The sequence below is a fragment of the Lissotriton vulgaris genome, chromosome 9 (assembly GCF_964263255.1).
Source record: "Lissotriton vulgaris chromosome 9, aLisVul1.2, whole genome shotgun sequence".
NCBI lineage: Eukaryota > Metazoa > Chordata > Amphibia > Caudata > Salamandridae > Lissotriton > Lissotriton vulgaris.
In genome coordinates, this window is record NC_141697.1 from 756077870 (window position 1) to 756222048 (window position 144179).

The following is a 144179-nucleotide window of genomic DNA, read 5'->3' on the forward strand; positions in this document are numbered from 1 at the left end:
CCAAAAATCAATTGATGGAGCGAATGCCATCAAAGGCACCTCTCGTTGTAGTTCCTGCCAATCCTGCAACACTATTATTACAGGTGAAACAATGGAATTTAATAAAACAAAAATTAGAGCTAATGAACTTTGGACCTGTAACACAAAGAACGTTGTGTATTTACTTGTCTGCCCCTGCAATCTTGGATATGTGGGAGAGACGTCCCGTTCAGTAAAAACTAGATTAACGGAACACAGGTCCGCCATCAAAACTAGGAAAACCACTGCACCTCTAGTAAATCATTTTCTAGAATATAATCACAAACCTGAAGAACTGAAATGGCGAATTTTAGAGAGGATTCAGTTGCAAAAAAATCAAGGTGGAGATAAAATTCGCAAAAAAAGAGAGGTCTTTTGGATTTTTACCCTCGGAACTTTTAATCGTGGACTGAACCATGAATTACCATGGAAAAATGCGATAATGTAATGCTAACATGATTTTAATAATAATGAACAGACTCTGTCTGATGAACAGATTTTGTTTGATGAACTAACAGCTTTAGACTAAACTGCCCGCTTTTTAGTAATTACGTAGCAGAGGGCTATTGTTGTGCCTTTTTCTGTTCAAAAGCCAAAGCAGTAGCATTGGTTTATGTACATATAGCAATTCTTCCTGAAGGCTATAGGTTAGGTCATTCACAGACTGAGTATCGTTTTACATTGTATCGCTTTAAATGGGCGGTACACATCTAGGAATTTCAAAAAGAGCGTAGCCAATTGACGAAATAAAAGAGTCCTGCTGGTTGCACTAGATCTGATCGTTTTTGCCGACAGGAGCAGTTGAGGAAGGTCGAGGCGCCGCTGACTCGTAGCGAAGGTAAGAGCCTTGCTCACCATGCGAAAACTCCGCATCAGTTTGCCCGTAACTCCGCATTTTGTATGCGACCAAACGGAATCTCCCGGTGCGATCTTTCGCGCTGTTTTTCTAAACCCGCTTATAAAATCCGCTTGTAAACTGTTAAATCTTTAGCCGTCATCGTTTATTATTTTTTGGGGAAAAAAAGATCGCCTTACACCCGCTAATCTTGGCTCCCCTGTGGGTATTCCTCCCTTTTTGTATGCAGGGGCTATTCTACGACCGGTTCAGGCATCAGAGGCGCCAACAGCAGTCCCCGAGAAATACGAGCAATTTTGAAAAATAAACAAAGGCTTCCATCGCCGCGTCTTGCAAACGCCTATCAACAACGTTGCAAGAACACGGTTACTTTGGATAAATAACAAATGTAAGAAAGAAGCTAAACATTAATATATTAACTAAAACCAATAGATAAATAGAATCAGTATTAGAGCGCACCAATTTGTGATTATGTTTCTACTTTAGTTACAAATACCGCTGTTTACCGACTGCTACGTGATGACGAAATAGAACCCGAATGCCTGGGATTTCCTTCCCCCGCTCCAAAAGAGATGAATGAAAGTTTTGATAGGTGATAGTAAGATGGAGGCAGTGAACACTGCTTAGACAGGTGAGATTGGTATCTGGTATAATTAATAAATTCAAAAATAATAGATCAAATACAGTTTTAAAAAATGACAACATGAACTAAATACTTCAATGTGTTGCTTATCCTTATTTTTATATAGTTATCACATACCAAGTCCGGTTTTTTTAAATAAAAGAAGGAAAGGCGCCTTACTCCCTACAACTACTCCATATCCTTCTGGTTACCAATCATTTTAGGTAAGAAAAATTCATCGAAAAGGGCAAAGTTTGAGAAAATAAATATGCTTTTTTGGTCTGTTTTCCCCATCAGATATCAGCTATGATCTTTATGGAACTAGCGAGCTATTAATGTTATAGAAACTCTGAAAGACTGAGATACATCCCTTTTAGAATCTCCAGGACTAAAAACGGTGTCTCCATTGCCTACCCCTTACCATTGATGTTTTGAATCCGTTAATATGCAATTTGACTCATTAGTGTAAACCAATCGTTAAATACAGGCCTCCCTCTATATCTAGACTTCCCTTTATGTTCAGACTAACCCAAATAGAGTGCCAGATAAAACACATAGGGAATAATAACGATAGGTCTTTGTGTGTTTTTTTTTTTTAAAAATTCTTAGCAATAGGTAGGGTGACTTTCTTAGGATAATAAATAATATGGATGATACACCAACCTCTATGAGGTTATGATATATGTCTGTAATTGAAATGTAAAGGATTATGTCCTGTATATGATAATTGTGAAAGATGGAATATGTATATGTGGTTGTTCCTACTACGTTTCTTGAATATGTTTCGCATTATTACATGAGCCAGGCTGATGAACTTGATTAATCTAGGAACAATTTTATGTCTTATGAGAAGCAATGCACTGTGAACTTAAATTTAAATTTATTTTAAATGTTATCATTGTATCTTTCTGTCTAGAAAAATTTGGTTGACCATCCAATATTGTCCTGATGAAGACAAATGTTTTTGTCGAAACGCGTTGACACATGACACGCAGCCTCATTCTCTACAATTAGAGAATACCTTTGAAGATAAAGAATCATTTTTATATGTTATGAAGTCTTTTTATATATTCTGAAAATAATCACATGAACTTCATGATTTAATATGTTTATTGTGTAATTTATTAACTTTATGTGTATATTTATCTTTTATATTCATATTAAAGAGTATCTCTTTTTGATATCATTTCAGTCCATTGCTTTAATCATTTTTATCAATTTCTTGTGTTCTTGAATGTTGTTTTTCATAATCAGCCAGCTCTTGTACTTATAGCCTGCCTGGGTTTTTACCTTCACAAAAAATTGTTGTCCCTGACCCAGGAGTCTCATCCTTATCAGGGGGTCCTTGATACCTACAAGTTACATAAGAATATGAGCATATTCCTTTCTGCATTTTTAGCAACACTGAATTGCTCCACGGATACAGTTGCAGGAATTCTAGATCTCACAATAAAGTTAATGCAGGCCTTGGCCAATTTGGAAAAGGTTCCCTGGCACTGCAGGGGCACTCGAGGAAAGTAGTCAGTAGGGTTTTGATCTTTTCCCGGTCTGTGCATAATGATGTAGTCATACTATTGAAGACTTAGCCCCCACCTCTCAATGCCAGGGACTATCTTGGTCTTTGGATTTCCAAAGATAGTAAGCAATGCTTGGTGATCATTAAATGCATAAAATCTTTCCCATAAAAAACATATGAAAGTGTTCACAAGCCCACACAACAGCTAGGCTTTTTTTCTCAGGTTGTGAGTAAGCCTATTCATTCTATGGCAAACTTTGGCTAGCATAAGCTACAATACTCAAATATGTGTATTTGCCTGTTCACTGTGAGGGACAAGAATCGTGCCCAAACCAAAGGGTCTGCCATGTACAACAATCTCCGTATGCAATTTCGCATAAAAGTTAGCTGTCTCAGGAGTATTTTAATTTCATGCTTAATCACCTTCAAACTTTGATCACACTACCATAACCACTGAAATGAAACATTCCATTTTGTTAACTCTCTCAATAGGGCACTCCCAGTGGCAAAGTCATGTATGTACCTGGAACAGTAGCTGGCCATACCAAGAAAAGAACACAGCATGGTTACATCTTGTAGAGGGAAGGTAGATGACAAAGCCTGAAACTTGGCTGGATCTGGAGTCATTCCTCGTTCCGGTAAAATGTGCCCAAAAATGTTAGTTTTGTTTTGTGAAAATTGCAATTTTCAGCATTCAATGTGAGACCTGCATCAGCAAGTATACAGCGCACTTGTGTAAGGGCTCTATCATGTTCCTATTGTGTGGTCCAAAATACTAGTATAGCATCACTGTAACTGAAAGTATGCGTTACAGTCTGTATAATGCGACAAATTACAACTTGGAAATGTTTGGCAGCTCAAGACTCCCCGAAAGTCAATCTTTGTATCAGGACAAACCAACATGAGATTAAAAGGTAGTAATGTACCTGCAATTTCCTTCCAATTCCAGCTGATGATATCCTAAGTTCAGATCAAGTGGAGAAAAGACTCTGGCATCATTCAACTAGGTAATCATATTGACAATGTGGGGACTTGGGTATCGTTACCTTTTGATTGCTTTGTTTGCTTGACGCATGTCAACACAGATCCACTGTCCTTTTTAAATACCACCACTATCAGCAACACCCATGTCGTTGGACTGGTGAAGCACTCAATGATATCATGGCTTAGCAAAGTCTCAATTTCTTTTTCAACAGCCTCTTGTAGAGGATATGCAATTCAATAATGTTGTTGAGCAACTGGACGAATGTTCGCATTAATGTGGAGCTGCATTTTCATTGTCCTTTGCTTTCCTAATCCATGAACCAATGATGGAACCTGATTCACTATTTTGTGATGAGCATTGATGTTGTAATTCACATAAATTAATCCCATGTCAGCAGCGGTCTTGAAGCTGAGCAAACATACACTCAACAACATGCCCTTAAGGACATGGATTGGAGCTTGTACCATTCGTCTTTTTGTGTTTCATCGTAACCATAAATGAACCTTGACTTTGCAATGGTGTTGAGGCTGCTCACATGTAGACTTAGGTTTTTGATGGTGTGAGACCGGGCATCAGAAACAGTTTATGGTACTTTCCAGATGGCATGATATTTATCTGCACCCTCTCGATGAGAAATGGTATATTGCAAGCATTAACCTTCAATTTAAATTTTGGGACAATGTGCAAATAAATGTTGTGATTTCACGTGCTGATTCTTTTCCCACTTGTTTTCTTCAGAAGTTAGCATCGACATTGCACACCCATCTTCTTAACTGTCGCTTGATAGTGACATTGAAGAACGTTTCAAAGAGGAATTATATGACAATCAGCCTCTTTCAGTTTCTACTTTCCTCAACTGGTGTTGCTACTTACTTCGGTGAGCGTGCCTTGAATTCTTATGGAACTTTCTGGTAGCAATCTTGTCTTCATGACCTGACACACTGACTGTCATTTTGTCTACACAACATGATACATTCAATTTTTCTCTCTCTTTGCAAACTGTTGTAAAATGGTTCGCTTTATCATAGACTTTACATATCTGCCCAATGATAGGATGTTTACCTTAATTTGGAAAGGAAAATCAAAAACACAGCTTCTTCTTCTTAAGAGATATTCTCTTCGGCCTTCTACCTGCTGTATTCTCTTGCTTTCCATACTCAACGCCAATTTAATTCTGGGCTCCTCCGGCCTTTATGTCAGCGGCTTGTTTGTTGACATGTTCTTCAGCTCTGGCCACTATAGCACTTGCTTCAGACTGAGTGTTTCTCTCCGCATCGGCATCTGATGAAATTGGACAGGCAACCATCTATTACTCTGAGAGGAATGGCTTCTTTGGTAACTAGTCAAAATATTGAGTTTTTAATTTCGACTAGACATAATATCGAGTTGAAAACCTAGAACAGACATAATATCGACTAGACATAATATAGACTACAAAAATATTGACTAGAAAAAATTAATATCGACTTGAATAGCAATAATATCGAATCAAAAATATAGAATGGACATAATATCGACTAGACAGAATATAGACAACAAAAATATCGAATTTAAGGTAAGTTAATATGAATATTTAATCTTTGTGTAATATAATTCTCTAGCGGGTTGTGGGTTTATAGGGGAATAGGGTGGGAAGTACTTTAATTATAATTAATTAAATATGGTATTTTATTTATTGGTCTTTATTTAGAATTAATTGTTAAATTATTATTAATTAGTAATTAATTAAAATATAATTGCTAATTAATTTTAATTGATTAATTGATAAATATTTTATTTTTAGTAATTTATTTATTGTAGAGGGTTGAGGGTTTATAGGGGAATAGGGTGGGAAGTAATTTTTTTTATAATTAATTAAATATGTTATTTTATTTATTGATATTTATTTAGAATTATTTGTTAAATTATTATTAATTAGTAATTAATTAAAATATAATTGCTAATTAATTTTAATTGATTAATTGATCAATATTTTATTTTTAGTAATTTATTTTTTGTAGCGGGTTGTGGGTTTATAGGGGAATAGTGTGGGAAGTAATTTAATTATAATAAATTAAATATGTTATTTTAGTTATTGGTATTTATTTAGAATTATTTGTTAAATAATTAAAAATTGGCAATTAATTAAAATATTATTGGTAATTCATTTTAATTGATTAATTGATAAATATTTTATTGTTAGTAATTTATTTTTTGTAGCGGGTTGTGGGTTTATAGGGGAATAGGGTGGGAAGTAATTTTATCATAATTAATTAAATATGTAATTTAATTTGTGGGTATTTATTTAGACTTAATTGATAATTAATTATTGATTGGCAATTAATTGAAATATAATTGGTATTTACATTTAATTGATTAATTGATAAATATGTTAATTTTAGTAATTTATTTTCTGTAGCAGGTTGTGGGTTTATAGGGAAATAGGGTGGGAAGTAATTTCATTATAATTATTTAATTATGTTATTTTAATTATTTGTATTTATTTAGAATTAATTGTAAATTAATTATTAATTTGTAATTCATTAAAATATATTTTTTAATTTACTTTAATTGATTGATAATTATGTTACTTTTAATAAATTAATTTACATAGTGGGTTGTGTGTTTTTAGGGAAATAGCTTGTGAAGTAATTTAATTGTAAGTAAATACATTTTTTAATAAAACATTTATTGAGTTAATTTTTCAAAATACTTTTAAATTGTTAAATATTTCATTATTAATAGGTAAATAATTAGTATTAGTAGGTAATTTTTAGTATTAAATAATTTATATTTGTATTTTAAATTAATTATTTAATATATTTAACACAATTGTAAAATATTTTCATTAATTTGTAATTGGTGTTACTATTTATATTATTTGTATTTAAATAAGTAGTATTTACTTGCCCTACTATTGCACTAACTGTAGTTGGAATAGTAATTTTACCCCTACGCTATCCAACACTTTCCTTACTGTTGCACTAACTGGAGTTGGAATAGTAATTTTTACCCCTACACTTTCCAACGCTTTCCCTACTGTTGCACTCACTGGAGTGGGAATAGTAAATTTTACCCCTACGCTATCCAACGCTTTCCCTACTGTTCCACTCTCTGGAGTGGGAATAGCAATTTTTACCCCTACGCTATCCAATGTTTTCCCTACTGTTGCACTCTCTGGAGTTGGAATAGTAATTTTTATCCCTACGCTATCCAACGCTTACCCTACTGTTACACTCACTGGAGTTGGAATGGTAATTTAAACCCCTACGCTATCCAACGCTTTCCCTACTGTTGCACTCACTGGAGTGGGAATAGTAATTTTTACCCATACGCTATCCAACGCTTTCCCTACTGTTGCACTCTCTGGAGTGGTAATAGTAATTTTTACCCCTACGCTATCCAATGTTTTCCCTAATGTTGCACTCGCTGGAGTGGGAATAGTAATTTGTACTCCTACACTGTTCAACGCTTTCCCTACTTTTGCACTCTCTAGAGTGGGAATAGTAATTTTTACCTCTACGCTATCCAACGCTTTCCGTACTGTTGCACTCTTGGGAGTGAGAATAGTCATTTTTACCCATACGCTATCCAACGTTTTCCCTACTGTTGCACTCTCTGGAGTTGGAATAGTAATTTTTACCCCTACGCTATCCAACGCTTTCCCTACTGTTGCACTCACTGTAGTTGGAATAGTAATTTTAACCCCTAGGCTATCCAACGCTTTCCCTACTGTTGCACTCACTGGAGTGGGAATAGTAATTTTTATCCCTACGCTATCCAACGCTTTCCCTACTGTTGCACTCTTCGGAGTAGGAATAGTAATTTTTACCCCTATGCTATCCAACGCTTTCCTTACTGTTGCACTCTCTGGAGTGGGAATAGTAATTTTTACACCTACGCTATCCAACACTTTATCTACTGTTGCACTCTCTGGAGTGGGAATAGTAATTTTTACCTCTACGCTATCCAACGCTTTCCCTACTGTCGCACTCTCTGGAGTGAGAATAGTTATTTTTACCCATACGCTATCCAACGTTTTCCCTACTGTTGCACTCTCTGGAGTTGGAATAGTAATTTTTACCCCTACGCTATCCAACGCTTTCCCTACTGTTGCACTCACTGTAGTTGGAATAGTAATTTTAACCCCTAGGCTATCCAACGCTTTCCCTACTGTTGCACTCACTGGAGTGGGAATAGTAATGTTTTATCCCTATGCTATCCAACGCTTTCCCTACTGTTGCACTCTTCGGAGTAGGAATAGTAATTTTTACCCCTATGCTATCCAACACTTTCCTTACTGTTGCACTCTCTGGAGTGGGAATAGTAATTTTTACACCTATGCTATCCAACACTTTACCTACTGTTGCACTCTCTGGAGTGGGAATAGAAATTTTTACCCCTTTGCTATCCAACGCTTTCCCTACTGTTGCACTCGCTGGAGTAGGAATAGTAATTTGTACCCCTACGCTATCCAATGCTTTCCCTACAGTTGAACTCACTGGAGTTGTTACAGTAAATTTAACCCTTTCGCTATCCTCCGGTAAAAATATTGTATATGTTTTGTAAATAGTATGTATATCATGTGATCAAGGCTTTTGGTAGCCGAAACGCGTCATGGCAGACTGGTGTTGGGCGCAATAAAACTTTAACACCAAGATTTGGGTCTCGTCTCATCTCTACGTCGATTTGACTGCATGCTCTGTGGTTGAGAAGTTGAGGACGATTCATATGGCATATATATACATATATATATATATATATATATATATATATATATATATATATATATATATATATATATATAAAATATATATGTATATTTTTTTAGTTACATTAATTTTTTCCCAATTTTACGTTTACTTAAGTATTTTAAATATGTTTGAATTAATTTAATTTATTATTATATTACTTTTAATTTACATTTAAGACATTTAAAAAATTCGATATTTTGACAGTCTATATTTTTTACACTCGATATTTTGGAGTCGATATTTCTATACTTACCTGTTTGAAGATAGGAAGTCGATATTCTTGCAGTCGGTATTTTTACCTCGATATTTTGTCCTCTCGATATTTCGACTGTCGATGTTCTGTCAGTGATCCGGCGTCTTTGTCATTGAAATTACAGTGTTTGATGAGTATTTCAAAGCTTTCATCAAATTTGTCCAATGTTTACCATATCTTTGTCTTTCTTTTTTTTTTTTTTTTTTTGGAAGACCTTTATTGATAAGAGGTTATGCATACAGTCCAATACGCAGCCCGAAGGCTCACAAATGTAGCACATATCAATAAGACGACGCTCCAAGGATCTATTACAGAGGTATTGCGGTCTAATTTTCAAATTTAAATTCTGTAGGATAAACGATTTCAGGATATCATAAAACAACACGTTGGTCCCGGCAACATAGAATCAGGAGAGAATAGCATACAATGCACTTAAAAACACCAGAACAACATCTCGCCACGATATAGAAAAACTTCTAACCCAGAAGAAGAGAAAGAAAAAGAAAAAAAGGAAAAAGAATAGAAGGCCCATAGAACAAAAGAAAATAAACAAAAAACCCTCCCACCCCCCACACTGCACCCCTGCAGCTGGCTACGGCCTACCCCCCCCTTTGCAGTGTGCCTGTCGCCCCACAAAAGGAGTCCCGAAATATAGAGAATAAGAAAAAGGTCCTAATCCTAAACTACTATAAGGAAGAAAAAGTGGGGAGGAGCCCACCACCCGTCCCCCGGCTGCACCCTCCCACGAGTCCAATATTAACAAAAGGTAGGTAGTCCTTTGACATAGAGCATTACTTAAAGTCGGCACACCGCGCCATCAAGGACATAAGCAAGCCGCCCATCTGCCACGGTCAGCAACGAGGAATCTGCCAGTCTGTGGGAAGAAGCGTTTATCCCTGTCCCGTTTTCTCCTTACCGCCACCGCTTACGGATGTAATCCAGGAGGACGTGTTCGGCAGTCCAAAAGAGTCACTATGGTGCAAACACCCAACCGTGTCAGATACAAGCAAATCCAGCGATCCAAGGCAGGGCACAATATATACCATCCTCCTTTTGTGCAGAGTAACCGGGACAGGGAAGAAGGTCTCAATGTCTAGCTCCTTCTGGAGCGGACTTCGGGGAGCAGCGAGCATGACGCGATGGAGATCCGCGGAGTACACATCGTCCCGGGAAATCACCATTTGCAGCGGGAATCATCACTGGGCTCGGGATCCCAAAGCCGTCCCTGTCGCATGAGGCAGCCATCTTGTCGCAGGCAGACGCGGAACAAGGAGAGACACTGCGACCCTGTGAGTCAGCCATTTCCAAGCGACCCGATGCACACATTATGTCATCCATCTTGCCGACCAGGGTGCAAGCAGATTGCATCATATCGTGGTGTAGGGAAAGAACAGCAGCCAGTAAAGCGCCATAGCCCTGAGCATCGCCACGTACCCTTCCAGATATGTCCTCCCGCTCAACACGTCCGCAACCACAATGTGTCCCCAACTCCTCAAGCTGCATTTCGTGGTGCCCTCCGCAAACTCTGGTAGAGACACTCCGATGTGGGTCAGGCTGCGCACCACAAGGCATCTGGGTCCTGTGTAGCAGGGAACGGCTGGCAGAACCGGGATGTGGCCAGAAACATTGTCCCCTCAGAACATCGCCCCGTTGGGTATCTAGAACTCGGCACAGTCGGGAGCCCCCCGCCGTAAGCAGGAAAGTGCGCTACCAGACATTCGGCAGCCAGCAGTCTGGGCGCCTGAGATCGTACGAGGGCCGCAGTCAAATTGACAGGTTCGCTCGGCTCTGTGTCAGCAGCACAGCGGGCGCAGGTTGCAGGTTCGGCCGTCTCTCGGCAAAGTTCCGACCGGTACCCCTCCGTTGCTAAAGCCTGATGATGGCCGCCTGGCGACCAGTCTCGACGTCCACTCGAGGTCCCGGCCTCAGAGCTGCTGTGGGCCGCAAACTGCGCTCGAGCGTTTCACCCGCTTGGAAGGGAGCGCAAGCCCCAGGATTTCGCGGCAGGGCGTCAGAACACATCCGCTGTCGCAGCGTGCCGCCTCGGTGCAGGATCTCCGGCAGGATAGTCTCGTGGGAGGAGATGGTCCTCGGAGCCGAGGGACTACATGTCTGACCTGAGCGCCATCTTGGCTCCTCCCCATCTTTGTCTTTCTTGATTGAAGATGTATTTTTCATAATAAACATTTTGCATTGGAGTGAATTTGGTGTTCGGAATTTCTATGATTTGACGATATGAAGTTTCTTCACCTCTGGGTATTTTCTTTATCACTTTTTTTACTCCATCACCTGCTAAGTTTTTTAAATATTTGATTATCTTTTTGTCATCTGTTTCTTCCAGTGCATCAATGAAGTCATTGAAAGCTTCTATCTGGACAGTTTATCTTATGCCAATATTATGCTTCTTGGCAAAAATGAAAGCAGACTATGGTTTTAGGAAGGTGTTCACATAGTTTTGGGACCTCTCTTCGGCAGTCGTTGAAGAGCCAACAAATTGTACTATTCTGAATAATACTCATGGCCTTTTTTGTGGGTTCAGCAGGATTGGACGGCCTTGTAAACCCAGCCCCCAGTACTTGAGCTTGGGTTGCTGCACCTGATGCTGATGTCAGATGAATCTCTTTACTCTAGATGTTGGGTAAGTAGATGTTCATTTCTTGTGTCTATGGTGTACTGCCCTGGATGTCTCTTCACACTTTCTTACACCTGGTTGATTTCTCCCTCTTTGTACTTCTTTGTGCTTATCTACTTCTGCTCGCAGCATTCTCTTACACCTGGCTGTCACTGCTGGTTGCACTTCCTGTACCAGGTTGATGCTGCCTTTGATGTTTTCATGTTGTATTATTCATGACTCTGTGTTAGATTGTGGCATCACTCTTATTATATTGGTCGTATTAGCAATTTTTTGACCGATGATAAATGGAACTTTCTGTGGGGCCTTCACTGTCCTTGAAGGTCTCACACTGGGTCAATTTACGCTTTGACTCCATGTATGCCAAAGACAATTATTCACTTCGACTGAGGCACATGTAGTAATCACAAGCAGTTTCTTGAAACTCAGCAAACTCTCTGGGAGAGCACTTTCTACTACTTGAGTTGTAGGGTTTACGTATCCCTATCACATCGCCAGTTGTATTTTTCTCTCCAGCCTGGTAGCATATAAATGAATTATGCAATTCCTACAGCTCTGTATTATACAGCTTTATTCTCTAGAGTGTAACTGTTAACTGACATGTACTGCATCATGAATTTTATTTACCACACCCAATCACTTAAGTCCCTAGACTACAGATCCATTACGGACCATAGGAGTCCCACGCACTATAATGCACAAGACATTGCACAGATACGTTGCATTAACTATATACAAGTAACTACATGGTTTACGCATTCTGGGACCAAGAGTTTGGAATAAACATCCTGTGGCTGGTGGTCAGCTTTGTTGTCATGGACAATTGAGAGATAGTTGTCAGAGTCATGGTTGAGGATGCAGGGTACAGTGAAATATTTCTTGAAGGGATAAAGTATGAATAGGTATAGGGCCATCTTGTGCTTGAGTACTGTAGATAGTCAGTGATACCAGATTGAAGATGATAGGGGAGAATGATAATGACACTGTGTGGGCTGTCAGTTATGAGATAAGAATAAAAGCAGAAAGAAGAGATGTTGCTAAGGATAAGTTTTGTGGAGATGGAGAAAAATTAGGGCCCAGGATTGAGCACTGGCAAGCATTCTATTTCTTAGGGGACGCAGGAACACAAGGTGAAATAAAACAGAAATGGAGTAGTTTGACAAATCGTAGTATCAGTGATGCATTTTTCAATTGATACTCTCATAGATAGTAATGGCCAAAGGGGCAATTACCAAGAAGACAGGGCAATATACAATAGAAGTAGCTTTTATGAAAGTCTGTAGTGATGTTGTGGACTTGTATTAGAGCCCTAAATTACCATTGATATGAGGAGGAACAACTCAAGAATGAGGCCCAAATGTAACCTTGTGTTTGAACTAAGCAACTAATATTGTTGGCACACAATGCATGTAATTAAAAGCCAACAGCTCTATTAAATAATCTGAATTTAATTAAAAATCAACTTTACTCAGGTGAAAATTCACCCATAAAAGTAACAAGAATAATTACATCAATTAAAAGAAAAGAAAGAAAATAATAAAATATCATACAATATTTAAAAGGATGGAATATTGGGATAGCTTAGCAAAACAATTATAGCAGCATAGTACCAAAAGCCCTTACAGCATGTTTTAGGAAGCAACCCACATAAAGACAAACCTCTTCATCAGATAATTGCAGAAGAAACCTAAATACATCTTTAACATTTCTTTTTAAAATGTGCCAATAAACATTTCCTAGTAAATCTCTGATAAGACAAAAAAACATAAAATGCATCATTGTTTGGTCTGTCTTCCCATCACATGCACAATGAATAGCAGCTAAGTTTTTCTTAAAACCGAGGGGGAAGCACAACAAGTATTTGGCAGTGTCTCCTCTTTGATGAGACAATAGAGAATATTATTATCACCCCATTGCAGCCAAAGATACTTTGTGGGGCAATTTAGTGCTTTCAGCGACCAACATGCCATAACCTCTCTCCAATCTTCTGAGGTAACCAGGTCTCCTCATATTCACAAAGTGCAAGTGCTACGTATTTCTTATTAAGAGTTAGACATGTATCTGGCTCTGCAAAGACCCTCTACAGACCAAACTTACTATGTTCGATTTTGACATATATCAGCCTAGGGTCATGGAGACCATTATCACAAGAGGGACAGTCCATTATGATATCTCTAGATAGGGCAGCCTCCTCATTCTTCCAGATTGACAACCATAGGACTATTGGTCGGGCTCACATGTAATCCCCTAGATAGCTCAAACCCAGCCCTTCATGACATATGAAGTAAGAGGTTGAGATCAGGACTGCCAAAATCTGACTACAATACCTATTTTCTTACGATTGTAATGCCTCATTGTTCGTGGCACTCCATACTTCCACCCCTTAGGTCACTGTTGGGACACATTGAGGCTTACAAACTGTACCAGAGCCGGCAATTGTCCACCTCCAAGAGACTGTCGAAGAGTAAGAAGGAACCCAATTGCCTTAAATAATTGAATTCTATGTTGGATAATACTTGGGGTCCATGAACTCTAGGCTGAAAAAATAACTCCTAAAACTGGGAAACTACTTACATTTGTCAACCAGTTGGGGCCTACAGACAACATTGACAGATGGCTGCACCTAGGCCTACAAGCCAGAATATGTGACTTGGAAAAATTGGTGTGCAAATCCTGTGAGGCCATAAACTCAACAAGCCATGCACTAATACATGCAGTTCCTTTGGGGTACTTGCTATATAATCTGACTGAATTTTAAGGTTGGTGTCACCATGAAAAATGAAGATTGTAGGAAATTGGATTATTGGCTGAGAAAGGTAGAACCCCGATAACAATAATAATAAACAAAATCCTTGTCAGGGTAAACCACAAAAGTCTCTAAATAAACCTGTGCTTAACCATCTGGGTATCTTGCCACAGAAGCAGTCAGGCTTAACTTAGAGGAAATGTGTAAAGTAGTATACAACACTGTAATAAAGAGCAAACACAACTCCAAGAAAATCTCAAACCAATTTAGAAATATGGAGTAAATAAAATAAAATGACACCAAATAACACCAAATTGACAAAACTCTAATCAGTAGACTCGCTGATAATAATTTTTAAAGTTTTGGGTGAAAATAGTGCCAAAAAGCACAAAGCACCACTCGTGGTTATCTAGTTGAGCTGGACTTGGGAAAAGTCAAAAGGTCAGGCTGACATTGTTGGAGCACAGGTAGAATACAGGGACCAGGTTGACCTGCGGAATAGGTACCTACTGAAGTGTGAGCGAAGAGATGCAGTACACACAGGCATGGGCTGCAAAGAAGTTGTTGCAGCAAGGAAAATGTCTGGGGTCACAGACAGTTGCTGCTGTAGCACATAGAGCTGGTCATTGCTAGAGTTTCACATTGGTGGTCACCGTGGATTGTCACTGTCGGCATGGAGTGCATGTCTAGCTGAAGACTTGCATTGGAGGTCGTCACGGATGTTCACTGTGGGCCAAGGAGCAGGTTCCACTGGAGCTTTTAGTGGCGGTAACGGATCACTGAAAAAATATCGAGGGACAAAATATCGACTTGCCAAAATATCGTGGACAAAATATCGACAGTCAAAATATCGAGTTTGTATCTACAAACAGGTAAGTACAAAAATAGCGAGTACAAAATATCGTTAACAATAATATAGATGTAAAAAATATCGACTTTATTAAAAACAGTGTTAAATTAAATTAATATTAAATTTTAATTACTAAAATATACTTAAAACTACTTAAATTAAATTATAATAATTAAATAATAAATGAAAATAATAAAAATAATTTTTTACAATCTTATTTGTTGACCCTGAACCCTAAAAATACCCCTTTACCCAAAAACCCAAAACTGACCCTGAACCCTAAAAATACCCCTTTACCCAAAAACCCAAAACTGACCCTGAACCCTAAAAATACCCCTTTACCCAAAAACTGAAAACTGACCCTGAACCCTAAAAATACCCCTTTACCCATGAACTGAAAACTGACCCTGAGCCCTAAAAATACCCCTTTACCCATGAACTGAAAACTGACCCTGAACCCTAAAAATACCCCTTTACCCATGAACTGAAAACTGACCCTGAACCCTAAAAATACCCCTTTACCCATGAACTGAAAACTGACCCTGAACCCTAAAAATACCCCTTTACCCTAAAACTGAAAACTGCCCCTGAACCCTAAAAATGCCCCTTTACCCAAAAACTGAAAACTGACCCTGAACCCTAAAAATGCCCCTTTACCCAAAAACTGAAAACTGACCCTGAACCCTAAAAATGCTCCTTTACCCAAAATTTATCAATATTATTTAATTACCAATTAATTATTAATTAAAAATATTAACAAACATTTATTAATTAATTAATTATTAAATTACTTCCCACCCTATTCCCCTATAAACCCACAACCCGCTACAGAATTACATTACGCAATTATTATAAAAACAAAATTCATTTAATAAAATATTTTATAACATTAATACACACTATTCACACATATTATTACATAAAAATACACTATAACATATTATATATTATTAAAAAATCGATATTTTTGCTATCTATATTTTATACAGTCGATATTACTTCACTTACCTGAAAAACGATATTTTTGTAGTCGATATTATGTCCAGTCGATATTTTGTCCAGTCTATATTTAAAACTCGATATTATGTCCAGTCGATATTTTGGAGTCGATATTTTGTCTCTATACCGGCGGTAACCATGAGCGGTCAGAACTCTTCCACAGGTCCAGGAGTGTGCCTGTAAGATGTTCTGAAACTGCCACTTTTACTCCCTAAATTACATTAAAGTACTTAGGACAAGATAGTAATAGATGTTTGTTCTCAAAGTACATGAGGTCGACAAGAAGAAGGGGGAGAGAATGGCAAGAAGATATATAATAATGGAAGAAGGAATCTGTTTTCTCAGATGCATCTTCACTGACCCCCCCCTGAAGATATGTATTCCATGCCTTAATCACTGACCACTCATTCACTTGAACTTTTTACCGCCCCAGACACTAGCATTTCTTAGACACCCTTGAGCTCTCATTATTGCCAACTCTGAAGGACACTTAACTGAACAATTACTATAACAGCTACATTCCGTTTCCCATTAATATATCTTCTTGCCATTCTCAACCTCTTCTTCTCATTCTTCTTTTAGACTGTAGCAGTCTTCTTTTCTCAGGCATTATTTGCTCTGTCCTGAAGATAATCCCATGATTGTTCTAAAGGGATCAAAACGTCGTCGACCTCATGTACTTTGAGAACAAACATCTATTACTATGTTCTCCTGAGTACTTTAATGTAATTTACTTTGGCCTTATTACCTCAAAAAACTGCCTGAGTGTTCTTTTCTCTGTTTTTGATCAAATATGTTTTTATTGAGTTCCACAAAGCAACAACATACAGCAGGAGAAGACAAAAAGAAAAGGGCAGTGCTGGTAAGACTACAATGCAAGTGCTATACAAATTGGCATGACCCCGTAAAGTCCAGCCAGTGCAGTAACTGTTCGTCCACAAGAATCGTATGGCAAGAAACAAGCCTAGTGCCCAGTGCAAGAACTCTTTTCTACCCCCCCCCCCAGAACTGAGCCCCCCCCGCCCGGATCCCCAACCAACCCCCAACCTTCAACAGAAGCCTCCCCCCCCCCCCCCCCGGTGTGTTCCTAAGTCAATCCGGTGGAGGCCGAGCGAAGGCCAGGCTAAACTTTACGTTCCGCCCTGGACGTCTCGCCTCGGAAGTCTTCCGCCAGCTTCAGGACCCTGAGGTACTTCGGGCATGTGAGCTCCGTGAATTCCTGACACAGTAAAGAGAGAAGCGGTTGCCAGGTCTCGCGAAAAGCGTCTGAGGCCTGCGTGAGCGAGGCCTGGATCCTTTCCATCCCCATGATGTACCATAACCTGTGTAGCCACCCTGTACGCGTGGGTTTCCTCGGGGTGCCCCATAGTGATAAGATGTGGTGGGTCGCCGCCCCCATCGCCAGCCCCATCTGCCGTCCCCGCAGTGACTTGAGAGGGAACATGAGTTTATTGGGAAGCCCCAGAACCGCATACGCCGGATAGCGTGGGATGTCAGTGTCAAAATAAGTGTCAACGTCCCTCAACACCTCCTCCCAGTACTCTTTAACTGCATCGCATTCCCACATTATGTGTAGTATGGTCCCAGTGTGTCCGCACCCCCTCCAGCAAGTAGGGTCTTTGCTAGGGTTTCCCTGGTGTAAGCGCTCGGGGGTCAGGTGCCAATAGTAGGCGATTTTCACCGCCGCCTCCCTGCTGGCCGTGTTTCTCGCAGTGTGGTGGGCCCTGTAAAATATATCCCGCCATTCTTTATCCAACAGTGTGCGCCCCAACTCCCTCTCCCAGCGCTTCTGGCCTGCAGATCTCTCTTCAGGTGGGGGTGGGGACAGCAAGAGGTACAGTTCGGTAATGGACCCAGAATCAGATTTTTTGGTCACGAGCTATCTCTCATACGGGGTAAGCGGGCGGCCGACCAGCGGAGCCACCTCAGGATGTGTCAGCCAGTGGTGGAGTTGGAAATACTGGAAGCGGTGAGGCTTGTCGAGAGCATAGTCATCCACCACCACGTCCCATGGAAGGAAGCCCTCTGTGTCAAACAAGTGGCCTGCTGAACGGCACTCGGATGGCCGCCATTGGGGAAACGAACCCGGTGGTAACCCCGGGGGGAAGGCCGGGTTATCCAGCAAAGGTGTCATGGGAGATGGGAAAGTCGTGAGGCCCCTCGGGACAGCGGTGGCATTCCAGACCTGCAGGAGAGTCCTGGTGATAGGGGATTTCTTCAGATATGCCGGCCTGTCCGGGCGAGCCAGGAAAGGGACCTTCCATAGTGACATGCCTGCCATGGCCCTGTCCTGGAACAACCAGTGCTTTTCGGAGGTGGGCCTGGACCACTCCAGCAGATACCGAAGTTGTGCCGCCTGGAAATAGCACCGCAAGTCCGGAACTCCCAGGCCTCCCTCAGCAGTCACCCGCATAGCGAGGTCACGGCGAAGTCGGGGTCGCTTGCCCGCCCACACATAGTGGTTCAGGGCGTCCTGAAGCTTCTTGATCATCCCCAATGGGGGTGCGACCGGGAGAGTTTGGAAGAGGTAGAGGATCTTGGGGAGGAGCGTCATCTTAACTGCCGCCACGCGGCCCAACCAGGATAGCGGCTTTTGCCTCCACCTAGCAATGTCCCCCTGCACCCTCGAGAGGAGTGTGGTGTAATTAAGGTCGATCGTCTGAGCAGTTGCGGGAGTCAAATCAATCCCCAGGTACGGCAAAGCTGTGCTGACCTCTAGCCCACCTATACGAAGCGAGTGTCTGTTAGCCGGCCTGGTGTTACGCCCCAGTGGGAGAACCACTGATTTCTGTACATTCATTTTAAAACCCGACACCGCGGCGAAGGCCTCCATTTCGGACAGGAAGGCCGGCAAGGAAACCGTAGGGTTGTCCACCGTGACCAGGATGTCGTCCGCGTACAGGCTCATCGTCAGTTCCACCCCGCCAAATTTGACACCGGTGATCGTCCTATTGTCACGGACACGTTGAGCAAAGGGCTCGATGTAGAGGGCGAACAAGAGCGGCGACAGTGGGCAGCCCTACCGCGTGCCCCGCCGGATGTCAAACGGCTTCGAGCTAAGCCCATTCACCTTGATTGACGCCCTGGGTGCCGCATAGCATCCCGCTATCCAAGAGCGAAAACGAAGGCCAACCCCGAATTTCGCCAGTGTGTGGTCGAGAAATCGCCAGTCTACTCTGTCAAACGCCTTCTCGGCGTCCACTGAGAGCAGTGCGGCGTCCGAGGCATTGAAATGGGCTTTGTCTATGACATGTAATATGCGTTTGGTATTATCTGCACATTGGCGGGTGGGGACGAAGCCGGCCTGGTCAGGTTCAATAATGCCCGGGAGGCATGGGCCGAGGCGCGAGGCCAAGATGCCCGTGAAGAGCTTCAGGTCAATATTGAGCAGTGATATTGGCCTGTATGCTGCGCACTTTTTGGGATCTTTACCCGGCTTCGGCAGGACCACGACGTCCGCCTCCAGCAGCTCCGCCGGAATCGAGCCCGGGCCCCCAAAAGAGTTAAAGAGCCTCGTGAGAACCAGCGCCAGGAGGTGGCAGAAGGTCTTGTAGAAACCTGCAGAAAAACCGTCTGGGCCTGGGGCCTTCAGGGGTTTAAGCTTGGCAATGGCCGACACGACCTCCTCCAGACGGATGGGGTTGTCCAGGGCGCTAGTGTTGGTCTCATTTAGAGCGGTGACGTCCACGGTCTCAAGGTAGGCCCGCCCAGCCTCACCCTCGATTGGCCGGGTCTGCAGCGTAAAGTTGGGCGTAGAAGGCTCGGAAAGCCTCCGCTATGCTAGTATCGTCCCGGAGTTCCTCGCCGTTATCCCCGTGAATAACGGGAACCCGAGATCGGACTGTTTTAGCTTTAAGTGTGCTAGCTAGAAGGCGGCCCGTTTTGTCGCCCCCCACATAATATGTGTGGCGGAGGCGAAGCGCCGCGTATTCCGCCCTGTCGAGGTCCAAGCTCGCCAGTTGGGCTCTGGCCGCCTTGAGTTTGCGCCAAATGCGAGGGGCGCCCGTGCGGCAGTGGGCCCTCTCCAGTTCCAGCACCTGCTCCTCTAAGTCCCTCCGCCGGTCCCTGCGCTCCTTGTTATCCGCCGCCGCAATTGCTATAATATCGCCCCTGACCACCGCCTTGAGTGCCCCCCATAGCGTCGCGTGGGCCACCTCTCCCGTGTCGTTCGCTTCCAGATAATCAGTGATGGTCTGGGAGAGCCGCTGGACCGCCCCCTGCCGAGAGAGTAAGCCTTCCCTAAGCCGCCATCTACCTCTGTGTGGGGGTGTGTGAGGGACGGTCAGCTGAAGGATCACCGCCTCGTGGTCCGACAACGCCGCCGGTGTGGTGTCAATGTCTCTGAGTATGGGGACAAGGTCAGCGGAACACAGGAAGTGGTCTATTCTGGCGTAAGTGCGGTGTACTGCGGAGTAAAAAGTGTACCCCGGGGCAGTTGGGTGAAGTTCCCGCCAGGCATCAATCAACCCCCTGTCCGCCAGCCATTGCTTCCCCGTAGCCGAAAGCGCCCCTGAGTCCCCGAACCTCTATCCAGATCTGTCCATTTCATTGTCCATAACAAGATTCAGGTCCCCCCCAATCAAAACATGCCTTAGGCCGCCCGATAGCGCTTCCGACAGGGCCCCCCGAAGGAAGGCCTCCTGGCGGGCGTTAGGCGCGTAAATCGAGCCAAGCGTGAAGGAGAGTGTGCCTACGTGGACAGTGTGTGCCAGGAGCCTACCCTTGATTTCGGCCACCTTGCTACCCACCCGCTCCTTAAAATGCCTAGCTACCAGCAGAGCCACCCCCGCTTTCTTCTCAGAGGTCGCCAAGAAAAATTGATGTGGGAAGGCCCTAGCTTTCATGCGGCGCCAATCCTTCGCCAACAAGTGTGTCTCCAGCAGCAAGCAGAGCTCAGCCCCAGAATGTTCTAGGATGGAAAGAACTGCCCTCCGCTTGATCGGGTTGTTAAGTCCCTTCACATTAAGGGATAAAACACGGATACCATCAGCGGCCATGGGAAAGCGTGGAAATGAACTGCTGGGGGCCTGGCCCCGTCCCGCCGCCCCCGCATCTGGCAATCGTCAACCCAAATTGAACACACCGAGTACCCAGCCCCAACCCCAAACACTCCCCCCCCCAACCCTGAGCCCCAACCAACAATCCCCAACACGAAAACATTGTCTGGGGCCTATTCGGCAAATGTCCAAGCCCCTGGTGAAGTCTCTGGAAGCGGGAAAACGTGGCAATGGCGGGCCTGGAGCCCCCCGTCCCGCCCCCCACACAACGTGCTGATCAGTAGTCTACCTCTATGCACATGGTTCCTCAGGGCCCAGCTGCAGTGTCCGTGGAGACCTTCTGAATCGCTGCCGCATGTTCTGTCGCGACCTCTGCAGGGTCCGGCCTGAACCCTTTCTTAGGCGTGCGTCGACTCCTCACCGTCTGCCAGCCGTCCGCCTGGGAGCGGGGAGACCACGTTTGGGAGAGCTCGAGGTCCGCTGCGTCCCCGTGGCCCTCCTCCTCCGTGGTGAGGCCCAGCACTGCACAAGTGTCTCGTAGGGACCGCAATTGATGAAGCGTCCCATTCCACTTAAAGATCAGTCTAAAAGGGGGCCCCAGGAGTACGGGACACCTTTATCTCGAAGGAAAGTGGTCGCCACCTTGAATGTCCGCCGTTTTTGCAGAGTGATCGCGGACAAGTCTTGGAATAACTCGATGGCGTGATCCCTGAAGTGGAGAGGTTGTTTCTGGCGCGCCGCTTTCAGAATAAGCTCTTTGAGAGGGTAGTCCGGCAAGAAGGGCAAAATGTCGGGAGGGGGGTCTGGCGCCCTGCGTGCTAGGCCCACCCGGTGGGCCCTGTCGATGCGGATGTCGAAGTCATCCCCCTCACCCAGGACCTCTCGGAACATGTCCCGTAAATAGGCGGCAATGTCGCTTCCCCGGGCTTTAAGCGGCACGTTCCTCACCCTAATATTATTTCTCCTGGAACGGTTCTCCAGGTCTTCAGCATGGGCCTGGAGCTGTGTCTGTTGGTCATGGAGCCGGAGGATTTCTTGCTGCAAATGGTCCACCTCCGCGCTCCTAGCCTGGTCAGAACTCTCAACGGCCGCCACCCGTTCGCCGATATCGTCGACATCGCGGCGTAGTTCCATGTATTCCCCCGCCATGTCTTGCCGGAGGGTCAAGATGTCCGCCTTAAGGGAGGAGAACAGCTCCTCCATGAAAGCCTTGGTGGCCGGGGCGTCTCCCTCGTCTCGCTCCTTGACTTTAGGCGGAGGGACCATCACCGGCTTATCTGGGCTCTTGTCCCCTTTGGAGGCCCCCTTCGCCAGCATATCGGGGATAGTGTGGCCCCGTCTGCGATTGTTAGAGGACATGTCCCGACCGGCCCGGGGGCGCACAGATCGCGTCCTCCACCGGGCCTCGTGGAAAATGGCCCCCCAACGGCCGACAAGTAGCGTCTTCCGTCTCAGGGCCTAGCTGTGGTGAGCGTATGGTGGGGGGGGCTCGACCGTCCGCTCCCCGGGGTCGTCCCACGCCGGCGGCGCTCTGCTCCTCACCTCCTTGCCAAGGGACGGGGGGAAGGCCCAAGCCGGGGCCTCGCGTAGATTGTCTGGCCGCCGCCGCTCTCTCCTCCGCCGGGCGTTCACGGGGCCCACTCTGGGCCACCGACGCGGGTCACCGCTCCCTGCGCTGCTCCTCCGATCAGACCTCTACACCCTCCGGCGCCTGGTGCTGCTTCTGTGGGCCCGGCTCCGCAACTCCGCCCCTGGCGTCTCCGTCCTCTCCGGCGCCGTCGGGCACAAGCCTGCTACGCGCCAGTGACGGAAGGGCCTGTCTGGGGCCTCTGGAGCTGAATCAGCGGACAGACGGCAGCTCCCCCGAACTCTTGAGCTTGGGGTGTCGTGGTCACCAAAATTGGGGTAGGTGCTGTAGCGTGGCTATGTAATGGGGGGATCGGGACGAGGAGCTCCGCGAAAACGCGTCCTCTCAGGCCGCCATCTTAGCCACGCCCCTCCTTTTCTCTGTTTTTAAACAAACTGTATGTGTTTCCATTTGCATGTCTTCTGAATTTCTTTTTTATATTAAATGATTTTGGCCAGTTTGACAGCAATATATAGATTTCATTGTATTTCTATATAAATATTTGTTATGTTAATCGCTTCCTCCACAGGGACCACTGTTCTTAAAAATAACTTTCTAAAAGTGGCATTATCAAAATAGTGCCTTAAAATCAAACGTTACCCTTAAATAGTATTTTAAGTTACAATTCATTCAATGGGAAACAGCATTTATCTATATCATCCTATAATTGTCATTACTTATTAGGTTTAATAAGTTAACCCAGTGATAGCCTATGGGAGAGATAGCCTTACAAGAGTGACAAGAAACATTACATTCTACATGTCCTGACAGTGAAAAACTCCTAAACACACATGTTCCACTTTTTAGATACCATCACCCTGCTGTGTGAGTGGTTACGGCTTGCCCTAGGGTGACTTATAAAGGATAAACAAGGTCAAATTGGCAGTTTGCGACTGCACCTCAGACTGTAGTGGGAGACCTGAGATGTGTTTTAAAAGTCTACGTTAGTTGGTGTCCCAATGTGGGCTGCAACCCCTTAGTAGCATTTCTTTTACAGGCCCTTGGTACATGTAGTAACATTTACTAGGGACTTACAAGTACAATAAATATACCAAATAAGTGTAGCCCAATGCTGCCATGCTTTAGAGGGCAAGCACACACAATTCACCATAGGTTAGCAGGCTTACAGCGTGCAGAGTCCTAATGCCAACAAAAACAAATCCAGCAAAAACAGGTGGTAAAGGCAACACTATGGGGGAATAACATGCTAAGCATATCTGCTCTAGAAAAGACCTTTAAAGTGACAATGAGAATATAACAATTTAAATAAAAGGCCCTTGGGCTATTTTATGAAACAATTTAGGAGTATGGTAATTAGTACAGGACTGCTCTTAAGTACTCTTTCTTGACTTTTTTAATCAGCTCCAGAATGTCTAATTAAGTGCAAAGTGCAAAGAAACCACAGTCCTTTCTATTTGTACTAACTGTATAAGACGGTTTCCTGAATATTTCCATTTTATTCCCAGAAATTGTGGGGCCAGTTCACCAATGCTTGTAGTATAATGGAAATTAATTATATTGGAGTACTACTTCATGTTCTCAAAAAAACTTACGGAATAGGCCCTCCATATGCTAGTTAAATATTTTAGAGTACCCTAAAATATAAAACAGTGGTTCAAGTATTTTGGCGAACCTGAATGAAGAACATTTCAGATTTCCCCATACTGGGCCAGCTCGATTTGAATACACGAGCTAGAAATATAAGATTGTGACCAAGAAAGATTGATTTCTTTTTCAAAATGCAAATTTCTTAGCTATCCTGGTTTCTATCTAAATTGGGGTTTTCTGAACACATTTAACAAATTTGATACTTTTCAGCCACATTTCACCTAAATACATAGTCTAACTGCCAATTTAGTTGTTTCCTAAAAGTTATGATGAATTTCACCGCTAGCAGCATATGTGAAGAATCAGCGACGGCCACATTTCTCACATTGAAGATAACCATAATATGCGGGGGTGCTAGTGAGCCCAAAGCAAGATGGCCAGCCTTTAGTGTAGTTCTGCTGGCCAGCGCAAGCAATCAGACAGAATCCTGCAATACAATTGCAATTGACAGCCTAGATGCATAGCCTTTATAAACCAGACATAGCAGAATAATGTAATGAACCTTGGCAGCAAAATTGAAGTGCGGAAGGTGGAAGACTAACCTGAATGCGGCCTGGATCCAGGGCAACATGGCAACTACAGCCTAGATACGACCCCAGCCCGCGTAAAGGCCATAGAGCTCGAGACCAGTCATTGAGGTCCTGCGGTGTGATCAACTGACCAGCGGCTTCAAGGTGGGGATCCAGTAGATCACAGAACAGCATGCATGGCGATAACTGCAGGACCTTAATAAATGAAACTGGGACCATCTGCTTGTAGCCAGGGCACAACACACTAGTAGAATTATAGAGGCGCTGTTCTGTTTTTTGTCCAAATTTGGTCACAAGCCAGTGGCCGAAATGTTGACCTTATTTAAATCAAAATGCCTCTCGGTTGCAACATATGGGGAAGGCATATGGGGTCACCAATAAAGCGGCCAGATACAGATTTTAGAAACTAAATTCTTGAAAAGATTGCTGATGATCCCAACTAGTTCTCCTACAAAATGTTGTCACTCTGAAGTGGGATTAGACTATGCCAGAGATAAAATAAACATTTCCCCATGATCTTATGGGGAAAGGTATGGACCTCGGATGATCTACTATTTTCAAGAGCGATCATCAGAGACTGCATGAATTAGGAAAATGCCCTGTCCATCCCCTGGCTTTGTTATGTCAAAAATACTTTTCACAGGATTGGCTTGGGTCACTACTACGATAATCCTGATGGTATTCAATCTAATATGAAGTCAATCATAAAAAACGTATACTATAAAGAAATAAGCACCTCAGAACAGGTAAATGTTGTTTTTATTGATGGATTGTTATTCCATCAGCAATTTTATTTGTCTTTCACTATACCAACACAAGCTTGTTTCCTCTTGACTAGGTTCCAACTCTGCACCTTGCACTTTCTTGTGACTTTCCCTAAACAGACGAGTTGCTGTGAGAGACTGAGTCCCTGTACCTGTACTAACCTGGCCCAACAAAGTACTATGCACTTTGTGCTGTTTTGCAAACGTTACAAAGATACTAGGGCACGCTTTCTTAAGCCTCTTTTAAAGGATATTTGCCCGTGTTCCTATCAAGCAGGTTTTAATTATTTACGATCTTTGTCTACTAATGTAATTTGTAGTGCAGGGCTTAACTTCATTAGAACTTTGCTGTCAATTAGGAATAGGTATGAATTGTTACTGGAAAATTAACCTGTTGGAATCTCGTATTTTATCAAACATTTGTTTTTAAAACTGAGAACTTTGACATAAACTAACCCCAATTCTTATATAGAAGATTAAAAAAACAAAGAAGTTTATACTAAATTGTTTTATATATGTATGGACCACTTTTATGATTCTTGTGAATCGAATACAGTTATTTGAACTGAACTACTGGAGAACCATGTGCCAGACTGCAGGGCAGCTGCAGATTGCAGCAGAGCAGCTGGGCCCAGGAGAAGTTCCCACACTGAGTGTGATGTGGGTTGGACCACCCTGGGGGCTGTGACGGTCTCGAGGGGTCCCACCTCTATGGCCAACTGCTGCACAAACAGACATTGAAGATGAGTCGGATCTGCACATGAGGCCTGAAGGCATGCAAGCGGCCTACGAACCAACCCATTGCTGGCTGCCCTGAGCATGTATAAAGTGTAATGCAACTGCATGGAAATTAGGTCCCCACGCTGAAATCATTAGATCAGCTGAGTTATTCTGATGGGCTAAGTCTGAGAGCAAGCCCAGAATTTAACGTTTTTTCAGTGAAAGAAGGTCCCTAAGTGGAGACCAGGTGTAGGCGGTGTGGTGGGGGAGCAGCGCGTACAGAGGTGGGAGGTTTTTGACCTGAATCTTCCCCAGGTGTAGATCACCACTGGCACAGTTGAAACAGCGAGGATAATCCAGCGGCAAGCACCTAGCAGGGGCCCTGACCGAACAGACCAGGGGATAACTGCAAAAGGACAAAAACAATATGGGTAAAGCAGATGAAAAGCAATCGACTATCTCTTTTGAAACCCGGGGATCCACAAAGAATCAACCACATATACAACCAGGGAATGGATCCACCCTGGAGAAAACACTACAGCCAATGCAACAAAGTCCCCAGTCTATAGAGGGCAAAATCGATGCATTGAACCTAAGAGTGGACCTCATGGCAAATACATTAGACAAGCACAGTGCCTGCATCCAAGAGGTAGTGCAACAAATCTCCTCTGCGGAGGATAGGCAAACAACAGTGACCGATAAATGCTCGGGCATGGAGAAAAGTTTTATAATCATTCAAGCAAAAATTGAGGACCTAGAGGCCTGCTCATGGAGAAATAACGTACGAATTACGGATGTTCCAGAGTCCACAAATACAGGACAACTAGAACGGTATGTGGAATCTATGCTAAAGGAAATGCTGGGAGCTGTGCATTTCTCACCCGTACTAATTGTGGAGAACGCACACAGCTCTCTGGCCCCCGGCCCTGTGCCAGGCGCACAGCCTCACCCTATCATTGCTAAGCTTGTGAATTATAGGGACCATGAAACAGCCTTATGCCTACCATGTGAAAAGGGAAACACAATCTACCAAGAAAATGAGGTAGCACTATACCCGGATTTCACTGCGACGATCCAAGCAGCACGTCATGATTTTCAGTAAGTAAAGTGAAAATTACAAACCATGAATATGCAATATGCTATGCTATATCTGGCAAGATTGAAGATACAGCATGATGGCAGATCGAAGATGTTTAAAGCCCCAAAAGACGCAATGGTGTACCTCAAAAAGCTAGACCACACAGAACATGTCCAGAAGAACACAATAAATGAAAACAACACAGATTAAGACCTTAACTTGACAAATGAAGACGTCGACCACGAGGTAACTGTAAGCTGAACGATATGAATGCACGGAAATGGACTGGAGTCTGGGATGGCAACCGATACTAAAGACACTATGATACAAAATTGAATACTCCAACTGGGAGTGGGGTGGCTCATATGTACTACATTGGAATGTGACACAGCTCACTCTGTACGGAACTCATGCAGATGTAGACAAGTTAAGGCAGAAGTGTCTGGCCAAGCTAAGTACTACAAATATTTAGATTGCAAGTTAGTCAGTCAATAAACTTTACTTGGTTTTCATATGCAAAACCATAAAAGTTACACAAATACAATACATGGAAATAGTGCAATATTGACATAATTTAAAAAGGAAAAACCATTGCTCTATTATTACACAAAGAATCATCTAAAACCTTGTCATGGTTGGAAGACTCTACATGTCCATAAACTGTATAGATTTCAACGATGCTATTAAAAACCCAGCAATAAAAATAATACAATCGTCCTTCAACAGTTGAAGATCCATGAGTGCTGGTCTGATTTGATTAAATCTCAATTTCTTTAAAATCGGAACTAGAAAATGCCTCCTGGGGACTTCATACAATCTACAAAAAAACATGAAGTGCTGCAGGTCCTGACACGACTTACTGTCACAGCCACAGGCCGCTAGCACTTGACCTCTTGAAGCCCCCTTAGGTCTTGCTAACAGAAAGTGAAAAAGATTCAACGGGAACCTTGTTAGAAGAAATTGTTCATGTGACGTCAAGGATCCCATAAGATATGGTTCTGTTAGGGGCGTCGATTAAAGAAGAAGATGTGCCCAGACACTCGGTTTCTGGGCCTCTACTGCCTTTCGAGCTGCACACCTTGGTTCAAAAAGGCTACTTTAGTAAGTTCCATGTCCTTTTTCTCAATGACATTTGGTTTAAAGAATAAATCGCCCCTCCCTAGCCACTCAAATCCTTTTTTAATGTAATTGAGCCTGGAAATACGGGCTATGTTATCTAGGGACAAACATTCTTTTTGGATCAATTTTGTAAGGATTAAATCATCATTAAGCCAATACTTTAACCAGAAAGTCAAGGGGTGCAGAGCAAGAGTGTCACATAGGTATGAGACCCCCAACTCCTCATGTACTGCCATATTCGAGGTTCCTTTCGGGACACATAATAATCTTTTTAGGAACCCATTTTCCACTACCTGGAGGGGTTCTATTTCGAGTGTCCCCAGATCTCGCTGCCGTAACTTGCATTGGCTAAGCTTTTTGCTTGGTACACTTGTAGCATGGCTCCTGTCGGTGGTTTCTTCCCCACTTTAGAGGCAAAATTAAAACTAGCTGCATTATCCTGGATCATATCCCCTTTTTTTCTCTGGATTATGGGGTTTCATTTAAGTTGATCATCAAATAAGACCACCCGGCAGGAGAAAACACTTGTACGGGCAATCTTATCATTGCCAGTTCTGAATTGAACACTCTTTTTTATGTGTTTCCCCACTTTCATAACATAGGAATTCAAATTATTATTATCCAAGTCCCGTTCTGACATGAAACCCGAGAATGCAGTTAAAAGGGTTTGTAAGCCCAGTTCGGTTCTAGATAATAGGACTGCGTCATCCACGTAAAGTATAATAGGAATGCCCCACCGTCCTACATAAGGAAAGTCAGCTCCAGTTGCCCTCAACACACTTTCTAATTCATTAATATAAAAGTTAAATAAAAAGGCACAAGAATGCAGCATTGTCTGACTCCCTTCTTAATATGAAAGTCCCTTGTTACCTGCAGATCATGTGAGAATCTGACATTGGCTTTGGTCGAAGAGTGCAGGTCCTCAAGAAAATTAACAATGCTATCTTCCACAACTTTGCCCTGTTTACACAGTCAAAGGCTGATGACAGATCCATGAAGGCAAGGTGGATGGTTCCGGGACGAGTGACAGTGTATTTACTCAATGCAATATATAAATTGAGGCACTGGGCAACGGTAGAGTGCCCCGGCTGGAAACCATACTGGACATCCAAAATAATCCTGTTCTCATCTGCCCAAGTATTTAATCTCTGTAAGAGAACCCTACCCACCACTTTCACCACTGAGTCAATAAGTGAAATTGGTCTATAGCAGTGGATGCTACTTCTATTGCCCTTTTTAAAAACAGGGACTATGGTTTAGGAAGCCCAAGACTGGGGACACCCATTTTTTGCAGCAGCATTAAAAAGTGACGAAAGAACTGGGGTCCAGAACAAGGGGTCTGACTTGAATAAATAAGGAGGGATACCATCTGGGCCTGGGGCTTTATTGATAGTAAGCCCCACTCCTCCTCGGTGATGTGTGCCACCAGGCTGCCCACTCCTTCTTTGTCGAACAGGGGCCCATTCACGATACTCCAGAACCTTACGCTATTCCTCAGGAGGCTGGAATCAATTAACTCCTTCCAAGCATCATCCTTCAAGGCACCCTTTTGTGTGGCCGGAGCTAGTTTATAATCCCTGCAGCATTCACTGACCTCAGATTTTACTCTTGGTTTGGCCGCCAGAGCTTCCCTCAGCCGCTTAGCTGATTTAGAGCAGTGGGAGTCAAACCATCTTGGGCAATGTGGTGCAGTACTTCTGGCTGGAGCACTCAATAATTCGCCCAATTTTTGCGCTATTGTCTCATAGGCGCCAACAATCTCATTAGGGGTGGACCTCTTGGATGTGCACAGTGACAGTTCATAGGCACAAGATGATTTCACATTGTCGTAGAAACTGTCAGGAGATACCTGGGACCATTTTAATCTACGCTTACCGTCCGTCGGTTTCAAGATATCTGTTTTAGAGGCCTCTCCATATTTTGTCGAAAATGGACCCGACAGGTAAACTGTTAGAGGATTGTGGTCGCTGAATGCAGTTTCTAAAACGTTAAAAGTGTTAAGAGGTTTGCAACGACAAAGAGATTAGGATAAAATCAATAAAGGAACCTCTTCCATTTCCTTTAAAAGTTGGTATAAGGAAATGGGTGGATGGGTCAGTTAGAGGCATCATGACCACCAAGTCTTATTCATTTACCAGGTTATTAAGCTGGTACCCTTGAGAATGCTGTTCAAAATGAAAATCCATCACACGGGGGCAACCCAGCTCTGAGATGCAGAAGGTAAAAGGGTTTCCACAAGGGTGTATATTGAAATCACCGGAGACCATAAAGTTATAAAGTCCATCACCCCTTGATTGTTTTAGGATTGCTCTCAGGCTGGTAATGTTACACTACTTTTGTGGATTAGCCACCCAGTTGCAGAAGTTACAAATTCCCTATCTGGTGTCTCCCCTGGATGCTAACAGTGCCAAAAATCCCGGGTGTGTAGTTGGGAACATCTGTAACTTGCAATCTATTGCCACCGAAATATCAGCAACTAAACCACCCCTTGGTCTTCCACTCACCGATGGAGTGGCGGGGACAAAGAATGCCTTGTAGCCTTCAAGGAAGAGATTGCAATCCATCGACCAAGTTTCTTGTAGGCAAATTACAGAGTATTGTTTCACATAACCTACCCACTGTGGGTCTTGGAGTTTACTGGCCAGCCCTGCAATATTCCAAGATATAAAATTGTTGTTCCTCACAGCAGTCTGCCTCAAAGATAACTCCCCTAGGGACTGAGGGGGTTTATCTGAGTGTGGTCCTGGAGATACTGGAGCCCGAAGTCAATCACAATTCTCCAGCTGTGATAAAGCTTTGCATCTATTATCTAGAGCTAGTGCATGGGTACTATTAAACTGCCCATCAAGTACAGGAGTGGAATGGGCTAGAGCTGAGAGCTGTTGTGTGGATCCCTGTTTATTTAACCAGCTTCCTAGTTGGCGTGCCCTGTGATCGTGTTCCGGCGTTTCCCTTTGAGGGGCTGGCTTATAAAAATAGCCCCGGGGTAGAGCCTCTATAACGGATCTGGTTAGAGGAGTAAGACTGATGTCCCTTGATAAAATACATCCAGCAGTGAAAGGGTTATCAAAATTACCGATAACACAATCACCACTGTCCGGTTTACTTGAGCTCCCTATCCAACTAACCCTGCGTGCCATTAGAATGTTTTGAACTACACAATGTCCCATGGTAGTATTATGTGAGAACCAGTGTGTCAGTTTGTTTCTCAATTGCACATTGTTTTCTTTTGTCCCCGGGCGGAGAGGGGTACATTTCCCAATATCACTACATATGGGGTAGATTCTGGTTGAAGATCTATAACCGGAAGACCCAAGCGTTGGTGGATCCTATCCGCTGTCCCCCTTTCCCTCTACAATCCGGGTAATCCTACTCTGCTGGGTGGCTGGCATGAAGTAATCCTGGTGTCATGTCTTCTGGTCCTAGAGCTATTTGCACTAATCTTATCTGGTCCCTCACTGTTCAGTAGATTCCTTGCATTGGACCCACCCCTCGCCCCTTCCTCCACATTTTTTTTGCCCTCTTGGCTGGGTCGTCTGTGTTTGTGTGTGGGCTCACTAACTGGACTGCTGGGGGTTACAACCAATGGGTCCCTCTAGCTTGGCCAACCTTGCTTCTATCACACTTATTTTTTGGAACATGGGCTCTAGCAAGGTGGATAAAATGATTTCTAACCTTCTCCAAAAATTCCTCTCCTCAATACTATCAAAAAGATGCCCTGAAGTATTCTGATTCATTAAGAAAGGATTGCCTTCGTTATCATCACTAATGAGGGGGATAGATTATATTGTCCCTTTCGGGGTTCCCTGGGCAGATTTGGATATTGTACACCCTTCAGTCTTTCTTTTTGTGGTAGGGGGTTCGCTGTTGCCACCTGATTTAAGCTTGGCTTTCTGCCTTCTGGTGGTCACCTTTATTTTCACCGGTGTAGGTTCATGTTCCCTAAGGGGGCACGAACCAGAGTTTATCATTATGCCAGAGGGCACAATTGTAAGTGGGCTCAACCTGTCTAAGGAGGCATCCTGGGATATTATTGGCAAGGAGTCGGGGAGAGCAGGAGTTAGAGAAAGTCTACCTAACCGGGATTGTGGGTCAAGAGATAACCTGCGTTCTGTCATTAGTATTTCATGAATGAGGGCCGATTCATCCCTCAAAATGAAGGCATCTAGTGTACACTTTTCCCCGGAATTCTTTTCCGCTTACTCATGTTAGTTGCTCTGGAAACACCCTATGGAGAATACACCAGCCCCTATTAAAGTGAAAACCTGTTATAGATGGCTAATTCCTTGGTACAATATACAAATGTGCAACATGCAATGTGCAAAAATGCAAATCCAAGCTGAAACACAAGTTACTTAAGATAACTATAAAAAAGCTCCACAGAGCCGCTGTTGCAATCCTCAGTAAGTGCTAGGTGCTTATGTTCTAATCGGCGACTAAGGTAATTACTATCAATCAATAAAATATCAATAAAATGCAAAGTGCCATGTAAAAGTCCAGGCACTCAGGACAGAGGGGCATATTACCAAGCAATAGCTATAATTATTGCTATTGCTTGGTTAGAGACAAAAATTTACCGCTGAGCTGCGGCGATTTTTATCGCAAATAAACCTTGGTATTACCAAGGTTTATCGCAAATGCGATAAAAATCGGCTGCAATGCATGAATATCGCTGAAAAGTCATCGATATTCATGCATTACCGAGGTAATGCTCTTAGCCATGTTATCCACCTCCCCTTGGATAACATGGCTAAGAACTGCTCAGGGCAGGTGTTAGCTTTTTGAGATATTCCCGCTTAGCGCGAATATCTCCAAAAGTTGGTAATAGGAGATAGCGATGTTAGCGACTGTTTCCAGACGCTAACATCTTGGCACGCCCACTTAGCATGTCATTAGTGATAAATATCACTGACATGCAAAGTGGGGTCCAAGATGGTCGCTATCTCCTACTAGCTGTCGCTAACTGGTGTTAGCGACAGCTAGGTAATAGGGAGATAATTTTATCTCCGCTTTCTTGGCTTTTAAAGCCAAAAAAAGCAGAGATAAACCCCCTTGATAATATGCCCCGGAGTCTTTAGCCCAAAATGTCTTTCAAGAACAAGAAAATAATAACGGGTTGGTCACTCTTTGTCCGTCTGGGTAGGGAACATTTACAATTTGCGAGTCACAGGGCAACACCTATACAGTTAGTAACACAAAAGGACAACAGTACTTTTATGAAGGACCTTGTAAGCAGATGAAAGGGTGGTGGCCCTGCCCTGCCTCTTCCTGGCGATGACGGGCAAGGACGGGCCAGCCCTTGGCCCGGACTTGGCCCGGGGGCCGTCCTTGTTCGTCCCGCATCGTGGGGGGCGCCTGAGGCTTAAATGGTGCTGCCATTACCACGTTACAGGCTCTAGGGCCTGCTGGGATATGGAGTTCCTAACGTGTTCCTGGTGCGCCTTGCCGTTCCCCTCACGGCGTCTGGCAGGAGCAAGGAAAGGTAAGCTGTTCCCCTCAGGGCATTCGCGGGACTTGCATTGCGGGGACACCCGAGGCTAAAATGGTGCAGCCAATACCGCGTCACAGGCTCTGGGGGCTGCTGGGATATGAAAGGTCCTGGCGTGCTCCTGGTGCGCCTTGCCGTTCCCCTCACGGCGTCTGGCAGAAACACGAGCAAGGAAAGGTAAGCCGTTACCCTCACAGCTTTCACGGGACACGCATTGCGCGGGGCACCTGAGGCTTAAATGGCGTAGCCAATACCGCATCACAGGCTCTGAGGGCTGCTGGGATTTTTTGAGTTCCTGGCGTGTTCCTGGTGTGCCTTGCTGTCCCCTCACGATGTCTGGTAGGAGCAGGAGCAATTAAAAGTAAGCCGTTCCCCTCGCGCCGTTCCTGGGATCCACGTTGCGGGGGGCGCTTGAGGCTTAAATGGCGACGCCAATACCGCGTCACAGGCTCTAGGGGCTGCTGGGATATGGAGTTCCTGGCGTGTTTCTGGTGCGCCTTGCCATTCCCCTCACAGCATCTGGCAGGAGCAAGGAAAGGTAAGCCGTTCCCCTCACGGCATTCATGGGACCCGCACTGTGTGGGGCGCCTGAGGCTTAAATGGCACTGCCAATTCTGTGCCACAGGCTCTGGGGGCTAGTGGGATATGGAGTTCCTGGCGTGTTCCTGGTGCGCCTAGCCATTCCCCTCACGGCATTTGGCAGGAGCAGGTGCAAGGAAAGCTAAGCCATCTCCCTCACAGCGTTCAACAACTTAGCAAGTTGTCAACTCACTGATTCCACAAGCACGCCAGCTTAGTGGGGGAAATGGGCCACTGGCGGCCCCCTTGAGGGTATGCCCCGTATGTCGGTAAAGTTTTTGAATCAGGTTAGAAATTGGGACAAACTTAATGTTTATTATGCTCTTGGTCACCAGTTAACAGCACAAGGAAGCTCTTTGGCAAGTTTGGGTTGCCAAGGTGGGAGGATGAGAGGGTTGTGGGATGTTGTTGTTATGCCATGTACAAAACCAGTTATCACAAATATTATCTGATTATGACTTCACACAAACAGGATTTATTGACACACACTGGCACCTTGTGGAGTAGGTAATACAGTGCGAGCAGCGCCAATACCATATCCTGGATAACATGGAATGTTAGGAGCCTAAACTATCTGTTAGCATATTTAGACCAACATAACATTCAGATCGCACTGCTCCAACAGAAACACCTCACCTGTCGCTCTGAAACTTGTGTAGCAAAGCGATGGGCTGGGGTGAAAGTTGCAGGCTCATACTTCTCATACTCGGGGAGGGGGGTGATGCTTATGAAACGACACATACCATTCATAGCCTCACGGGTGATAACAGATGATCAAGGACGGTATATTATACTACAAGGAACATTGTACAATACAATACTGACAATAGTCAATCTGTACAGGCCAATATAGATGATCCAGAATGTACATGAATATCTGGAGCCATCTGCACACATTGCAATCATCCTGATCATATGGGGCATAGAATTCAATACTGCTCTCCACCCACAGGAAGATCGCTCGTCATTGGCATGTGTGATGGGTGGATGAGCAGCGGCAGTGCTTTGCAAGGGGATTTGTGAACACGACCTCTTAGATGCGTGGAGGGTAGGAAATCCTGATGGGAGGGAGGGGCCATATCATTCATAAATCCATGATTCCTGGTGTAGAATTGATTTTTGGCTGGTCACAAGGGATGTGAACACATGGGTACAAAGTGTCAAGTGTCTTTCCAAGTCACTTTCATATCATGCACCATTCCAGTTGGTGAGTGATATTCCTGAACGGGAACTACAGCAGTTCTATTCTAGACAGCAGGCATCTGCTCTGCTTGACCAGGTCTTCTGTGAATGGGTCTGAGAAAATATAGTCAGATACTTTGATACAAATATAGGTTCAGTGGAAGGTGGGGCCACCTTATGGGAGGCATTTAAAGTCACTATGTGACCACCTGAAAAGGATAAAATTGACGCTATCAGAACTAGAGCGAACATAAGAATGTACTCTTGATCCGAGTGTGCTAGTGCAGACACTTAATGGGATTACAGAATATAATGAGACGGTAGAGCAGGAGGTTAAACATATGTCACACAGATGGAGAGGGCAAAATTAAGCGGAGGGATGTAGTTTGGGTCACGCACTTGCACATAAAATAGCGGAGCCATGGGGGAGAAACCATATTGTGGAGGTGGTAAAGGATGAGGGAACCTCATGCTACAACAGGTAGAGTACCCTGAACACTTTTATTATGTCATATGAACATATGTATGCTGAACAGGCTTCCACTAAGGAAGCTAAAAGACTGATTTATCTAGAGGATAAAACATTGGTATAGATCTCCCAAAGGCAAAGGGAGTACTTTTCACAACAACTCATCATTGATGAAATAAAAGACGAAATAAACTCCCAAATGGCAAAGCGCCCTGGAGCGATGGGCTGCAGGGTGAATTTTCAAAGAGTATGTACAATTGCTAGCTCCACATCTTTATGCCATGTATGAAGAAGCATACCAAAAACAAATCCTACCACTGTCACTCTGCAAGGCCCTCATAGTCAAGCTGCGGGAAACAACACTTACAACGCAACTTTTACAACGCACTACTTTACAACAAAACTTTTGCAATGCAACATCCATTACAACGCATGCCATTATAACGCAACCATTACAACAAATGTCACTACAACGCATACCACTACAACGTATGTCATTACAACGCAGTCATTACAACACATACCATTACAACGAATAACCCATGCTATCCAACACTTACCCTACTATTGCACCCCCTGGAGTTAGAATAGTAATTTTTACCCCTACACTATTCAATACTTACCCTACTGTTGTACCCCCTGGAGTTAGAATAGTAATTTTTACCCCTACACTATCCAACACTTACTCTACTGTTGCACCCCCTGGTGTTAGAATAGTAATTGTTACCCCTACACTATTCAATACTTACCATACATGCAATGTAATGGTATGCGTTGTAATGGTATGCGTTGTAAATGTAGTATGTGTTGTAGGGGAATGCGTTGTGAAGGTAGTTTCAAAGAATTCGTTGTAATGGCATGCGTTGTAATGGAATGCGTTGTAATGAATGTTGCGGTGTAAAAAATGCGTTGTAAAGGTATGCGTTATAAAAGTATGCGTTGTAACAACATACATCCCACGCTGCTGATGCCTGATAAGCAGGCACAATGTTGCGAATCATACCGACCGCTATCCCTCATAAACACAGATTCAAAATTTCCAGCGAGAGCCTTGGCAGCACAGCTTGAACTCCTACTGCCTGTCATGGTTCTCCCAGACCAAACTGGCATCCACACAAAGTGTTCCCCTGCGCATAACCTGTGAACTCTATTTGCTGTCTTACACCAACTGAAGCAGACTTTACCTGCTGCAGCAGTCCTATTGGACTCTGCTAAGGCATTTCACTCCACCCAAAGTGCTTCCTATTCAGAATACTCCATCTTATGGGAGTTCCCACAACCTTCACATGCTGGATAAAATTGCTATATACGGCACCAGCTGCTCGAGTATGTGTGAATGGCAGTACATCTGAAGCCTTTGCGATCCGCAAAGGCACATGACAGGGCTGCCCGTTGTCGCTGCTACTATTTACTATCATATTAGAACCTTTGGCCTGCATTCTGCAACAGCGACATGCCACAACCACCTTATGATTTCACCAACGCCCCTTGACGATTTCTCTGTATGCAGATGATATGGTGCTGTATGTGAGGGATGCTGTGGCTAACCTGGAGCACTTCATCAGGGAATATATAAGCTCCAAAAGACAATTAGGCTTGGGAATAAACTGATCACAATCAACTATACTCCCCCTAACTGAGTGTATGACACCGTTATTGCTGGAGTTACCCCTGGAATGGCGACTTGAGCCGACTAGGTATTTGGGTATAAGGGTCCATAGAGACCTGGGTTCAGTTATAGAGTATAACTACGTAGGATTAGTGTCTCGGCTTGAAGAGCAGGTCTCAAGGTGGATACGCCTTCTTCTATCAGTGGCGGATGGAATAAAGCTAATGAAAATGATAATACTCCCAGAATTCTTGTATCTTTTCACAAATATCCCAATATTCCTACCCCAAACATTCTTTGCAGCGCTACTCTCACACTTGGTCGGGTTGGTGTGGTAAGGGAAGCAACCCAGAATAAAATGGGATACTTTAACATTGCCATTCACACAGGGAGGGTTTAAGGCACTGGATCTAAAACTTTATTACCTTTGCATACAGGCGAATTTTGCGCACTACTGGATAAACACCCCAAAATATATGCCACCTATAGCAGTCGAAGCAGCTGCTACATATCCAATACCGCTCGGGCTGTGATCCCATATGAATTCAACAAGGAAGGTATAAAAGAGGAAATAATCACTAAACACTCTACAGTGCAAGCCTGGAAAGCCCTAGGGCAAAGAGCACTGATAGTACCAATCTATGCACCAGCCCTACCACCTGCCGATCACCCGAGGATATCTGTGGCTTCAGAATTGGCTCACTGGCTATGCTAAATAGAGCAGGGGTACACATGCTAGGTGATGCATATCGAGGAGAGAAGTTCATACATCTAACTGACCTACACTGTGCGGAAGATAAACCCCCCAATGCTCACTTTCTTATACTGCAGGCTTAGAGCTGCGCTCGGCGATTTATACACTCAGTTCCCCGCAGGACCGCCTGGGCTAGGAGCGCTACTGCTGTTTCTAATGACTGACACTAGGAAGCACTTAGTTACAAGATTATACAACACATCCCAGAAGGATGCCTTGTCAACAACAGATGCCTCATTTGCTAAATGGAATGAACCACTCTCTGCGCCACTCACAGCGGAAGATTGGCACGCATGCTGCACACTCACTGGCCAACTTACACCGAATTGTAATTTGAGGAACATACATTTTAAATTCCTACACCAAATATAATGCACCCCGCTCTGACTACACAGATACGGCCTCAGAGAGAATGCAAACTATGCTAGTTGTAAAACACTGGACGCTGACTTTATGCATCTAGTGTAGGGCTGCTTGAAGGTACACCACTACTGGAAACAGGTTATACATGCACTTTCTGAAATGGTGGGAGAGATGGTGCAGTGCTCTCCGGCGATATGCCTACTTGGACTAACCAAAGTCATCTAATCTCTTAGTCGCAAACTAACGGCAATTTCCCAGCTACTGGCAAAAAGCTTTGACTCCATGTATGCAAAAGACAATTATTCACTTCGACTGAGGCACATGTAGTAATCACAAGCAGTTTTCTGAAACTAAGCAAACTCTCTGGGAGAGTACTTTCTACTACTTGAGTTGTAGGGTTTACGTATCCCTATCACATCGCCAGGTGCATCTTTCTCTCCAGCCTGGTAGCATATAAATGAATTATGCAATTCCTACAGCTCTGTATTATACAGCTTTATTCTCTAGAGTGTAACTGTTAACTGACATGTACTGCGTCATGAATTTTATTTACCACACCCAATCTCTTAAGTCCCTAGACTACAGATCCATTACGGACCATAGGAGTCCCACGCATTATAATACACAAGACATTGCACAGATAAGTTGCATTAACTATAAACAAGTTACTACACGGTTTGCGCATTCTGGGACCAAGAGTTTGGAATAAACATCCTGTGGCTGGTGGTCAGCTTTGTTGTCATGGACAATTGAGAGATAGTTGTCAGAGCAGTCATGGTTGAGGATGCAGGGTACAGTGAAATATTTCTTGAAGGGGTAAAGTATGAACAGGTATAGGTCCATCTTGTGCTTGAGTACTGTAGATAGTCAGTGATACAAGATTGAAGATGAAAGGGGAGAATTATAATGACACTGTGTGGGCTGTCAGTTATGAGATAAGAGGAAAAGCAGAAAGAAGAGATGTTGCTAGGGATATGTTTTGTGGAGGTGGAGAAAAATTAGGGCCCAGGATTGAGCACTGGCAAACATTCTATTTCTGAGTGGATGCAGGAGCACAAGGTGAAATAAACCAGAAATGGAGTTTTTTGACAAATGGTAGTATCAATGATGCATTATTCAAGTGATACTCTCAGAGATAGTAATGGCCAAAGGGGCAATTACCTAGAAGACAGGGCACTATACGATAGAAGTAGCTTTTATGAAGGTCTGTAGTGATGTTGTGGACTTGTATTAGAGCCCTAAATTACCATTGATATGAGGAGGAACAACTCAAGAATGATGCCCAAATGTAACCTTGTGTTTGAACGAAGCAACTAATATTGTTGGCACACAATGCATGTAATTAAAGAACAACAGCTCTATTAAATAATCTGAATTAAATCAAATCAACTTTACTCATGTGAAAATTCACCCATAAAAGTAACAGGAATAAATACAACAATTAAAAGAAAACAATAAAATATCGTACAATATTTAAAAGTAAAGAATATTAGCATAGCTTAGCAATACAATTATAGCAGCATAGTACCACAAGCCCTTACAGCATGTTTTAGGAAGCATAAAGACAAACCTCATCATCAGATAATTGCAGAAGAAACCTAAATGCATCTTTAACATTTCTTTTTAAAATGTGCCAATAAAACGTTCCTAGTAAATCTCTGATAAGACAAAAAAACATAAAATGCATCATTGTTTGGTCTGTCTTCCCATCACATGCAAAATGAATAGCAGCTAAGTTTTTCTTAAAACCGAGGGGGAAGCACAACAAGGATTTGGCAGTGTCTCCTTTTAAATGAGACAATAGAGAATGTTACTATCACCTCCATTGCAGCCAAAGATACTTTGTGGGGCAATTTAGTGCTTTCAGCGATCGACATGCCATAATCTCTCTCCAATCTTCTGAGGTAACCAGGTCTCCTCATATTCACAAAGTGCAAGTGCTACCTATTTCTTATTAATAGTTAGACATGTATCTGTCTCTGCAAAGACCCTCTACAGACCAAACTTACTATGTTTGATTTTGACATATATCAGCCTGGGGTCATGGAGACCATTATCACAAGAGAGACAGTCCATTATGATATCTCTAGATAGGGCAGCCTCCTCATTCTTCCAGATTGACAACCATAGGACTATTGGTCGGGCTCACATGTAATTCCCTAGATAGCTCAAACCCAGCTCTTCATGACATATGAAGTAAGAGGTTGAGATCAGGACTGCCAAAATCTGACTACAAAACCTATTTTCTTACGATTGTAATGCCTCATAGTTCGTGGCACTCCATACTTCCGCCCCTTAGGTCACTGTTGGGACACATTGAGGCTTACAAACTATACCAGAGCCGGCAATTGTCCACCTCCCAGAGACTGTGGAAGAGTAAGAAGGAGCCCAATTGCCTTAAATAATTGAATTCTATTAGGTATAATACTTGGGGTCCATGAACCCTAGGCTGAAAAAATAACTCCTAAATATGGGAAACTACTTACATTTGTCAACCAGTTGGGGCCTACAGACAACATTGACAGATGGCTGCACCTAGGCCTACAAGCCAGAATATGTGACTTGGAAAAATTGGTGTGCAAATCCTGTGAGGCCATAAACTCAACAAGCCATGCACTAATACATGCAGTTCCTTTGGGGTACTTGCTATATAATCTGACTGAATTTTAAGGTTGGTGTCACCATGAAAAATGAAGATTGTAGGAAATTGGATTATTGGCTGAGAAAGGTAGAACCCCCATAATAATAATAAACAAAATCCTTGTCAGGTAAACCACAAAAGTCTCTAAATAAACCTGTGCTTAACCATCTGGGTGTCTTGGACAGAAGCAGTCAGGCTTAACTTGGAGGAAATGTGTGAAGTAGTATACAACACTGTAATAAAGAGAAAACACAACTCCAAGAAAATCTCAAACCAATTTAGAAATATGGAGTAAATAAAATAAAATGATACCAAATGACACTAAATTGACAAAACTCTAATCAGTAGACTCGCTGATAATAATAGTTTGGGCTTGGAGGAGGTTAAAAAAAAAAAAAAGTTGCTGCTGCAGCTTTTTCTTTTCCGGACTGTGGTCTATGGAGCAGCATTGTTTTTAAGCTATTAGCTTAAACTCGAGTACATTTTTCTGTCTTCTGCCTTTGAAAATGAGCAGCTGTCTGAGGTGGTGGCTGGGGTGAATTTGTGGACTTGTTATGGTCAGCGGCTACTCCCAAACCGGCTAGACCACTTGATCTCTGGATCAGGACCAGAGTGCATCACCCGGGTTCCGCCAAAACCCGGTGAGGACTTTTTTTTTTTTTTTTTCTTTGTTCTCTCCAACCTGAAACAGAAATAACCTTGCAATCCTGCAGTAAAGGTAAAAAAGGGTGTAAGGAAGGTGTAAAGGAGAGACCACAATGGGCAAACCCATGAAAGAGGGAGAGGGAGAGGAGGTGGTTAAATTAAGCAAAGTCGAAATGGCCGCCCGCTCAAAGGCAAGGACACGACTAGCTAAAGCCAAGAAAGCCGCACGTAAGGCAGCCAAAGCTGAAGAAGAGAAAGGGAAAGATAAAATTAAAGAGGGTAACTCTGCTGAAGATACTACGCCGGAGTCCTCGGAGGACGAACATACTCTCTCCTCCCCCTCCCTCCCTCCCTCCCACCCTCTCCCCCTCTCTCCCTCCCTCCATGATGAAGATCACTTGAGAGTAACCGTAGAGGGGCGTAAAAGTCTGGGCTCTCTGGTGCAACCTCAGGCAGCGGCTCAAGAACAGAACCCAACTCCTACCCCCACCCAGGTCTTAGTCTCAATCTCAACACCATCGCAGCTAACGGAGGAAATAAGGAAGAGTGATAATGGTGCAAATGGAGCTAATGGAGCAAAGGAACTGAGACACTTCCCTCTTTTTGCCAAGAAGGTGTCCCCAAAATCTCTAGTGCCACCACCTCCTCCACAATCTTCTATTGTTTCTATTGACATTGCTGATCCTAGAGACTCTGCTCTATTGGAGGGGGGGGGGGCTAAGCTCTGAGGCTCTTTGGATATCTGGACCCCAAAACCCCCAAACCCCCCACTTGGCAAGGGAAGAGTCAGCCATAGAAGGGGAGACCCCACAGAATGAAACATCAGGAGCAGAAGCGGCAGAAATTGCTAGTATACCCACGGAAGTAAGATATCAGCTAGATATCTGCGAAATGTTAAATCTGATCCTAGATGAAATTCGGGAAATAAAGAACAACCAGCAAACTGAGATAGCCGCTCTCCATGCTAGGATGGATAAATTTGAAGAGCTATACATGGTGCTCCAGAGCAGGATTCAAGAGGCAGAGGGGAGGATTTCTATCCTCGAGGATCGTATGAATCTAGCCTCGGAGGGTGCCAAGGAAGCAGTAAAGAAGAGGATCATCATGGAGAACAAGCTTGAGGAGCTTGAAAATCACTCTCGAAGATCAAATCTGAGAATTGTGGGAGTTCCGGAAGGAACAGAAGGCTCTGATACTGTCCAGTGGGTCAACTCATTCATCCAGAAGTCAGTTCTACCCGATTTTGAAGGTGACCTGACCATAACTAGGGCCCATCGAGTTCCAGCTCAGAGGTTTGCAAACTCACCATTCCCAAGAACTATTCTACTGAACTTTGCAGACTACAGGATCAAGGAAAGGATTCTTTCGAAGGCCTATCAGCAACGCCAATTTGCAGTGACTGAGACTACAAAATGCAGGATCTTTTCCGATATGACAGCGGCAGCTGCAAAAAGAAGGAAAGAATTTGTAAAACTTCTACAGCTATTCAAAGCAAATGGGGCACAAGCCTCGATTGCTCAGCAATCAAAGCTGAAAGTTTTGGTCAGGGGGAAGTTTTTCTTATTTTCAGATTTAGATGAGGCACAGTCTCTCTTGAAAGAGATATCAGGGGGTAGGGAGTGAAATGGATCGAGAAGAATTTTCTTTCTTTCTTCTTTCTTTGGCGTTCTTTTTCCTCTTTTCCCCTTCCCCTCCTACCTCAATGGTTTTTCTCTCTCTTCGTCCTCTCTTGGAATCCTGTGGGCTCCGTGTAGGGAAGGAGGAGGCAAAAGGGTGAGCTAGCGTTTTATAAAAGGGGGAAATACATTTCTTGGGTAAAAAACAGGGTGGGTCCAGTCAGTCGGGTCACCCAGGGTGTAGGAAGAAGACACCCAGTTGAAAAGGAAGGGAGGGAGGAATGTAGTCAGCGTGGAAGTGCGGGGTGTTGCCACATTCCTGGGGTGGGGGGGAGCAGGGGGTGAGAAACGCAGTAAAAAGATACATAAGCAATGGATGTATTAGTTATTTTCTCAGTATTTGGTACTTGACAAGGATAATACATTTCAGTTTAAATGAATCATGATTTATGTAAGATACTGTCAATCAATGCTAATGGTATGTTGAACAAACAAAAGTATGGGGCTCTCTTAAAGTGGGTAATCTCACTAAATCCTCAAGTAGTATACTTTCAAGAGACACATCTGAAAACCAACGACCCTAACTTATTTATTCCGAGATACTTTAGTCAAGCTGTTTTTTCATCTGCGGGAGCTGCCCAGAGAGGGGTAGCAATTTATTTCTCTAGGAATCTACCCTGGGAGTTTATTCAGACCAGAAGGGACTCCAAAGGAAGGTGGCTTTGGGTTACAGTTAAACTTCACGGGAAGCCCTTAAACTTCGTGAACTACTACGGCCCAATTCTTGACGATGTTTCTTCTTTGAAAGAAATTCATGAGGTGTTAAGAGGTGTCCCAGGACAAATTATTTGTGGAGGGGATTTTAACTTTATCCAAGATCTGAAAAAGGATACTTCAAATAAAAATAAAAAACAGTTGAAGCCCAGAACTAAAGGCTTTCTCGAAACTTTTGTAGATGAATACCAACTTCAGGATCACTGGCGCTCTAAGAATGTAGAGAGGGAGCTGTTCACACGCTATTCTCATCGTTTCCGGACTGCATCCAGAATAGATTTTTTCTTGATATCAAGATCTTTGCAGATCTCAAATAATCTAATTGGATGCAATCCTTTCTCCGACCATGGCAGAATTGAACTGGATCTTGTTTTGGGAGGGACCGATAGGGTGCGCCCAAGATGGCAGTTAGATCGCACTTTGCTTCAGGACCAAACCTGGGTATCTGGATTTAGATCATGGATTGTGGAATATTTCGAAATAAATCAAGACTCAGCTGAACCCTTCTCAGTTTGGGGGGGGTTTAAGGCAGCAGCACGGGGTAAGATAATCGCATTCACAAGCGCTCAGGCGAAGGAAAGGAAACTAAAAATAGCTAAATTACAATCTACTGTCGAGGAGCAGTATTTATTACAGCTCCAGTCTCAACCAAACCACTTGGAGCAAGCTAAAGCATGTTTAAGGGATTTTTTTACTCTCGAAGAAATAAATAACTCAAAAACTTTCCAGCAAAGAATCTATGAAGATAGTCAGATGGTTGGGAAATTACTAGCCAACTCTGCAAAAAAAAAACAGGAATCTTCCCATATACTTAAAATACAGGATCCTCTGAGTGGGATCGAAGTGGTGGAAAATGAGAAGATCTCTGGGATTTTCCTAGATCACTTTGAGAGAATCTATTCCACAAACTACCAGGTAGAGGAAGAAAAGATTTACGAATATTTTGCGAATTTAGAGATTCCTAAAATCTCTGAATCCCGGAAGATACAAATAGATAGGGAATTAACTGTTTTAGAAATTCGTACAAGTATCAAGGCGACCTCTGGGGGAAAGGCTTGTGGTCAGGATGGGTACCCTATAGAGTTCTACAAAGTATTTCTTGCTGAATTAGAACAACCTCTATTAAAATTATTTAACCATATAAAATTAGGAGGTTCGGTTCCTGGGGCTTTCAAAGAATCGACAATTATATGCTTTTTAAAAAAAGATTAAAAAAAGGATGATGTAAATTCATACAGGCCAATTAGCCTCTTGAACTCCGATTACAAAATACTTATGAAAATATGGGCAGAAAGATTTGTTCTGGCAGCTCAGGAAGTAATCCATCATGACCAGACCGGGTTTATTGCAGGACGTTATATGGCCACAAATACGGAATACCTAATTCAAGCCTTGGACTATCTGAACACCAATTCGCTGCCAGCTTGTATTTTAATGGTTGATGCCGAAAAGGCATTCGACTTGGTAAATTGGGACGCCCTATTTTATTCCCTTGGACAATTTGGATTCCCGGTTCAGATAATTAAGATGTTACATAATATATATTCTGGAGCCTCTGCTCAGGTAATAATTAATGCACAACAGGCCGGCAGGATCAATGTAACCAGGGGCACTAGGCAAGGCTGCCCTTTATCTCCCCTGCTTTTTACTTTTTTCATTGAGCCCTTGGTGGCAAGGATTAGGGATAATGCAGCTATCACGCCCCCCATCCTCGGCATGTCTAAACTAAAACTTTTTGCTGACGACATTATTCTTTATCTTGCTCCAGAAAAGGGGGTGATTGAGAACTTATTGAAAGAGTTTAAAGCTTATGAAAAGATTGGGGGATATAAGATAAATGCTAAAAAAACTGAAGTTCTTGCTTTAAATACAGATACAGGATTTCTCCCTAATTTCTTGCAAGCTCAAGCTGCAAAAAGAGACCCAATAAGATATCTGGGTATTTTTGTAACTGCAGAGTATGATATGCTTTTAGAACTAAACTACATGAGAATGAAAAATAAAATCAAGCATATGTTAGATAAATGGCTCTTGTTACCCCTGACAGTGATTGGTAGGGTGTCAATGGTTAAAATGTCAGTTCTGCCTCTACTTATATTTTTGTTTACTAATTTACCGTTAAAAATTAATTTGTCTTTCTTTAAAGAATTAGAAACAATGTTAAGAGGATTTATTTGGGGTAATAAAACTCCTAGAGTTAAACTCCCGGTGGTGCAACTCACAATAGATCAAGGAGGGTTAGCGCTACCCCATTTAAAAACATACTACGAAGCTGCATTCTTTGATATAGTGGCAGGTCTTTTAAGGATGTATCAGACAAGAGACAATTTCTTTTTGGAGAAGATGGTCCAAGAAGCAGGGTCTCAAATCCCTATTTTTTTAAAGACCGCAAAACTCCCCAAAAAATCGAGGTATAAGACGCTGAAAGAATATACTACGCGCTTATTGCTGCTTTTTAAAAAACATGGTTCTGATGGTTCCCAATATCTAAGTTTATTTGAATGTAGTAAAATAGGACTTCCGTTAAGTTTCTCGAAGATTAAAAAATGGGAATTGTGTGGGTTTCGGGAATTGAGAGACTTGCTAGTCCAAAATAGGGTTATTAGTTGGCAAGAGGTGATAACTAGATCCAACATTTTAAGGCGACTGTCCTTTTTTGAATATCTTCAGATCACTCATTTTATTAAAAAGGAAGGAAGTGGCTTGTTGAATACCCCTAATAATTTACTAAACAACCTTTATGGTAGGAAGAGCAGCGGGATAGGGCAGTGGTATAAATTGCTCCATGGCTCTGGCCAATCCCCACTCATTGTTAAACATCTGAATAAAGTAAGTCTCTCGACCCAGTGCTTTTTTTCCTTCAAAGATTGGGAGGCTCTCTGTTTACTGGGAAACAAATCCTTGCGTGCTGCCAACTATAAGAGGATGGCCTTTCTGTCTCGTTGGCTAGCCTATTATACGCCAGAGGCTTTGGAAAAAATGTTTCCTAGAACAGAAAATAAGTGTTTTAGATGTTTAGCACATGGCCAGGGGGGATGGTATCATATTTTTTTTGCCTGCCCGATGTTGGAGTCATTCTGGAAAGAGATATTCGCGCAAATTGAATTGGCCATTGGAAAACCATTTCCGCCAACGGTAGAAGTAGCCTTGTTTGGAATAAGCAAGGATAGAAGCAATATCAACAAATCGGAGGAGGTATTTATATTTATATCATGCGCGATTGCCCGCTCTTTAATATTACAAAACTGGAAATCAAGGGAAATTCCATCACTTATAAAATGGTTCAATAAGATGAGGAGAACCTGTCTTTTTGAAAAAGCATATGCGGGCAGAGTAGGTTCTATTAAGAGATTTGAAAGGAATTGGAAATATTTTGGGGATTTGGATCAACTGAAGGAGGGATGAGCAGCAAAAGAAGAATAAAGATAAAGAAAGGGTTAGTACAATTAAAAGCACTCGCACTTCTTTTGGATATCGCTGTATCATAGTTTTTTGCACATGCAGTAGCACTTTATTGTAGGCATTTTGCACTTTTTTACAACGACACTTTATAAATTGCGGATTTTGCACAGTCCCTTCTAGATTAAATCGTTATCTGTATTCCCTTTTTGTTATGCTCGATGAATCTCTTCCCCTTTTCCTAATTCTCATGTCTGATATATATTTGTATATAGATGTCTTTCTTCTTTATTTATTTATTTAAAACTGAAAAGATGCATTGTACCACTGATTAACCATTGCTATGTTCAATAAAAAATTTATTAAAAAAAACAAAAAAAAAGTTTTGGGTGAAAATAGTGCCAAAAAGCACAAAGCACCACTCGCGGTTATCTAGTTGAGCTGGACTTGGGGAAAGTCAAAAGGTCAGGCTGACATTGTTGGAGCACAGGTAGAATACAGGGACCAGGTTGCCCTGGGGAATAGGTACCTACTCAAGTGTGAGTGAAGAGATGCAGTACACACATGCAAAGAAGTTGTTGCACCAAGGAGCATGTCTGGGGACACAGACAGTTGCTGCTGTAGCACATAGAGCTGGTCATTGCTAGAGTTTCAAATTGGTGGTCACCGTGGATTGTCACTGTCGGCATGGAGTGCATGTCTAGCTGAAGACTTGCATTGGAGGTCGTCACGGATGTTCACTGTGGGCCAAGGAGCAGGTTCCACTGGAGCTTTTAGTGGCGGTAACCACGAGCGGTCAGAACTCAGCACGAAGAAATCACTTCATGGTTGTGAGGAGCAGAACACTTCTGTATCTTGCCCTTCTCCTCAGGATGAGCACACTCTATTGCCAGTTAAGTGTCCATGAGCTGGGGCACCTTTTTTGATATCAGGACTCACTACAGCAGACGCTAGCAGCAGGGCTCAGGCTAGCCCAGCTGTGCAGGTCAGCTAGGTAGTTGCATGGAGGCCTCTGGAAGCTTGTGTGTCCCTGTCGCTCAAACCAGAAGCTACCCAACTGACTCTTAAGGTATTTCTGGATCGCTTGATTTCATGTGAAGCAGGTCCAATGATCCTTCTTCAGAAAGCAGGGCAGTCCCTCCTCTGACTCTTCCACAGGTCCAGGAGTGTGCCTGTGAGATGTTCTGAAACTGCCACTTTTACCCCCAGTGCCAGACTGTGGGTGGGTATGCCCCATTTTTCTAGCTATCCCCCTTTTTATGGGTTTGGGTCCAAACTGTCTAGAGTACCAAACAACAGGCAGATCAAGGTGTAAGCTGCATTTGTCAGTGGCAACGCTGGCAGCCCTTAGAAGTCAGGAAGAGGGTGGGCATGACTTGAGGCAACCCTTTGAAGCTCGGAAAGGCTGAGTATAATCCCCTAGGACATCCTGCTCAGGAAAGCAGCACCCTGTCCCATACCCAAGACACGTTTGTCTCTATGTCTGGAAGGAATACACAAACACCAAAGGAAAGCCATTCAGACACTGGCAGAAAGGCACATTTAATTTAGGCCGAAAAATGCCAACTTTCTAAAAGTTTTTTTCACAAACAAGGAAACCCAATGTCGGGGACCTTGGGTACAAGGTTATTTTCAAGAACAGTGGTCCCTGTGGAGGAACATGGAAAAGAAACCTCTGACAGTTTTTTGAGGTGTGGCCAGAAAATACAACAATAAGGCTAACGTAAATTACATTAAAGTATTTAGGACAAGATAGTAATAGATGTTTGTTCACAAAGTACAAGAAAAAGGGGGAGAGAATGGCAAGAAGATATATAATAATGGAAGAAGGAATCTGTTTTCTCAGATGCATCTTCACTGACCCCCCCCTGAAGATATGTATTCCATGCCTTAATCAATGACCATTCATTCACCTGAACTTTTTACCGCCCCAGACACTAGCATTTCTCAGACACCCTTGAGCTCTCATTATTGCCAACTCTGCAGGACACTTAACTGAACAATTACTATAACAGCTACATTCCGTATCCCATTAATATATCTTCTTGCCATTCTCTCCCTCTTCTTCTCATTCTTCTTTTAGACTGTAGCAGTCTTCTTTTCTCAGACATTATTTGCTCTGTCCTGAAGATAATCCCATGACTGTTCTAAAGGGATCAAAACGTCGTCGACCTCATGTACTTTGAGAACAAACATCTATTACTATGTTGTCCTGAGTACTTTAATGTAATTTACGTTGGCCTTATTACCTCAAAAAACTGCTTGAGTTTTCTTTTCTCTGTTTTTAAACAAACTGTATGTGTTTCCATTTGCATGTCTTCTGAATTTTTTTTATATTAAATGATTTTGTCTAGTTGGACAGCAATATATAAATTTCATTGTATTTCTATATAAAAATTTGTTATGTTAATCACTTCCTCCACAGGGACCACTGTCCTTGAAAATAACTTTCTAAAACTGGCATTATCAGAATAGTACCTTAAAATCAAACGTTACCCTTAAATAGTATTTTAAATTACAATTCATTCGATGGGAAACAGCATTTATCTATATCATCCTATAATCAAGTCATTACTTATTAGGTGTAATAAGGTAACCGAGTGAAAGCCTATGGGAGAGATAGCCTTGGAAGAGTGACAAGAAACATTACATTCTGCATGTCCTGACAGTGAAAAACTCCTAAACACACATGTTCAACTTTTTAGACACCATCACCCTGCTGTGTGAGTGGTTATGGCTTGCCCTAGGGTGACTTATAAAGGATAATTTAAACAATGTCAAATTGGCAGTTTGCGACTGCACTACAGACTGTCGTGGGAGACCTGAGATGTGTTTTAAAAGTCTACGTTAGTTGGTGTCCCAATGTGGGCTGCAACCCATTAGTAGCATTTCTTTTACAGGGCCTGGGTACATGTAATAACATTTACTAGGGACTTACAAGTACATTAAATATACCAAATAAGTGTAGCCCAATGCTGCCATGGTTTAGAGGGCAAGCACACACAATTCACCATAGGTTAGCAGGCTTACAGCGTGCAGAGTCCTAATGCCAACAAAAACAAATCCAGCAAAAACAGGTAGTAAAGGCAACACGTTTGGGGGAATACCATGCTAAGGATATCTGCTCTAGCAAAGACCTTTAAAGTGACAATGAGAATATAACAATTTAAATAAAAGGCCATTGGGCTATTTCATGAAACAATTTAGTAGTGTGGTAATTAGTACAGGACTACTCTTAAGTACTCTTTCTTTACTTTTTTAATCTGCTTCAGAATGTCTAATTAAGTGCAAAGTGCAAAGAAGCCACAGTCCTTTCTATTTGTACTAACTGTATATGACGGTTTCCTGAATATTTCCATTTTAATCCCAGAAGTTGTGGGGCCAGTTCACAAATGCTTGCAGTATAATGGAACTTAATTATATTGGAGTACTACTTCATGTTCTCAAAAAAACTTACAGAATCGGACCTTCATATGCTAGTTGAATATTTTAGAGTACCCTAAAATATAAAACAGTGGTTCAAGTATTTTGGAGAACCTGAATGAAGAACATTTCAGATTTCCCCATTCTTGGCCAGCTCGATTTGAATACACGAGCTACAAATATAAGATTGTGACCAAGAAAGATTGATTTCTTTTTCAAAATGCAAATTTCTTAGCTATCCTGATTTCTACCTAAATTGGGGTTTTCTGAACTCATTTAACAATTTCGATACTTTTCAGCCACACTTCACCTAAATACATAGTCTAACTGCCAATTTAGTTGTTTCCTAAAAGTTATGATGAATTTCACCGCTAGCAGCATATGTGAAGAATCAGCGACGGCCACATTTCTCATATTGAAGATAACCATAGTATGCGGGGGTGCTAGTGAGCCCGAAGCAAGATGGCCACGCTTTAGTGTAGTTCTGCTGGCCGGCGCAAGCAATCAGACAGAATCCTGCAATACAATTGCAATTGACAGCCTAGATGCATAGCCTTTATAAACCAGACACAGCAGATTAATGTAATGAACCTTGGCAGCAAAATTGAAGTGCGGAAGGCGGAAGACTAACCTGAATGCGGCCTGGATCCAGGGCGACATGGCAACTACGGCCTAGATACGACCCCAGCCCGCGACGTGGCCACAGAGCTCCAGACCAATCATTGAGGTCCTGAGGCGTGATCAACTGACCAGCGGCTTCAAGGTGGGGATCCAGTAGATCACAGAACAGCATGCACGGCGATTACTGCTGGACCTTAATAAATGAAACTGGGACCATATGATTGTAGCCAGGGCACAACACACTAGTATAATTATAGAGGGGCTATTCAGTTTTTTGACCAAATTGGGTCACAAGCCAGTGGCAGAAATGTTGACCTTATATAAATCAAAATGCCTCTCGGTTGCAACATATGGGGAAGGCATATGGGGTCAACAATTAAGCGGCCAGATACAGATTTTAGAAAATAAATTCTTGAAAAGATTGCTGATGATCCCAACTAGTTCTCCTACAAAATGTTGTCACTCTGAAGTGGAATTAGACTGTGCCAGAGATAGAATAAACATTGCCCCATGATCTTATGGGGAAAGGTATGGACCTTGGATGATCTACTATTTTCAAGAGCGATCATCAGAGACTGCATGAACTTGGAAAAGGCCCTGTCCATCCCCTGGCTTTGTTATGTCACAAATACTTTTCACAGGATTGGTTTGGGTCACTACTACGATAATCCTGATGGTATTCAATCTAATATGAAGGCAATCATAAAAAAATGCATACTATAAAGAAATAAGCACCTCAGAACAGGTAAATGTTGTTTTTATTGATGGATTGTTATTCCATCAGTAATTTTATTTGTCTTTCACTATACCAACACAAGCTCGTTTCCTCTTGACTAGGTTCCGTCTCTGCACCTTACACTTTCTTGTGGCTTTCCCTAAACAGGCGAGTTGCTGTGAGAGACTGCCTCCCTGTCCCTGTAATACCCTGGCCCAAGAAAGTACTATGCACTTTGTGCTGTTTTGCAAACTTTATAAAGATACTAGGGCACGCTTTCTTAAGCCTCTTTTAAAGAAAATTCACCCTTGTTCCTATCAAGCAGGTTTTAATTATTTACGATCTTTGTCCACTAATGTAATTTGTAGTTCTGTGCTTAACTTCATTAGAACTTTGCTGTCAATTAGGAATAGGTATGAATTGTTACTGGAAAATTAACTTGTTGGAATCTCGTATTTTATCAAAAATGTGTTTTTAAAAATGAGAACTTTGACATGAACTAACCCCAATTTTTATATAGAAGATTAAAAAAAATAAGAAGTTTATGCTAAATTGTTTCATATATGTATGGACCACTTTTATGATTCTTGTGAATCGAATAAAGTTATTTGAACTGAACTACTGCAGAACCATGTGTCAGACTGCAGGGCAGCTGCAGATTGCAGAAGAGCAGCTGGGCCCAGGAGAGTTTCCTTCACTGAGTGTGATGTGGGTTGGACCACCCTGGGGGCTGTGACGGTCTTGGGGGGTCCCATCTCTATGGACGACTGCCGCTCAAACAGACATTGAAGATGAGTCGGATCTGCGCATGAGGCCTGGAGGCATGCAAGCAGCCTAAGAACCAACCCATTGCTGGCTGCCCTGAGCGTGTATAAAGTGTAATGCAACTGCATTGAAATTAGCTCCCCCAGCGGAAATCAGTAGATCAGCTGAGTTAGTCTGATGGGCTAAGTCTGAGCAAGCCCAGAATTTAACGTTTTCTCAGTGAAACAATGTCCCTAAGTGGAGACCAGGAGAATAGGTGTGAGCGGTGTGGTGGGGGAGCAGTGCGTACAGAGGTGGGAGGTTGTTGACCTGAATCTTCCCCAGGTGTAGATCACCCCTGGCACAGTTGAAACAGCGGGGGATAATCCAGCGGCAAGCATCTAGCAGTGGCCCTGACCGAACAGACCAGGGGATAACTGCAACAGGACAAAGACAATATGTGTAAAGCAGATGAGAAGCAATTGACTATCTCTTTTGAAACCTGGGGATCCACAAAGAATCAACCACATATACAGCCAGGCCAAATACAGGAAATGGCGGAAGGGAATGGATCCACCATGGAGAAAACACTACAGCCAATGCAACAAAGTCTCCAGTCTATAGAGGGCAAAATCGATGCATTGAACCTAAGAGTGGACCTCATGGCAAATACATTAGACAAGCACAGTGCCTGCATCCAAGAGGCAGTGCAACAAATCTCCTCTATGGAGGATAGGCTAACAACAGTGACCGATAAATGCTCGGGCATGGAGAAAAGTTTTATAATCATTCAAGCAAAAATTGAGGACCTAGAGGCCTGCTCATGGAGAAATAACATACGAATTACGGATGTTCCAGAGTCCACAAATACAGGAAAACTAGAACGGTATGTGGAATCTATGCTAAAGGAAATGCTGGGAGCTGAGCATTTCTCACCCGTACTAATTGTGGAGCACGCACACAGCTCTCCGGCCCCCGGCCCTGTGCCAGGCGCACAGCCTCACCATATCATTGCTAAGCTTGTGAATTATAGGGACCATGAAACAGCCTTATGCCTAGCATGTGAAAAGGGAAAAAAAATCTCCCAAGAAAATGAGGTAGCACTATACCCAGATTTCACTGCGATGATCCAAGCAGCACGTCATGAATTTCAGTAAGTAAAGTGAAAATTACAAACCATGAATCTGCAATATGCTATGCTATATCTGGCGAAATTGAAGATACAGCATGATGGCAAATCGAAGATTTTCAAAGCCCCAAAAGAAGCAATGGTGTACCTCAAAAAGCTAGAACACACAGAACATGTCCAGAAGAACACAATAAATGAAAACAACACAGATTAAGACATTAACTTGACAAATGAAGACGTCGACCATGAGGTAACTGTATGCTGGACGATATGAATGCATGGAAATGGACTGGAGTCTGGGATGGCTCCGATACTAGAGACACTATGATACATTTGGAAATTGAATACTCCAACTGGGAGTGGGGAGGCTCATATGGACTACATTGGAATGTGACACAGCTCACTCTGTACGGAACTCATGCAGATGTAGACAAGTTAAGGCAGAAGTGTCTGGCCAAGCGAAGTACTACAAATATTTAGATTGCAAGTTAGTTAGTCAATAAACTTTACTCGGTTTTCATATGCAAAACCATAAAAGTTACACAAATACAATACATAGAAATAGTGCAATATTGACATAATTTAAAAAGGAAAAACCCATGCTCCATTATTACACAAAAAATCATCTAAAATCTTGTCATGGTTGGTAGACTCTACATGCCCATAAAGTATCTAGATTTCAATGACGCTATTAAAAACCCAACAATAAAAATAATACAATCTTCCTTTAACAGTTGAAGATACATGAGTGCTGGTCTGACTTGATTAAAACTCAATTTCTTTAAAATCAGAACTAGAAAATGCCTTATGGGGACTTCATACTATCTACAAAAAAACATGAAGTGCTGCAGGTCCTGACAAGACTTACTGTCACAGCCACAGGCCGCTAGCACTTGACCTCTTGAAGCCCCCTTAGGTCCTGCTAACAGAAAGTGAAAAAGATTCAACCGGAACCTTGTTAGAAGAAATTGTTCATGTGACGTCAAGGATCCCGTCAGATATGGTTCTGTTAGGGGCGTCGATTTAAGAAGAAGATATGCCCGGACACTCGGTTTCCGGCCCTTTACTGCCTTTCGAGCTGCACACCTTGGTTCAAAAAGGCTACCTTAGTAAGTTCCACGTCCTTTTTCTCAATGACATCTGGTTTAAAGAATAAATCGCCCCTCCCTAGCCACTCAAATCCTCTGTTAATGTAATTGAGCCAGGAAATACGGGCCATGTTATCTAGGGACAAACATTCTTTTTAAATCAATTTTGTAAGGATTAAATCATCGTAAAGCCAATACTTTAACCAGAAAGTCAAGGGGCGCAGAGCAAGAGTGTCACATAGGTATGAGACCCCCAACTCCTCATGTACTGCCATATTCGAGGTTCCTTTAGGGACACATAATACTCTTTTTAGGAACCCATTTTCCACTACCTGGAGGGGTTCTATGTCCGAGTGTCCCCAGATCACGCTGCCGTAACTTGCATTGGCCAAGCTTTTTGCTTGGTACACTTGTAGCATGGCTCCTGTTGGCGGTTTCTTCCCCACTTTAGAGGCAAAATTAAAAACTAGCAGCATTATCCCGGATCAGATCCCTTTTTTTTCTCTGGATTATGGGGTCCCATTTAATTTGATCATCAAATAAGGCCACCCGGCAGGAGAAAACACTTGTACGGGGAATCTTATAATTGCCAGTTCTGAATTGAACACTCTTTTTTATGTGTTTTCCCACTTTCATAACATAGGACTTCAAATTATTATTAGCCAAGTCCCGTTCTGACATGAAACGCGAGAATGCAGTTAAAAGGGGTTGTAAACCCAGTTTGGTTCTAGATAATAGGACTGCGTCATCCACGTAAAGCAAAATGGGAATGCCCCACCGTCCTAGATAAGGAAAGTCAGCTCTAGTTGCCCTCAACACACTTTCTAATTCATTAATATAAAAGTTAAATAAAAAGGCACAAGAATACAGCCTTGTCTGACTCCCTTCTTAATATGAAAGTCCCTTGTTACCTGCAGATCTTGAGAGAATCTGACATTGGCTTTGGTCGAAGAGTGCAGGTCCTCAAGAAAATTAACAATGCTACCTTTCAGCCCCATTGCCCTCATGGACTGCCACAACTTTGCCCTGTTTACGCAGTCAAAGGCTGATGACAGATCCATTAAGGCAAGGTGGATGGTTCCGGGATGAGCGACAGTGTATTTACTCAATACAATATATAAATTGAAGCACTGGGCAATGGTGGAGTGCCCCCGCTGGAAACCATACTGGACATCCAAAATAATCCTGTTCTCATCTGCCCAAGTATTTAATCTCTGTAAGAGAACCCTACCTACAACTTTGACCACTGAGTCAATACATGAAATTGGTCTATAGCAGTGGATACTACTTCTATCGCCCTTTTTAAAAACAGGGACTATGGCTGAGGAAGCCGAAGGCTGGGGACACCCATTTTTTGCAGCAGCATTAAAAAGTGATGAAATTACTGGGGGCAAGAACAAGGGGTCTGACTTGAATAAATCAGGAGGGATCCCATCTGGGTCTGGGGCTTTATTGATAGTAAGCCCCACTCCTCCTCAGTGATGTGTGCCACCAGGCCACCCACTCCTTCTTTGTCCAACAGGGGCCCATTCACGACACTCCAGAACCTTGCACTATTCCTCAGGAGGCTGGAATCAATTAACTCCTTCCAAGCATCATCCTTCAAGACACCCTTTTGTGTGGCCAGAGCTAGTTTATAATCCCTGCGGCATTCACTGACCTCAGATTTTACTCTTGGTTTGGCCGCCAGAGCTTCCCTCAGCCGCTTAGCTGATTTAGAGCAGTGGGAGTCAAACATCTTGGGCCATGTGGCGCAGTACTTCTGGCTGGAGCACTTAATAATTCGTCCACTTTTTGCGCTATTGTCTTGTAGGCGCCAATGATCTCATTAGGGGTGGACCTCTTGGATGTGCGTAGTGACAGTTTATAGGCACAAGATGATTTCACATTGTCGTAGAAACTGACAGGAGATACCTGGGACCATTTTAATCTACGCTTACCGTCCGTCGGTTTCAGGATTCCTCTTTTGGAGGCCTCTCCAATTTTTGTCGAAAATGGACCCGACAGGTAAACTGTTAGAGGATTGTGGTCGCTGATTTCACTTTCTAAAATGTTAAAAGTGTTAAGAGGTTTGCAACGACAAAGAGATTAGGATAAAATCAATAAAGGAACCTCTTCCATTTCCTTTAAAAGTTGGTATAAGGAAATGGGTGAATGGGTCAGTTAGAGACATCATGACCACCAAGTCTAATTCATTTACCAGCTTATTAAGCTGGTACCCTTGAGAATGGTGTTCAAAATGAAAATCCATCATACGGGGGCAACCCAGCTCTGAGATGCAGGAGGTAAAAGGGTTTCCACAAGGGTGTATATTGAAATCAACGGAGACCATAAAGTTCTAAAGTCCATCACCCCTTGATTGTTTTAGGATCGCTGTCAGGCTGGTAATGTTACACTCCTTTTGTGACCTAGCCACCCAGTTGTAGAAGTTACAAATTCCTTTTCTGGTGTCTCCCCTGGATGCTAACAGTGTCAAAAATCCCGGGTGTGTAGTTGGGAGCATCTGTAACTTGCAATCTATTGCCACCGAAATATCAGTAACTAAACCACCCCTTGGTCTTCCACTCACTGATGGAGTGGCCGGGACAAAGAATGCCTTGTAGCCTTCGAGCAAGAGATTGCAATACACCGACCATGTTTCTTGTAGGCAAATTACAGAGTATTGTTTCACATAACCTACGCACCGTGGGTCTTGGAGTTTACTGGCCAGCCCTGCAATATTCCAAGATATAACATTGTTGTGCCTCACAGCTGTCTGCCTCACAGCTAACTTCCCTAGGGACTGAGGGGGTTTATCTGAGTGTGGTCCTGGAGATAATGGAGCCCGGAGTCAATCACAATTCTCCAGCTGAGATAAAGCTTTGAATCTATTATCTAGAGCTAGTGCATGGGTACTATTAGACTGCCCATCAAGTACAGGAGCGGAATGGGCTAGAGCCGAGAGCTGTTGTGTGGATACCTGTTTATTTAACCAGCTTCCTAGTTGGCGTGCCCTGTGATCGTGTTCCGGCGTTTCCCTTTGAGGGGCTGGCTTATAAAAATAGCCCCGGGGTAGAGCCTCTATAACGGATCCGGTTAGAGGAGTAAGACTGATGTCCCTTGATAAAATACGTCCAGCATTGAAAGGGTTATCAAAATTAACGATAACACAATCACCACTGTCCGGTTTACTTGAGCTCCCTATCCAACTAACCCTGGGTGCCATTAGAATGTTTTTAACTACACAATGGCCCAGGGTAGTACTATGTGAGAACCAGTTTGTCAGTTTGTTTCTCAATTGCACATAGTCTTCTTTTACCCCAGGGCGGAGAGGGGGTACATTTTCCAATATCACTACATATGGGGTAGATTCTGGTGGAAGATCTATAACCAGAAGACCCAAGCCTTGGTGGATCCTATCCGCTGTCCCCCTTTCCCTATACAATCCGGGTAATCCTACTCTGCTGGGTGGCTGGCATGAAGTAATCCTGGTGTCATGTCTTCTGGTCCTAGTGCTATTTGCACTAATCGTATCTGGTCCCTCACTGTTCACTAGATTTCTTGCATTTGACCCACCCCTCGCCCCTTCCTCCACATCTTTTTTGCCCTCTTGGCTGGGTCGTCTGTGTTTGTGTGTGGGCTCACTAACAGGACTGCTGGGGGTTACAACCAATGGATCCCTCTAGCTTGGCCAACCTTGCTTCTAACACACTTTTATTTTGGAACATGGGCTCTAACAAGGTGGATAACATGATTTCTAACCTTCTCCAAATATTCCTCTCCTCAATACTGTCAAAAAGATACCCTGAAGTAGTCTGATTCATTAAGAAAGGATTGCCTTCCTTATCATCACTAATGAGGGGACAGATGATATTGTCCCTTTTGGGGTTCCCTAGTCAGATTTGGATTTTGTACACCCTCGAGTCTTTCTTTTTTGTGGTAGGGGGTTCGCTGTTGCCACCTGATTTAAGCTTGGCTTTCTGCCTTCTGGTGGTCACCTTTATTTTCACGGGTGTAGGTTCATGTTCCCTAAGGGAGCACGAACCAGAGTTTATCGTTATGCCAGAGGGCACAATTGTAAGTGGGCTCAACCTGACTAGGGAGGCATCCTGGGATATTATTGGCAAGGAGTCGGGGAGTGCAGGAGTTAGAGAAAGTCTACCTAACGGGGATTGTGGGTCAAGAGATAACGTGCGTTCTGTCATTAGTATTTCATGAATGAGGGCCGATTCAGACCTCAAAATGAAGGCATCTAGTGTACCGACCACACTTTTCCCCGGAATTCTTTTCCGTTTACTCATGTTAGTTGCACTGGAAACACCCTATGGAGAATACACCAGCCCCTATTAAAGTGCAAACCTGCTATAGATGGCTAATTCCTTGGTACAATATACAAATGTGCAACATGCAATGTGCAAAAGTGCAAATCAAAGCTGAGACACAAGTTACTTAAGATAACTATAAAAAAGCTCCACAGAACCGCTGTTGCATTCCTCAGTAAGTGCTAGGTGCTTATGTTCTAATCGGCGACTAAGGTAATAACTATCAATCAATAAAATGCAAAGTGCCATGTAAAAGTCCAGGCACTCAGGATGGAGTCTTTAGCCCAAAATGTTTTTCAAGAACAGGAAAATAATAACGGGTTGGTCACTCTTTGTCATCTGGGTAGGGAACATTTACAATTTGCAAGTCACAGGGCAACACCTATACAGTTAGTAACACAAAAGGACAACAGTACTTTTATGAAGGACCTTGTAAGCAGATGAAAGGGTGGTGGCCCTGCCCTGCCTCTTCCTGGCGATGATGGGCAAGGACGGGCCCGCCCTTGGCCAGGACTTGGCCGGGCGCTGTCCTTGTGCGTCCCACATTGTGGGGGGTGCCTGACACTTAAATGGTGCCGCCAATACCACATAACAGGCTCTGGGGCCTGCTGGGATATGGAGTTCCTGGCGTGTTCCTGGTGCGCCTTGCCGTTCCCCTCACGGCGTCTGGCAGGAGCAAGGAAAGGTAAGCTGTTCCCCTCACAGCGTTCGCGGGGCCTGCATTGCAGGGACGCCTGAGGCTTAAATGGTGCAGCCAATACCGCGTCACAGACTCTGGGGACTGCTGGGATATGGAGTTCCTGGCGTGCTCCTGGTGCGCCTTGCCGTTCCCCTCACGGCGTCTGGCAGGAGCACGAGCAATGAAAGGTAAGCCATTACCCTCACGGCTTTCATGGGACCCGCATTGCGCGGGGCACCTGAGGCTTAAATGGCGTATGCAATACCGCGTCACAGGCTCTAGGGGCTGCTGGGATTTTTTAAGTTCCTGGCGTGTTCCTGGTGTGCCTTGCTGTCCCCTCATGACGTCTGGTAGGAGCAGGAGCAATGAAAGGTAAGCCGTTCCCCTCACGGCGTTCCTGGGACCCACGTTGCGGGGGCGCCTGAGGCTTAAATGGAACCGCCAATACCGCGTCACAGGCTCTAGGGGCTGCTGGGATATGGAGTTCCTGGCGTGTTCCTGGTGCGCCTAGCCATTCCCCTCAAGGCGTCTGGCAAGAGCAGGGGCAAGGAAAGGTAAGCCGCTCCCCTCACGGCGTTCAACAACTTAGCAAGTTGTCAACTCACTAATTTCCCAGCCACGCCACGCCAGCTTAGTGGGGGAAATGGGCCACTGGCGGCCCCCTAGAGTTTTTGAATCAGGTTAGAAATTGGGACAAACATAATGTTTATTATGCTCTTGGTCACCAGTTAACAACACAGGGGAAGCTCTTTGGCAGGTTTGGGTTGCCATGGTGGGAGGATGAGAGGGTTGTGGGATGTTGTTGTTATGCCATGTAGAAAACCAGTTATCTCATATATTATCTGATTATGACTTCACACAAACAGGATTTATTGACACACACTGGCACATTGTGGAGCAGGTAATACAGTGCGAGCAGCGCCAGGGACCATATCCTGGATAACATGGAATGTTAGGAGCCTAAAAATTCTGAAAAAACTAGGCATGTGTTAGCTTATTTAGACCAACATAACATTCAGATCGCACTGCTCCAACAGACACACCTCACCCATCGCTCTGAAACTTGTGAAGCAACGCGATGGGCTGGGGTGAAAGTTGCAGGCTCATACTCCTCATACTCGGGGGGGGGGGTGATCCTTATGAAACAACAGATACCATTCATAGCCTCACGGGTGATAACAGATGATCAAGGACGGTATATCTTACTACAAGGAACATTGTACAATACACTACTGACGATAATCAATGTGTACGGGCCAATATAGATGATCTAGAATTTACATGAATATCTGGAGCCATCTGCAGAGATTGCAATCATCCTGTTCATATGGGGCGTGGAATTCAATACTGCTCTCCACCCACGGGAAGATCGCTCGTCATTGGCATGTGTGATGGGTAGACGAGCAGCGGCAGTGCTTTGCGAGGGGATTTGTGAACACGACCTGTTAGACGCGTGGAGGGTAAGGAATCCTGATGGGAGGGAGGGGCCATATCATTCATAAATCCATAATTCCTGGTGTAGAATTGCTTTTTGGCTGGCCACAAGGGATGTGAACACATGGGTACAAAGTGTCAAGCGTCTTTCCAAGTCATTTTTGTATCATGCACAATTCCAGTTGGTGAGTGATATTCCTGGACAGGAACTACAGCAGTTCTATTGGAGACAGCAGGCATCTGCTCTGCTTGACCAGGTCGTCTGTGAATGGGTCTGAGAAAATATAGTCAAATACTTTGATACAAATATAGGTTCAGTGGAAGGTGGGGCCACCTTATGGGAGGCGTTTAAAGTCACTATGTGACCACCTGAAAAGGATAAAATTGACGCTATCAGAACTAGAGCGAACATAAGAATGTACTCCTGCTCCGAGTGTTCTAGTGCAGATACTTAATGGGATTACAGAATATAATGAGACGGTAGAGCAGGAGGTTAAACACATGTCACACAGATGGACAGGGCACAATTAAGGGGAGGGATGTAGTTTGGGTCACGCACTTGCACATAAAATAGCGGAGCCATGGGGGAGAAACCATATTGTGGAGGTGGTAAAGGATGAGGGAACCTCATGCTACGACAGGTAGAGTACCCTGAACACTTTTATTATGTCCTATGAACATATGTATGCTGATCAGGCTTCCGCTAAGGAAGCCAAAACACTGATTTATCTAGAGGATATAACATTGGTATGGATCTCCCAAAGGCAAAGGGAGTACTTTTCACAACAACTCATCATTGATGAAATAAAAGAAGAAATAAACTCCCAAATGGCAAAGCGCCCTGGAGCGATGGGCTGCCGGGTGAATTTTCAAAGAGTATGCACAATTGCTAGCTCCACATCTTTATGCCATGTATGAAGAAGCATATCAAAAACAAATCCTACCACCGTCACTCTGCAAGGCCCTCATAGTCACGCTGCTGATGCCTGATAAGCAGGCACAATGTTGCAAATCATACCGACCGCCAACCCTCTTAAACACAGATGCAAAATTTCCAGCGAGCGCCTTGGCAGCACAGCTTAAACTCCTACTGCCGGTCATGGGTTTCCCAGGCCAAACTGGCATCCTCACAGAGTGTTCCACTGCGCATAACCTGTGAACTCTATTTGCTGTCTAACACCAACTGAACCTGACTTTACCTGCTGCCGCAGTCCTATTGGGCTCTGCTAAGGCATTTCACTCCACTCAAAGTGCTTCCTATTCAGAATACTCCATCTTATGGGAGTTCCCACAACCTTCACATGCTGGATCAAATTGCTATATACGGCACCAGCTGCTCTAGTATGTGTGAATGGCAGTACATCTGAAGCATTTGCGATCTGCAAAGGCACATGACAGGGCTGCCCGTTGTCGCTTCTACTATTTACTATCATATTAGAACCTTTGGCCTGCATTCTACAACAGCGACATGCTACAACCACCATATGATTTCACCAACGCCCCTTGGCGATTTCTCTGTATGCAGATGATATGGGGCTGTATGTGAGGGATGCTGTGGCTAACCTGGATCACTTAATCAGGCAATATATAAGCTACGAAAGACATTCTGGCTTGGGAATAAACTGATCCAAATCAACTATAGTCCCCCTAACTGAGTGTATGACACCGTTATTGCTGGAGTTCCCCCTGGAATGGCGTCTTGAGCCGACTAGGTATTTGGGTAAAAGGTTCCATAGGGACCTGGGCTCAGTTATAGAGTATAACTACGTAAGATTTGTGTCTCGACTTGAAGAGCAGGTCTCAGGGTGGATACGCCTTCTTCTATCACTGGCGGATAGAATAGCGCTAATGAAAATGATAATACTCCCAGAATTCTTGTATCTTTTCACAAATATCCCAATATTCCTACCCCAAACATTCTTCGCAAAGCTACTCTCACACTTGGTCGGGTTGGTGTGGGAAGGGAAGCAACCCAGATTAAAATGGGATACTTTAACATTGCCATTCACACAGGGAGGGTATATGGCACTGGATCTAAAACGTTATTACCTTTGCATACAGGCGAATTTTGCGCACTACTGGATAAACACCCCAAAATATATGCCACCTATAGCAGTCGAAGCAGATGCTACATATCCAATACCGCTCAGGCTGTGATCCCATATGAATTCATCAAGGAAGGTTTGAAAGAGTAAATAAACACTACACACTGTACAGTGCAAGCCTGGAAAGCCTTGGGGCAAAGAGCACAGATAGTACCAATCTATGCACCAGCCCTACCACCTGCCCATCACCCGAGGATATCTGTGGCTTCAGAATTGGCTCACTGGCTATACTAAATAGAGCAGGGGTACACATGCTAGGTGATGCATATTGAGGAGAGAAGCTCATACATCTAACTGACCTACACTTTGCGGAAGATAAACCCCCCAATGCTCACTTTCCTATACTGCAGGCTTAGAGCTGCGCTCTGCGATTTATACACACAGTTCCCCACAGGACCGCCTGGGCTCGGAACGCTACTGCTGTTTCTAATGACTGACACTAGGAAGCACTTAGTTACAAGATTATACAACACATCCCAGAAGGATGCCCTGTCAACACCAGATGCCTCATTTGCTAAATGGAATGAAGCACTCTCTGCGCCAATCACAGCGGAATATTGGCATGCATGCTGCACACTCACTGGCCAACTTACACCAAATTGTAATTTGAAGAACATACATTTTAAATTCCTACACCAAATATAATGTACCCCGCTCTGACTACACAGATACGGCCTCAGAGAGAATGCAAACTCTGCTAGTTAAAACACTGGACGCTGACTTGAGATGGTGCAGTGCTCTCCGGCGATATGCCTACTCGGACTAACCAAAGTCATCCAATCTCTTAATCGCAAACTAACTGCGATTTCCCAGCTACTGGCAAAAAGGAGGGTGTCGATTCACTGGGGAGGGAAAGGAAGCCCCAAGTACGACCGCTGGCTGCTGGACCTGGTGTACTATTGGGACCAATTAGAACACTATAGAGATATTTGAGGACTTTTCACCACATAGCTCCAAAACCAAAAGAAAGACTAGATTATATGAGATGGATTGTCCCGCCACTGGATGTGCATCAGCCACCATTTGTAATGTGCTCTTGTGTGATGTGATGAAATAATTTGTTTTGATGAGATGATATTATTGATATACATGGCATTAGTTAATGTTGTACTGTATTTGAATATCCATAAATAAACACAAAAGAAGGAAGATAGCCATAGTACGGCCCACATTTATTAGTACACAATGATGGGGCATAAAGAACTTTTTGTGCTTTAAATGGCAATTTTGAATGAGAAATGACACTTTTAGAAAGTGTATAGGCTGTATTTTGACCTCACACAAAGGGCTTGTTTTCACCCTTTTGAAAATCTCGAGCCTGAACTGGGTTGAAAGGGGATGTGGTGCACTTCTAAGGTTCTTTTGAAGTTACCTCCACATCAAATACATTTTGAGTATAAGAGCAGGGCCTCTGGCCCCATATTTTTAGACACTGCATGGTACCTGTGACTAGATGCTGCTGGCTCCACAGACTGCAACTTGCCAGTGGGAACTGATATGCTGCCAGGAGGAATCACCATTGGACTCCCTTGTTTATTGTGCTGACCTGTGGCCTGCTGGCCTACAAGAAGGACTGCCTCTTGGACTATAATGACTCTGTGTGCTGGCCTTCTGCCTATATTCCTGCTTTGGTGCCCCATCGTTCTTTAAGGGCTTGTGGGGTTGCCTCCCATCTCCTTGTTCTTGTGAGGGGTTCTGGAGAACTCCTTTACAATTTTCAATGGGCCCTGTGTTCATCAACTCAGTGCATGGGGAGGGCTGTTTAGGGCTCCTTGCCTCTGGCGACTCAGCAGGTGGAGAGCGCTTTGTGTTTTCTTGAGGAAAAGCACATGATCACCTGGTGTTTGTGGGGTCAAAGCGTGGTGTGCCCTGGAGTCTGCCCTTCCACTCTATCAAGCAATCACAACGAAGCACTGGTCAAAATGCCATGGGTGCGGAGAAAAAGGGGAATCTCCTGATGTGGGACCAGGAACAAGGCCCACCTACAGGAGTCTGTTCACTCCACCATTGCTTCCCTTGCAAATGGAAGGCACCACCAGCTCTTTCCCTTGGGCAGCTGTTTCCCTTTGGTGGCTGACGGAGATCTGAGGAGAACAGATCCCCTGCAAGGACACTGTGAGGTTCCTCTGGCTTAGCAACCTCGTGTGAGCAATAGCTGCGGTCTGTAAGGCCCTGGAGTGCCCAGGATGAGCTACATTACAAAGCAGCATTTGCCTTGGGGGAGACTGCGTGAGTCATCGGTTGCAGCGCATAGACGTGGGCAGCTACTGTTGCTGATACCACTGCTGGGTAGACCGAACAAGCTCTCCCCACTTCATTCCTCCATGTGTGCCCTCCCCGTGTGACAGACACCTCTTGGAGGCATTTGGGCTCCATCTTAGCAGCCCAGAAAGGAATCCTCGACAGAGGTCCCATTCCTGCTGAGTCCGTCAATTCCATATTCATCATAATAGGTGCGCAGTTCCTTCTGCTCCCTATGGGGTGGACAGATTTTACTGAATAGTACCGAACAGGAGTAAAGGTGCACAGTGCCCTATGGCCTCATGGTGTTCATTAATTTCCTTCATTGTCAGCTGCATTCTATGCCCTGATGTAATGATACATTTTGTGTTGATGTGTGCATAGTGGTGATGATTCATGTTTCATTGGATGCTGCATTTCATGTTCATTGGGCTATGTAATTTTTGCCTTGCATAGTCAGGAAAACGAGTAACAATATGACAGTAGTATATAATGGTGTTTTGGTGACATGCACCATAGAAACCTTTCTTTTATTGCACTCGTCATGATGTTATGAATATTGCCTAGTTGGCAAGGAACTCACTGTTTTATGATGATTTGGTCTATGGTTTATGTATAATATATTTTATATTTTTATATAACATTGTGTGGAGTCTCCTTTGTGGCGTATTTATTGTGTCACTGGTGTGAGTGTGTTGCCCAAACGCAATTGCCTCTGGGATAAGCCTGACTACTCTGGCCAAGCTACAAAGGGGTGAACATAGGTTATCTTTAGTGTGTAACTTATTTGCCTTGACTAGAGTGGTAGGTTCGGATTAGCTTAGGTGCATACCCTAGCCAACCAGAAACCCAATTTCCAATAGTCAGGTCGTTAATTATTACTCCTTACAGTTGGCTACAAACTTAACGATGGTGCCCTGCCAGGGACAACAGACTTCCATTCCTGCATTCGCATTTATAAACATTGCTTATGTTTTCAAATGAATCGGTGTTGTTTCCAAAGAAAAACAAGTTTCTCATTTGTGAACTATCAGGGAAGCAGGTAGTGTTCCTCTGGAACAAACCATGATCCCTTTAATGCTACCTGACACAATTTGCAAAGGGGAGAAACTGTACCACAGGGGGCAAACTCCCATTGTGTATCAGTCGCCACATCGGTTGCATTGCTGGTGCATTTTTAATGGTGTGCCATCACAATTAAAATGACGTCTCTGTACATACCATTCAAATTTGAAATTTGAAGGGGAGCCCCTTTCAAGCCCCCCTCCAGTAAATCATAATGAGCTTTGCAAACTCCCTTTTGCGGGCTAGAAAACACTTTCTGGCTTGACAGCGCATTGAAAAACATAACTTTGCAGTCGCAAACCTTATTATTTTCCTAATCACCTGGTTTGTGACTGCAAATGGATTTTATACATCTGGCCCTATATTCGAAAGAGCTAAACCTTAGCGATTCAATGTGATACAACACCAGATAAAGAATTTATCAGTTGCAGATTTTATGCAGTTTCTGAAAACAATGGGGCATATTACCAAGGGCCATTATCGCTGCTTTAGCGGGACTTTTTCCCGCTAAAGCGGCTATAATTTTATCGCCCTATTACCAAGCTGTCGCTAACACCAGTTAGCGAAAGCTTGTAGGCGATAGCGGGCATTTTGGGGCCCGCTTTGCATGTCAGGGATAATTATCGCTAATGACATGCAAAGTGGGCGTGCCAAAATGTCAGCGACTGAAAACAGTCACTGTAATCGCTATCGCCTATGATCAACACAGGCGTAGTTTTGGAAATATTCACGCTAAGCGCGAATATCTCCAAAAGCTAACGCCCGCCCTGACCAGTTCTTAGCCACGTTATCCAATGAGAGGTGAATAACATGACTAAGAGCATTGTCAAGGTAAGGCCAGAATATCGCTGTATTGACAGCAATATTCACGCATTTCGCCTGTTTTTTATCGCTTCTGAGATAAACCTTGCTAATAGCATGGTATCTCAGCCATAAAAATAGGTGAAGGGCGGCGATAGAAATATTCCCGCTAAGCCAACATAGCGATAATTATAACTAGTTGTTGGTAATATGCCCCAATGTCTTTTGATCTACTGATCATCAGTTTAATTTTTATTTAGCATTTTTAAACATCAAATCTCACCTCAAAGTGACCGCTCAATGATCTCGGAAATCTACTTTGACCACTTATAAGCATGAACTGAGGTCTGATTTGAAATCCTGCTTTGTTTTTCGAAGCACATTTGTGAGTGGAAAATTAGCTCCTAAAATCTAAATGCCATTTAACTAGCTTTTGCTAAATCAATTTGTGTAACACTCTGTGTATTCTCAGCGGCAGGAACAGGATTATCTCCCTTCCTGTTCTATATTAATTTAGCAAGTTTACCTCGTCAGATATTGAACTGATTATATCAAAAACATGAAGCACGTCTGTAACAAGCGCTCTCACAGCTCCACATGAAGGGAAACAAAAGGATATTTTCACATTGTCAATTTTGGATCAGTTAATTGCACCTTTATGTTGTTATGCCTCGTTTGACTCATTGCCTCCTGTGGTTACTTCATGCCTTATCCCATCAAAGGACCTTCGTAATGGTGCTTTACATTTGTCAGCATTCCTTTTTATTACACATGCACTAGGTACAGTTTTCTAGGCAGTGCGCCTTTGCTTCCAGGTGAGTTTGCATAATGCAAGTATTTGATTTTCTTTGTATAGCTCTTACATACCATACCTCAAAGCGCTTTATCGTTGGTCAAATATAATTATTACCAATACAGACATACGCTTCACTTGTTTGCCACATTTCATATCATCTAGTCAAAGTATCTGTAAACAACACCAATTTCTGATGTATGAAATGCCATTTTGGAGCATTATATATCTGTTCACTGTCAGCAAAAGGGTCATGTTGCTCCGACCAAAAAGCATCGGAGACATTTTAATCCCAATTCACTTGCTGTCTCATGACAACCAGTGAAAGACCCTATTGAGATGGTGCACAACTCGCAGGGAGATGTCCTCTGAGGACAGTTCATTTAAGTAGTCTGCACCTGTGAATGGCTACTATTTTCTGAAGAATGTGCACATCAAACTGGAAAAACAATTTCAAGCACTATACCATGTTTAGCCAGATCATCATGCAGTAGGTAGTTTTTTTTTGTAAGTCGATGTTCTGCCACCAATACATTAGGGGCCTCATTACGATGTTGATCGGAAAGCATCCCAACCAACTACTTGTCAGAATCGTTTCCGAACGACTCGGATTCGGGTAGTCCAGCCGATCGATTACGATGTTTCCGAAAACACTGTTCGGTCAGACTCCCATTGACATCAATAGGAGCCTGTGTTCCGACAGACAACACTGGCTCCCATTGAAAAAAGGGGTAGTTCCGGAAAACCTTTCACCCTGTGTCGGGCACCCCATGGTGCCATCCACACTGTGCATGATTGGAAAGAGGGGACCCATGGGTACCCCATAGGCCTCAACCAGAGGCCTCCCGGTGAAGGGGGGCCTGCTATGGGCCTTCAAAGTTGTTTTCTGACAGTCAATGTGTGTCAGACTGACCGAGTCGGAATGGCAGTCGGAATCCGGCATCCTAATTGGTCAGTCAGAAACACGGCCCGTAGAGCTCTACAATTCGGCTCCGACCTACTCAAACTCTCTGAATCCCGGTCAGAACTGATTCAGAATGACCAACTGACTACCTTGTATCCTAATCAGTCGGTTAGCAATTTTTCTAAATCGGTCGGAAACTTGGCTTTTGACATGGGTCAGGTCAAACCGAATGCTACTTGGAACCTTTCCGACCGACATCATAATTAGGCCCTATATGTGTAAGGCTGGGTTGTTAGACAGAACCCTGACACTGCACAGGTTCACTGATATCAATGACCCAGCCATAGTCTCTGACAGTCCAACATAATAAAGCTGAACTTGTGGTAAAAGTACCAAAATTGTGCTCAGCGTTCCTCCACCACTCAGCACTAAATAAAAAAAATCTATTGCAATGTGGCAAGTGACTAGTTCCAGGCAACCCATGAATCATTGGCTATAGGACAGAACTTACGCATAGACTACTACTGTCTAAGTTCTAATTGCCACCATGATTTCTTCTAAAGAGCTGAGTGCTGCAGCAATCAGCTATTTGAACACAAAAAGTGAAAATGTGCTGCATAGTTCTCCAAATATAGGCCACTGTACTTGGGCCTCTGGGAAATAGCAGACGGGGAGGCCTGTCTAAATGGCGGAGAAAGGTAGTGGCAGTAAGCCAGTGGAGTTATGAAGCGGAGACATGAGGAAAGAAAGTCACTCATAGCTTGTGGACCAGCTGAACATATAAATTTGTAATAGAATCGGTCTTCTAAGAAATTGACATGAGACACCAATATTTTTCTTCTTAAGACAGCTCCTTCCATGCTGTAATTTACCATGATGTGGAACGAGTGTACAGGATGTGTATTGAGTACACAATGCAGCTTGTTACAATGCCAATGGAGGGAGCACCTGGTTTCAGCTCGGGCATTTTTTCTTTAATCAACAGGCACAATACTGGGGGGATATGTACAAAGAAGTGGCGGAGCGCAGCGCTAGCTTCCTTGGCTTAATGCCGCCCTCCGCCACTTCTTAAATGCAAGGGTGCACCTTATTTACAACAATTTGGTGCAGCCTTGCATTTCCCCCTGCGATTGGCGCTATGCAAGGGTGTCTGCATGCAATGGAGGATTGGTTATGTGTGGGAATGTTTGCTGCTTCATGCGAATGTTTGCTGCTTCATGCAGCACACATGAAAGTGACGAAATGGCATTTTTTTAAAGGTTTGCTATATACAGGAAGGGACACCTTTCTGTACATAAACAAACCATTGCATTTTGTTTTTTCCATTTGTGCTGCACAAGACAGCACAATGGAAAAAGTAAAAACAAGGAAATTAATGCATCTCTTTTTGTTTCGCCAATGTAAGACCAGGTTTTATCTGGTCTTAATTTTGGCCCTGCCTCCTATGTACGCCATCCTTGTACATAGGGGGCAGCATCAAAATGAATGGGTGGTGTGGTGGAACACCCACCGCAACACCCATTGCCCACCCTTTTCACTCTAACCATAGCGTGAAAGGGGACCTTAAGTGGAAGGCAGCTTCAAGCCGCGTTAAGTACATAAGGTGCCGCCCCTTTCGCCAACACAACATTGGTAAACGTGACGCTGTAGTGGCGTTAGGGGCTTGTACATATGCACTTTTGTTGTAAATATTTGAATGTGTAACAAGGCAGACTCATTTTTTTCCAGAGGTTATCGCAACGGTTGTGTTAGGAGCCTGTCAGTGATGTAAGCACAGACATCTTAAGTCAAATACTGTCCAACACACCATACTGCTGCCATTCAGAATCTTTGACCTCTGGTTTGCTTTCAATTTTATAGTATATCTAAAAACAAATGAGGGTAGGAGCCGTATCAGGTTAAAAAGCCAAAGCAGAACCCTAGCAATCTCTAAATGGAGTAGACCTGTGATTTCTAAAGTGTGGGTCGTGACCCACTGGAAGAAAGCTGACTTTTGGCGGGCTGAATGTCAGAGCAATAATTAAAGATGCTTATATTCTGTGTTTAATATGTCACATTTACCTGTGGTTTTTAAATGACAATGTGCTCCCACACAATGCTTTAGTTTCCTTAAAAACTCGCCCTTTCTCATTTCCATTAAATATAGCTTGGTCGCAAAAGTTTATTGTTCTAAAAAGTAGGTTATGGTTCTAAAAGGTTTGACAACCACTGTAATAGACTATTCTACACCGGCTGATGTATTCCCTGTGACACGTTCAGATGAGTAGTTCCACTGCTAAACTTTAAAAGATCTAATAAGACGTTAGAGGTGTCCTGTTGAATGTTGTTTTGTTTTGTTGAGTTCAAAGTATTTTGTAGTTTGTTGATTATCTGATTGCAATGTATATCTTTCCTAAAACATCACGCCTGACACTAATCTGGCGCTCTTTGGCTCAAACACACAAAAGGTGGTGGGAGGAATACATGCAATAAGTCTAACCATTGGCAATCACTCAGGGTAGCATTTCAAAGCATTGCTCTTTTGCCAAATATGCCACCTCAGTCTGCACCCAGCCACATGCAAATCATCTTGTCGCTGCTTCCATTAGGCTAGTATAAAAATAACCAGGGAATTCTCCATTTAATTCTTTTAAGTTATTTTGTCTTTCAGTGTGTAAAACATATCTGCAATAAACCTTCTCGGCTTGTGACAAATGGTGATCTTGAGGAACAAAGGTTTTCACTGTACAAAATATCCCAATACCCTTTCTAGTTTCGATATCATCAGCACTAGTATGTGATGCTTCATGACCTGGGCTGAGTCTTCTATTGATTATGAACTAGCAGAACTTCATTATTCCTCCTTTAACCATTCATAACATGGATATAGCACTGTGAAAATGTTCTTGAAACTTATATTATGAATATAAAAGTTGTAGGTTTACTAAAGGGTTTTAATGTAGAGATTGTAGAAAATGATGGCTTTACTTTGAAAAAGACTAAGGACTACAACTCTTGATAAATGGTCAGCTACAAATATTACAGTCTTATAAAACAGTGATCCATCCTCCCTGGTAAGAGTAATTTTCCATGATATGAAATGAGTTTAAGGGCTATCTGTCACTAAACAATGCAGTTTGTTATATCTCCAGTGAAAAACAAAAAAATCAGGTTTTAGATCCTGTATTATTGTAATTGGCATAATCATGGGTGTATACAGTTTTAGCATGCTTTAAATATTTGGATTCAAAACGATGCTTGGAAGACTTCTTATATTGCTGAATAAAATAAAAACATGAAAAAAATGGATAAGACACGCACGAACGGGGGTTGAGGAGTTTGTAGGGTTGTCGCGTGCTGCTGGGGCTTCGCTCTCTGAACCACAGGGCGTTTGGAAACAGAACAAAAAAGCAAATCCTGATAGGAGTTGTCCCCCTGTGCACAGCGTTTTTGATACCCAAAAAAGGGTATAATAAAGTTAATTCAAGCAATGAGTTTGGTCCATCATTAATTTTATTTCATTAATGGTTTTCAAATGTCAAGAATATATTCATTCCAAATTCGATGCAAAAGGTGTATCTAAAATGCTTTGTTGTGTATCCCTATGCATTTCGGGCTTTCCATAAGCCCTTCTTCAGGGGATGTCTCTACAAGAAAAACAAATATACGGGCTGATAATGGGGAGCGTTACATGCAGGATAAGTATTCATTCTGAATGTTGTTTTTTTATTTAATAAATTATGGCAAATTTAAATGTGTTTTACTTATTCCAAGAGGTTAGATGTATTCCCTGATAGAACTGGGTGGAGGAGGAGATAACCACGGGAGATATCATCATAAGTAAAACCAAATACTCACAAGAAGGTGAATTATATTTTTCACACCACTGTATGTGTGAATTCGATTGATAAAATCTGTTCCAAACACACCCTATTGGAGAAGCTTCCTCTTTGGCAGATAATTTATATTTTAAAAAGTGATAGGTGGAATGCTTGAATTAATTTCTGCAACAGGTAATTACTCAGGCAGAGTCTCAGTCTATCATTTTGGTGACATGGTGATCAAAGGAATGATGGACTGGATTGCGCTCAGAGAAATATCACCAGTGGCAGAGATGAATATCAGCTTTCAAAATTTGCTGTCCCTTGACCTTTCCCAAGTTACCTGTAGAGATGACATGAACAAGTGTCTAGTAAAAATTGTAGTTTATTCCAGAATCAACCCCAGCCAAAAGGAGCAGAGTAAGGACGTCCACTCCGAACACCTTCTCTCAATACATCTTCTTCATCTTCTGGAATGCATTCACGTCAAACAATTCCAAACGACATGCAACAGCATTACATCACAACACTACACATCTACCCCTTTATGATGGAAGAAATAAAAAACATAATGCAAGAATACACATTGAAAAATATAGAATACAACTTATCTCTATGATTAATTCCAAGCCACACAACAAAACAACAGTGATGTGATAATATAGGGTGCAAATACAATAAAGGCATAGTTGAGCTATGCTATCTTTAATTCCAGTTTTAAGGGAGGCTCATAGAGTGAAGCTCCCAAAAACTAATATGAAAACTACCCCACAATACCAACTAAGAAAACTTCAAATCTTCCAGGCTTTTGCATCCTTCTGCAGACCTAGTGACATTCCCTCCTTATTGTTGGAACTTGTGACAGAAACACACCAACTTGACCCTGTAGAGATACCGGCCTCTAACCTTAGCGTGCGCACATCCTTACTGATCCTGGAATCACCAGAACCATTCATGTCATGAGCACTCTCTAGATCAATAGAATCGTACACCTTCCCAGCACTACCTGTAATCCTAAGGACATCAAAATCACCTCCATTACCAGCATTCACACCTAGCAAGTCATCTAACTACCAACTCTTTCGACCTTTGTTCGCAGCCATTGTGCATGTTAACCAGTCTCTCCTCAGTACATTTAGCAAATTTACTGAAATGCCACTCATGGCAATCTGTCAATGTAGCCGGATTTGTGAACAATTCAACAACCTGAAACAGCCGCACAAACTTGATTTTCATCAGAGGATCTTTCAACATGACCACATGGCCCAATTACCAATGTTTAGCTTCACACCATGTTTAAATCATGGTGAACTTTATAACAATTCTGTGCCTTAAGGTTAATCTTCTTACCTTTCCAAAGGACCACACATTAAGAATTTGATTCTTCGAACAGGCTTGCTTACCCTTAAAGCAACGGTGTCTCCCCCACAACAATTTGAAGGGTGTATACTCCATTACAGTAGGTGATGTACGGTAAGCCCACAACAGTTTTATATCTTCAGTTTCCCAATTCTTCCAACTACGTATGACCATGCCAATGCTGCCCATAACTATAAAAGTGTTCCACTGCTCTATTTCCAGCTGTATGATAGAGAGAAGTATATCTCCAACTAATTCTGTTCCTAAACAAAAAACATTTGGAATGCCTTATACTTAAATTAAGTGCAATTATAATTTGCCAAAGATTAAGGAATACCTTGCTGTAAAAATACCTCATCCAAAAATCTAGAAAAGGCTTCTGAGTTTACCTTCTTCAAAATGCATATCTAAGGCCACTTGGTAAACAGATAAAGTACCACAATAATGTAAAAATAAATGGTAATGGTATTCACAATGGGGCTAACAATATTTATGGTTAAATGTTTCCCTGACCCCTCAGGACACTCGCTAGGACACAGTGGTGGTCTACAGGAGGCTATAGTCTTATCCACATGTGCACATTCATGACAATTCCTAACCATTCTTATCGTCTGAACATCAATAACAGGACACCAATACTGGATATTAATCCTTTTATTTTTCTTGACTATCCCGAAATGAGTTTTGTGATTAATTTCTAAAATTTTCTTCCTCAAGCTTGCAGGAGGACACATCTTTCACCTCTCATTGAAAAACCATTTTCATCCCAAGACAGTTCATTGCAGATTCCCCAAAATTGTTTGATTCCCACTTCCTTACTCTTTTTTTAAGGCTGCCCATTCGATAAGTAACTTAAATTTTTTTCTAAGACAGGTCAGATTAATACCCTTCCATCTCTTCCTCCTTCTATATTCCTTCAAAGTCCAATTTTCCTGCAACCACCACTGCAAACCAACTCCATATATCCTCCTAAGCATTAGAATCTGTCACCAGTCGTGCTCTTCTAACAAAGCCTATGTATCCCGATCCTGACAGGCAAGACAAGCTGTAACAGAGGTTGCTCACAGATTGACCTCAACCCCATTCATTGTATCTAAAGAGCGCAGACGTGGCTCACAGTTTTCTGGCTTGCCGTCCCTGATTTACAGCAGCCCACTGCAATAGGCCGCCCTGATTTCTAGACAGCTCCAAGGCGCAAACTTTCCAACGTCTCCTGGTAGCTTAACTAAGCGGTTACAGCTTTTATTAGGCAAAATGTATACAGGCATACTATTGTTAATGTCCTGATGATGATCCGATTTGCTTTGAATGGATAACTTCGTCCCCACGGAGTTTATAGTCCAATGCGCTAGGATTGCCTTAAATGAGAATTATTTTATCTTTGGAGCAAATTTCTATGGCCAACTCAAAGGAGTTGCCATGGGCGGCATTGTCGCGCCAGATATAGCAAACGTTTATGTGGCAGCCTTCGAGGAAAGGGTGATATACAACAATAATCCCTACCTTGATAATTTACGCCACTACCTTCGATACATTGATGACGTTTGTCTAGTTTGGAATGGTACAGAAGAAGCACTACAAAGCTTTCATGAGTGTTTGAACCAACAGGATAGCAATTTACAATTCACATTAGAAAGTGACAGATCCTCCATTAATTTTCTAGATCTGTCCATCTATAATGACCACAACACTTTAGCTATGAGTCTTTACACCAAACCAACATCAAGGAATACCCTTTTGAAATATGATAGCCACCATCCGCGTAGCTTACGCGATAATCTCCCTTTTGGTCAGTTTTCGCGCCTTTGCACCAAGAAGGATGATTATTTTCGCGAGGCTAAAATCCTACAATCTAAATTGGTGATGCAGTCATATCCCTGTAGATTGGTGAAACATGCCATGAAGCGCGCTTGGTATTACAATAGTGAAGCGCTATTGACTAAAAAAGAAGTGACTGATGTGACTGAGTTTGGCACCAAGCCCCTCACATGTGTCACAACGTTTGGTTCTGAGTCACATCAAATTAGGACTATCATTAACAGCAATTGGCATCTGATCAGGAAAGTAGAACCTCATTTGACGCAACCTTGGTTTGCATTCAAAAGAGGTAGAAACCTAAGAGATTTCTTGGTGAAAGCTTATAAGGAGCCAGCGTCCAGCACGATACAATCACAGTGGGGTTTGCCACCAGTAACAGGGCATTACCCATGTAGTAATTGTGCGGCATGTGCGACCACGAAGACAATGAAAAGCTGAAAGGTGAATGAAAAAGAAATTAAACTGTTCCATCATACAAATTGTAACACTAAAAATGTTATGTATTGTATACAATGCGCTTGCATGTTGTCATATATAGGCAAAACCAAACAAGAAATTAAAAAACGGGTATTACAGCATCAGTCCCGTTTAAGGTGTAATGTTACAACTGCTCCTTTGGTAGAACATTATCAGCAGAAATTACATTTGCCTAATGAAATGCAATGGTTTGTAATTGATGTCATCAAGAGTAACAAACTTTACCATAATGTTGATCGTCTACTTACCCTAAGGAAAAATAAAATGGATCTGGATTTGTAACACTGTTGATAAAGGCTTGAATTCCCTGATTGAGTGGCATACTGTTGCCACCTTGTGATTTGGCAACTTTGGATTTTCGGCTTTCTTTGGGATTGTCTGTCATGAAAATTTATAGCGTGGCTTTATTGTAATATTTTCCCATAGAGAAAGGTAGTCATTGAGGTTTGAGTGAGTGGCTTTTATATAGGTCTTTGGTAGCGGGGACCCATTCCAAGATGGCCGCCTAGATGACGAAGATACTATTCACGGCATTTAATGACAACCTTGTCCTGTGTTGAATTGTCCACCTTTGGTACGCTAATAGGATCTGTTATGACCGGCTGTTCGAGGGCAGTTTTCACACGTAGAGGGCTTTTACTTCATTTAACTTTACTAGCTTTAAAAAGATGGCACTATTTTTACATGCGCATGACGCCATGACGCCTTCAGCTTATTACACGGAAGTGTCAGCATTCATTGCTCGGACGCGGCAGTCGAGTGGGCAGTAATGGCGGTGCTCCCCCTACGTTATTAAGTAAGTGACATTGCTGGTCCTTAACCCCAAGTTGAATAACGAGGCTTTGGTTTTCAACTAGTGCACCTGTATAGAGTGCGTTGTGCCTAGCATTGATGGAGGCTTTTTGATTTTTTGATTTATAGGTGACGTGCTAAGCTCCTCTCTTTGGGTGGCGGTTGGATTTCGACGTTTAAGGACGATATAGGTGAAGATACTGTGACTTCATCTGTGAGTGCATTTTTAAGTGATTTACGCTGTTTAAATGCTTTACATTTTGGATAATTTGGAGTGTGACAGCATGTCGTTGACATAGTGCTGGTGTTGGCTTCTTTTATTAGACAACAGGATATTGGAGTTTCAAGTCTTAGGACTTCTGGCTGGAGGTCTTTGGTAAGATTTTAACTTAAATTCACTTATTTTAAGGCAGTAGGCACATGAGTGTTGGCTTTTTCTTATTTTTGGTGGTGGTTGATCGATTCAATACACTGAGGGTATAGGTCACAATTTTAATCTTTGTGGTAGTAGGCACATAATTGTTGGTTCCTTTTGGTGGTGGTTGATCTACTCCCTACACGTAGGATGTAGGTCAGAGATCTAATTTCCTTGGGATAGGTAGACGATACTGGTTTTGCAAGGATATTATTATATTATATTTATATGTATATTTATTTTTAGATTTATATGTGCAACGTATGGTCCTGATGATGGTCCTATGGATTATGTTAACCAACGGGGACCGAAACGTAGTCGCTTGACATCTTTTTGCTTATGGATGTATCATCATTTGAATTTCTAATGAGTGTAGCATGAAAAGTATTTTCCAGAACATGGTATTGATTTTCTGCATGGTATTATGAAAAGTTGTCATATACTACTGTTAATTGATTTTGCAAACGTAGTAGTATTTTTTGTTGCCATATTGTACACTGTGCGTGTTAAAAGAAAAATTATTCAAAAACATTAACAGAATAATAAACAGTTTAATTCTGTTTCTTCCTTGCTTCTGTTAAACAATTGATTGCTTAGGTGACTAATTAGTAATTTAAACATTAGTGGTGTATTAATTCCTACAGGGACATTTTGTATTTTGTTATTGAATGGATAACAACGCCGTTGACTCGTTGTTTGCCATATCAATTTCCTTATTTAATACTTATCATGTGTAATGGTGTTTCCACTATAATATTTTTGTCCTACCAAAATGTGTCTCATACAAACAATTTACTCTGCCTGAGCCTTATTGTTTTATGTTGTACGTTCTTCCAAATAAGTTGGATACAGGCTTGTGTCCCACTTTATTTGTTTCTTGCTGAATTTTGTGTATATTTAAGCAACTAAATATTAAAAACACCTGTTCGGCTGGACAGCTGTAAAATATAGTACTGATTAGGTCTACATTTATTGTTTGCTCTCATGAATCCTTGTCTAGGGACCACTGTCTTTAGAAAAACTTCTAAAAAAGTCAGCAACCTGATTCTTCACTCCTAGGACATACTCCACTTTGTAATTAGAATCAAGTAGATGTAAAGATATACATGCCAATCTTGGTGTAATTACATTCATACTAGCAGTAGTCAGAATTTAGTAAGGGGCTTGTGATCTGTACAGACAGCAAAGTGAGAACCCTACACATATTGTCCAAACTTACTAATTCCCCTCACACACACACTAGCATTTCTCTCTTAGTTGTGGAAATCTTTTCTTATGAAGGGGTAGGGAAGCGAGAAGCAAAGGAGAAAGTAGATTCAACATTACACTTATTCCTTTGAGACAAAACATCTCTGATACCTTTCCCATGTGTGTCTGTGGTAATGATGGTCACATCATTAGGATCAAATCCCTGGCTAAGAATGGCATTGCAAATATAATCCTTATTGTTAAAACACAATTGATGAGTGTCTTCCCATGCAAACAGCACCCAATGTTTCAACAATTGCCTCAGCGCAAATGTTCTGGTAGCAAAATCCTTCATGAATTTAGAATAACATTCCTCCATTCCTAGAAAGGATCTAACTGTGTCTTTGGATGTGGGTGATGAGGCACTGCATATATCTTCTAACAATCTTTTTTTGTAAATATCCCCTTCTCACTGATTTTATGTCCCCGATAAGCCACAGAAGTAACAGCAATTCTGCATTTTGTTTAACTTCACTATAAGACCCTTTGCACTAAGTATGCATATCACTTCTCTGAGCCAATGATCATGTTCTTGCCTATCCCTTCCCATGATTAATACATTATTCTGGAAAATGATTACGCCCTTAAAGTCCTTGAACAGTTGATACATCAAACTACCAGCTGGCACCAATGCAAGTAAAACAGCATAAGCTTGAACTGGAAGCAACAAAAAGGTGTTATAAAGGCTGTGAGATGTTTGCTGTCTTGGTACAAGTGAATATGATGATGTGCTGCCGTTGGATCCAGTGAGGTGAACCAATCATTTCAACATCTCTTTTGGAAATGGAAATTTGCCTTCTAAAATATTCAAATTTATATCACGAAGGCTGATTCTCAACCTGACCTTCCTAGTGCTTCTACTAATGGAGCTACCCATTCTTTTGATTCAATGCTCCCAGTAATGTCACACGTTGCAAGTCTCTCCAATTAAAGTCCTACTTCTTCTCTTATGGTGACAGGAATATTCCTTAACTTGTGTGACAAAGGAGTGCACTTGTCTTTTAATATCATCTTATGATGAAGTCCATCCAAAACTCCCACTTTGCCTCCAAAAAAGTATAATATTGTTCATATAGAGGTTATGAAGACGGGAGATGGGTGAGGGCAATCCAAAATGAAAACCCGTTCATGACTGTATGGATTTAATGTGATACACAGGTTCCCCTGCTCCATCCACCCAGCACTGATGGGTCTTTTTCTGCAATGTATAACTTGTAAATTTATTTTCCTTCCTTTGAATTCAAAACTCAGCTTACAATACCCCACCATGAGTATAGGCTCACCTATGAAATTCACAGCATGTACATAGGGGGGTTGGGGGGGGTATTAAAAAAAATCAACCAATATTGAATTATTTTTTGTTCCCGTACCATGTGATTGATGAGGTTGAAGGGTGAACCTAAATCAGCTAATATCTCAAGTAGAACTCCTCCATACATAACAGAGCAAGAATGCTTTTTCTTACTATCATTATGCAGATCTAGAACATCATAAATTCATAATCAATACAAAGAGCACATTGTGCCTCATCCCCCACACCAGATAAATCAGACTTCACAACACACTTCTCTGAGGCAGATGTTTCCTTATTATGACACTCTTTAGCAAAATGCCCCACTATGCCACAGTTGGAACAACATTGTTTCTAGACCGGACCATGCTTAAAGTATGCTAAATGGTCTTTGCTTCCACATCTATAACTTGACTTAATGTATGATGATTTCTCTTCATATCCCAACAGTTTTTAATCCTTGTTCCCTGAAGGCTTATCGTTAGTTTGCTTGTGTTCTTCAATTGTTGAATTTGAAGACTTGACAGCACAAACTGTATCATCTATACTTGTGTTTTTTAAAACTGCTGTTGCATATCGTTTAGAAAGTTCAGAATTTTCAAAGTTGTTTCACCATTCGTTCATACATGTTCTTGTACAATGGAATCATTAGTGTGCATGACATGCTGATTCCTAATAGGGTCATCATGTAAGGTTTAATTTTTGCAGGGTGTTGCCAGTTTCTTTAAATCCACAAAAAACTAATCTATCCATTTTTGGGCACCCTGAAGCTTGTCCTGAAATATTTTTCTAATCTACTAATACATGTTCAAATACATCAGTGTCATCTCCAGACCTTCCCTTTTTTCATTTGTTCATAAACTCTTAACCCTTCCAGCCCATAGATATGTATTAAATCATCAGTTTCTTTTGCCAACAAAATTATTCCTCAAAATCGTACTAAATTGTTGAAATATAATTGAGGAAATATGCTTTGCACTGGGGCCATTTCATAACTGACTCCTCAGGAGACAACAAGAAGGGATGAGTGGGTGGTAACTAAAATGTTTAGTCATAAATTAAATAAAAAATACAATAGGCTCACAAGGTTTATTTTTTAATAAAGGTTACACTTGGAGCACTAGAGCTTATGCATAATGTAATCTCATGCTAACAGCAGTTGGTGGGAGGATGGAACCTCCTGCTCAGGCTTACCATTTCCAGGGTGTGTAGGCAATGCTTGATAATGGTAGGATTCACCAATATGTTGCTGAATAATGTTACCAGTGCTGTATATGGTGTCAAATCCATGCTAAGGCTGCTAGGTAACAGCTATAGACCTGTCCTGTGGTGAATCGATCACAACCAAATATCAAAGTATGACAAGCCACATACCCTACAGAAGCTGCAATGACATATGATGAAGGCTGGGGTAACCGCTTGTTTTCAACATTGTGGAGACAACACGTACAATTGTCTAGTAAAAGTTGTAGTTTATTCCAGAATAAACCCCAGCAAAAATTGCAGAGTAAGGACATCCACTCCCAACACCATGTCTCCTAGATGCTATCTAAAAAGTTTTCATTTCATACATCATACATCCCAAACGACATGCAGCAGCAAAACATCATAGCACCACATTCCCGACTGCAATCTACAAGAAGCTGTACCATTTTCAAGTATATGTGTATACACATATCATTCTATTCCAAAGCGGGCCTGCTAGGGGTCCTTTATTTGTTCATGTTTCTATAAACATCCACCAGCTTCATGGATAGACTTTTAAAAACATCCTTACTTTCATATCATAGAGCCACTCATTTAGAGAGGAAAAAGAAATCACTCCTTGTCCTTGTGCTACAGTTTTTTGAGCAGGAGCAGGTTGAGCAGACATTTTGTGTACAAGCTGGTTTCATCAAATATATGTAAAACGTCAATTTTACTGTAAGAAGGACCAGCCAACTGAAGATATACAAAAAGGACCTTTCTAACCTAGTCCAAAAGGTCTGGATGTCTGGAGAATGAGCAGGACCAGGCAGAATGAACTAAGTCCCCATCCGTTGAGTAGCAATAGAAGTTTAGTAAAGAGATCTCTTCCTCATCTAATCACTTTGTAGAGATAATCAATTTTATGGAGATATTTGTACTGCATCAATCTGTACCTCAACATCTTTTACTTCTCGCTGATAAACAAATTTTGCAGGCTGAAAAGGACTTTCAGATGTATCTGAATTACAACATCCTTCAGCTGCAAAATACTTATTATATCCCCTCCCTGAAATCAATGGAGGGAGGACAATTAAGACATGCACATTCCAAACAGCACCGTATCATTTCATAAAATCTGCATGGAGGTAATCATACCACAAGCAGAGCAGTATTAGGGTAACTGTTTAGGGCGGGGCATGAGAAAGAAGTCTCCTCAGCATAGGAACCACCTAGGGATGACAAACTTGATCTTTATTCCTTTTTCAGAATAAAGCCCATAAGGCAAATCATTAATGAAAAAAATATGAAGCATAGTAATGCGTAAGAATTTCTTTCATGCTAATCCCACTATCCTAAAGCAATATACCACATTTTTTCTTGGGAACCTTTAGTCTCATCACTCAACATAGCAAAACTTTTTTAAAAATAGATAGGTATGTTTTTAACACATTACTGGAGGGTATAAACGTTTTAGAAGCAACCCCATTTTAAGCATTTTAGTCCACCCTATTATAGAGAATAGGAGAGGCAACTGTTGTCCAGATCCCATTGAGTGAGTTGAACACTGGAGAAATATTGCTGGTCCAACAACTAAACATCATCTCAGCTACAAAAGTCCCAAGGTTATTAACCAAATCATCTCTACAAGCAAATTGGAGGGTTAAACTATGTTGCAGACTTCCCCTTGCACCAGAAAAATTGCTGTATTAGACAGGTTATCTTTAGGGAGAATTGCCCAAATTGATGTAATTACTCAATTACCTGGCTAGAGGTTTGCAGATTATGGAGTTATAATAAGAGGTTGTCCACAGAAATTAAAACATTTTCCTTGATCTTCCAGAAGCCAGTTGAAGGCCTACAGAATCCAACCCAAAAGGTGTCAGAGTAAAATTGGACTGCAGGGGGGCAGTGAATATTGCTACCTTGCTAAATCAGGAAATATTAGAAAGCATAAAATTGACCCTCACTCTGGGCCGTAGGTAAAGTGTATAACAAGACAACGCCTTGAAGTAAGATAGTACTCATACTCATCTTCATAAGTACTGAGAATAAAGGGTGAAAGACTACATAGATAATGGTTTTTCAAAGTCAATGAGGTGAACCAGAGAAAGGATGCTTAGAAGATGGGCAAATACTTTTAGATGTCTTCTTATATTATGGGTGGACCTTACCAGTATAAAGTTGCTTTAATTAATGTAAACCAAGAAGTGAATAACAGCAGGTTTACTGTCTGCCAATGCTTTCACCAGCATTTTGATCTCCAGGTTAATTTGAGAAACTGGTTTTTATAGTGATGTTTGATCATCCAGTATTCCAGGATTGAAAAGTACTGTAGTCACAGCTTTCTGCATATCCGGGTTAGGAGGGATGCATCTGAGAGTGATTTATCAAGCACATCATGAAGAAAGGGTAAAGTTTAGAAAGGAAACACTTGAAAACTCGATTAAGAGTTTATTTGACCACAGAATTTTTGAGAAAGTGATCTGTACTATTGCCTCTTCAAGTTTAACAGTTACCTCTCTCTCCAGTGAACCACTATCCAGTTGGGACAACTGTGGCATAAACACTGAGGTGAGGAGGGATTGCTATTCAGACTACACAGATTGATCCTGACAATATAAATCCTAATAACACAATGCAAGTGCATTAGTTAGATAAGGTTGTTCAGTGGTCAGCTCTCTGTCTCCGATTACTTTTACATATCTATTTCTGTTATCTCACATCATAACCACTGGAGCAATTTACCTGTCTTCTGCCTACATTAAGAGGTTTGAGGGTTGAATGTTATCCATGCCCTCCTGCCTCATACCTCAACCAATGCTTCAAAGAATACTGGGTATTCTAGGATACTCTGTATTTCTTGCAAATCTGTCTCCCAGTATCTCTCTAACTCAAGAAGAAAAGTCTTGAGGATCCAGACATCCTCTCTTTGGGCCCTGTTATGCTTCACAATGAAAGCCATTGTACGATCTCTGATAATTAGTTTGAAAGATTTTCAAAGATGACCCTTGAGAGGCCACCCCGCGACTAGGGAAGGGGGGCCTTTAGTGGGCATTCCGTGCCCGCCTCAGTAGGTGAGTTTTGATTCTGCAGCCGGACGTCACGGGGAGGGTCTCACCGTAATGTGAGAAGCTTGGTGGGCATCTGAGGACCCTCCCCCCAAGGCAATAAGAGGTGCAGCACCCCTGGGAGTAGCCCTCTTTGTCTCTCGCCTTGCTTTACGAGAAGGCTAGCCGGGAAATAGTTATGAGTGGAGTCAGTCCTGGCGGCTTTCGGATCAAAACAGGTGAAAGGCCATGGCGTAGCATATTAGGCATATGTTCTACGGTGCCGGGATCCTCAGGTTCGGGCCCCGGTGAAGTCCTTTAATTTGTAAAAGTTTTTCTAGTGGGAACAATATTATTAAATACGCGGAGAAAAGCTTGTTGTTTTGCCCTAAATCATTGTCGAGTCTCACGTGCTATCCGTCAGAGGATGAGGGAGATGATCAGCGATGTCGCGGGCAGAGCGAGGGCGGCGTTATCAGTTAGATGGAGCTAGGCCGACCCGCGTGGCTGGATGGGGTGCGCGTCGGTCTATAGCCCAGAGGAGAGCAGGGTTTGAATAAAAAAAAAAAATAATAATTATTACTTAATAGGAGCACCGCGTTGTACAGGGTGCGTGCAGTTAAGATAATGAAGGTACACGCACAATGAGGTATTGCGCTTGCGGAAAGGGGGGAATGTTACGGCTGTGTGTGTTCACCTTAGCGGTACGCTGCTCTAACCTCGTTTTTTAAATATGGGTTGATGCAGGGCTGCGTAGTTAAAAGGGGTAAATGGGAAAGGGGTCGTTTTTGAATGAAGGGCGAATTTTACCATGACGGCTATGCATTTTGGGAAACACCCGTTGCAGAGACACGGGGAAACGCAGCATGCAGGGTGTAACGGTGAAAATCCCCAGGAGAAAAACTGGCTGCAAAGGAAAAATCGTGGGTAGGGCCTAGGACAAGGGGGTCAAACGATTGAGAAGGCAGGGTTTTCGGGCCTGCAGACATGCAATACCTGCAACAAGAGATTAGTACATGCCTTGCTGACGGGTGGGTGCGATGCTACCTCTCCCCCCCCTTTTTTCCGCTAGGTTTATCACATGCTCAGTGCGTCACCAACATGGCTTATATTCGCAGACAGGTTTTAAAATAAGATGTCATTAGCACTCTCTAGATCAATAGAATCGCACACCTTCCCAGCACTACCTGTAATCCTAAGGACATCAAAATCACCCCCATTACCAGCATTCACACCTAGCAAGTCATCTAACTACCAACTCTTGTCACCTTTGTTCGCAGCCATTGTGCATGTTAACCAGTCTCTCCTCAGTACATTTAGCAAATTTACTGAAATGCCACTCATGGCAATCTGTCAATGTAGCCGGATTTGTGAACAATTCAACAACCTGAAACAGCGGCACCAACTTGATTTTCTTCAGAGGATCTTTCAACATGGCCCAATTACCAATGTTTAGCTTCACACCATGATTAAATCATGGTGGACTTTATAACAATTCTGTGCCTTAAGGTTAATCTTCTTACCTTTCCAAAGGACCACACATTAAGAATTTGATTCTTCAAACAGGCTTGCTTACCCTTAAAGCAACGGTGTCTCCCCCACAACAATTTGAAGGGTGTATACTCCATTACAGTAGGTGATGTACGGTAAGCCCACAACAGTTTTATATCTTCAGTTTCCCAATTCTTCCAACTACGTATGACCATGCCAATGCTGCCCATAACTATAAAAGTGTTCCACTGCTCTATTTCCAGCTGTATGATAGAGAGAAGTATATCTCCAACTAATTCTGTTCCAAAACAAAAAACAATTGGAATGCCTTAGACTTAAATTAAGTGCAATTATAAGTTGCCAAAGATTAAGGAATCCCTTGCTGTAAAAATACCTCATCCAAAAATCTAGAAAAGGCTTCTGAGTTTACCTTCTTCAAAATGCATATCTAAGGCCACTTGGTAAACAGATAAAGTACCACAATAATGTAAAAATAAATGGTAATGGTATTCACAATGGGGCTAACAATATTTATGGTTAAATGTCTCCCTGACCCCTCAGGACACTCGCTAGGACACAGTGGTGGTCTACAGGAGGCTATAGTCTTATCCACATGTGCACATTCATGACAATTCCTAACCATTCTTATCGTCTGAACATCAATAACAGGACACCAATACTGGATATTAATCCTTTTATTTTTCTTGACTATCCCGAAATGAGTTTTGTGATTAATTTCTAAAATTTTCTTCCTCAAGCTTGCAGGAGGACACATCTTTCACCTCTCATTGAAAAACCATTTTCATCCCAAGACAGTTCATTGCAGATTCCCCAAAATTGTTTGATTCCCACTTCCTTACTCTTTTTTTAAGGCTGCCCATTCGATAAGTAACTTAAATTTTTTTCTAAGACAGGTCAGATTAATACCCTTCCATCTCTTCTTCCTTATATATTCCTTCAAAGTCCAATTTTCCTGCAACCACCACTGCAAACCAACTCCATATATCCTCCTAAGCATTAGAATCTGTCACCAGTCGTGCTCTTCTAACAAAGCCTATGTATCCCGATCCTGACAGGCAAGACAAGCTGTAACAGAGGTTGTTCACAGATTGACCTCAACCCCATTCATTGTATCTAAAGAGCGCAGACGTGGCTCACAGTTTTCTGGCTTGCCGTCCCTGATTTACAGCAGCCCACTGCAATAGGCCGCCCTGATTTCTAGACAGCTCCAAGGCGCAAACTTTCCAACGTCTCCTGGTAGCTTAACTAAGCGGTTACAGCTTTTATTAGGCAAAATGTATACAGGCATACTATTGTTAATGTCCTGATGATGATCCGATTTGCTTTGAATGGATAACTTCGTCCCCACGGAGTTTATAGTCCAATGCGCTAGGATTGCCTTAAATGAGAATTATTTTATCTTTGGAGCAAATTTCTATGGCCAACTCAAAGGAGTTGCCATGGGCGGCATTGTCGCGCCAGATATAGCAAACGTTTATGTGGCAGCCTTCGAGGAAAGGGTGATATACAACAATAATCCCTACCTTGATAATTTACGCCACTACCTTTGATACATTGATGACGTTTGTCTAGTTTGGAATGGTACAGAAGAAGCACTACGAAGCTTTCATGAGTGTTTGAACCAACAGGATAGCAATTTACAATTCACATTAGAAAGTGACAGATCCTCCATTAATTTTCTAGATCTGTCCATCTATAATGACCACAACACTTTAGCTATGAGTCTTTACACCAAACCAACATCAAGGAATACCCTTTTGAAATATGATAGCCACCATCCGCGTAGCTTACGCGATAATCTCCCTTTTGGTCAGTTTTCGCGCCTTTGCACCAAGAAGGATGATTATTTTCGCGAGGCTAAAATCCTACAATCTAAATTGGTGATGCAGTCATATCCCTGTAGATTGGTGAAACATGCCATGAAGCGCGCTTGGTATTACAATAGTGAAGCGCTATTGACTAAAAAAGAAGTGACTGATGTGACTGAGTTTGGCACCAAGCCCCTCACATGTGTCACAACGTTTGGTTCTGAGTCACATCAAATTAGGACTATCATTAACAGCAATTGGCATCTGATCAGGAAAGTAGAACCTCATTTGACGCAACCTCGGTTTGCATTCAAAAGAGGTAGAAACCTAAGAGATTTCTTGGTGAAAGCCTTTAAGGAGCCAGTGTCCAGCACGATACAATCACAGTGGGGTTTGCCACCAGTAACAGGGCATTACCCATGTAGTAATTGTGCTGCATGTGCGACCACGAAGACAATGAAAAGCTGAAAGGTGAATGAAAAAGAAATTAAACTGTTCCATCATACAAATTGTAACACTAAAAATGTTATGTATTGTATACAATGCGCTTGCATGTTGTCATATATAGGCAAAACCAAACAAGAAATTAAAAAACGGGTATTACAGCATCAGTCCCGTTTAAGGTGTAATGTTACAACTGCTCCTTTGGTAGAACATTATCAGCAGAAATTACATTTGCCTAATGAAATGCAATGGTTTGTAATTGATGTCATCAAGAGTAACAAACTTTACCATAATATTGATCGTCTACTTACCCTAAGGAAAAATAAAATGGATCTGCATTTGTAACACTGTTGATAAAGGCTTGAATTCCCTGATTGAGTGGCATACTGTTGCCACCTTGTGATTTGGCAACTTTGGATTTTCGGCTTTCTTTGGGATTGTCTGTCATGAAAATTTATAGCGTGGCTTTATTGTAATAGTTTCCCATAGAGAAAGGTAGTCATTGAGGTTTGAGTGAGTGGCTTTTATATAGGTCTTTGGTAGCGGGGACCCATTCCAAGATGGCCGCCTAGATGACGAAGATACTATTCACGGCATTTTATGACAACCTTGTCCTGTGTTGAATTGTCCACCTTTGGTACGCTAATAGGATCTGTTATGACCGGCTGTTCGAGGGCAGTTTTCACACGTAGAGGGCTTTTACTTCATTTAACTTTACTAGCTTTAAAAAGATGGCACTATTTTTACATGCGCATGACGCCATGACGCCTTCAGCTTATTACACGGAAGTGTCAGCATTCATTGCTCGGACGCGGCAGTCGAGTGGGCAGTAATGGCGGTGCTCCCCCTACGTTATTAAGTAAGTGACATTGCTGGTCCTTAACCCGAAGTTGAATAACGAGGCTTTGGTTTTCAACAAGTGCACCTGTATAGAGTGCGTTGTGCCTAGCATTGATGGAGGCTTTTTGATTTTTTGATTTATAGGTGACGTGCTAAGCTCCTCTCTTTGGGTGGCGGTTGGATTTCGACGTTTAAGGACGATATAGGTGAAGATACTGTGACTTCATCTGTGAGTGCATTTTTAAGTCATTTACGCTGTTTAAATGCTTTACATTTTGGATAATTTGGAGTGTGACAGCATGTCGTTGACATAGTGCTGGTGTTGGCTTCTTTTATTAGACAACAGGATATTGGAGTTTCAAGTCTTAGGACTTCTGGCTGGAGGTCTTTGGTAAGATTTTAACTTAAATTCACTTATTTTAAGGCAGTAGGCACATGAGTGTTGGCTTTTTCTTATTTTTGGTGGTGGTTGATCGATTCAATACACTGAGGGTATAGGTCACAATTTTAATCTTTGTGGTAGTAGGCACATAATTGTTGGTTCCTTTTGGTGGTGGTTGATCTACTCCCTACACGTAGGATGTAGGTCAGAGATCTAATTTCCTTGGGATAGGTAGACGATACTGGTTTTGCAAGGATATTATTATATTATATTTATATGTATATTTATTTTTAGATTTATATGTGCAACGTATGGTCCTGATGATGGTCCTATGGATTATGTTAACCAACGGGGACCGAAACGTAGTCGCTTGACATCTTTTTGCTTATGGATGTATCATCATTTGAATTTCTAATGAGTGTAGCATGAAAAGTATTTTCCAGAACATGGTATTGATTTTCTGCATGGTATTATGAAAAGTTGTCATATACTACTGTTAATTGATTTTGCAAACGTAGTAGTATTTTTTGTTGCCATATTGTACACTGTGCGTGTTAAAAGAAAAATTATTCAAAAACATTAACAGAATAATAAACAGTTTAATTCTGTTTCTTCCTTGCTTCTGTTAAACAATTGATTGCTTAGGTGACTAATTAGTAATTTAAACATTAGTGTTGTATTAATTCCTACAGGGACATTTTGTATTTTGTTATTGAATGGATAACAACGCCGTTGACTCGTTGTTTGCCATATCAATTTCCTTATTTAATACTTATCATGTGTAATGGTGTTTCCACTATAATATTTTTGTCCTACCAAAATGTGTCTCATACAAACAATTTACTCTGCCTGAGCCTTATTGTTTTATGTTGTACGTTCTTCCAAATAAGTTGGATACAGGCTTGTGTCCCACTTTATTTGTTTCTTGCTGAATTTTGTGTATATTTAAGCAACTAAATATTAAAAACACCTGTTCGGCTGGACACCTGTAAAATATAGTACTGATTAGGTCTACATTTATTGTTTGCTCTCATGAATCCTTGTCTAGGGACCACTGTCTTTAGAAAAACTTCTAAAAAAGTCAGCAACCTGATTCTTCACTCCTAGGACATACTCCACTTTGTAATTAGAATCAAGTAGATGTAAAGATATACATGCCAATCTTGGTGTAATTACATTCATACTAGCAGTAGTCAGAATTTAGTAAGGGGCTTGTGATCTGTACAGACAGCAAAGTGAGAACCCTACACATATTGTCTAAACTTACTAATTCCCCTCACACACACACTAGCATTTCTCTCTTAGTTGTGGAAATCTTTTCTTATGAAGGGGTAGGGAAGCGAGAAGCAAAGGAGAAAGTAGATTCAACATTACACTTATTCCTTTGAGACAAAACATCTCTGATACCTTTCCCATGTGTGTCTGTGGTAATGATGGTCACATCATTAGGATCAAATCCCTGGCTAAGAATGGCATTGCAAATATAATCCTTATTGTTAAAACACAATTGATGAGTGTCTTCCCATGCAAACAGCACCCAATGTTTCAACAATTGCCTCAGCGCAAATGTTCTGGTAGCAAAATCCTTCATGAATTTAGAATAACATTCCTCCATTCCTAGAAAGGATCTAACTGTGTATTTGGATGTGGGTGATGAGGCACTGCATATATCTTCTAACAATCTTTTTTTGTAAATATCCCCTTCTCACTGATTTTATGTCCCCGATAAGCCACAGAAGTAACAGCAATTCTGCATTTTGTTTAACTTCACTATAAGACCCTTTGCACTAAGTATGCATATCACTTCTCTGAGCCAATGATCATGTTCTTGCCTATCCCTTCCCATGATTAATACATTATCCTGGAAAATGATTACGCCCTTAAAGTCCTTGAACAGTTGATACATCAAACTACCAGCTGGCACCAATGCAAGTAAAACAGCATAAGCTTGAACTGGAAGCAACAAAAAGGTGTTATAAAGGCTGTGAGATGTTTGCTGTCTTGGTACAAGTGAATATGATGATGTGCTGCCGTTGGATCCAGTGAGGTGAACCAATCATTTCAACATCTCTTTTGGAAATGGAAATTTGCCTTCTAAAATATTCAAATTTATATCACGAAGGCTGATTCTCAACCTGACCTTCCTAGTGCTTCTACTAATGGAGCTACCCATTCTTTTGATTCAATGCTCCCAGTAATGTCACACGTTGCAAGTCTCTCCAATTAAAGTCCTACTTCTTCTCTTATGGTGACAGGAATATTCCTTAACTTGTGTGACAAAGGAGTGCACTTGTCTTTTAATATCATCTTATGATGAAGTCCATCCAAAACTTCCACTTTGCCTCCAAAAAAGTATAATATTGTTCATATAGAGGTTATGAAGACGGGAGATGGGTGAGGGCAATCCAAAATGAAAACCCGTTCATGACTGTATGGATTTAATGTGATACACAGGTTCCCCTGCTCCATCCACCCAGCACTGATGGGTCTTTTTCTGCAATGTATAACTTGTAAATTTATTTTCCTTCCTTTGAATTCAAAACTCAGCTTACAATACCCCACCATGAGTATAGGCTCACCTATGAAATTCACAGCATGTACATAGGGGGGTTGGGGGGGGTATTAAAAAAAATCAACCAATATTGAATTATTTTTTGTTCCCGTACCATGTGATTGATGAGGTTGAAGGGTGAACCTAAATCAGCTAATATCTCAAGTAGAACTCCTCCATACATAACAGAGCAAGAATGCTTTTTCTTACTATCATTATGCAGATCTAGAACATCATAAATTCATAATCAATACAAAGAGCACATTGTGCCTCATCCCCCACACCAGATAAATCAGACTTCACAACACACTTCTCTGAGGCAGATGTTTCCTTATTATGACACTCTTTAGCAAAATGCCCCACTATGCCACAGTTGGAACAACATTGTTTCTAGACCGGACCATGCTTAAAGTATGCTAAATGGTCTTTGCTTCCACATCTATAACTTGACTTAATGTATGATGATTTCTCTTCATATCCCAACAGTTTTTAATCCTTGTTCCCTGAAGGCTTATCGTTAGTTTGCTTGTGTTCTTCAATTGTTGAATTTGAAGACTTGACAGCACAAACTGTATCATCTATACTTGTGTTTTTTAAAACTGCTGTTGCATATCGTTTAGAAAGTTCAGAATTTTCAAAGTTGTTTCACCATTCGTCCATACATGTTCTTTTTTTTTTAATTTATTTTTTTATCCTCATTTGTGTGCATAGCTCCAATCTATCAAAACCAAGAAAAAACCACCACAGAGCAATGAGCCGACTGGTCGTGTACTGTGCTAACTCAGCTTATAGCTGGTAGGGGAATTCATACAGCGAGAAGAGAGGCCAGTTCCCATCAGCACCATATACCCTGACCAAGCTTAAACCTGCTTTAGGCGGTACCTTAGTTGATAGTGCCCGAATTATCGAGACCCCTTTAGTACCAAGACTGTTGGTCTTGCTAGCTAGGATAGGCAATGCACACATTAATCATAGGACCTGGGGGAAAAAAGAAAAAAAAAAAAAAGAAACCCCAGGCGTAGTCCCGGCTATCCAAGCATGGCCCAGAACGCTCTACTATTCGGATTTCCTACCCTGGCTAGATCTAGTTTGGAAATTTGAAGGAGTGATGTTCGCCATTCATGTACTGTAGGTGGTTGAACATCTTTCCAATGTCTACTTATCTCCCTACGTGCCGCTAGAATGGAATAAAATATCAATTTGGTTGCTGCGTTGCAGGTTTTACTTTTCAGACCAAAGATAACAAGAGCGAGGTCTATAGAGACATGTTCACCCAAAGATTGTGATAGTTTATTCCTAATAGCTTCCCAATAATCCGATAGATTTGGACATTCTAAAAACATATGTATATCCGAGGCTGCAATTAACCCGCATCTAGGACATAGGACTGGACCTGTTAATGAGAACTTAGTTAACCTATGGGGAGAATAGTATGCTCTATGTATGGTAAAAAGGTGGTTCCTACGAAGCCACGAAGGTTTAACTAGGTCCCAAAGCAATGAACAAGAAGCAGTCCAAAGCTCTTCCACATCTAAGCCTGGCATTAGTTCTGCCCACAGTGTTGCCGGTAGCTGAAAGTTGACATCTATTTCATCTATTATTTTGTTGTACCAACGCAATATTTCTTTCTTTGCCACTGGGCTGTCTAATAGGCAAGTTACCAAATCGCAAAAACCACCTATAGGCTGCCTGTTACTTCACGTTGGTTGCTCTTTATATGACTGTGCCCAGCTGGAGATCTGGATATATTTAAATCTCGACAGACAAGGGCCTACTTTATTAATTAGGTAGTCCCATGGAAGTAGAGACCCTTCCATAAACAGGTCATCCCAACTATTGATACCGGCCTCTATTAGCGGATTATTAAGGGCATCTATTGTCCATAAGGAAGGAGCGGGTAGGTTCCATATCGGAGCCTTCGCTGAATAATAGCCAATCTTTATCACTTGCCTAACTTTGTACCAAGTAGATACAATCCCTTTTAGAACTTTCAATGTTATCTTCTTAAAGAATTTGGGGTCACCAAACTTAAACAAAAAACCTACTTGATTAACTCCTTCGCATTCCAATAATATGGAAAAAAGAGGGCCCATCCCTGTAGATGTAGGGGTTTTAAGCAACATACGCATGTGCGATAACTGAAACGCCCATGCGTATATTTGAAGGTCTGGGCCAGCCAGCCCTCCCTTCTCCCTATGACGCCTAATTTTTTTCCACAAAATTCTGGGACTTTTACTATTCCAAATAAAACTGGTGATCGCGCTCTGTAGTTTGGAGATTAGTTTTGGATAAAAAAAAGTGGAATTGAATTAAACAAAAAAGAAACTTTCGGTAAGATACTCATCTTCACCAAATTCACCTTGCCCAAAACAGAAAGTGGAAGATGAGACCAATCTCTCATAAGTTTCCGACACTCTGCGGCTACTTTGTTAAAGTTAAGAGAAGCAATCGCGTTGATGTCCTTAACTATGTTCACTCCTAGATAACGAATTTGGTTTTTGGATGTCCCGTTATTATCAATTGTATTTCTATTCCAGGACATTGACTCTGTCTTTAGGGCATTAATTTCATATCCTGACACTTTGCCAAATATAAGGGCCTGTTCGATTATCTCTGGGTAAGCTTCGTCATAACTCGTAGAAAAAACATATTTTTATAAGAGGTGTCGTAGCCAGTTTTAGTTCTAGCTCAACTGCGGAATGGTCAGAGAGATGCATTGGAGTGTATTGTATTGAAGTAGTGTCTTCAGCTAGAGCTCTACTAGTGAGAATAAAGTCAATTCTGGATCTATGTCTATATTTCCAGTTCCTAAATGAGAATTCTTGCCTTTGACCCTCTCTGAACCGCCAGATGTCAATATAGTGGTATTGGCTCATTAAACCTAACAGACAATTTCTGGATTTAGAAATGGTTTTCTGCCTACTATTAGGGGATTTATCCAGAAGTGGATTCAAAGTAATGTTGAAATCCCCCGCTATAATCACCGGGTCTGGGAAACTAAGCAAGTGGTTAAAAAGAGTTTCTAATACTGAGGGGTCATCTATATTTGGACCATAATATCCCACTAGTGTTAACTTGGTGTCTCCTAGTTCTATTGCTACGATAGCCCATCTCCCTCCAGTGTCTACTTTCTGCTGTTTTATCTTAAATGTAACGGAGTTTTTGAAAAAAATCGAGACCCCCCGTGTATTAGAACCTTGTGTTGTTGAAATCGAGGATTCTATCCATCTATTCCTTCGAACCAACTCAAGTATCTCACTTTCAATTTAGTGAGTCTCCTGGAGGATAATGATTCCCGCATCGATATCTCGAAGATATTGCATGATTTTATTAGCACGAGGTTTGGTGCGGAGACCATTAACATTCCAGGATAATATTTTGAGTTTACTCATTAAGTTGTAAATTTAAGTTATTCGTTAGAACTGACAATAAGAAGAAGAGATTGGACAATTCAAGCAGATTATTGCTATTTGGCTTAAGATGAATGAAAAACATAGCTTTCAAAAACTTATTTACACAAAAAGATTGGAGCTCTTTTTTAGAAGTATGGTTGTGCCTCCCTACCCCCCATACCCTCCCCTCCTCCCTTCCCCACTGTAATAAATTATCAGAAGTCCAAAGAAATGTAGATAAATCCAGGTTTTATTCAGCTGCAGCACAGTACTTCCAATCTTCAAAACTCACAGATCCAGTATATCATTTCAGATCATAACAATTCTAAATGGAACTACCTGCATGGTGTGCATGTGCAACATGGGACAAAGGTTCTATTAAAAGGGAAATATATACAGGGAAGGTTTAAAAGGGAAACACCAAGAGGTGAGAATATAACACATTTCCCCCCTTAAAGAAAAGAAAGTGCATACAAACATCAGGAAGCATATGTAAAAATCAACTATGGTACACATTTCGAAACTCTTCTAACATTCCATCTTTTTCCATCCTGAGTAACAACACTATTATGGTAGACACGCATAACTTTCATTGGCTTACCAAATTTGTTCTCTCCTTTAACAATGAACCCTGGTTTTCGAATCCTGACAACATCACCAACCATGAATACTGGTTGTCTAACCTTCATCCTAGAATCATAATTACATTTGTACTTGTCTTGTTTGAGCTCCACTTTTTTAGCCACATCCTTAATGTTCACATCAGACATTTGTTGACTACTACTTTTCTTAAACCACCAGGGACATAATCCTGAAACAGGGTCTCTACCTTTTAGTAAACGGAAAGGAGAGACTTCAGTAGTGGCATGAGGTGTAATACGGTATAACCATAATTTTTCTCTCAACTTATCTTTCCACAGACCTCCTGATTTGCGAGCCCACACCAAATCTTCCTTGAGGACTCTATTATATCTCTCCACTAGACCATTACCTTGAGGTTCATAGAGGGCTGTAGCGCAATGCTTGATGCCATACGTGCTCAAAAACTCCAACATAAGTGAGGACTTGAACTGTACCCCATTATCGGATACAATACACTCCGGAGAACCTTCTCTGGAAAAAATCTCCTTTAAAAATAGAATAACACTTTCAGTATTTGGATGAGGCACTAGTTTGACCTCAGGCCACTTTGAGTGATAGTCTACAGCAACAATGGCAAATCTACATTCTTGTGGTAAGAAATTGAAAGGGCCAGCTATATTGATTCCTAACTTTTGCCACGGATGATCTGGCCACTTTACAGGGACTAAAGGTGCAGGATCACACTTACACGATTTATCACTCTCAATGCACTCGGGACATTCCCTGACAAATTTATCCACTACTCTATCAACCCCTGGCCACCAGAAATTGGACCTAATAAGTCTTTTCATAGAAGACATTCCCATATGGCACTCATGACTCATTTGTAAAATCACACTTCTTATAGCCACCGGTGGAATACATTTATCAGCTCTGAACAAAAGATCTCCCTCAATGGCCAACTCATCAGCAACGTTGTAGAATGGCGTGATCTCAGCAGGAACACGTTCTTTGGAAGGCCATCCCAACCTCACATAGTCTCTGACCTTACACAGCAAATCATCCTCATCCATACCTCTCTTCCACATATCCTCCGATATAACTTTGTATTTTTCTGGAAACATTTCAGAAATGCTGGTTACTACCTCTGTGTCTTCATCAACCCCAGAACTAGTACAGGGCAACCTAGACAAACAGTCTGCAGTAACATTTAGCTTCCCCGGCACATACTCAATGTCAAAACTATATTCTTGCAAACGTGACATCAATCTTGCAATGCGAGCTGTGGCATTCAATCCTCCACCAGGTGATAGAATGCTCACCAATGGCTTGTGATCAGTGCGTATGAGGAACCTTGCACCCCAGATGTAATTTCGGAAATGCTCAACACCCCATACACATCCCAACAATTCTTTCTCTATGACAGCATACCGTCTTTCAGTTTGATTCAACGATCTGGACGCAAATGCAACATTCCAATCTTCCTTTCCAGAACGTTGTGAAAGTACACAACCTAAACCATAAAGGCTGGCATCCACTGTCAAAATGCAAAGTTTATTTAAACAAAATGGCCTTAAAGTTGGTGCTGACACCATATCGAGCTTGACACTTTCGAAAGCATCCTGCTGTTTAGATCCCCACAAAAATTCCGCCTCTTTCCTTGTCAACTCCCTTAACGGTTCCATCTTTGTAGCAAAGTTTGCAATAAACTTACTGTAATATTCGCACAGTCCTAGGAACGACAACAACTTGTCCTTACAATCTGGTGCAGGAGCCTTTAAGATAGCATCTACCAAGGATCTTTTAGGAGCAACACCCTTACCAGAAATGGTGTGTCCCAAATATTCTATAGTTTTTTGAAACAACTTACACTTCTTACTCTTAATGGTAAGTCCAAACTTATCTAGCATCTTGCACACATTCCTCAAATGCTCCATGTGTGTTTCATCATCTTTGGAGAAAACCAAGATATCGTCTTGGAAACACTTCACGTACTCACTCATGTCCTTAAATATATGGTACATAGACCTCTGAAAAACAGAGGCTGCCGACGCCAAACCGAACGGCATCCGTTTGAACTGGAACAAACCCTGAGGTGTGATAAAAGCAGTGAGATGGCGTGACTCCTCAGCTAACACCACCTGATGATGCTCCGATCTCAAATCCAACGTGGAAAATATCATACCACCTCCCAGCATACTCACAACCTCGTTAATATTGGGCAGGGGATGACAGTCTACCACTATGTTGGCATTTAGTGCTCTCAAATCTATGCACAACCTCAAAGATTTGTCAGGTTTGCGTGCCAAAACCATTGGCGAAACCCATTCGGATGACTCTATTTCTTCTATGACATCATTTTTTAACATGTCATTCAGTGCATCACTTAATTCTTCTCTAACATTAAGTGGTACAGGCCTAAGTTTTTGTACAACCGGTATGGCTCGTTGTTTAAGCTTAATAACATGAGTGAACCCACTTAATTTACCTAATTTGTCTGAAAACACACTAGGGAACTCATCAGAAAGAATCTTCCAAACATTACTCTCTTCAACAGATCTGACTTTATCCTCTGACATATCACCATCATATGACACCATGACAGGATCTTTGTTGCGTGGATTCAACGTAATGTGAAGTCTGAACTGATCCCGCCACCCCAACACATTCACTCCCTTCACAACCACATATAGTTTGATAAATGCAGATTGGTCTTTAAAATACATCATGGAGGCAATGTACCCTATAAAATCAATGCTAGAACCATTAAAACCTTTTGCCATGACATCAGGGGGACTCAACTCACTCCTAGAAATAATGTTTTTGTACATTTCATCAAAATACCTTTCAGTTATGATGGTCCAAGGAGACCCCGAGTCAGCCATCAATTCTAACTCTACTCCTTTAAACCTCACCATACATTTTGGAGACTCCAAATAATCTTCTTCAAGAAGACTTATACTTATAATAGACACAATCATCCCACTTACTCTGTTGGGTTCATCAGGCACAACATGTTCATATCTAACTAAACTTGAATCATAATTTGTTTCATCTCTCACACAAGAAACTTCTTTTTTCTTGAAATAACTGCCTTTATCCCCAGTTTTCTTTCTGTCTTCTCTACATGAGTTGGAAAAATGACCCACCTTTCCACACTTGTTGCACTCTTTACCCAAGGCAGGGCAAAATTTAAACGTAGCAACATGATTATAACTCCCACATCTAAAACATACGATGCGGCTACGTGGTCCAAACTTATGACTTGGGGAACCTCTTGCAACATTGTTCATTGCACACACTTCTTCAGTTAACTTATCACTCTTACTACTCTTATTGCTTGTCTCCTCTATCGTCTTCATCCACTTGTTAGACTGTTCAAAAGCCTTAGCAGTAGAGATACACTCCAACAAAGTTGGGTTGCCTACAATCCACAATTGTTCTTGTGTTTTCTTGCACTTAACATTTACAATAATATTATCTCTAAGCATCTCATCCGTCATATTACCAAAATTACATGGCATCACTAGAGCTCTTAAACCTGTTAGAAAATCATCAAAAGATTCATTTTCTTTTTGCGTTCTGGTATAAAATTTGTACCGGTTTAAGGCTAGACTAGTGGTGGGTTTAAAGCGTGTTTCTACACGAAGCATAGCTTCATCAAAAACCCCATTATCACCAGGAATAGCTGGTAAATTTCTGAAAATAGCTTGTCCCTCGGATCCCAAACAATGTAAAAAGATGTTTTTCTTTCTTTCATTTCCCATCCTTTCACCATCAATAGCTTTTAAATATGTCATAAACTCCTCCTTCCATCTATTCCACGGGATGGGAGGATCACCTTTGTTTTGCAAAAATTTTGACGGAGGGTCGAACTGCATGTTAATCAATAAAAGCAAAATAAATGCAAAATAAACAGTATAAATACTAGTAATGCAATAAGAGCAAATAGCTATAACTTAATAACAGATAAACTAATGAGTACACAACTGTGTACGTCAGCGAAATTGAAAAGAAGTCAGCGTAGGATTCAAACTTGCAACATGTGGTAATACTTCTTGTGATCAGTGATTTCGTTGTTAAAATCACTTTCTACGCGCGTTGCAACCAGTTTCAGAAAAGCGCGTTTTAAAAGTACCTTCCGTAATGGTGTAAACAGATGTCCGTTCCTCGGTAGCGGTAGCAGATGCAGAAAATTGCTTTTGTTAAAGTATCTTTACCTTCCGTTGTGAAACCAAGCTTGCTGTTCGTAGCGCTCATTACCTTCCGTTGAGAAACAAAGCTTGCTCTACGCAGCGCTTGAGATTAAGGTAAACAAAGATGGCGGCTACCGACGCAATACGCATTACGTCATGCGTTGCGTGTAGCTTCCTTCGTTACTATAGATACAGCGCATGCGTGTGGCTTTGTTTGTTACCTTGGATACCGCTTCCTCGCCGGCGCATGCACGCTGTAACCGAAGACTTCGCTTTTGAAGGAAAACACTTGCAAAAGTAAGATTTTGGTTTAAAATCTGCAGAATTACACAGGAAAAGCTCAAAGTCAGCGCAATACTTGTAAAATGAAATAAATCAGGAAACTTGAAATGAATTGTAATTCTTGCAGTGATACCACCATGAATAAGTAGAAAAACGAAATCTTTCTTAAATCTTTTCCAATAGATTTACAAATCACACTCCAGGTTACACATCCAACGATAGTTTCTGGAGGAAAATCCAAGCACTTTTGGAGAATAAATCCTCAATCCAAAAGCTTCTGGAAAATGGGTAAATACAGCAAACAGCTCCAAAATTTCCCAAGATTCCAGTTTTGTACCACACCTGTGCTGCTGATGTAGAAGTAGTAGGTACTGGTCACCCTCGTCGCCAATTTTGTAATAAATTATCAGAAGTCCAAAGAAATGTAGATAAATCCAGGTTTTATTCAGCTGCAGCACAGTACTTCCAATCTTCAAAACTTACAGATCCAGTATATCATTTCAGATCATAACAATTCTAAATGGAACTACCTGCATGGTGTGCATGTGCAACATGGGACAAAGGTTCTATTAAAAGGGAAATATATACAGGGAAGGATTAAAAGGGAAACACCAAGAGGTGAGAATATAACACCCACCCTGGGAAAACCCCGTACTCACCAACCGGAAAATTTCCGGAAGTAAATGCCCCTAGCTTTTCCCCGTCTCGCCACCACGTGCCTTTGATATTTATAGTGTGACTCGCCTTTATACTTTATGTTTAACTTAAATGCGAGTATAATTGTATTTTTTGTAATATATTTTTTTTTGACTCCCTAACTTTACCCCTTTTATTCCCTGGTTTTTTTTTTGTTTGTTTGTTTTTTTTTTTTACTTTACTCTTTGTAATCTTCTTACATTACCCTTTCCCTCTTCCACAGGATTTCGCTTCTTTTTTTTCCTTCCCAAGGTAGATTCATATCTACATTTACTCATGGTAAGGTATGATTTATCAACATTTTCCTAAACAATGTCTTTTAGCCTAATAGGCATTAGGTATTTAGGCTATCGAGTGTGTGGGGGGTTCAGAGATTAAGAGTTAATGACATTCTTTTAGTTCGTTTAGTTGTTTCAACACATCTTAATGTCACTCCCTTTATTTCCTACTGACAAAGGATAATAAAAGATCATCTGCAGCCTGCACTGATCTAATGTTATACATTTTGTTATCTAGCATAATTTTAAGGGATGCAGGGAAACCCATCTGTACTGTAGCGCCCAGTTTACGAAAAGCGTCCATCCTTTGGCCCAGCTCCCATTGTTTATCCAAAGTGAAGCGGGACAAACCTGAGCGAATCTGAAAATGATAGCCTTTATATGTTTGCGACTTAAGCTTAAGTGCCTGGTTCAAAATATGTTCCTTCAATGAGTAGGTGTGAAAGTTTACGAGGATTTTCCTAGGCTTGGTCCGCTGGAGGTTATGTCTAAAGGGATCCCGATGTATGCGTTGAATGTCCGCTGCTAACTCCTCAATGGATTGGGAAAGATTTAAAGTTTCTTTTAGTAGAGTGATTATGTAACTCTTAATATCCGAACCTTCGCTCCCCTAAGGAACATTCAGGATGCGTATGTTACTACGCTTGCGTTGTTTTCCAAGATCTCCATTCTCTCCGAGAGGGCTTGATCTTCTTTCCTTAATTTTGTGATATCTTCCGTGGTGCCCTCGGCTCTCATCGATATTTGGCCCACTGTCTCCTCCAAAGCTTGAGTTCTCAACGTCAGATTGCCTAATCTCTCATCAAGAGACTCGCAAAAGCTCCTTATCTCTCTCTGATTAGAGGCTGACTCGACAAAGCCTTGCTTAATCTCTGCTGATAATGCCGCAAACATTGTTTGTACTGAGGCTACGGATATAGTTTCTGCACATGATCCAACTGCTTCACTTAATTCTTGAGGTGTTTTCAAAGGAGTTTCAGAAAATATCCCAGCTTCAAAGTTATCTTCAATGTTAATCATAGGGATTTGGGTGGGATCATTACCGCCATCTACTGGAGGAATGGGTAATACCGTTTCATCCACTGCCTTTAACTTTCCAGAGTTTATTGTACCGTGGTCCGCTGTATTTTTAAGCATTGAACTCTCTACCTCAACCTCATTAAGTGGACACTCCTCTGATAGTAATGTATGAGACAAGTCGATAGTAGCAGTTTGATTATCTACTAGGTTGGCTAAGGTCTCGGGGGACAAAACTTGCCCTTCGGTTTCCATGATCTCTGAACCGGGTTTGGAAATGTTGTTGCTAGATTGGGATTGATCTTTTTCAAGGTTCAAGATTTGAGGAACCACCTTGAAGTATGAGCGCAGAGATGGGGTAATTTTGGGAATGGGAGCAGTAGGGGGTTTTGCTTTGGAGCGTTTCCTTCCCCTTTTTGCTTTAACCTCAGTCGAAAGATAAGAGGATGATTCCTGATCTGAATGTGATTTTGCGCCGGATTGTGTGCTTTTTCCTAGCTCAGAAACCTCCCTATCGGCCTCTTCTTCAATATCTTGCAACACGCTTTTTACTTTCTTTTTACGGGATACGCTGGTCCCCACTAAACCCTTTACTATGCTCTTACCTCTTAACTTCCTAGCAGACTCTGCAGCACTCATGTGTGCCAAAGTTAAGCTTGGGGACGTATGATAACTTCTGCTGTTTATCACCTCATTAACGCTGTTTTCACTTACTGTAGAGATTGTAGAAAATTCGTTGGACCCGCCCTTTTGTGAAGCACTGGTGCACGGGAAGAAAAAAACGCCGTCTGATTTAATGCCCGGTGAAACGCTAACTCCAGATATCAGCTTTTTTATGTGAGAGGCTCCATTAGCGCTGGCAGCCCCGAGAAGACATTGAATCCGTCTCACCCTGCGGAGCTCCAGGGCGGCTTGTTTTCAACGTTGCAGCGCAGGTGAGAGCTCAGCACGAGAAGGGCGTTCACCTCCTTGTTCGCCTCGTTCGCCTTCACCTCCGCCGCAGCTGATTGAACCGCTGTGTCCGCCGCATCCTCCCTGCTGAGCGCTTAGCCTTGCGCTGGGAACCCGGCACATCGAGGTAAGAGCGAGATCTTCCACGAGGTAAAAAAATTAAGTCTGGAAAAGGAGCTCAGTGTGCAAGATAGTCTCGTATTCCTTAATGAAGTAAGCGAGTCGAAGTCTGCACTGCTACCGGCCAGGCATCCGGGAGCGAGACGGAGCGGAGCACTGCTGCAGTCAGCCGACTGCCGCCATGTTTTCCCCATCGTCCATACATGTTCTTGTACAATGGAAACATTAGTGTGCATGACATGCTGATTCCTAATAGGGTCATCATGTAAGGTTTAATTTTTGCAGGGTGTTGCCAGTTTCTTTAAATCCACAAAAAAACCACTCAACCCTTCTTGTTGTCTCCTGAGGAGTCAGTTATGAAATGGCCCCAGTGCAAAGCATATTTCCTCAATTATATTTCAACGATTTAGTACGATTTTGAGGAATAATTTTGTTGGCGAAAGAAACTGATGATTTTAATACATATCTATGGGCTGGAAGGGTTAAGAGTTTATGAACAAATGAAAAAAGGGAAGGTCTGGAGATGACACTGATGCATTTGAACAAAAAAACTAATCTATCCATTTTTGGGCACCCTAAAGCTTGTCCTGAAATGTTTTTCTAATCTACTAATAAATGTTCAAATGCATCAGTGTCATCTCCAGACCTTCCCTTTTTTCATTTCATAACTGACTCCTCAGGAGACAACAAGAAGGGTTGAGGGGGTGGTAAATAAAATGTTTAGTCATAAATTAAATAAAAAAATACAATAGGCTCACACGGTTTATTTTTCAATAAAGGTTACACTTGGAGCACTAGAGCTTATGCATAATGTAATCTCATGCTAACAGCAGTTGGTGGTAGGATGGAACCTCCTGCTCAGGCTTACCATTTCCAGGGTGTGTAGGCAATGCTTGATAATGGTAGGATTCACCAATATGTTGCTGAATAATGTTACCAGTGCTGTATATGGTGTCAAATCCATGCTAAGGCTGCTAGGTAACAGCTATAGACCTGTCCTGTGGTGAATCGATCACAACCAAATATCAAAGTATGACAAGCCACATACACTACAGAAGCTGCAATGACATATGATGAAGGCTGGGGTAACCGCTTGTCTTCAACATTGTGGAGACAACATGTACAATTGTCTAGTAAAAGTTGTAGTTTATTCCAGAATAAACCCCAGCAAAAGTTGCAGAGTAAGGACATCCACTCCCAACACCATGTCTCCTAGATGCTATCTAAAAAGTTTTCATTTCATACATCATACATCCCAAACGACATGCAGCAGCAAAACATCATAGCACCACATTCCTGACTGCAATCTAGCAAGAAGCTGTACCATTTTCAAATATATGTGTATACAAATATCCTTCTATTCCAAAGCGGGCCTGCTAGGGGTCCTTTACATGTTCATGTTTCTTCTAACATCCACCAGCTTCATAGATAAACTTTTAAAAACATGCTTACTTTCATATCATAGAGCCACTCATCAAGAGAGGAAAAAGAAATCACTCCTTGTCCTTGTGTTACAGTTTTTGGAGCAGGAGCAGGTTGAGCAGACATTTTGTGTACAAGCTGGTTTCATCAAATATATGTAAAAAGTCAATTTTACTGTAAGAAGGACCAGCCAACTGAAGATATACAAAAAGGCCTTTTCTAGCCTAGTCCAAAAGGTCTGGATGTCGGGAGAATGAGCAGGACCAGGCAGAATGAACTAAGTCCCCATCCGTTGAGTAGCAATGGAAGTTTAGTAAAGAGATCTCTTCCTCAGCTAATCATTTTGTAGAGATAATCAATTATATGGAGATATTTGTACTGCATCAATCTGTACCTCAACATCTTTTACTTCTCGCTGATAAACAAATTTTGCAGGCTGAAAAGGACTTTCAGATGTATCTGAATTACAACATCCTTCAGTTGCAAAATACTTATTATATGCCCTCCCTGAAATCAATGGAGGGAGGAAAATTAAGACATGCACATTCCAAACAGCACCGTATCATTTCATAAAATCTGCATAGAGGTAATCATACCACAAGCAGAGCAGAATTAGGGTAACTGTTTAGGGCAGGCATGAGAAAGAAGTCTCCTCAGCATAGGACCCACCTAGGGATGCCAACCTTGATCTTTATTCCTTTTTCAGAATAAGGCCCATAAAGCAAATCATTAAAGAAAAAAATGTGAAGCATAGTAATGCGTAAGAATTTCTTTCATGCTAATCCCACTATCCTAAAGCAATATACCACATTTTTTCTTGGGAACCTTTAGTCTCATCACTCAACATAGCAAAACTTTTTTTTAAATAGCTAGGTATGGTTTTTAATACGTTTCTGGAGGGTATAAACGCTTTAGAAGCAACCCCATTTTAAGCATTTTAGTCTACCCCATTATCGAGAATAGGAGAGGCAACTGTTGTCCAGATCCCATTGAGTGAGTTGAACACTGGAGAAATATTGCTGGTCCAACAACTAAACATCATCTCAGCTACAAAAGTCCCAAGGTTATTAACCAAATCTTCTCTACAAGCAAATTGGAGGGTTAAACTATGTTGCAGACTTCCCCTTGCACCAGAAAAATTGCTGTATTAGACAGGTTATCTTTAGGGAGAATTGCCCAAATTGATGTAATTACTCAATTCACTGGCTAGAGGTTTGCAGATTATGGAGATATAATAAGAGGTTGTCCACAGAAATTAAAACATTTTCCTTGATCTTCCAGAAGCCAGTTGAAGGCCTACAGCATCCAACCACAAAAGGTGTCAGAGTAAAATTGGACTGCAGGGGGGCAGTGAATATTGCTACCTTGCTAAAACAGGAAATATTAGAAAGCATAAAGTTGACCCTCACTCTGGGCCGTAGGTAAAGTGTATAACAAGACACCACATTGAAGTAATATAGGACTCATACCCATCTTGATAAGTACTGAGAATAAAGGGTGAAAGACAACATAGATAATGGTTTTTCAAAGTCAATGAGGTGAACCAGAGAAAGGATGCTTAGAAGATGGGCAAATACTTTTAGATGTCTTCTTATATTATGGGTGGACCTTACCAGTATAAAGTTGCTTTAATTAATGTAAACCAAGAAGTGAATAACAGCAGGTTTACTGTCTGCCAATGCTTTCACCAGCATTTTGATCTCCAGGTTAATTTGAGAAACTGGTTTTTATAGTGATTTTTGATCATCCATTATTCCAGGATTCAAAAGTACTGTAGTCACAGTTTTCTGCATATCCGGGTTAGGAGGGATGCATCTGAGAGTGATTTATCAAGCACATCATGAAGAAAGGGTAAAGTTTAGAAAGGCAACACTTGAAAACTCGATTAAGAGTTTATTTGACCACAGCATTTTTGAGAAAGTGATCTGTACTATTGCCTCTTCAAGTTTAACAGTTACCTCTCTCTCCAGTGAACCACTATCCAGTTGGGACAACTGTGGCATAAGCACTAAGGTGAGGAGGGATTGCTATTCAGACTACACAGATTGATCCTGACAATATAAATCCTAATAACACAATGCAAGTGCATTAGTTAGATAAGGTTGTTCAGTGGTCAGCTCTCTGTCTCCGATTACTTTTACATATCTATTTCTGTTATCTCACATCATAACCACTGGAGCAATTTACCTGTCTTCTGCCTATATTAAGAGGTTTGATGGTTGAATGTTATCCATGCCCTCCTGCCTCATACCTCAACCAATGCTTCAAAGAATACTGGGTATTCTAGGATACTCTGTATTTCTTGCAAATCTGTCTCCCAGTATCTCTCTAACTCAAGAAGAAAAGTCTTGAGGATCCAGACATCCTCTCTTTGGGCCCTGTTATGCCTCACAATGAAAGCCATTGTACGATCTCTGATAATTGGTTTGAAAGATTTTTAAAGATGACCCTTGAGTCAACCAACTCTCTTATATTTAAAATACAAATCAACCTCACTATGATGGCAAGCTATGCTTGTTTTCCCAGTTAACCACCATGCATTCGGTCTCCACATGTTATCTCTCAAAACAATATGGTCCAGTTTAGTGCCATTGGTGAGAGATCAGAGATAAGTTGTGTAAAAATGTGAACAGCATAAACCAGCAGAACATATGGGAGAAGCAAGAACATGTACTCAAGATATGGAATAAAATATGTATTTCCATGCTGTAGAGTGGTGAATTTGTCACAGGGTTCCCAAGCCTAATGGTATAGTAAAATGGTGTATGTGGCGTCAACTTATTATGTTACACAGATTTAGTACTGAATTCACCCATTGCTTGATTCATCACCCCTTCCCTTCATAATCACCCCTCATGGCAAGTAGCCCAGGATGACCTTTCATAAGAATGGTTCCAAAGTGATCAAAATTGAGGACCTTCTATAACACAATAAACTATTATATTGTATAATTTTCCTTGTATGACTGAAACGAACAATCCCTACAGATTCCGCCCACTCCATTGCAAGAGTGAACAGAGCTCTCTGAAAGAACCTGTAGATAAGAGGTAGGTAGGAGGTTTGTACCAGTTACCTTGCAGCTTCAAAACTATCTGCAGTTCACCTCTTGCACAGACAAACCTTCAGGACTGCCATGCATCTGACAGATGCTTGTTGATATTCTGTATTTTTCTGTATCAGTGGAACGGAAAACATGAAAAGCTAATATTACACAAGATTGCATTCCTGCATTATCATATTAATTCCAGATTCATCAGATTTCTTGTTTAGAGACTTGTGACAACTACATCACTCAGAAGCTAATATCCTATTTCCTCACTTAGACATTATGCCTATTAATTTAACATGCACTCTTGAATCATTCTGGTCAATTCTCATTCATATATTGTAAGGGTTGAGGTTAATTAGAACTAAGCCTGTATGCCAGCAAGGTGGTTCCTCCAGAATCTGCGCTCCATAATGACTTTGGGGGTATCCTTGATACTAGTCAGCTTAATACACAAAATCAGAATGTTATTATGAACTTTATACCAGCTTCTTCCAAAAGAGGATAATGCTCTACCTTTGACAAAATCCTCTAAGTCAAAAGTACAGATGGTACCACCATCTGCCTTATCTGGTGGACAAAAGGTGAACGATATTAGTGTCAAGGAGCAAGTGATATACCTCTGACATCATCAAAAAAGGAAGATGCATCTGATCAAGGCCGATCAATCAAAGTAGGCAAAGAGGCACACAGTATTGCAAATAAAATCTCAAGTGAATCATCACACGAGACATTGTGAATCTTGTGGTAGCCCTTAATCAGTTTTCTTCTGATATGATGGCCAGAAAACGATCTAAAAAGATAACAATAACAGTATTTGTCAAGAAAGTACATTTTCACTCTGGTACAACTAACTGCATCTTTAGGGACCAACATGACTGATATAGAACAAATGAAGCAGCAGGAGGAAACTCAGAATGTGCTTGTGGATCAAGTGACATCTTATGCTGCCAAAATAAAATCCTATGCTGTGGCTGCATTGTCACTGAAGAAAGGGATTCAGGGTTTGGAGGATCATATTCAATGGCCTTATCTTAGGTAGTTTGGGAACCTAGAGAGAAATAAGGGAGAGAACGATTTGCCTATTTTGGCCAAACAGGTGACTGATACATAAATTGAACTTTCAATTTGGGTTTTAAGTAAGTATTTTGCTCTTCATATTTTCCTGTCAAAATTCCAATATCCAAATACAAAAACCAAACCCCTTATAATCATTGTTTATTTGGGGAACATTTTGTAGTGAAATCTATTCCCTTTGGTCCTTCACACCAGTTATATAAGAAATATTAGTGCCTAATATTATGAACCCAGGAGCTGGATTTCCCAGATGACATACAATGTTAAAATATTACCCTCTACACAGGACTCACATTCAAGGAGCACATTGGCAGTCAAATCTACAAAAGGTTGTACAAGATGATCTTCTTGAAGAAAGTTAAACCCTTTCTCCCAGACACTGATTCCCAAAAATCATTTTAATTTCCAGCCCTTTCTCCCTTGGGTGGCAGCAATTCTCTTCTCAACAGTCTTTCAGATGCCATCCAACTCCAATGAAGCTCCTTATATGATGCAACAGTCAGAAAAAGTTAGTGTACGGAACCTCAAATCTGAAAGAGCTGCACTGGTTCCCCCAACACCAACAGACACTTCAAGACCATCTATTTCACCTTCAAAGCCATCAGAAATATTAACCCTGCATACTTTCTCAAGAAACTAACCATTGTTAGTGAATAGCATCACCCCATGAGCAAGGTCATTGGCAACTTGGAGACCAAAGGATGTAGGACGAAAATAAACATAAGACAGACCACTTACTATGTACCTTGTATATATTTTTTTTTTCATTGCCAAAAAGGAGCATAATATGATTACAATAAAGAATTAATTAAAACTGAGTCAAGAGAAATCAAAATGGTCCGGTTAGTCCCCAATGGGCTGCAGAGTAACCCCAAGAATACTTCATACATTTAAAAGCAACAAAAATCATTCAAATTCAATCAGGACACCACCCTTCAATACATTATATATCTGGATAATTTGTCAACCAAATCCAGCAAGAATTAAAAAATAATAAATACCCTTGTCACAACCTTGCCTAAACCGTCAACCTATGCTGGACATCCCGTTGACCTATACTGAACGCCACTTATCAAAAGCCGGACATTGGCAGCTAACTAGCATTATGAGTCGGGAATAGAAAGGCTCTCAAAGAAGCTGCGATTCTGAGGCAAGCCAGTCCCTCCAGCCAAAGCTATCTTCAATCAATGCTGTCATAGGGGACCAAGTCAGTGCCCCTCACCTTCTAATCCCTCTCCCCTTACAGTTAAACAAGGGTCTCTCTAGGTTATGCATGCTCACTAACCAAGAAAAACCACTGCCCCACTTCCCCCGACTGAGATGGATTAATCCTCCAATAACATCACTAATGAGCTGATGTGCACCTTTGCTCTAAATATCTTGTTCCACAAGCCTTCAATGACCTCCTTCAGTGCCTGTAGCTTGACAAAATTGTAAAACCTATGTACCAGGTCAGCGGGTGCCTTCCCACATTCATCATGAGCCCTTTTGCCCCCGCTGAACAACTTTGTTGATGTATAATATAGATTAAATATAGTTTAAAATGCTGAGTTTTCAGACTTGCAGTTAATAGCACTTTCTCCCCATCTGACTCTCTTCAGACGTGCTATAAAAACCCATTTGTTCACCTTTGCTGACTGATCTCTTCTCTTTCCAGCGTCGATGTGTTGTGTTGTGGTACTTGATCAGGCGCCAGGACGCCCCTTCGCTGGGGCAGCTGTGCGCTGAATAAAAGTTATTAACATAACATAACATAACATCTTGATTGTTGCCTGACTAGCTACTTCCTGAATCCCAATTTTTCCCCCCATCTAGCTTCCTAGGAATCAAGGTCATCCACCTCAAAATCATTTAACACTGCATAGATCTGTCTAATCCGACCCCATAATGCATAATTAAATATGTGCCTGGGTTAGGCCCCATGAAAAAATTGCAGATTTTTTTACATGGTCCTAATTTTGCACAATAAAATTTTTGCTGTGACCTTTTGCACATATTCGCATGCGTGACAATGTTTCTCTGAAACTACATCTGTTTACATATCTAGCTACACAAAGCATTATCACGATGCCTCAAACGCCATTAACAAGGCCTTTTTACGCACAATGCCCAAATGGCATTCTATCTTCATCCACAAGGCGACAGGACTAACTGCATATCCATAACATTGATAATCTATATTTACATCACAAGGATGCTTTCTATTATAAATAATGAACATCCCAAAAGATTAGCAGAGGAGGCACTTCAGCTGACACCGAGGGTACCTGCGTGCTGTGACTTCACCACGCAGCGGTCTGACATCTTTGTGAGGGGTGTGCAGTTCATGACCAATACAGGGTTCTACATTCTCTCTCACCACGTAATGGGGTTGGATTGTCACTCGGGGAGATTCTTGGCTTCACACCTACACACACACTCTAGGTACACACAGAGTTGGGTTTTTATAGAAGGAGTATGTCTTATTACTTCCTTGTTTTATATCCCTGCATATACACACTGTTTTAGCACCACAGTAGAACTATATCTACTATTTCTTCTTTTCGTGCTTGTAATCACTTTCATCTGCTTCTGTCTATTGATTATCGCAGCACATGTATTCTATACAAGAATAAAACGGTGCAAGAAATATATGGAAACCATCTCACTGAGTATTCCTTGTATATTTCTCTGAGCAGAATTAAGCACAAGTGACAGAGCAAAAGCTTCTAATTTGTTACAACGTTCCCTGAGGGGTCAGGGTTGGCAGGTTCAGTGATTGCCAGAACTATTCACTCTTTAGTAAGGTTAGGGGGACTTTTGGTGGCAATGTGAGCTAGTTGGTCTCTAGGACAACATATCCTGTGGGGTGCCCGGAATCAGTTTGGGTACCTCACCCAAAGTTTATGTTCTTCTACAAACGTGCAGATTCTATGGATTAGTAGGAAGCACATGGCTTGACGCTACCAAAGTTGATTGGGTTCTTACTTAAAGTTCTATCTGAGTAACTCAGTTTTGCTTCTCTCGGAGACCCCTACTCACATCCAAACCAGAGATGTCCATGGTGGGAAGGAGAATCTGTCTCAGCTGAGTAGGTATACCCTATGTATTAGGTTATTCAAGCTTGTAGGATAACATTTTCTTCACATTGTGTAAAGCCTTTCTTGATAAATTCATTTACTAAACATCTTCTCTTCTCTCTTCACGCAATGTCAGTAAATGGAGAAGCAGATGCAGAGAAAGTAGCAGGTCATAATACTACAGAAAGTTGCAGACATGCAGTTAATATAAAATTACTACAATATGGTCTCCCGGCAACGGGTGGAGATGTTACCTTCATGGTTGAGGCATATGAAGCATATAGAACAGAGGTATTCTATTCCCAGGTTATATTCTCGGCTACGGATGCATGCACATAATTCTTTCACACTTACATTGAAGATGAAAAACCAGAGGAATGCATTCAATATATGGACATAGAAATTCTATTAACTTACCAAGAACACATAAATTGGTTTAAAGGTGCATTCCCCCACACCATTAAAAACGTGAGACTCAGTCATATCAGTAAAGAAGAAGGGACGGTATCAGCCCGCAAACACTGAGTGCCTTAATGGTAAATATTTCTACCAGTCGGGAGCTAATTCCATTCTGAATAGCACAGAAAAGAAGCCAGCTTGAGGCATTTTTCCCCATACCGGGCCCGCAGGAAAAACACGGAACATTAACAGTTTACTTGCCAGTGGGGATGGCTCCCTCGGTGGAAGATTGTGCCTTCTGGGGTACAGTCTTTGCTGCAGTTTACACCACAACACATGGTATCCCTTGACTGACTGTCTTACCTGAAGTACTGAAATAGGTACAGAATGAGTGTGGGGCAGCACTTGCCCTGGGCTTGGGGATGAAACTGATGGGCAAATTTTCCTTCCTCAGTATCAGCCATTACGTTAAGTAACATAAAGGGGGAAGCAGCAGCATTGGCTATATACCAACACCTGATGGAATTTAATCCTGCACAATAGGAGCGTGAATTGCCTAGAATTATCAAAGAAACCTTTGCTACTCTAGGCAGAGATTATTTGGGAGCCAGACCAGGGAAACCACAGGTTAAGAGTAATTCCAAAAAGGATAACTCTAAGCAAGCTCCTGTATCTTCCAAGAGGAAATGTGACAATAAACAAAAAAACTAACAAAACAAAACACAATCACTCGGTGGGTCTCCTCAACGGGACACTCCTGAGAAGAAATAAAATGTAAGAAACCGTTATAATATTAGAAAGCCTGACAGGCATCAGGATACTGATACATATCACTCTCGTTCTTTACAAGATTTATCTGGTACAAATTTGGAGAGAGGTGGATAGTCAGAGCACAGATCAGACGAGCGCTTGATGCCAAAAAAGAAACACATAGCACTTCAGCCTACATCCTTAAAAAAGAAGACAAACAAAAGACTCCTAAAGTTCAATTCAAAAAGAAGAAGGTAGCTTGGATTAAAATTAGACATGCCCAGGCTACTGAGGACTCTGAAAGAGGAATGGGCAGTGTCAATGCTGGACAGCGCGACAGAAGTCACAATAGCTCACCGGAACCTGATAGATTACCTGGAAGGTAGTAGCGCTGAGTCAACATATCACAATGGAAATACCGGATACAAGGGTAAGTGTACCCCATCGTTTATCCGATAACACTCCTAAGGGAAGGGCAACATATCCAGGAACATGAAGGCTCCTTTTTTGGGAGAACCTGATTTAAGGTTACAATATTATTTTGGCTCAAAAGGATTGGCCACCAGGGTTCCTAATGGAGTGCCCAATGGGGGAAACAGTAATTTTGCCTCCTTTATCTAACCTCATTCCAGAATCAATTAAACATTCATATGCTAAGGAGTGAGCACTAGTACTGGCTCCTACACTATACTACAATCATGCTGGGTGGGATGATGAGTGACATCATCTGAAAATCAGTTACTCAATTCCAGAGACAATACCCAATAAAACCTGAAGCTAAAAAACAATTTAAGGAAATCATTGAACAAGAAATAGAAAATTGCACCTCTTCAATGAAACTGGACAATTCATACCGTCTAGTTTTAGACTACAGACACTTAAACACCTCTACTCACACATTTGCAGTACAAAATGGACATAGTGCCACACTGATAAATAACATTGTGCAGAAGAAATACAAAATAGCACAAGATATCTCAAAGGGATTTTTCTGCCAGAATATAGCACCTGAAAGAAGATACTTGAGAGCATTGTTAGCGCTAGGTTCACAAAGGCAATGTTGCTGTTTACCTCAGGGGGTGTAAATTGCCCTGGGTTGTTTTCATTCAGAGTGACAGAGTTTCTCCAAAATTATGATCAATGTATACGATATTTATCTGACGTACGATGAATTAATGGAACACTTGGACAGAGTAGACAGCATTATACTGGGCCTTACTTACACATTTGATTATAAAAAATGAAAAATTGCCCACCTCAATGTCCTTTTTAAAGGATATGAATTATCTAGTAAAGGCAAAAGCCGGGCGGCACATTTCTTTAGAAAAATGTGCATTTCTCCATCCTCCGACAACTCTGAAAAGACTACAATTCATTTTAGAATTTTTTAATTTTCACTGAACGTACATTTTGGATTATGCATAATGAGTAAAACCATTCTACAATTTATTCAGACCTGATTTTTCAATCACAGATTGGACACAGGAACATACAACCAATGACTACGTTATGTACAAGCTGACATGATAGCTTCTAAACATTTACATACAACCTGGTGATAAGTGAAGTAGCTGGACCAAACGGGTACACCTATATCACTTCAATTAAGGTGATACAGTACATACAAATCCAATTTTTACACAAAAACAGAAATGTGCTTTGCACCTACTGAGAAAATTCTCACAGCGGTACAGACTGCTTTAGTGACTGAGAGAGCAAAATATATAGGGCAACATATGAAATTTTAATCATTTCAATTAGTAAAAATATATACAGGTGCTCATATTCGTGGTGGGGTGCATATTGTGACTTGAGTGAATATAGTGAAACAAACAGGATATTACAGATGCAACAAAGGGTGATCCACATAATTATGTACAATGGGGGAATGATTTTCTTTGGGACAGTCAACGACGTTTCGATCTTTATTAATCAAGATCATCATCAGGATGAAGGGAGCATCCTAAAATATTGTTAATTTGCATGGATGTTAGTGTATGATTTGTATTACTGTGTCCAGTCATATGATAAATACCTTCACTATTGAGGCCAAAATGGATTTTGAGATTCCAAGGGTTGCACAATAAAGCACAAGCTGCTTTGGGAACAAGTAGCAAAGCTGAAAGAATGCTTGCCTCTGGGTATTGTTATCAATACATTGAGTCATCAACATGTCGGTGTTCAAGTTGCAGGGAATTCTTTGGCTTATGAAGCCACAAAGGCAACAGTCCGCACTTCTGCCCTTGTTGCAATCACTCCTAGTATGAGGTTAGACACAGATATCCTGGCGGCTGTCAATGCTGCTTGCAACAACAAACATCTGCTGAAAGGCTTTCCATTCAACTGTTCCTACAAGTTAGATGTTCAAAATATTCCATATGCTAAGATTCCAGGAGTGGGGGATAGAGTAATACCAAACACTGATCACAGACTGGGATTGTGATGTGAGTTCTGCACACACAGGGGTTAATGCTACAGTATCATTATTGAAGCAGCACAATTGGTGGCCAAGTTTAACTAAGCAGACCAAGGACTTTGTCCTCAAGTGTGACATTTGTAAGCAGATCAAAGGCTCAACCATGGCACATCTACCTCAGACACCTCTATTGATCACAGACAAGCCTCTGGCTTGTGTTTATATGGATCACTGAGTCACCTTACACTCAGACAGGGCCTACAAGTACATCTTGGTGGCAGTGGATTCATGCTAGAAATTCCTGCGGATTTGGCCAAAGTGCTCGGCTGAAGCTCAAACTCTTTCAAAGGATTTGCGAGTCTTTGTTGGGACATACACTATTGGCACACTACATTCAAACAAGGGTCTGGCATTTAATTCTCGGGCTTACAAAGAGGTCATGGGAAGTTTGGGTGTGGCCTTGCAGTACTCCTCCCCCTGTCATCCAGAGGGAAATTTGATAGGTGAGAGGAAAAACCATGGCGTAAAGCTATCCTTACCAGCAAGGGTATTAGGATTGGGTTGCAGTTGGGTCAATCATCTATCTGGGGTCCAGAGGCCACTCAATAATGTGCCATGAAAATCCCTGGGGGTTGTACTCCATATGAATTCCTGTTTGGTGTGAGAATGTGGGTACCAAACCTCGATGTCAGAATAGTGGTGGCTGAAACACCATTTGACATAAATTAACATGTTGCTGTTTAACAGGAACTCAATGAATACCGGGGCGCACAAACCAACATCTGAGTAAAATGCACCACCACTGGAGACAGGAAGATTGTACCATCAAGAACAGCTGGGTCCTGGCCAAGGAAAAAATTGTGATCATGAAAGAATTTGGGCCATCTTACAGAGCACCTGTCCTGGCTGTTGAAGGCACCAGACCTGTACTTCTTCCCCCTCTTGCCGGCCACCGAAACAAAAGGTTTGCCTCAATTGATCTGATTAAACAGCACTTTATGTCCCAATTGCAGCAGTAGATCGCGTGGGCTCCTGAGTAGTGGGCACACTCCTCTCGCTGCCAGTCAGGAAGTTCAGATGGAAGTTTTAATAGCTACAGAAGTTCCCCTCTGCAAAGACAAACTGTAAACAATGAAGTATTACTTCTTCCGGTTGAAACAACTATAACTGTATAGTCAACGAGTACAGAAACGCACATTTAGATTCAGGATATTTATGTCTATGTGAATATATGCCACAGATTGAGCCATCTCCCAGTTCTACAAAACCTGCTACGCTACCAAAAATAGACTGGCTACTTCATGCATTACGATGACTTCTCATCGGATTCAAGTGAACATGAAATACCGCTGCCTCTCCCTTTCAAGCTACAAGTGAATGCTCTCTATCTTTGGCTGAAAAAGACATTCTTTGTTACTCCTTGGATACGTGTCTGGATTACAATTGGATTACTTTTTCTGGTCCTTTGGATTGTTTTGGTGATTCTGAATAGACACTGTCTCCCAGAACGCTTTGCAGTACAACTTGTGAACTTGGCAATGAAACCACATCCATGATCGCAACGTGAACTAAGGGACCTGTCCCATGAGAACATTACAGCAGTGCAAACACAAGGAGATGATGGGCAGAGCACTGAAACTTTTCAGACACTCACCCCCATTCACAGATCTGGGTTGAATCCATCATCGTTCTTTAGCTCACTTCGCCACGAAAGTTCAGACCCAGTTATATGCAAATCTGTCTTGAACCTGTGCTTTATGGGAGCAGAACAGCCCAAACTGTCAAGACAGGTCTTCCCTTGACTGTAAACCAGAATCAATCAGTCATTTGTTAAGCGCACTACATACCCGCGAGGGTCTCAAGGTTCGGGGGGAGGTGGGGTCCGCTACTGATCAAACAGCCAGGTCTTTAGTATCCTCCTGAAGGTCAGCAGGTCTTGGGTCTGTCGTAGGCTCAGTGGGAGGGTGTTCCATGTCTTGGCGGTGAGTGTCTGATACTGGTTTCGAGGTAACACCCTTCGTCAGCCAGTCTAGCTTGAATCCTGTGGCAAAGTGAGCCAACGTCTGGGCATACCCTGCCAACTTAGGGCAAACAAAGCAAACACAAGGAGGTGATAGACGGAGCTCTGAAACTTTTTAGGCACTCACCCCCAGTCACAGATCTGGGTTGAATTCATCATCGCTCTGTAGCTCACTTCATCACCCCTGTTCAGACCCAGCTATATGTAAATGAGTCTTGACCCTGTGCCTCATGCGAACTTTCCAGCCCAAACTGCTAAGCCAGATCTTCCCTGGACCAGAAACAAGCATCATGGGACTGGTTTCAGAGTAACATCCCTCATCAGCCAGGCTAGCTTGAATCCAGTGGCAAAGTGAGCAAGGGATACACGTCTGGGCATAACCTGCCAACTTAGGGCAAACAAAGCAAACACAAGGAAGTGATGGACGGAGCACTGAAACTTTTCAGACACTCACCCCCAGTCACAGACCTGGGTTGAATCCATCATTATTTTTTAGCTCACTTTGCCACCCCAGTTCAAACCTGGCTATATGCAAATCAGTCTTGACCCTCTGCCTCATGGGAACAGTCCAGCCCGAATTGCCAAGCCAGGTCTTCCCTGGATTTGTATATAAAGAATATATACTTTTTCTTATCCCATTTTTGTGTTTTTCACTTTCACAGCAGTAGCACAAAGTAGATCCTGAAGAAGGCCACAACACTGAATAGGTCACTAGCAGAAACATGTGGATCCTTAAGTGATACAACGGGGTCTAATGTTTTCCATCATGTTTGATGTTAATCCTAGCAAAGGACATCTAGAATAAAGTCATTCAGTGAACCCTGTAACTAGTTTTAACTCAATTTATTACTTCACCATCTGCACTGGGTCCTTTACCATGCCAACAAGTTCCCATTGGGTATTTAAGATCTACCCTCCTAGTACATAAAACATCCCTGAGCTACTCCCTCTCAGAGAGAGGGTTTAGCCCGCAAAATAACCAGGCTTCATTGAGCGAGGAGGTTCCCCAATGATGAAGCATGCAACCTCTGGTGGATGAGGGAAAACTATTGGTTTTTGAAGAATCCTCTACCACCCTCCTCCCCTTCCTTTGGCCATCCCAATCCACCCCTCCCACACACACCTGCTCCTCCAACCCCTGTGAAGCAAATATACCATGCACAGGTCTACTGGAGTTGAGTGAGTTTTCCATCCCCAGAGCCACGAGTCCCCTCAGTACAATCTGAAACTAGCTCCCTTAACAAACACCATTAAACAGTGAATTCAATGCATAAGTGAGAAAACACAAAAAAGAAAAAATGAGAAATGAGAAAGGGGCATAAAAAACATCATGCCAACCATGCCACTAATGCAATTGACTTAAACTACATTACTCTTCTACCTGAGTGCAACAGACAACTCAAGGCCCCTCCATTAGTTCAGAGTAATGGTTATAGATCAGAATAAAGTTTGATGCCTATATAATCTTGCTCATCAGAAATTCTTTAGCTTTAATTTCTTATGTAAACACCCATTCTTGTTAGTCCATATAATCTTGAGTTGTGCCTGATTAATCAAGAATGCCTGTGCACCTTTGCCCTGAAAAGGTCTGATAAATTATCTGAGCCGTCATCTCCGTTTCACAGTCATGTGTCAGAAATCCGACCAAATAAAATGCGAACAATTGTCTACAGTACGCTTCGCATCTGGTTGTGCCTTTTCCAAAATGGCTTGTCTAAACAGAAAAGTGCCAAAGTATACCAACGTTGTTCTGTGTTTCCCTGGGTTGCAGTTTATCGGTTTCAATACTATTAAGATTCTGTCTGCTGTTTGAATCACCTGCAGCTAATTCCCACCCTGAAGCTCAGGGAAAGCCCTCTGAAAAAAAGGATTCCTTCCTGCCTGTCTGGGACCCTTAAGACTTGTAGATTGTTTCTTCTTTGGCAATTTTCATGATATTTCAGCTTCAACTGTATCTCTACAAATGGAGCTTCGTGAGTCTCAGTGAGCACCATGGCAGCAGCGAAGTCAGTTTCCAAAACTGTGGTCCTTAGTTCCAGTTTAGCCATCCTTTCAGCAATTATGGGGCACTTTGTGCACTGATCCTTGTAGGTTTCTGATAGCTCTCAAGGCTTTCCGAATATCAGTACAATTCTCCCCCCTATGTGATATGATAGTCTGGTAGATGAGTTCCAGAGTTGATGGGTTTGTTTTCATGGGACCTTGAGACTCCCCTTCATTCACTACCCTACTTTATAATCTTCAAGTTTGATTACAGTATCTAATAATGCACCTAATTTCACATATTCCAACATTATGTACAACATACTTTAAAAAATGTAATGAGCAATTGTCATAGCGTGCTTCTGTGCCTTAATACTTTCAGACCCTAAGTCCTGTGAAATCAGAGGCTACCAAAGGGTGAGTCATAGTCATAGACACACAGCTTTATTCGATCTTTTTAAAACGGATCATAAAAGCACAAGTTATCTAAAATGTTCAACACAATATATACACATATGTACACATTTAAAATAAGATTGAGTGAGTCAATTATATATTTAAGTGTCTGGTTTGCATCGGAATGGCCCATCCTTGTCAGGTGTGACACAAAATAAATGCATTGCTTTGTCCACATCCTGCCTCTGACACCCAAGAGGATTTGCGAAAGTGTTGATAGCTGTTAAAATCTGTATACTTGTTTCCAACTTCCAGATAGTTGCAGTGGTAAAGGAAGTAGGATGAGTGCCCCAATCAGGGAGAAACTATTAATACCCAAGAGATGAAGAGAAGATTCTGAACATGAAAGGTACCCAAAAGTGAAAGAGGTGCGTCATAACAGTTACACTGATAAATCACAGAACTTCAGATCATTCAAAACTCCTACCAGAGCAAGCAGTGTGACCACTGCTAAATCCCTAGCCCCAGAAATGCTGCAGTGACAAATATTGCAAATAGTCTTAAAGATGCTAATTTTTGAAGAATCATGCTAGTCTGACAACCAGGCGCACAGACTCTGCGCACCAAAGGATGAAAAAAGCACCTATAGAAGCTATTAAGAAACGTGGGTTAATGAGCCTGCAGACACATCCCAGGAGTTTTGCTAACAGATACGAGTCTGCACTAAGTAGTATCTACAGGTTGGCAAAAGCTAAAACTTACTTTTATAAAGACGTAAACTATTTAGTGATAGGAAAGGAGTCCACTGTTACCTGCTTTGGACGAGGGTTTTATCATGTATTTTTTGGACATACCGTATCGAAGGTTTATTTCCTGAACATGGTGCTGAAATTATTTACATTTTAGAGATAAATCAACGGCATGCTTGCTGCACCTGGGACTCATGGGAATAAATAAGTGTTCTGATGTTAGATGTGTCGTAATTTTATTTGCATAGCACTTTCACACCCTACTGCTCTGCTGAAAGTTTTCAATACCCACCCTCTTTCCGAGTTTTAAAGGTGTTAGAATATGCTTGCTGTTCATGGAGCAATAAGACATAAATCCTTTGGGGCAGATTTACAAGCCCCTTGCGACACTTTTACGCCGCAGTTGCATCACTTTTGTGATGCAGCGGCGGCGTAAACCATGCGCCATGTTGCAACTTATTTACAACGTGACACATCTAGGCAGATGCTTCACGTTGTAAAGCCCTGCGCCACATGAAACCTGCATCAGGTTTCATAAGGGTGTTCTGTCGCAGGATGGGCGTTCCCTCGCAGGAAAGCCACGTAAAACTGACGCAGTGAAATCTACAAGATTTCACGGAGAGAGTTTTACGACGCTGCAGCGTCAAAACTTTACGCTTGCTTGAAGCAGGCGTAAGGAGTGAGGCACCATGTTGAGTATGGGCGGCCTCTGTGCATTGCAGGAGTTGCGTCGCGCTTGCGACGCGACTCCAGCAATGCGCCACCCGTGCGCCTTAAAATGCGTCACGCATCTGCCCCTCCTTGCACCATGGTGCGCCGCATTGTAAATGCGACGCAACTGTGGTGGCGCAAGGGGGGGGGGGATTACGTGACGTATCTGTTCTGGCGCATCCCTGCTGATTTGCAGAGATGCGCCAGAAGACGTAAATATGCCCCAAGATCTTCTATTGAGTGAAAGCTGGAAACATCAATGTCCATGCACAATTGCAGGACTAACATAAATACTTCAATGTATTTGTGATGAAGGGACAACCCTGATCCACTTGTCCATGCTCCCCAAGAATGTATCGTATGGATTGCGGGTAGACTCCAGTTATGCAACAGTCATACAATTAATACCGCTGTTCTGGTTTTATCTTGATCTTTGACCAATGAGGATGACTGAAAAGTGGCAATACATGCACATGATCTTTATTTCGTTGAGGTTTTGTTCACCTAGATGCAAAACAGTCTAATAACAAATTCATGTTATGACTAATATTGACAGGGTAGCATCATTTAAATGATGGCATTCACTTAAACAAATGGACTACACAATTCCTTCTTCCTATGAAGCTTTTTTGTCAATGCTCCTTTTCAGTCTACCAGCCCTCGGTCATCTTTAAACTGGAACTCGTGCTTCAGAGACTACGTGGCTTGTTTGTTGTCACAAATACAACCTAGACCTTGTCTTCTCTAAAGATGATGTTGACGTTAATGTTCAATATTCTATAGTGCTCTACATAAAGGATACTTCTGGAAGTCCAAAAGTGGATCTCTCAAGTTAGTCAATGGCCCACAAAATACAATAATGAAACAGGCTCTCTGATCCGCGATGATCACATTCTACCCAAAGTTGAAATGGCATATTACCATAGCATGTTATTCAATGCTTTTAATAAATAGATTTCTAAAACTCTGAAAATTAGCTCCTCTACGATTGGTTCGATTTTCATATTAAAAAGCCAACAGGCAAATAGTTTTGAAGTGAGATGATCAACTCTAAACCATTCTAAGCTATAGATTAAATGAGCAGAAAATAGGGGCTCATTACGATGGCAGAGGGACTGCCACCTCCGGTCCCACCACATTAGGATGGCTGGAGAATCATGCCACAAGTGTGGCGGGCACAAAGAGTGCCCGCCACGCTTCCGCCAAAGGCAATCGTAATGATTTCCTGGGGGAGCGAATAAGGCCGGGGATATGGGGGTGCCTCAAAGGCACCGCCCGCCAGATCTCAATTCTGGCATCAGCCAGCCTTTCCATGGTGGTGGATCCACCATGAAAAGGCTGGCGAGGCTGGCTTTGGGGGGGCCTGTTATGGGCCCCCTCTGTGGGGGGGCATTTATGGACTTGGGGGTACCCATGGTACTCCCCTACATTTCCATGCACAAGTGTGGCAGGAACTGTGCGGTGTCTGCCACGTTGTGCAGGGAAATGCACAACATGACCATTTACCATTACGGCGGGTGCTGCAGCCAGCAGCACCCGCCGCAATGTTAAATTGCCAGATGCGACCGCCGTGGAGGTGTTTGCATCATAATTAGGGTTGCGGGTCCGCCGCATTGCAGGCGGGCAGTCCCGATCCTTCTACAATGGTGGGCGGACTCACGTCCACACGCCATCGTAATTGACCCCATAGGTCGTACAACACGTACATCCATAGTCCCATATTTTAAAATTAAATATAATATATTTATACCTTACAGCCACTAAACGTCAAGGGGAACACTGTCATGCCCTGTATACAATTATTCATTTCCACATTCTCATCTTAAATGTGGTTTTCCTCCTGAATTCGACTGGAGTAAATCTAGCCAAATCCTACATTGAATTGTTGTATTTTTGCAATAATGATAAAGATGTGCATAATTTTTTGCACATGATTAACATTATTTTACATTTTAAGGGCCTCATAGGTTGTTTCTCATTCATAACTGTCGCTTATTGCTTGGCACTTATGATTTTTGTATTGCAATATGTTTTATATGCCTCACAACTTTTCATAATGTGCTTTTAGTTTTCATATTCATATACTTGTGTCTTGGATAGTGCTCTAATGCTGGTTTAGAGAGATTGTATGTGCAAAATGGTGACATTAGTCATGAGGTTTCTTTCCTGTTACATCACAAGTGAAAAAGATATTTTTCTCGCATTGGTTATGAGAATAAATAGAAAAGCAGTGTTTTCTTTCTTACTATTCCGGCACTCACAAATTTCATTCCAGATTAGATTATTTCTTAGCACCAGTTTCGGAGTTGCTGGGGATGGGTAAGTATAGTTTTCTTCCCAGATACCTCTCAGACCAAATCCCACTGGAGCTTCCGGGGATGGGGTACTTACGGGACAAGGGGGTCAGTGGTCATTGCTTTCCTCAAGGTTGTTTGGTGAGCTTGTTGTGGAACAAGACCGGGAGGGCAGTGATGAATATTTAGTTAATAAGCCATCCTCTGTCTCCTTTGCCACTACTGTGTGAGAAACCCTCAAAGTTACGATTAAGATAATAGACAGATTATTTCCTTGGCAGTGGGACAACGCCGAGATAGGAAGGGAAGTTGCAAACCTTGAAAGCCAGGTTTTTTCTACATATGGAAAGGGTTTTTTCCCTGCCATTTGTCTCTGCAGTGTTTTTAAACTGCAGCCCAATAGATTCAGAAAAGCATGGGAACTGTAATACTCTTTAGCAGTGGTAAAGTGCATGGGTCCTAAAGTCAGCAAAAACATGGACATCACAAAGTTGAAGATCTGTGGTGACCATGCACAGAAAGATGACTTGGTACACTGACAATGGTGAAAAGTATAACTTAGGACGTGGTGCCTCAGATAGTGATGTAATTGTTTGCATTCTGTATAAAAAATCCAAAAGGCTCTCCTCCACAAAGGATCTCGTGCATGATTTCAAAAAAACTCTTTTAATAAGCTTTCAATATAAAGCTACTAAAACGCGGAATACAGCACACCATTGTTTCTATAAATAATTCCTTTACCAAAGAACTACTCTTGTTTTTTGGCATTGGTTTGAGGAGCGTGTCCATGCCTCTTTAGTTTCTGATCCAAACATTTTTAGTACAGGAAGTTCCCAAAAATATTGTGTCTAATCAGTATGAAGTTCATCTTCATTTCCTTGCCTCATGTATACCTAACTACCCACAGATCTGGGATGATACTCTTCCTAATGAGCAAAGAAAATGCTTGGATCAGTCAGTGTACTCCTATGCTTGAATGTGTTTTCAAGTTTCCATAGTCCAAACATTAAGTGTTCTTTACTTTTGCAAAGTGTGCTTATGATGCAGTCTTTGACCATGAACATAGTCTAAAATATGTAATTACTTTCAAAAAAATGCTAATCTACCAAAATGTTGCCAGTGCTTTGTGCAGAGATACCAACCAGAGATGTGCCGTCCACAAGAATCAACATGCAACAATATCTTGAAAACGAGAGAGAATAGTTCAAGAAAATCACCAACTCAAGATATATTATAGCATAGGGAAAGCACACCAGGTAATGAGATAAAATACAGTGATGATGCAGGGCTAGTGTTTGTTTATTGAGAAGCGAAAAGGAAAGGGTTGGCAAGTGTACAATAGTAGGATGGTTAGAAAGTGTAATAAATCACATTATTGGTAATGGACTGAAAAGAAACAAGAGTTACATCATAAGGTGGAGCCGAGAAGGAGTTTGAGTATAGAAATAGACAATGTCAGCAGTGGGTGAGTGTGCAGGTTGAGACCTTAGAGAAAGTGGAACATAAACCATAACTATCAGTTGAACAATATCTGTATCAAATCAACCACAGCTAGTTTCAGTATCAGACAACTACATTTCCATGTTTCCTGAAATGAAGGTCCGCTGAATGTTTATCTTCAATGTTAATATCTCTCTTGATGCATGCATTTCCCAGCCAGCCTAGATATAATTTATTATATTTCAATTGGATAAAAGACACCTCTCTATGCCTCTTCTTGAAAGGGATGAAACAACTGAAAGGGCCTGGGCCCATTTTTTCAATACTCCCCCATGTCGATCCTTTAATTTTTTTTTAGCAGCATAAACGTGTACAGGGAACTTGTAAATCAATTTATTATACAAAGTAACTAACTAACCAATAACCCAAGTCGACAACCAAATGAAGGTTAGTCAAGTTATATTACAAATTAAAAAATAGGTGGACCGATACAAATGAAAGCATAAGGGTATACAAATACAAAGGAAACAGAATACATCCATATCTCCTGAAGAGATTCAGTTGGTGCAGCAAGAAAAGCACAATACGTTTTATGACTATTATACATGTAATCAGAAAGCAAAAGTTAAGGTTCCCCTGCATCTGCACTGCATTCTATCTATCCGTAATCTAACTCTAGAAGTGGCCTCCCTAATTTAGAATTTAAAGGTTAAAAAAAGAAAAGGGAGGGAGCGGAGCTAGTGTGCCGCGAAGATGGCCGCCTAGGTGCGAAGCTCCGCATGACCATCTCTAAATGCGTCAATTATCTGGCATACGAAGCTTGCAGCAAGTTACATTGGAGCAGTATTTGTCTCTGGTGCAGTGCGAGCTAACTACGGCACCTGAAGCTGCCTGGACGGCCCAGCTAGAGACCTCGGCCTCTGCGTGGCTGTGTAGGGTCGTGATCCCCAGACTTAGGTACGTGGCGGGGTAGCCCGACGCATCGAGACGCTCTGGAGACCAGCCCTGCTGTGTTCTAGTTGAGGAGACTGCAGACTGCCCACAGCTGGGAAACCCAGAGCTGCAACCCTCCCTCCATGTGGCGTGTTGGCGGTGACTGAACATTGTATGCAGGCGAGTTGATTCCCTGGGAAACTCTGGCCTGCGCTGGGGATGGGGACTAACAGAGAAGCACCTGCTGCGGGCCGAGGCAGGGACGCTGTGCCTTCTGTATGGCGGCTGCCCACGTCAACTACTTTTTGAGGTGATGTCGCAGCAAGGCTGTGGCTGTCCAGCGAGCTGCGCTGCTTGGACACCTGCCGCCTTGAGCCCTGATACACGGAGTGCAGCCATACGGGGAAGTAGAGACCCACCATCTTGTGCGTGGGAGCGACAAACCTCCCTGTCTGCATAGCCTAGGCCAGTGACTGTGTGTCTGCAAACTGGCGGCGCCCATTTCTCACAGGGTGCGTGATACTTTATGAGGGTCCCTGCGCCTTTCCCTGAGAGGGATTCTGAGTAAATATCGACTTTAGCGTGTATTGGTGACCCAGAAACCGCAAAAGGCATGACTGAAAGGCTGGTGAAATGCATTGTGAGGCCATAAGGACCTTGACCCCCTATGGGATAAGGCATGGTGTACACTTCATCTACTGGCCACAAATGATGTGGTGGTGTGTGCGCCTGGTTATAGGGGGCCCCATCTCTCAACTGTGCCTTCCTGCGTGTGAGGATCTGTGAAACGTTTTGGGAGCTGGCTCAGGAGCGCAGGGCTCTTCTCCTGGAGCATTTCTCCCTCTCGCATGTTGGATGGAGGTTGCGCTGCTGCAGGGCCTATTTTGACTGCAGGCTTGGGCCCTGGACGTTGTGAAAAATGCATCATGCACTGCCCTACCAATTAACCAGTGCCCTTCTGGAATGTCGGGCCTGCTGGGTTGGGTAGTGGCTATTACATCAGCAGTTTATGCCTGGCCTGGCTTGGTTCAAACATTTGGAACAGTGATACTCCTACAGCAGTGATGGGCAAAGTTGACAGAATACAGCCAAAAATATCATTTGATCAGAGGAAATCCAGGGGTCGCAACACTGCTACGGATGAAGGAGTGTCGTGTTGTAGTATTCTTTGCTAGAATGTCTGTGTGTTCTTAGAATAAGGGTGCATGCGTGGCGTTCCAGGGAGGGACAGTTGATGAGGGAACGGCGATATGTTGTGATCGTCTTTGCGGTGTTTAGCAGAGTTGCCAATAAAGAACTTTACAATGATTACGGAGTAAGAGCTATCATTACAATTTTGGCGACGGAGGATTGGGCAACTCTGCGTGGACCCACGGAGTTTGAAGGGAAGAAGTGAAGTGAAGTGGAAGAAGATACAGACGAAGGACGAGGATAATTAGAAAAAGGAACTGAGGGTGAAATTGACAAAGACGTAGGTGAGCGGAACGACGGAGTGAGAAGTAAATGATCTTTTAATTAAAAAAGAAAGAAGTGGAAATAACGTGATACCGTGTGAGGCAGCACGTGTCAGCTGAGAGGCGTGTAGAATCGCGTGCGGTGACAGAAGCAGTGAGAGGCGCGTGGAGGGTGATTCAGGCACTGCGCACAGCAGCAGAAGAGGCGGCGTCTTTGTGATTGTGACGCGTGAAGACAGAAGGGAATGTGCACACGCTGATTGGCTAGCGTGTGACGTCATCACGTCGGCGGCCATTTTAACGAATTGGGAAAACTCGTATTCATTTTAAAGAAGGAAACGAATGAAAGGAATCAGAATAGCAATTTAAAAGTCAGAAAGTCTCTTTTGAAGAATGAAAATGGAAGAAAGAGATAGATAAAAGAAGGGAAGAAGGTGGCAGAAGGATTAAAAAAAAAAGAATGGAAGTTTATTAAAAGCGTAAAGAATATTATAATAAAGAGGAAGTGTGTACAGGACAAATGTTCACTTTGACACCACCAATACCATTTAAGGAAGGAAACGATTGTTAAGCATCAGGAAAGCAGTTTAAGAGTTGGAAAGTCGTTTAAAGAATGTAATTGCAACAAAAAAAAGTAAATAAAAGCAGAGTAAAAGGAAGGAAAAGGAAGAAAAAAAAATCAAACAAAGAAGGAAAGTTTATTAGAAGCGTAATTTTGTATTTGCAACAATAAAGTGAATAAAAGCAGGAAAAAAGAAGGAAAAGGAAGGACAACTCTAACATAGAGGGAAGTTTATTGGAAGCGTAACTTCTACTTTCTGAAAATGTGTGCGGCACAAACATTTACATTAACGCCACCAATACCATTCTTAACAGAACCTGGAGAACCAAAAATAAGATGGCAGGAATGGAAAGTATATTTCAATAATTATATGTTCACTATCAAAAATGAAGAAATGACACCGGAAATAAAAAAAGGGATATTGCTACATTCCTTAGGACCAGAAGGAATAAGGCAATATGTGCGGATGCAAAAGAAGGAAAGAGGTGAAGATGAAACGGATGTATATGAGAATGCGTTGGATGACTTAGAGAGATATTATGCACCAACGGTATGTGTAGCAATTGATAGATACAAGTTTTTCAGGAGGAAGCAAGAACAGGATGAGAAGATTGATGATTATTTGAGCGTGTTGAAAAGAATGGCGGAGAAATGTAGATTTGGACAGATATAAGAAGAATTAATAAGAGATCAAGTCATTATGCTCACTAACAATAAAAGGGTGCAAGAAAGATTATGGACCATGGGAGATGGAACACTGAACAAGGTGCTAGCGGTAGTAAGAAAGGCTGAAGTATCAGTCAGATGTGCAAAAGCAGCCCTGGAAGAAGAGAAAGGAAAAGATAGAGAAGAAGTGTGTGTTGTGAGGAAAACTATAAGAGCAAACAGCGTTGGTGCAGAAAGGAAAGATAAATTTGATGAAGAGAAGACGGAGAAGAAATATTTTCAAGCAACAAAAAATGAATATAGAAGAGAAAGCACAACTAATTTAGCATGTTTTAGGTGTGGAAGTTATACACATTTAGCGAACAGTCAAGCATGTAGAGCAAGAGATCAAAAATGTACTGTATGTGGATTAATTGGTCATTACGCAAGAGTTTGTTATAGAAGAGATAAAACTACAAGGATAAAGTATGTGACAAGGGGAGAAGATGAGTTGAGGAAACAAGTTAAAGAAGACGATTCAGATGAAGACGATGACGTTTTTATGATAAGAGATTTTATTTTGGATGTAAAAAGTAAAGGAAGAAGTAAACCCCAATGTGAAATTGAAGTGCCGGGGGTAATTGTGATGTTAGTGGCAGATTCGGGATTGCCATATACTATTGTTAATCTGGATATGTGGAAGAGAAAATTTGTGAAGGAGATTGGTGTAGATATAATGAAAAGTGACATAAATCCAAGAGGATTCACTGGGAAAAGCATTCCAATGGTGGGGTGTAGAGATGTGACATTTGTGTTTAAAAGGAGGGTGGCAGAGGGAAGAATGTATGTTGCGGAAAATGGACCAAGTGTTTTAGGATGGAAAGATCAGGCAAGCTTGGATATAATACTTAATCCGAATGCAAAAGAGCAGGTTATGGTGTTGGGTGAGAATGATGATTTAGCGGAAGAAGTTAAAGATGATGATTTGATGGAAGAAATTAAAGGAAAGTATAGTGATGTGTTCTCAGGAAAAATGGGCGTGCTTATAAAATTAAAACATGAGATAAAATTAGAGGAGAATGCTGTTCATGTAAATTATAGAGTAAGAAACAAACAGTTTACAGTAAGGAATGAATTGGGAAAGGAATTATTAAGGTTGGAGACTTCAGGAATGGTTGAGAGGGTTGAGTCATCGGTATAAATGGGTGCGGTTTTAACACAAAATGATGGTGAAGAAAAAGAAGTTGTTTTTTGATTTGCATCAAGGAGTTTGACACCAGCAGAAGAACTTTATTCTGCAACAGCAAGGGAGGCCCTTGGTTGTGTGTGGGAAATGGAATATTTCAGAACAGCAAGACCTTCAAAGAAGTTGCAGGATTACAATTACGGGATTAAATATGTTCCTGGTGTACGAAGTGAAGTTGCGGACTGTTTGAGTAGATGGCCCTTACCGATAAAAGAAGTACCTAGGAGTGAATGGAATGGGTATCAAATTGCTGTGGTGGAGGAAGAGTTAGAGAAGTCAATTGAGTGGCTTCTGCATTATGGGAAAGATGGGTTGATGGAGGAAAAAAAAGAGAAGGTTTTTGAAGTTTGGAGTGAAGGGAAACCAAATGCAGATGAAGGAAGGAGCTTTTGGAAGGTGAGAGGTGAGTTGAGTGTAGAATCAGGATTTGTTTACGGAGGAGGGAAAGTCATACCACCCAGATCTTTGAGGGGAACAGTAGTAGGTTTATGTCATGAAGGACATTTCGGAATTGTTAGGACAAAGAGGAGATTGAAAAGTTCATTCTGGTGGGCAGGTGTTGATATTGAGTTGGGAAGGGTAGTGAGGGAATGCAAGGAGTGTGCTGATTCAAATAAAAGTTTAACAAAGTTAAGACCATCTTTGTCACCTGAAAGATGTTTTGAGATGGTATGGAATTTGTTTGCCTTTGATTTTGTTGTTACAGTCCAGAGCAGGAATGGAGTGGGTAGGTTTTGTCCATTTGTGACGATGAGTGCTAGGAAAACGTTGTCGAGAGTTGACATGGGATGGATGGATAGTACGTCACCGGAAAGAGTTAAGGGGAATATTATAAAAGCACTACAAGGGTACCAAATTAACTTTGACAAAAAGAGTGTGACAAGGGTGGAAGAACTTGTAGTAGATGACTGGGTAAAAACTAAGAAGTGTGGAAGAGTGGCAAAGGGAGGAAGTGTGTTTCCCAAGCAATGTGGAGTTGTGGAGTGTCTGTATGGCATGTGAGTGGAATAGCTAATGTAAAAATATAGAAAAACGGAAGTGGAGGATGTTGGGGGAGCTGCAGCTATGTTCTTGGATTGGTTGTGGGAAGACGAAGTGGAAGATGAAGAAAGAACTGGAAGAATGTTCCTCACAGACTTTAGGACTGTATGTTAATTAGTTTGGTTTATTTTCTTTTGTTGTATATAGTTTTTTTTTCTCATCTATATTATTGTTTAGGGGGGGTGATGTGTGTTGTGTTGTAGATCATTATGTTGTATATAGTTTTCCTTTGCTCATTTATTATTGTTAAGGGGAAAGATGTGTCGTGTTGTAGTATTCTTTGCTAGAATGTCTGTATGTTCTTAGAATAAGGGTGCATGCGTGGGGTTCCAGGGAGGGACAGTTGATGAGGGAACGGTGATATGTTGTGATCGTCTTCGCGGTGTTTAGCAGAGTTGCCAATAAAGAACTTTACAATGATTACGGAGTAAGAGCCATCATTACAAGGAGATAATGTGCAGGACCCTCCTCAAGAAGACGCTGATTGCAACGTCTGCATTTGTTTACTGCAATGGAAAAGGGCTTACAAAGCAGCCTTTCAGTCCCGGGCTCCAATTTGGACTCCCTTTCCAATCGCATGGACAGGATGTCGGAAAGGCTTGACAAACATGCAGAGCGGTTGGATATGTCAGAACGCCGGATCACAGAAGTGTAGGTGGCCCAGACAGCGCTAGATACTGAACACAAACAATTAGGGAGAGTGATGCAGATTCTCCAGGATAATACAGAGGACCTGGAGGCGTGATCTCAGTGCTGCAACCTGAGGATCACGGGGCTGCCGGAGTCAACGCCAACGGACAACATGGAGCAATTTGTGCAAAAATTGCTGGTCACACTTCTTGGTAGTGAAACTTTTTTGCCTATGTTTGTGGTCTAGAGAGCTCACTGGTACTAAGGCCCATGCCCTCCACCTGGCGCTGTCCCGAGACCAATCATAGCTAAGCTGCTTAGCTACCGTGACCAGGATGCGACAATGAAAGTCGCCAGGAACATACTACAATCTCGCTGTTTCCAGACTTCATGTTATGAGTACAAGAGGCGCGCAGACAGTTTCTCCCTTGAAGAAACAGCTCAGGGAGTAAAGTATTGACTATGCCATGTTATACCCCGCTCGACTCCGAGTGAACCGACAAGGCCAGTCGAGAATTTTCACAGACCCTAAGGCCCTACAGAAGGCCCTGAAAGACTGGGCTAAGGATAATCAATGTAACCCAGAGAGAGACTCCAGTGAAGGGGCAGTTGGTGGTCAGCTTAGCGATCAGGACTGAGCTTTTTGATCTTTCTTCCTTACCAATACGTATATCTTTCAAGGGGTTATTGATGTAAGGTCTCTAGAAAGGCTACCGTGATCCTGTAAATTGCAATGTTTTCCTTGTTTTTTGTTGCACTACAAGTATAGGTTAAGATTTGCATATGGGGTCTTGGCTGGGAGCGGAGTTTGCTGCTGATATTTGGCCAAACTGATGACCTCTGTCACAATTTGATATGTGGCCACCGGAATAGACTGGGGTTACCCTATCTTTTTCAGACGATTCAACACAAGCTGATGGTGTGCGGGGCAGAGGCCTGATTGAAGTTTACCAGTTCAATCTATTTCATTGCAGAAAAGCAAGCTACCTCTGCCCACGCATGAAATGCACTCTTGGGGAATTGTGTTGGGGTGTTAGGGAGGGGGGACAACGACTTTTTGATTTTCATTGAATTGCTTAAGTTTACAGTTTTTCTTGATGTCATTTGGGGCAGGCTGTTAGTTTATTGTCTGGGCATAGTTGGGAATAGCCTGGGGGGGTGGATGCGGTGGGCAATTGTTTGGTTTGTCATATTTTGGAGACACTATGCAATGCATATGATGAATGCACAGACAGATCCAATGTCAGAAATAAATAGACTGGCAGCACCTGCTCTTGACCCAGCTAATAGGCCTAACCATAAGTCTGCAGTGCAGCCGACAATACAAGCACTCAGATGGAATGTGAGAGGTCTTAACAATCATAGGAAACTACGGAAGGTACTGACATATTTAGCAAGACATTAAATAGAGATCGCACTACTTCAGGAGATGCAACCCCCTTGACAGTCCCATGCTACGCACTAAGGGTTTGCACAGTTCTGCCCATTCTGCAGGATGTACTACAGATGCCCGTGGAGTGCCTACTTGGGTTCGACCTAGATCATCCCTCTCACTTGAACCTTTGCTTACTGACATAGATGGGCGATATACTATATCCAGATGCCGGGGCAAGGCCTAGACATCCTGATAATTAATGTTTACGGACCTAATTACGACAAACCTGACTTTTACACTGCACTGTTCAACAGGGAGACTAACTGTGGGGCAGAACAACAACTTTGGGGCGGCGACCTTAACCTGGTCCTAGACCCTAACCGTGATCGCTCAGGGGACCAGAAAGAAGACTTACAGCATCAGCTAGAACGCTTATGGATGTTATGACTCAAGCGGACTTACATGATGTGTGACGGCAGATATTCCCTGACAAAGAGGGGTTCACACATTATTCAGCATTCAATGACTCACATACACACATAGACTACTAGCTGGCCTCTGGCTGACTGTAGAGTCACACGCGGGCATGTGAGGTCCTTCCCCATACACTTCGGATCATTCCCCAGTATTGTTGGTCTTAGACGCCCCCAGAAAACAATCCTCCCATTTACCTGGTGGTTCCCTCCGTACTCCTTGCTGGATCCAATCTTTAAGGAAGAGCTAGCTGATGCGATCGAAATATACTTTGATAAAAATGTTGGTTCGGTGGAGAGCTTCCAGGTTGTGTGGGAAGCATTTAACCCCTTCAGTGCTGGTGACAAAGCCAGCTCGTCATGGGCGTTACCTGCGCTGCGCGCATGACGAGCTGGCTTTGTCACGTAACGCGCGATTTTCGAATTTTCAGCCCGCAGCGGAAAACCCGCTAGCGCGCATGCGGTTAAGGATTGCTATGTCCAAGCATTCGGGAGTCCTTGGAGCACTGCGTACAAAGATTACAGATCTAGAAACAGTGTTAGCTAACCTGGACAAGCGTCTGTTGGTGGGACATGATGAGGAGGTATTAAGGGAATTAAAGACCCAGCTAGAGGAATACCACGATATAGCTGATACCGAGGTCAAGCACCTTGGTATATATGCGTCGGCTCGTTCCTATGGCGAGGGTGAGCGCCTGGGTGGGGTACTGGCTCGTTTGTTAAAGAAACGGCGGGTCTATGCAGGCATATCGGAAATTAAATCTGCAGAAGGGGAGACACTCACTATTAGCACACACATAGCCGAGGGATTTAGGCAATTCTACTCGAACCTATACACCTCTCGTAGTTCAGGTATGGAGGAAGACATATTGGACTATTTGTCTCATATTAAACTACCCTGGCTTACTAACAATCATCTTGAGTTCTTGATGCGCCCTCTGGAGAAAGAGGAGATCACTTTAGCGCTCGCCAGTATGAGACCAGGCAGTGCCCCAGGAGTGGACAGCCTGACTGTTGCCTTCTATAAGGCCTGCTTAGATTTACTTTTACTGCACTTGGCCACTCTTTTTGAAGATATGTGCGTCTCGGGCACGATGCCACCTTCTATGAGAGGAGCGATTATTGTCGCCATACTGAAGCCGAACAAACCTTCGGAGGAATGTTCATCGTATTGCCCTCTCTGTTTGCTTAACGTTGACAATAAAATATACGCAAAGAAATTCGGCGAACAGATTGTTACCCTTGGTTCCAATGATTATCGCGCCGGAGCAAGCAGGGTTTGTCCCGGGTCGCAACCTCACTTATAACATTTGCACTGTGTTCAGAGCGCTCCAACACACCAAGCCTGACGTTCCGGCAGTCGCGGGCTTCCTTGATATGGAGAAGGTGTTCGACTCTATTGAATGGCCTTTCTTGTCTTGTCGAGGATGGGACTGGGTGAGGTATACCTGCAGTGACTAGGTGTGCTGTATTATAAACCCACAGCCAGAATAAAAATTGGGGACTTGGTGACCAACTCGATATATATTACTAGAGGCACAAGACAAAGCTGTCCGTTTTCCCCAATTCTCTACACCTTGGTTGCAGAACCCTTAGCCTGTGCGCTTTGCAAATACCACAGGTACAAAGGTATCTGAATCCCAGGCTTTGAAATCATAGTCTCGACTTATGCTGATGACACCCTCCTATAAGTGCGTGACCCTGAATGCTATCTTTCTTCTGTACTTCGAGAAATAGTGCATTTTGGAGGGGTGTCCAGACTGGGTGTCAACTGGCCAAAATCAATCATTTTTCCCCTTACCCCTGCCACGACTCAGTTTAACCCTGGCTACCCGTTGCAGTGGACAACGGACTTGGTGAGATATTTAGGTATTCAAATACATTCTGACAGAGGCGTTGTCTTAAAAGAAAACTATGGAGTTCTGATCAGTAAACTGGAGGATGAGGTGGAGAGCTGGATTAGGCTGCCATTGTCTCTCCTAGGCAGAATCTCTCTAGTGAAAATGGTTGTTTTACCTCACCTCCTGTTCCTCTTTACCAACATTACGATGCTTCTTCCAGGTGTATTTTTCACAAAACTCACATCTCTGATGGTTAGGTTAGCTTGGGTAGACAAACAACCCAGGGTTAAATGGCAAATACTCATGTTACTACTATATTGGAGGACTGGGTGCACCTGACTTCGATCGGTACTACAGAGCGGCACAATGCGCACATGCTTATCACTGGATACACGGCTCACTAGACACTCCCCATTTGCACATTGAGAGGGCAGTGACTTCCTCACTCGCCCATTGCCCATGGTGCTCTTCTCCCCACCTGACCGGAGCACCTGTATACTAGACTCACTCAACACTGTACATGCATGGCACCACTTCTTAAAGCTACAGTCTGGAACCATCATGTACTCTCCCCAGGCCCGGTTGGAATGATGCCATTGGTTACCTCCATGTAGAGTTGCTGGTGTAGTACAAGTGCTCAATTCTATCAGGGTTGGAACTATAGGTGTCTTGTTTGAGGATGGTATGGCTAGATGCTGGGACAGCTTGGGCAGGGAGGACGCTAGTCCCACTCTCCTCACCAGTTTCATAGGACCAGACTTGCACTAGGTCAGCTTCTGGGGGTGACCTGGCTGAGTCTCCGAAACTAGCACTAATCATAAAAGCTAAGGAACCAATGAGGCTTGTCAACAGAATATACAACATTACTATGTCCTATAGAGAGAACTATTTCACTAAAGCCCACCTGGCCTGCCAACAGAACCTAAACAGGGACATTGATAATGAGACATGGACATACTGCTGTACCAGCACAAAGCATTTGTCCCTTAACGGGCGACACTGGTTGATTCACTTCAAATACCTCAATAGGGTTTATAATACCCGGGAAAGACTTCACTGTTCACTGTTATGGCTAACCTAATGCTCTTGGGGTTGCGCTGTCCAGGTATTGCAAGGTTCTGGGAAAATGTCTTCTCAGAGATGGCAGAGATAATAGAGCAGAAACTAGAACCGGAGCCGGTCCTGTCACTGCTTGGCTATTCTTAACTAGTACCTAAGGTGTCACGTAAATTGGTAGACATAGGACTGCTGCTGGCCAAATGTAGTGTGGCAAATTGTTGGATGCGAGGCCCGCTTCCCACATCCGTTCAATGTGCAAGGGGCATGCAGTACTACTGCACCCAAACAGAGCACTATAGTGAACTCTTCTTCCCCCGCAATAGGCCTAAGAACTTCTGGGCCTTGTACAGTGCATGTAGAGCTACTAGGGACAGTCAAGGTGGAACTGTTGAGAAAGAGAGCCAAACTGAGAATGTGCCTAATCCTACTGGGTCGTGAATTAGAGGCCTGATCCGCCGAGCACTGGGATGACTTATCCTGACACATGATCATATGATGTTCAGTGATATTCATTTGGACTTTGAGGTACTCTCAGTTTACCTTTTGTATTATTTCTGCTCTGCAATGTAAACATGCAAAATGTACTTGTTGCTGTACTGTTGTGCGAATGAGCAAGTGTCCTGTTGTGAAGATTTTTGCAATATGTCATTAATTTGAAATAAAATAAAGAAAAGTGTCATAGTCTTTCTAAGAAGAAACTCCTCTATCAGATGGATCAAGCAGCATAAAGCCACAAGCAGGAAAGAAGTAAGCAATCACTCAGGCGCTTTCTGTCGGAAAGGCAAGATGGAATCGGGTGGGTGTCTCTCACTACCATGCATCATGTATTTAAAATTGTAATCAGCAAATGTCCCATAACGCTTTTCTCACATGTAGTTTACAGTAGGCTCAGCCACAACATTTTCCATGAAGTTGATTCCTTTCACAGCCTTCTCCATGTACGCCCCTCTGTAACAGTTTGCCCTTGGTCTATTCTCCTTCACCTGTGTGAACACACCTCCCTTCACCTCATCTTCACCAGGCCAAGCTAACTGTGTGTCCTTCATTCCTCAGCTATATAATGGAACAATACCCCTTCTCTTCGCTAACAGAGCGTTTGTCCACCTGCAGTGCAAAGCATAGAAACAAGTAACATTCTACAATACTCCCATGGGTATCTAAGCATTATTTTCAGATATGAGAACATTTAAATTGTGCTGTGAAGTCAGGCCTACAACATAGGCTAAAACAATGAATGCACCTTGTTATTTACTTTTAGCATTTCCATAAACCTGTGCGCATGTTCAATAGAAACGTTCACTGAACTATATTAGTACATCTATTTCACCACATCATTGGCCCAACAAACATTCCAAATATATTTGATGTGTTAATGTGTCACATCATTAATGAGCCCTATATAAGTGTGTTACATCATTTATACGTAGCCAGTACAATTCTTTGAATAATTATTAAGCTTCAGATTGAATCTAATTTCACAAGAACGTGTTTCTTGGTTCACATTTCCTCTAACATCTAGTTTCACCAATAACACTGAATAATATGTGAGTACATAATACAAGAGGTTAAATTGCACTCCTAACAGGTACCCAGTGTAGGATACGAATGTCTGCTGTATCACAATGTAGTATAGAAATAAACTTAAAAAACAAGGGAATAAGACTTGCAGCTACTCTCAAAGAAACATATAACCTGGATGTATTATGAATCCTGAAGGCAGCTGGCAAGCTGACTGGTTGAGCATATCAAAAGCAGGGTCAGAGGATGTCAGTGCTGCTGCTGCCATCTTCCACATGATTAGCCTGCTATTGGGAAAAGGGTTGAAAACGAATGTTTTTAATTCAGAGGCATATACATATGGATGAATGATTGATTACAAAAAATATAGTTATAATATTATTAGTAATGCTTCTTTGAATATCCATCAAAGCTTTGAGAGGAAAGAATTACATAAAGCATATAATTGTTGGAAGGGTAAAGAGCCCAGTTAGACAAGAGGATCCTGAAAATCCATTCTTGGCAGGATGTGAGCCCCTACTATTGCAAGAAAGAATGACCTGATGAGGGGCACAAAAACAATCAATGAAATTATTAACTAATTTCTTAACAATAGAACATGGTGAAATTATTGAAATCATTGATAAAACTGAAGAGCTCCTAATGCAACTAAAATCCTCAATCGGCAATCAGCAATTAAGAAAACTATAAAAAAAATGAAGAAACGTGAGGCATATCTTAAAATACAGAAACATAATTAATTACCCAGAGATCAAAGAGATCGTATTGAAGAAAAAGTGTAAGCTTTTGCTAAAAATTTTGAAGCCCTAAGAATGAAAGGTCAGATGGACATAACTGAAAAATGCCCAGTATATTGATGGTGGTGTGTTACCACAGTATGACTAATGTGGCTTCTCCTTAAGATCATTGCATTGTTGTTTCATCCATTATTATTATTATTGTTATTATTAAATTAAATTTATAAGGTGCACAGCTACCCGGAGGTTTCCCAGAGTCAATGGACACAATACTACGAAAAGAGCAACATCTGCTGATTAAATAGCCACGTTTTAGGGCCCTTACAAACGTTTTTGTGACTGGTTTCGTGACGGAAACGTGAGGGTAACAAATTCCACAGCAAGGGGGCCAAATACGAAAAGGACCGTCCGCCCATATGTGACAATTTGAACCTAGGTACTAGAAATTTGGCTTGGGAGGAGGATCGAAGTAGGCGTGTCGGAAGGAGCTTAGGTATTGGGGTGCTGTGCCCAGCTTGATCTTATGCATTTAACATAAGGCCTTAAATTTAGTGTGATTCTCTATTCTGAGCTAGTGCCGGTCACAGAGAGCGCCTGAGGAAGATGACTTTTTTGGTACATAACAGAGCAGTCTAGTCGCAAATTTCCGAACAACTTGCAGTTTGCGAACTACCCCCTTATTAGCTCCAAGTTATAGGACATTGCCATAGTCCATTCTGGACATAATCAAGGCCTGGATAACAGTTCTTTCTGTGGGACAAGGCAGCATACAAAGTATTTTATGTAGCCATTTTAGTATGGTGAAGCAAGTTGATGCAACCTTGACTGCTTCCTGCCACATAGATAGCTGATCATCTATGACCACCCCTAGATTATGTGCTGTGTGCACCAGTTGAGGCAGATCGCCTATTTGGGGGGGGGCAGTGACTAGGGCCCCAAAGATCTTTGTTTTTCCCCAGGATTAGAACCTCAGTATTTTCACCATTTGACTTTCGCCAATTAGTGTGCATCCAGCTAGCTATCTTTTGCAGCCCTACCTTTAAAGATGATATTGTTGATGGCTCGTTGGAGGATAAGGAGAAGATAAGCTGGGTGCCATCCGCATAGGAAAAGATAGACAACCCAGCTTGTTCTGCAATTGTAGCTAGAGGGCTAAGATAGAGATTGAATAGTGCAGGGCTAAGGATCGAGCCCTGTGGTACTCCATACAGAGACGCATAGGTCTTAGAGCTAGCAGATGGGGAAAAAAACCTGAAAGGTGCGACCGGTAAGAACATTCTTAATACATTCAAACACTGATCCAACTATATCCAGAGATTGAAATACTTTTAATAGAACAGTGTGTGACACAGTGTCAAAAGTGGCACTCAAGTCAAGCAAAATTAGTGCCACTGTTTCACCCCTGTCAAGATGTTGGCGCAGAGTTTCAGTGACTCCCATGAGTGTGGTCTCTGTGGAGTACCCTGCTCTAAAACCTGATTGTGACACATGCAAGATTTTATAGAATTCCATAAACTGCATGAGTTGTTGATTAATGTGTTTTTCCAAAATTATCGAGAAAAAGGGAAGCAAGGAGTTCGGGTGGAAATGAGAAGGTTCAGCCGGATCAGTCAGCATTGGGCTTTTTCAAAAGGAGAAGAACCATAGTGTGTTTCCAAAAGGTTGGTAAGATTGCTTCCCTCAATGATGCATTTAGTAACTCCATGATAAGTTCCAATGAAAAAGGTTCTAGTTTTTGGGGAATATGAGTCCGGAGTGGGTCAATAGGTAAACCAGATTTAAGGCTTTTTAAAATAAGACTAAAAGACAAAATGTGCAGTGGCAGCCAATTTTATCATATTAGTCATGAGCCCCTTGTGGCCTGTTATAGCCTAGGGAGGGAGTAGCATTCTTGGTTTGCTGATCCACATTAGTTGTTTCTGTATTTAGTTCTGCATAGATCTCCTCTAGTTTGTCAATGAAGAACCTTGCCATGTACTTACATTGTGCTTCATCAAGCACGAGGGAGTCGGTTCACAAGTTGCTCATGATAGGTCCTTTATTATTTTGAACAGAACTTTGGAATTAGTATGTACACATGTAATAGTAGTATTAACATGATCAGCACGAGCCGCTTTGCACAGAAAATTGCATTCCCTCTTGGCAAGTTTGTAGCTATGCTTGGATTCAGGCACATAATCCTTCCTCCAACGTCTTTCCTAGGCTTTGTATTTTGTTTTTTCAGCTTTTAACTTTGCAGCGAACCAAGGGGACCGTGGTTAATCATTTTCTTGAATGATTTTGTTAGGCAAGTATAAACGGATGTCATGATCCAAGTATGGATGGTATCCAAATCCGATGTCTTAATGGATGAAATAACAGGAATATTGTTCACGAGATGTTGATTGAGAGAATCAATATCGAGATTCTTCCAATTTCTGCACTTAGATTTGGACGGAAAAGTGAGCGAATTTTTCGGCAGCAGATTAATCCCCATCCTAAAGCTGACCAAAAAATGGTCAGACCGAAGTATGGAAAGAGCTGTCTGGCATGAGATGTTAGGTAAATTTAAAAAAATAGGATCTAGCAAATGACCGGCCCTATGGGTGGGACCTGAGTTGCAGAGTGACACATTCAAAGCTACTAGGTCGGCTATCAAGGCAGTACCAATCTTACATATAGGATTGTTAAGGTGAATGTTTAAGTCACCAACAATAGTAAAATTGACAGCGTCTAGCAAGAAAGGGGCAATCAATTCTGGAAAACCTTGCCGCCCATAGCCGCGCTGGACCTGGCGGACAGTACACCAAAATCCCGGAAAGCATGAATTGAGGTGAAAGGAGAAGCCTGAAAGAGCCATCTTCAAAAGGTAAATTCTCCCATTTGCAAGAAAAAGCCTTTTCTTAATTATTACAATGCCACCACCAGAGCACCTAAAACAGTAGTTCAGTATACACAGATCCATGGCTCACAGCATTTTCACATAGTGTGCTTCATTTTACGGTTTTAGCGCACTTGCTACTGTCTATTTGAGGCCATCGGGTGTACATGAATGCAGTAAATTGACTCTAGGTTGTCCGGAAATCCTGCTGTTGCACAGATGTTTACTTTGTTGGCATTGGCTGTGTTGGTGTCCATGGAGAACTATATATTCTGCTCGCTCACTCTGTAAAGCATCCAGTATAGTATTTTGCTAAAGGTTTTCTGGGAAATACCATGCACCAATCCTACAGTCCACTCTGTAGTGCCTGTTGCAAAGATTCTAGTGTTGGTCAGCATTTCCAGGAAGAATTGATCCCTGAGGGTTTCCATAATGATAAAACAATTGTTTTAGCAGAACATAGATCTGGCATAGAATGATAAACTGGCCTATCAGTGCTACATCCATGGTGGTCCTCAGTGGAATGGAAGTGTGAGCTGCTTCAGTCAACCTGTGAAATGTACATCGGTCTATGTCTATTTTTGTAGATTTGGCCCTGTGTGCAGGAATGTGTGAGATTTTATTTTTTCAACTCAAACAGTGCTAGTGTACCATACTTTTATGCATTAATGTGGGGGTCTTAGCGTTTTTTTGTAATATTGTACAGATTTTTTGTCCTTCCCTACACTTTCAGAAATGTTAATTACCTGCTTTGATCTGAAGTATTATAAGGTGGTATTTTCCACTAATTTTCAATCACCTCTCACCTGTAATTGGGTGTTATTTTCCGGTTGTGGTAATGATCACAAGTGGTAAATAGCACCTGCTTTAAATAGTACATGTGAACTACAGACATGCAATATTTAGCACAAGTGCTTAATAGACTATTTACTCTGGCATCCGTTAAATTCCACTACATTTATTTTTCAATCAGAGTCTCAATATGTTATTTCAGAAAAATCACACAAAAAATCTTCTTTGCGTAAGGTGGAGGGTATTTGTAGTCCGAAAAAATCCAAAATCAACATACATTATTATTCATATATTGTTACTAGTTTAGATTTAATAGTTATCTCCAAACCAATATACTGCCATAAAGATCCAGACTTACATACCAATCAATATTAATCAATAATAAGATTAAGGTGACATTCCAAACGCGAGCAGCGCTCGTTGCAGAACGCATTTTACTGTTGGAGGGAAACCTCGTTTTTAAAAATCACTCGTTTTTAGAATTATTTGTGTTACTTGACTTTGCCTAAATAGAATTGTTTCTTGTATAAAAATTGTACCTCATACCTGC